The following is a 144179-nucleotide window of genomic DNA, read 5'->3' on the forward strand; positions in this document are numbered from 1 at the left end:
TCTACACTCTAACCACTAGGCTACCCTGCCACCTCTACACTCTAACCACTAGGCTACCTGCCACCTCTACACTCTAACCACTAGGCTACCATACCACCTCTACACTCTAACCACTAGGCTACCCTGCCACCTCTACACTCTAACCACTAGGCTACCTGCCACCTCTACACTCTAACCACTAGGCTACAATACCACCTCTACACTCTAACCACTAGGCTACCTGCCACCTCTACACTCTAACCACTAGGCTACCCTGCCGCCTCTACACTCTAAGCACTAGGCTACCCTGCCGCCCCATTAGGGTTAGGCATATGTTTAGCAGTGTGGTTAGTGTTAAAATCACAACAAAGACCTTTTATTGATTTGTTTATAACAGTTTTCTGATTGGAAGAATGTAGAATGGTCTTAATATACTGGTCCTTATAGAAAACAAGGAAAAGTGTAGAATGGTCGAACTCCTTATAGAAAACAAGGAAGAATGTAGAATGGTCGAACTCCTTATAGAAAACAAGGAAGAATGTAGAATGGTCAAACTCCTTATAGAAAACAAGGAAGAATGTAGAATGGTCAAACTCCTTATGTAGAAAAACTCCTTATAGAAAACAAGGAAGAATGTAGAATGGTCAAACTCCTTATAGAAAACAAGGAAGAATGTAGAATGGTCAAACTCCTTATAGAAAACAAGGAAGAATGTAGAATGGTCAAACTCCTTATAGAAAACAAGGAAGAATGTAGAATGGTCAAACTCCTTATAGAAAACAAGGAAGAATGTAGAATGGTCAAACTCCTTATAGAAAACAAGGAAGAATGTAGAATGGTCTCCTTATAGAAAACAAGGAAGAATGTAGAATGGTCAAACTCCTTGTAGAAAACAAGGAAGAGTGTAAATGTTTAAATGTTTTTAATGAATATGACATGTTCCCATTAGCACCATTACATTTAAGAGGTACAATTATTGTAAGTATTATTGTAAGTAAGGAAACTGAGCAGCATATTCTCCCATAATAAACAAAAGTCATCAAGGATATTATAAATCCACAAATATCTTGCCATTTCTTTACATGTAGACAATGGCAAATTAAATACTGAACTGGTTCTGGGATGCTCAACAACAAAAGTACAGTGCATGTGAATATATTTGTTGAGTTTCTTCAGGTAATGATTCACAGGGTAGTGATGCTTATGAATCATTCTGAAAAGAGACCTTTGACCTTGATAACAAGCAGGTGTTTGAAGAAAAGGTTTGGTTAATTACCAACACAAACAGATATTATTGACAAATGTATCCCAGTAAATTGTAACATAAGGAATAGATAGATAGAACATCCCTTTGAAATAAAGTATGTATAAATCCCATGTATAAATATTGTTTTGAGGGAGCAAGGAGAAATGAGAAAACACAGGTTTCCTACTGGAGAGTATCTAAGAGAGAGTATCTGCAGAAGCTGAGGCCTGGTTACGCCTCTAAACCGCAGGTTTAGCGCAATTTATCTTTAAGTATTTTTCAAATTAGGGAAATCAACAAAAAATGAAGACATCCGTATGATTTTGTTTTTTGTGGCTGTGATAACTAGTAACGACCGTCCACATCCCAAGACTACTTCCTGGTCTGACGTAATGACGTGCGTGGAGCAAGACTGGTCAGACAAACTACCTATTATTCGAAAGTCTCCACTGTTATTATTGTCAACAAATAGCTATTGTTTTTCATCTCTTTGTGATCATTTTACACAATCCCAACGTTGGCGAAGGATATTCACGGTAGTCAACTTGTTTTGGGGAAAGTTATATACGAGTTTGTGTAGGTAAAAGTCGCACGCCACTGGCTGCCGGTCGGTTCCTATGCGATAGGGACATGTTGTTATCCATCGTTTTGGACTTGTAGCGCTTGTTGTCTTCGTTCCCACACTAGAATAGTCTCTCTCTCTCTCTGCGATGGCCGAGGCGAGGAGAGTGGAGGACGAACAGCAGGAGAGTTTGAGAGGGGAACCTGTCGGAAGAAGACAGCCTCCACGACCGACCAACTCATCTGGAGGTAACATCTCACCAAACAACAATCCCACAGAATAGTTTATGTGCTATGTTTTTAGGTTTAAAGTACATTGTCAGTGTGATGGATGTATTGCATCATAAGAAAATGATACAATCAGTATAGTGTTTATTTATTTATTTAAAAGTGAAAAATAACCATTTAAATGGCGTCATTTCCCGCAACGTTTGTACCAACAGATTATTTTTGTAATTTTTATTTAACCAGGAAAAGCCCATTGAGACCCAGAGTATCTTTTTCAGGGAGACCTGGCCAAGAAGGCAGCAACAATCAATACATTACAGAATTAAAACATACAACAATACAATACAACAACGTGATCCAGCCTAAAAAAAAAGCATTTACACCCCTCCGTAACAGAGTCTCACATCAATATTTAAAATCATTCAGAGGCACTAACACATCTAGATGAAGCATGGATTGTAGACTATTCCATTCAGTAGCACTAACACATCTAGATGAAGCAGGGATTCTAGACTATTCCATTCAGTAGCACTAACACATCTAGATGAAGCATGGATTGTAGTCTATTCCATTCAGAAGCACTAACACATCTAGATGAAGCATGGATTCTAGACTATTCCATTCAGTAGCACTGACACATCTAGATGAAGCGTGGATTGTAGACTATTCCATTCAGTAGCACTAACACATCTAGATGAAGCATGGATTGTAGTCTATTCCATTCAGAAGCACTAACACATCTAGATGAAGCATGGATTCTAGACTATTCCATTCAGTAGCACTAACACATCTAGATGAAGCGTGGATTGTAGACTATTCCATTCAGTAGCACTAACACATCTAGATGAAGCATGGATTGTGGACTATTCCATGCCTCTGGTGCACAAGACCAGTAGGCAATCTTGCCTTATGATGTAGCTATTGACCATATCATTCTATGTACTATAGTTCTATATCATTAATGAATATGCATAAAATTCATCGACCAATTGCAACGTCTGCCTATTTTCCACAATAAAATGTCTATATTTTTTTAACACCCTGAATCACCAAGTTAGTAGTGCTAAGCGAATAGTGGCTTTTTTTGAGGTCAGTTCGATTATGAATGAACTCCTTACATTTACATTTAAGTCATTTAGCAGACGCTCTTATCCAGAGCGACTTACAAGAATTAGTGCATTATTCATAAACGTGTAAGAGTTTGTTGTGCTTCTACACCTGCATTGCTTGCTGTTTGGGGTTGTAGGCTGTGTTTCTGTACAGCACTTTGAGATATCAGCTGATGTACGAAGGGCTTCATAAATACATTTGATTTGATTTGAAAAAAATCACAGGTTTTGATTATGTTTTAATGCTGTAATACAGAATAAAACAGTGAATAAAAGTCAAATGATGATAATGACCGACTATCTCTGCTAATCACTTATTAACCATCTACATTACTATAATACACATTTTCAGTTCTGTATATTACATTAATTTTATTTGATGACTTTATAATCTCATTCCAAGTTATCATCTCAGCCCTATAGAGCTGCTGTCTGACAACAACAAAAAAATCACGATTTTAGTCGCTCTTCGAAGTAAATAAGGCTTAATGACTGTTGAATACCAACTATCAAATCAGTTAGATCATGTGTTTTCAGGTAGAGATACCCTGAGAAGCATCAGCTGCTCTCCATATCCCCTTCACGGTCATTGTAGTTTAATTCCTGTGTTTTCTGCACTAAACTATGTAGAGTATTAGCCTGTTGGCAACTACAACTCCCTACTACATCGTACAGTTCCGTCTGGATCTGATTTATCTGAAACAGCAATGTGCACGTTGAGGTCACAGGAAGAAAATAAAAAAAACGGAACGAAATGGAATTGAAATAATTGAACCAACCTCTGTCAATTAGTTCTTTAAAAACCGAAAAATAACCGACATTTCGGGTTAATCGCTCGGCACGACAAGTTAGGCATACCTCATTTCTAAATATGCTATCATCGCTGTCAATCGTGAATGATAATTATTCACGTTTTAACGGTGAATCGTCCAAGCCGCACCTGCTTGCCAGTCATGTGATTGATCTCCATCCGTCTCCTGATGTATGTGATCTTGTTGAATTACTGTTTCGTGAGCCAGGGCCGGCGTCAGAACGGATCAGTTGGCCGGGCATTTGTGCCGTCCGTAGTCACATTGGATCACGGGACTTCCTGTGTGCATGCGCTAGCACAGTAGTTTTTATGGGTTTTAACACCAAAGAGTTTTCACCACTTCCGGATTCGTGAGAGATGACGTTCCAACCCCCATTCATCGCAAGCGAACAACAGCCTATCCCAGGCCCTCCGTTTCCCCCAACAGCCTATCCCAGGCCCCCTCTGTTTCCCCCAACAGCCTATCCCAGGCCCCCTCTGTTTCCCCCAACAGCCTATCCCAGGGCCTCTGTTTCCCCCAACAGCCTATCCCAGGGCCTCTGTTTCCCCCAACAGCCTATCCCAGGGCCTCTGTTTCCCCCAACAGCCTATCCCAGGGCCTCTGTTTCCCCCAACAGCCTATCCCAGGGCCTCTGTTTCCCCCAACAGCCTATCCCAGGCCCTCTGTTTCCCCCAACAGCCTATCCCAGGCCCTCTGTTTCCTCCAACAGCCTATCCCAGGCCCTCCGTTTCCCACAACAGCCTATCCCAGGCCCCCTCTGTTTCCCCCAACAGCCTATCCCAGGCCCCCTCTGTTTCCCCCAACAGCCTATCCCAGGCCCCCTCTGTTTCCCCCAACAGCCTATCCCAGGCCCCCTCTGTTTCCCCCAACAGCCTATCCCAGGCCCCCTCTGTTTCCCCCAACAGCCTATCCCAGGCCCTCTGTTTCCCCCAACAGCCTATCCCAGGCCCTCTGTTTCCCCCAACAGCCTATCCCAGGCCCCCTCTGTTTCCCCCAACAGCCTATCCCAGGCCCCCTCTGTTTCCCCCAACAGCCTATCCCAGGCCCTCTGTTTCCCCCAACAGCCTATCCCAGGCCCTCTGTTTCCTCCAACAGCCTATCCCAGGCCCTCCGTTTCCCACAACAGCCTATCCCAGGCCCTCCGTTTCCCACAACAGCCTATCCCAGGCCCTCTGTTTCCCACAACAGCCTATCCCAGGCCCCCTGTTTCCCACAACAGCCTATCCCAGGCCCTCTGTTCCCCCAACAGTGACCTCGACAGACAGACAGACAGACAGCTGTTTTTGCGAAAGGGAAAAATGTTTCCCCTGGATTCATGTGACCGACCGGCTCGATTCGGTCTTATTTTACAATAAAAGTATAAAATAATCAAATCAAATAAAAGTAGAGACTCCGAGCTAGTAAAAAGGTATATCCTACACTGCAGTTGAGGAACAATGGGGAAAGTAGTTCTGCTTTGAAAGTTGATAAACTTGTAACTCCACTTTTTGAGAAATTGGCCCGTGAATGTTTGGGTACACCTACTGGAGAGCTCTTCTTTGTCTACACCCATTCAGCATTGTTCACACCCTCTGAAGCTTTAGCCCCACCCATTCAGCATTGTTCACACCCTCTGAAGCTTTAGCCCCGCCCACCTCTTTTAAGGATTCACATGTGAGGCCATGTGCTAAACAGAGTGAGCAGTGTAGTAAACAACCAAAGATTTCAAGACTAAACTACGTCTGTTGACAGTTGCAGCAGTGACATCACAAACGTTCTATTGTCGTCCGACAACAAACTTGTCGTTGTTGTTATGAGAAAATATGACATCAGTAGCCTGGTGCTCCAGTACAGCATAACTAGTGTATTTTAACACCAATAAATTCACCCTTTTTAAAAATGAATTTAGTATTTGTCATTCTAGCAAATCAGACAACTAAAAGCAACATTCAACTTTTTCTTTTTTTTTGTGTGATTATTTTTTTTTTAACCCCCTTTTTCTCTGCAATTTTGTGATTATGATCTTGTCTCATCGCTGCAACTCCCCAACGCGCTCGGGAGTCGAGTCGAGTCCCCCGAAACATGACCCGCCAAACCGCACTTCTTAACACTCTCCCCGCTTAACCCGGGAAGCCAGACGGACCAACGTGCCGGAGGAAACACCATTCAACTGGCGACCTGCAGGCGCCCGGCAGCCTTCTGTTGTGTTCTCTTTTCGACTCCCTCTGCATGTTTCAAATTCCAGAATTTACTCCGTCTCTTTAGCTATCATGCTCTAATTCCACTGATTTCAAACCTCGGTCCTCCAGAAAGTGGAGAGCAACACTGATTCAATTCTACTACGTGATGTCTTTATAAAAAAAACGTGTTAGAAAGGATTACCTAGACATACTGAGCAGCTCATGTTATAGACAGAAGCATTCTATATGGCAGACCAATCGGAACTCATCTCTCGGGCATATCCAACCCACTCATTATCTCAGCCAATCATGACTAGCTGAAAGGTTCCTGTCTTTTTCCTTGGCTTAACCAACAAGGTTCGTATTTGAACCATTTTATCCGTATTTACAGATGCATTCAGGTTTTACGAAGGCATATGACAGTTTGCTTGTCCCGGAAGGCATTTCTGCAACAAACAAAAAAATAAATTTTCGATATAAAATAAAACAAAGTTTACATTCAAAGCCTCTCGTGTGAAGTAGTGACCAGCGACACACGCCTAGTTTCCTGAAACGAGTCACATATGGGATCGTTAGATCAAGCTCTCGTTCACATCGAGGTGATTATCGACACCAGGACAGTGTTTTTAATACTGTGAGGAACTATTATCATTTATAATGGATGTCAAAACAGACGTGGTTGACTTGGGCTACTACTAACTATAGATACTGTCTGAGATACTATACTATAGATACTGTCTACTGTCTGAGATACTATACTATAGATACTGTCTGAGATACTATACTATAGATACTGTCTACTGTCTGAGATACTATACTATAGATACTGTCTGAGATACTATACTATAGATACTGTCTGAGATACTATACTATAGATACTGTCTACTGTCTGAGATACTATACTATAGATACTGTCTGAGATACTATACTATAGATACTGTCTGAGATACTATACTATAGATACTGTCTGAGATACTATACTATAGATACTGTCTGAGATACTATACTATAGATACTGTCTGAGATACTATACTATAGATACTGTCTGAGATACTATACTATAGATACTGTCTGAGATACTATACTATAGATACTGTCTGAGATACTATACTATAGATACTGTCTGAGATACTATACTATAGATACTGTCTGAGATACTATACTATAGATACTGTCTGAGATACTATACTATAGATACTGTCTGAGATACTATACTATAGATACTGTCTGAGATACTATACTATAGATACTGTCTGAGATACTATACTATAGATACTGTCTGAGATACTATAGTATAGATACTGTCTGAGATACTATACTATAGATACTGTCTGAGATACTATACTATAGATACTGTCTGAGATACTATACTATAGATACTGTCTGAGATACTATACTATAGATACTGTCTGAGATACTATACTATAGATACTGTCTGAGATACTATACTATAGATACTGTCTGAGATACTATACTATAGATACTGTCTGAGATACTATACTATAGATACTGTCTGAGATACTATACTATAGATACTGTCTGAGATACTATACTATAGATACTGTCTGAGATACTATACTATAGATACTGTCTGAGATACTATACTATAGATACTGTCTGAGATACTATACTATGGATACTGTCTGAGATACTATACTATGGATACTGTCTGAGATACTATACTATGGATACTGTCTGAGATACTATACTATAGATACTGTCTGAAATACTATACTATGGATACTGTCTGAGATATTATACTATGGATACTGTCTGAGATATTATACTATAGATACTGTCTGAGATACTATACTATAGATACTGTCTGAGATACTATACTATAGATACTGTCTGAGATACTATATACTGTCTGAGATACTATACTATAGATACTGTCTGAGATACTATACTATAGATACTGTCTGAGATACTATACTATAGATACTGTCTGAGATACTATACTATAGATACTGTCTGAGATACTATACTATAGATACTGTCTGAGATACTATACTATAGATACTGTCTGAGATACTATACTATAGATACTGTCTGAGATACTATACTATAGATACTGTCTGAGATACTATAGATACTGTCTGAGATACTATACTATAGATACTGTCTGAGATACTATAGATACTGTCTGAGATGCTATACTATAGATACTGTCTGAGAGGCTGGTATTGTTATAGTCTCTAACTATAGATACTGTCTGAGAGGCTGGTAATTGTTATAGTCTCTAACTATAGATACTGTCTGAGAGGCTGGTATTGTTTTAGTCTCATACTATAGATACTGTCTGAGATACTATACTATAGATACTGTCTGAGATACTATACTATAGATACTGTCTACTGTCTGAGATACTATACTATAGATACTGTCTGAGATACTATACTATAGATACTGTCTGAGATACTATAGATACTGTCTGAGATACTATAGATACTGTCTGAGATACTATACTATAGATACTGTCTGAGATACTATACTATAGATACTGTCTGAGATACTATAGATACTGTCTGAGATACTATAGATACTGTCTGAGATACTATACTATAGATACTGTCTGAGATACTATACTATAGATACTGTCTGAGATACTATACTATAGATACTGTCTACTGTCTGAGATACTATACTATAGATACTGCCTGAGATACTATACTATAGATACTGTCTGAGATACTATACTATAGATACTGTCTGAGATACTATAGATACTGTCTGAGATACTATAGATACTGTCTGAGATACTATACTATAGATACTGTCTGAGAGGCTGGTATTGTTTTAGTCTCTAACTATAAATACTGTCTGAGAGGCTGGTATTGTTATAGTCTCTAACTATAGATACTGTCTGAGAGGCTTGTATTGTTATAGTCTCTAACTATAGATACTGTCTGAGAGGCTGGTATTGTTATAGTCTCTAACTATAGATACTGTCTGAGAGGCTGGTATTGTTATAGTCTCTAACTATAGATACTGTCTGAGAGGCTGGTATTGTTTTAGTCTCTAATTATAGATACTGTCTGAGAGGCTGGTATTGTTATAGTCTCTAACTATAGATACTGTCTGAGAGGCTGGTATTGTTTTAGTCTCTAACTATAGATACTGTCTGAGAGGCTGGTATTGTTATAGTCTCTAACTATAGATACTGTCTGAGAGGCTGGTATTGTTATAGTCTCTAACTATAGATACTGTCTGAGAGGCTGGTATTGTTTTAGTCTCTAACTATAGATACTGTCTGAGAGGCTGGTATTGTTATAGTCTCTAACTATAGATACTGTCTACTGTCTGAGAGGCTGGTATTGTTATAGTCTCTAACTATAGATACTGTCTGAGATGCTGGTATTGTTATAGTCTCTAACTATAGATACTGTCTGAGAGGCTGGTATTGTTATAGTCTCTAACTATAGATACTGTCTGAGAGGCTGGTATTGTTATAGTCTCTAACTATAGATACTGTCTGAGAGGCTGGTATTGTTATAGTCTCTAACTATAGATACTGTCTGAGAGGCTGGTATTGTTATAGTCTCTAACTATAGATACTGTCTGAGAGGCTGGTATTGTTATAGTCTCTAACTATAGATACTGTCTGAGAGGCTGGTATTGTTATAGTCTATAACTATAGATACTGTCTGAGAGGCTGGTATTGTTATAGTCTCTAACTATAGATACTGTCTACTGTCTGAGAGGCTGGTATTGTTATAGTCTCTAACTATAGATACTGTCTGAGATGCTGGTATTGTTATAGTCTCTAACTATAGATACTGTCTGAGAGGCTGGTATTGTTATAGTCTCTAACTATAGATACTGTCTGAGAGGCTGGTATTGTTATAGTCTCTAACTAACTATGGTAGATAACTGATACTGTCTGAGAGGCTGGTAATTGTTATAGTCTCTAACTATAGATACTGTCTGAGAGGCTGGTATTGTTTTAGTCTATAACTATAGATACTGTCTGAGAGGCTGGTATTGTTTTAGTCTCATACTATAGATACTGTCTGAGATACTATACTATAGATACTGTCTGAGATACTATACTATAGATACTGTCTACTGTCTGAGATACTATACTATAGATACTGTCTGAGATACTATACTATAGATACTGTCTGAGATACTATAGATACTGTCTGAGATACTATAGATACTGTCTGAGATACTATACTTATAGATACTGTCTGAGATACTATACTATAGATACTGTCTGAGATACTATACTATAGATACTGTCTGTCTGAGATACTATACTATAGATTGCCTGAGATACTATACTATAGATACTGTCTGACTATACTATAGATACTGTCTGAGATACTATAGATACTGCTGAGATACTATAGATACTGTCTGAGATACTATACTATAGATACTGTCTGAGAGGCTGGTATTGTTTTAGTCTCTAACTATAAATACTGTCTGAGAGGCTGGTATTGTTATAGTCTCTAACTATAGATACTGTCTGAGAGGCTGGTATTGTTATAGTCTCTAACTATAGATACTGTCTGAGAGGCTGGTATTGTTATAGTCTCTAACTATAGATACTGTCTGAGAGGCTGGTATTGTTTTAGTCTCTAATTATAGATACTGTCTGAGAGGCTGGTATTGTTATAGTCTCTAACTATAGATACTGTCTGAGAGGCTGGTATTGTTTTAGTCTCTAACTATAGATACTGTCTGAGAGGCTGGTATTGTTATAGTCTATAACTATAGATACTGTCTGAGAGGCTGGTATTGTTTTAGTCTCTAACTATAGATACTGTCTGAGAGGCTGGTATTGTTATAGTCTCTAACTATAGATACTGTCTACTGTCTGAGAGGCTGGTATTGTTATAGTCTCTAACTATAGATACTGTCTGAGATGCTGGTATTGTTATAGTCTCTAACTATAGATACTGTCTGAGAGGCTGGTATTGTTATAGTCTCTAACTATAGATACTGTCTGAGAGGCTGGTATTGTTATAGTCTCTAACTATAGATACTGTCTGAGAGGCTGGTATTGTTATAGTCTCTAACTATAGATACTGTCTGAGAGGCTGGTATTGTTATAGTCTCTAACTATAGATACTGTCTGAGATACTATACTATAGATACTGTCTGAGAGGCTGGTATTGTTTTAGTCTATAACTATAGATACTGTCTACTGTCTGAGAGGCTGGTATTGTTTTAGTCTCTAACTATAGATACTGTCTGAGAGGCTGTTATTGTTATAGTCTCTAACTATAGATACTGTCTGAGAGGCTGGTATTGTTATAGTCTATAACTATAGATACTGTCTGAGAGGCTGGTATTGTTATAGTCTCTAACTATAGATACTGTCTACTGTCTGAGAGGCTGGTATTGTTATAGTCTCTAACTATAGATACTGTCTGAGATGCTGGTATTGTTATAGTCTCTAACTATAGATACTGTCTGAGAGGCTGGTATTGTTATAGTCTCTAACTATAGATACTGTCTGAGAGGCTGGTATTGTTATAGTCTCTAACTATAGATACTGTCTGAGAGGCTGGTATTGTTTTAGTCTATAACTATAGATACTGTCTGAGAGGCTGGTATTGTTTTAGTCTATAACTATAGATACTGTCTGAGAGGCTGGTATTGTTATAGTCTCTAACTATAGATACTGTCTGAGAGGCTGGTATTGTTTTAGTCTATAACTATAGATACTGTCTGAGAGGCTGGTATTGTTATAGTCTATAACTATAGATACTGTCTGAGAGGCTGGTATTGTTATAGTCTCTAACTATAGATACTGTCTGAGAGGCTGGTATTGTTTTAGTCTATAACTATAGATACTGTCTACTGTCTGAGAGGCTGGTATTGTTATAGTCTCTAACTATAGATACTGTCTGAGATACTATACTATAGATACTGTCTGAGAGGCTGGTATTGTTATAGTCTATAACTATAGATACTGTCTGAGAGGTTGGTATTGTTATAGTCTCTAACTATAGATACTGTCTACTGTCTGAGAGGCTGGTATTGTTATAGTCTCTAACTATAGATACTGTCTGAGAGGCTGGTATTGTTATAGTCTCTAACTATAGATACTGTCTACTGTCTGAGAGGCTGGTATTGTTATAGTCTCTAACTATAGATACTGTCTGAGAGGCTGGTATTGTTATAGTCTATAACTATAGATACTGTCTGAGAGGCTGGTATTGTTATAGTCTATAACTATAGATACTGTCTGAGAGGCTGGTATTGTTATAGTCTATAACTATAGATACTGTCTGAGATACTATACTATAGATACTGTCTGAGAGGTTGGTATTGTTTTAGTCTCTAACTATAGATACTGTCTACTGTCTGAGAGGCTGGTATTGTTATAGTCTCTAACTATAGATACTGTCTGAGAGGCTGGTAATTGTTATAGTCTATAACTATAGATACTGTCTGAGAGGCTGGTATTGTTATAGTCTCTAACTATAGATACTGTCTGAGAGGCTGGTATTGTTATAGTCTATAACTATAGATACTGTCTACTGTCTGAAAGGCTGGTATTGTTATAGTCTCTAACTATAGATACTGTCTGAGAGGCTGGTATTGTTATAGTCTCTAACTATAGATACTGTCTACTGTCTGAGAGGCTGGTATTGTTATAGTCTCTAACTATAGATACTGTCTGAGAGGCTGGTATTGTTTTAGTCTCTAACTATAGATACTGTCTGAGAGGCTGGTATTGTTTTAGTCTCTAACTATAGATACTGTCTGAGAGGCTGGTATTGTTTTAGTCTATTCCCAATATAGAGCATTTATGGGTTGCTTTTTGAGATACAATCACAGTTAACAGGCAGCAGTAAGGAGTCGTTCAGCCTTGCTATCCCCTATAATGCATTATAACCTGTACATTGATAAACCCCATCTGCTCTCTCTGCACCTAGAGCTGTAGTTAACAGGCAGCAGTAAGGAGTAGAGGTTCAGCTCTATAACACCCTTCATAGCAGCATTATGTTTAAGCAATAAGGCCCGAGGCGTTGTGATATATACCACGGCTAAGGGCTGTTCTTGGTCACGACGCAACGCGGAGTGCCCGTATACAGTCCTTAGCCGTGGTATATTGGCCATATACCACAAACCCCTGAGGTGCCTTCTTGCTGTTATAAACTAGTTACCAATGTAATTACAACAGTAATATTTTGTCATACCCGTGGTATACGATCTGATATACCAACGCCTGTCAGCCAATCAGCATTCAGGCATTGAACCACCCAGTTTATTATGATCTTGATTTTTTGGTTTGATTTGGTATATATGCGTTATAACTCAATGTATATTACAGCCTTTAAGCTTCTCTACTCTCTGCTCTCGGAGCTGTAGTTAACTGGCTATAATAAGTTCTAATGCAGCTGGAAACATTGACTCCCCCAGACTGACTGGTGTTTTCTGCTGCTCAGCCCATCACAGCTACAGGCTTTATTTTAACCAGCCAATCAGCATGCAGGGATTGGCAGAGGGTTCCAATCATAATTTCCACATTCTGGAACCCCGGGAGAGAGAGAGTTTCATTGGACAGCGGTGGGCTTTCCTTCTCTCCTTTGGCTCTTCAGTTCTCTGAAGTGTTGGACTTCTGCTGTGATCGTTCTGTGGATGTTTGTTTTATCTGAAGCAGAGACAAGAGGAACTTTAGATGCTGGGGGAGTTATCTATATATTTATTCTATTGGACCAGGTACGTTTGATTCGAGAATGAATTCTCCTTTTATAGAAATGACTACGGGAGGAGTTTACAGGGAGGAGAAGAGATGAATGAGTTTGTGTGGCGATGTCTTGACCAAGGCTTCTCTCGTTCCCTCTCTTTCGCTATTTTCTCTGTCCCTTTCTCCTCTTCTCTGTCCCTTTCCCTCTTTTCTCTCCCTTCCCCCTCTTTTCTCTCCCTTCTCTGTCCCTTTCCCTCTTTTCTCTCCCTTCTCTGTCCCTTTCCCTCTTTTCTCTCCCTTCCTTTCTTCTCTCTCCCTTCTCTGTCCCTTTCCCTCTTTTCTCTCCCTTCCTTTCTTCTCTCTCCCTTCTCTGTCCCTTTCCCCTCTTTTCTCTCCCTTCTCCCTTTCCCTTTTCTCTCCCTTCCTTTCTCTCTTTCTCTCCCTTTCCCTCTTTTCTCTCCCTTCCCCTCTTTTCTCTCCCTTCCCCTCTTTTCTCTCCCTTCCCCTCTTTTCTCTCCCTTCCCTCTTTTCTCTCCCTTCCCCTCTTCTCTCCTTCCTCTTTCTCTCTCCCTTCCCCTTCTCTCTCCCTTCCCCTTCTCTCTCCTTCCTTTCTTCTCTCTCCCTTCCCCTTCTCTCTCCCTTCCCCCTTCTCTCTCCCTTCCCCCTTCTCTCTCCCTTCCTTTCTTCTCTCTCCCCTCCTCTCTTCTCTCTCCCCTCCTCTCTTCTCTGCTCTCTCTCTCTCTCTCTCTCTCCACAGAGCGCTCAGAGAGGCAGAAAGACCACAGACTCAGGTGAGAGATCTGCCAGTTTTGACGGACATATTGTGTATCTCAAACAGTACCCTATTCTATCTCTAGTGCACTACTTCTGACCAGTGTCCCAAATGACCCCCTGTTCCCAATGGTCCCTCGTGTAAAGTAGTGCTCTATATAGGGAATAGGGCTCTAGTCTAAAGTAGTGCACTATATAGGGAAAAGGGTGCCGTTTGGGATACAACCTATTTTTCCTCTGCTATTACTCATCTGCCATATAAATGATGACTTTGCTTTACTCGCACTTGCTGTCGGGCTAGGAGCTGTTAGCATGGCTAGTGGTTTTATATGGTTGGCTGAGCGGGACTGTAGAACTGTCGTGCTAGGAGCTGTTAGCATGGCTAGTGGTTTTATATGGTTGGCTGAGCGGGACTGTAGAACTGTCGTGCTAGGAGCTGTTAGCATGGCTAGTGGTTTTATATGGTTGGCTGAGCGGACTGTCGGGCTAGGAGCTGTTAGCATGGCTAGTGGTTTTCTATGGTTGGCTGAGCGGGACTGTAGAACTGTCGTGCTAGGAGCTGTTAGCATGGCTAGTGGTTTTATATGGTTGGCTGAGCGGACTGTCGGGCTAGGAGCTGTTAGCATGGCTAGTGGTTTTCTATGGTTGGCTGAGCGGGACTGTAGAACTGTCGTGCTAGGAGCTGTTAGCATGGCTAGTGGTTTTATATGGTTGGCTGAGCGGACTGTCGGGCTAGGAGCTGTTAGCATGGCTAGTGGTTTTATATGGTTGGCTGAGCGGGACTGTAGAACTGTCGTGCTAGGAGCTGTTAGCATGGCTAGTGGTTTTATATGGTTGGCTGAGCGGACTGTCGGGCTAGGAGCTGTTAGCATGGCTAGTGGTTTTCTATGGTTGGCTGAGCGGGACTGTAGAACTGTCGTGCTAGGAGCTGTTAGCATGGCTAGTGGTTTTATATGGTTGGCTGAGCGGACTGTCGGGCTAGGAGCTGTTAGCATGGCTAGTGGTTTTCTATGGTTGGCTGAGCGGGACTGTAGAACTGTCGTGCTAGGAGCTGTTAGCATGGCTAGTGGTTTTATATGGTTGGCTGAGCGGACTGTCGGGCTAGGAGCTGTTAGCATGGCTAGTGGTTTTATATGGTTGGCTGAGCGGGACTGTAGAACTGTCGTGCTAGGAGCTGTTAGCATGGCTAGTGGTTTTATATGGTTGGCTGAGCGGACTGTCGGGCTAGGAGCTGTTAGCATGGCTAGTGGTTTTCTATGGTTGGCTGAGCGGGACTGTAGAACTGTCGTGCTAGGAGCTGTTAGCATGGCTAGTGGTTTTATATGGTTGTCTGAGCGGGACTGTAGAACTGTCGGGCTAGGAGCTGTTAGCATGGCAAGTGGTTTTATATGGTTGGCTGAGCGGGACTGTAGAACTGTCGGGCTATGAGCTGTTAGCATGGCTAGTGGTTTTATATGGTTGGCTGAGCGGGACTGTAGAACTGTCGTGCTAGGAGCTGTTAGCATGGCTAGTGGTTTTATATGGTTGGCTGAGCGGACTGTAGAACTGTCGGGCGAGGAGCTGTTAATATGGCAAGTGGTTTTATATGGTTGGCTGAGCGGGACTGTAGAACTGTCGGGCTATGAGCTGTTAGCATGGCTAGTGGTTTTATATGGTTGGCTGAGCGGACTGTCGGGCTAGGAGCTGTTAGCATGGCTAGTGGTTTTATATGGTTGGCTGAGCGGGACTGTAGAACTGTCGTGCTAGGAGCTGTTAGCATGGATAGTGGTTTTATGTGGTTGGCTGAGCGGGACTGTAGAACTGTCGGGCTAGGAGCTGTTAGCATGGCTAGTGGTTTTATATGGTTGGCTGAGCGGGACTGTAGAACTGTCGGGCTATGAGCTGTTAGCATGGCTAGTGGTTTTATATGGTTGGCTGAGTGGGACTGTAGAACTGTCGGGCTAGGAGCTGTTAGCGTGGCTAGTGGTTTTATATGGTTGTCTGAGCGGGACTGTAGAACTGTCGGGCTATGAGCTGTTAGCATGGCTAGTGGTTTTATATGGTTGGCTGAGCGGGACTGTAGAACTGTCGTGCTAGGAGCTGTTAGCATGGCTAGTGGTTTTATATGGTTGGCTGAGCGGACTGTAGAACTGTCGGGCGAGGAGCTGTTAGCATGGCAAGTGGTTTTATATGGTTGGCTGAGCGGGACTGTAGAACTGTCGGGCTATGAGCTGTTAGCATGGCTAGTGGTTTTATATGGTTGGCTGAGCGGACTGTCGGGCTAGGAGCTGTTAGCATGGCTAGTGGTTTTATATGGTTGGCTGAGCGGACTGTAGAACTGTCGGGCTAGGAGCCGTTAGCATGGCTAGTGGTTTTATATGGTTGGCTGAGCGGGACTGTAGAACTGTCGTGCTAGGAGCTGTTAGCATGGCTAGTGGTTTTATATGGTTGGCTGAGCGGGACTGTAGAACTGTTGGGCTAGGAGCTGTTAGCATGGATAGTGGTTTTATGTGGTTGGCTGAGCGGGACTGTAGAACTGTCGGGCTAGGAGCTGTTAGCATGGCTAGTGGTTTTATATGGTTGGCTGAGCGGGACTGTAGAACTGTCGGGCTAGGAGCTGTTAGCATGGCTAGTGGTTTTATATGGTTGGCTGAGCAGGACTGTAGAACTATCGGTTTTAGTGTGGCTAGTGGTTTTATATGGTTGTCTGAGCGGGACTGTAGAACTGTCGGGCTATGAGCTGTTAGCAGGGCTAGTGGTTTTATATGGTTGGCTGAGCGGGACTGTAGAACTGTCGTGCTAGGAGCTGTTAGCATGGCTAGTGGTTTTATATGGTTGGCTGAGCGGACTGTAGAACTGTCGGGCGAGGAGCTGTTAGCATGGCAAGTGGTTTTATATGGTTGGCTGAGCGGGACTGTAGAACTGTCGGGCTATGAGCTGTTAGCATGGCTAGTGGTTTTATATGGTTGGCATGGGACTGTCGGGCTAGGGTTTTATATGGTTGGCTGTTAGCATGGCTAGTGGTTTTATATGGTTGGCTGAGCGGACTGTAGAACTGTCGGGCTAGGAGCTGTTAGCATGGCTAGTGGTTTTATATGGTTGGCTGAGCAGGACTGTAGAAGCTGTTAGCATGGATAGTGGTTTTATGTGGTTGGCTGAGTGGGACTGTAGAACTGTCGGGCTAGGAGCTGTTAGCATGGCTAGTGGTTTTATATGGTTGGCTGAGCGGGACTGTAGAACTGTCGGGCTATGAGCTGTTAGCATGGCTAGTGGTTTTAGGTTGGCTGTTAGAACTGTCGGGCTATGAGCTGTTAGCATGGCTAGTGGTTTTATATGGTTGGCTGAGCGGGCTAGTGGTTTTATATGGTTGGCTGAGCGGACTGGTTGTTAGCATGGCTAGTGGTTTTATATGGTTGGCTGTACTGAACTGTCGTGCTAGGAGCTGTTAGCATGGCTAGTGGTTTTATATGGTTGGCTGAGCGGGACTGTAGAACTGTTGGGCTAGGAGCTGTTAGCATGGATAGTGGTTTTATGTGGTTGGCTGAGCGGGACTGTAGAACTGTCGGGCTAGGAGCTGTTAGCATGGCTAGTGGTTTTATATGGTTGGCTGAGCGGGACTGTAGAACTGTCGGGCTATGAGCTGTTAGCATGGCTAGTGGTTTTATATGGTTGGCTGAGCGGGACTGTAGAACTGTCGGGCTAGGAGCTGTTAGCATGGCTAGTGGTTTTATATGGTTGGTGAGCGGACTGGAACTGAGCTGTTAATATGGGTTTTACTGTGTAGAACTGTCGGGCTATGAGCTGTTAGCATGGCTAGTGGTTTTATATGGTTGGCTGAGTGGGACTGTAGAACTGTCGGGCTAGGAGCTGTTAGCATGGCTAGTGGTTTTATATGGTTGTCTGAGCGGGACTGTAGAACTGTCGGGCTATGAGCTGTTAGCATGGCTAGTGGTTTTATATGGTTGGCTGAGCGGGACTGTAGAACTGTCGTGCTAGGAGCTGTTAGCATGGCTAGTGGTTTTATATGGTTGGCTGAGCTGTAGAACTGTCGGGCGAGGAGCTGTTAGCATGGCAAGTGGTTTTATATGGTTGGCTGAGCGGGACTGTAGAACTGTCGGGCTATGAGCTGTTAGCATGGCTAGTGGTTTTATATGGTTGGCTGAGCGGACTGTCGGGCTAGGAGCTGTTAGCATGGCTAGTGGTTTTATATGGTTGGCTGAGCGGACTGTAGAACTGTCGGGCTAGGAGCCGTTAGCATGGCTAGTGGTTTTATATGGTTGGCTGAGCGGGACTGTAGAACTGTCGTGCTAGGAGCTGTTAGCATGGCTAGTGGTTTTATATGGTTGGCTGAGCGGGACTGTAGAACTGTTGGGCTAGGAGCTGTTAGCATGGATAGTGGTTTTATGTGGTTGGCTGAGTGGGACTGTAGAACTGTCGGGCTAGGAGCTGTTAGCATGGCTAGTGGTTTTATATGGTTGGCTGAGCGGGACTGTAGAACTGTCGGGCTATGAGCTGTTAGCATGGCTAGTGGTTTTATATGGTTGGCTGAGCGGGACTGTAGAACTGTCGGGCTAGGAGCTGTTAGCGTGGCTAGTGGTTTTATATGGTTGTCTGAGCGGGACTGTAGAACTGTCGGGCTATGAGCTGTTAGCATGGCTAGTGGTTTTATATGGTTGGCTGAGCGGGACTGTAGAACTGTCGGGCTAGGAGCTGTTAGCGTGGCTAGTGGTTTTATATGGTTGTCTGAGCGGGACTGTAGAACTGTCGGGCTATGAGCTGTTAGCATGGCTAGTGGTTTTATATGGTTGGCTGAGCGGACTGTAGAACTGTCGGGCGAGGAGCTGTTAGTATGGCAAGTGGTTTTATATGGTTGGCTGAGCGGGACTGTAGAACTGTCGGGCTATGAGCTGTTAGCATGGCTAGTGGTTTTATATGGTTGGCTGAGCAGGACTGTAGAACTGTCGGGCTAGGAGCTGTTAGCATGGCTAGTGGTTTTATATGGTTGGCTGAGCAGGACTGTAGAACTATCGGGCTAGGAGCTGTTAGTGTGGCTAGTGGTTTTATATGGTTGTCTGAGCGGGACTGTAGAACTGTCGGGCTATGAGCTGTTAGCAGGGCTAGTGGTTTCATATGGTCGACTGTAGAACTGTCGGGCTAGGAGCTGTTAGCATGGCTAGTGGTTTTATATGGTTGTCTGAGCGGGACTGTAGAACTGTCGGGCTATGAGCTGTTAGCATGGCTAGTGGTTTTATATGGTTGGCTGAGCGGGACTGTAGAACTGTCGTGCTAGGAGCTGTTAGCATGGCTAGTGGTTTTATATGGTTGGCTGAGCGGACTGTCGGGCTAGGAGCTGTTAGCATGGCTAGTGGTTTTATATGGTTGGCTGAGCGGGACTGTAGAACTGTCGTGCTAGGAGCTGTTAGCATGGCTAGTGGTTTTATATGGTTGGCTGAGCGGGACTGTAGAACTGTCGTGCTAGGAGCTGTTAGCATGGCTAGTGGTTTTATATGGTTGGCTGAGCGGACTGTAGAACTGTCGGGCTAGGAGCTGTTAGCATGGCAAGTGGTTTTATATGGTTGGCTGAGTGTAGAACTGTCGGGCTTGAGCTGTTAGCATGGCTAGTGGTTTTATATGGTTGGCTGAGCGGACTGTCGGGCTAGGAGCTGTTAGCATGGCTAGTGGTTTTATATGGTTGGCTGAGCGGGACTGTAGAACTGTCGTGCTAGAGCTGTTAGCATGGCTGTGGTTTTATATGGTTGGCTGAGCTGTAGAACTGTCGTGCTAGGAGCTGTTAGCATGGCTAGTGGTTTTATATGGTTGGCTGAGCGGACTGTAGAACTGTCGGGCGAGGAGCTGTTAGCATGGCAAGTGGTTTTATATGGTTGGCTGAGCGGGACTGTAGAACTGTCGGGCTAGGAGCTGTTAGCATGGCTAGTCGCTAGTGGTTTTGATAAATGGTTGTAACTGTCGGGCTATGAGCTGTTAGCATGGCTAGTGGTTTTATATGGTTGGCTGAGCAGACTGTCGGGCTAGGAGCTGTTAGCATGGCTAGTGGTTTTATATGGTTGGCTGAGCGGACTGTAGAACTGTCGGGCTAGGAGCCGTTAGCATGGCTAGTGGTTTTATATGGTTGGCTGAGCGGGACTGTAGAACTGTCGTGCTAGGAGCTGTTAGCATGGCTAGTGGTTTTATATGGTTGGCTGAGCGGGACTGTAGAACTGTTGGGCTAGGAGCTGTTAGCATGGATAGTGGTTTTATGTGGTTGGCTGAGCGGGACTGTAGAACTGTCGGGCTAGGAGCTGTTAGCATGGCTAGTGGTTTTATATGGTTGGCTGAGCGGGACTGTAGAACTGTCGGGCTATGAGCTGTTAGCATGGCTAGTGGTTTTATATGGTTGGCTGAGACTGTAGAACTGTCGGGCTAGGAGCTGTTAGCGTGGCTAGTGGTTTTATATGGTTGTCTGAGCGGGACTGTAGAACTGTCGGGCTATGAGCTGTTAGCATGGCTAGTGGTTTTATATGGTTGGCTGAGCGGACTGTAGAACTGTCGGGCGAGGAGCTGTTAGTATGGCAAGTGGTTTTATATGGTTGGCTGAGCGGGACTGTAGAACTGTCGGGCTATGAGCTGTTAGCATGGCTAGTGGTTTTATATGGTTGGCTGAGCGGACTGTCGGGCTAGGAGCTGTTAGCATGGCTAGTGGTTTTATATGGTTGGCTGAGCAGGACTGTAGAACTGTCGGGCTAGGAGCTGTTAGCATGGCTAGTGGTTTTATATGGTTGGCTGAGCAGGACTGTAGAACTATCGGGCTAGGAGCTGTTAGTGTGGCTAGTGGTTTTATATGGTTGTCTGAGCGGGACTGTAGAACTGTCGGGCTATGAGCTAGTAGTGGTTTTATATGGTTGGCTGAGCGGACTGTAGAACTGTCGGGCGAGGAGCTGTTAGCATGGATAGTGGTTTTATGTGGTTGGCTGAGCGGGACTTTAGAACTGTCGGGCTAGGAGCTGTTAGCATGGCTAGTGGTTTTATATGGTTGTCTGAGCGGGACTGTAGAACTGTCGGGCTAGGAGCTGTTAGCATGGCTAGTGGTTTTATATGGTTGGCTGAGCGGGACTGTAGAACTGTCGGGCTAGGAGCTGTTAGCATGGCTAGTGGTTTCATATGGTCGACTGTAGAACTGTCGGGCTAGGAGCTGTTAGCATGGCTAGTGGTTTTATATGGTTGACTGTAGAACTGTCGGACTAGGAGCTGTTAGCATGGCTAGTGGTTTTATATGGTTGACTGTAGAACTGTCGTGCTAGGAGCTGTTTGCATGGCTAGTGGTTTTATATGGTTGACTGTAGAACTGTCGGGCTAGGAGCTGTTAACATGGCTAGTGGTTTTATATGGTCGACTGTAGAACTGTCGGGCTAGGAGCTGTTAGCATGCTAGTGGTTTTATATGGTTGGCTGAGCGGACTGTAGAACTGTCGGGCGAGGAGCTGTTAGCATGGATAGTGGTTTTATGTGGTTGGCTGAGCGGGACTTTAGAACTGTCGGGCTAGGAGCTGTTAGCATGGCTAGTGGTTTTATATGGTTGTCTGAGCGGGACTGTAGAACTGTCGGGCTAGGAGCTGTTAGCATGGCTAGTGGTTTTATATGGTTGGCTGAGCGGGACTGTAGAACTGTCGGGCTAGGAGCTGTTAGCATGGCTAGTGGTTTTATATGGTTGGCTGAGCGGGACTGTAGAACTGTCGGGCTTGGAGCTGTTAGCATGGCTAGTGGTTTCATATGGTCGACTGTAGAACTGTCGGGCTAGGAGCTGTTAGCATGGCTAGTGGTTTTATATGGTTGACTGTAGAACTGTCGGACTAGGAGCTGTTAGCATGGCTAGTGGTTTTATATGGTTGACTGTAGAACTGTCGGGCTAGGAGCTGTTAGCATGGCTAGTGGTTTTATATGGTTGGCTGAGCGGGACTGTAGAACTGTCGGGCTAGGAGCTGTTAGCATGGCTAGTGGTTTTATATGGTGACTGTAGAACTGTCGGGCTAGGAGCTGTTAGCATGGCTAGTGGTTTTATATGGTTGACTGTAGAACTGTCGGGCTAGGAGCTGTTAGCATGGCTAGTGGTTTTATATGGTTGACTGTAGAACTGTCGGACTAGGAGCTGTTAGCATGGCTAGTGGTTTTATATGGTTGACTGTAGAACTGTCGTGCTAGGAGCTGTTAGCATGGCTAGTGGTTTTATATGGTTGGCTGAGCGGGACTGTAGAACTGTCGGGCTAGGAGCTGTTAGCATGGCTAGTGGTTTCATATGGTCGACTGTAGAACTGTCGGGCTAGGAGCTGTTAGCATGGCTAGTGGTTTTATATGGTTGACTGTAGAACTGTCGGACTAGGAGCTGTTAGCATGGCTAGTGGTTTTATATGGTTGACTGTAGAACTGTCGTGCTAGGAGCTGTTTGCATGGCTAGTGGTTTTATATGGTTGACTGTAGAACTGTCGGGCTAGGAGCTGTTAACATGGCTAGTGGTTTTATATGGTCGACTGTAGAACTGTCGGGCTAGGAGCTGTTAGCATGCTAGTGGTTTTATATGGTTGGCTGAGTGGGACTGTAGAACTGTCGTGCTCGGAGCTGTTAGCATGCTAGTGGTTTTATATGGTTGGCTGAGTGGGACTGTAGAACTGTCGTGCTCGGAGCTGTTAGCATGGCTAGTGGTTTTATATGGTTGGCTCAGCGGGACTGTAGAACTGTCGGGCTAGGAGCTGTTAGCATGGCTAGTGGTTTTATATGGTTGGCTGAGCGGACTGTAGAACTGTCGGGCTAGGAGCTGTTAGCATGGCTAGTGGTTTTATATGGTTGGCTGAGCAGGACTGTAGAACTGTCGGGCTAGGAGCTGTTAACATGGCTAGTGGTTTTATATGGTTGTAGAACTGTCGGGCTAGGAGCTGTTAGCATGGCTAGTGGTTTTATATGGTTGACTGTAGAACTGTCGGGCTAGGAGCTGTTAGCATGGCTAGTGGTTTTATATGGTTGACTGTAGAACTGTCGTGCTAGGAGCTGTTTGCATGGCTAGTGGTTTTATATGGTTGACTGTAGAACTGTCGGGCTAGGAGCTGTTAGCATGGCTAGTGGTTTTATATGGTTGGCTGAGTGGGACTGTAGAACTGTCGTGCTAGGAGCTGTTAGCATGGCTAGTGGTTTTATATGGTTGGCTGAGTGGGACTGTAGAACTGTCGGGCTCGGAGCTGTTAGCATGGCTAGTGGTTTTATATGGTTGGCTGAGCAGGACTGTAGAACTGTCGGGCTAGGAGCTGTTAACATGGCTAGTGGTTTTATATGGTCGACTGTAGAACTGTCGGGCTAGGAGCTGTTAGCATGGCTAGTGGTTTTATATGGTTGACTGTAGAACTGTCGGGCTAGGAGCTGTTAGCATGGCTAGTGGTTTTATATGGTTGACTGTAGAACTGTCGTGCTAGGAGCTGTTTGCATGGCTAGTGGTTTTATATGGTTGACTGGTCGGGCTAGGAGCTGTTAGCATGGCTTGTGGTTTTATAAGGTTGGCTGTAGAACTGTTGGGCCAGGAGCTGTTAGCATGGCTAGTGGTTTTATATGGTTGGCTGAGCGGACTGTAGAACTGTCGGGCTAGGAGCTGTTAGCATGGCTAGTGGTTTTATATGGTTTGCTGAGCGGGACTGTAGAACTGTCGGGCTAGGAGCTGTTAGCATGGCTAGTGGTTTTATATGGTTGGCTGAGCGGGACTGTAGAACTGTCGTGCTCGGAGCTGTTAACATGGCTAGTGGTTTTATATGGTCGACTGTAGAACTGTCGGGCTAGGAGCTGTTAGCATGCTAGTGGTTTTATATGGTTGGCTGAGTGGGACTGTAGAACTGTCGTGTTTTGCATGCTAGTGGTTTTATATGGTCGACTGTAGAACTGTCGGGCTTGTTAGCATGCTAGTGGTTTTATATGGTTGGCTGAGTGGGACTGTAGAACTGTCGTGCTCGGAGCTGTTAGCATGGCTAGTGGTTTTATATGGTTGGCTCAGCGGGACTGTAGAACTGTCGGGCTAGGAGCTGTTAGCATGGCTAGTGGTTTTATATGGTTGGCTGAGCGGACTGTAGAACTGTCGGGCTAGGAGCTGTTAGCATGGCTAGTGGTTTTATATGGTTGGCTGAGCAGGACTGTAGAACTGTCGGGCTGGAGCTGTTAACATGGCTAGTGGTTTTATATGGTCGACTGTAGAACTGTCGGGCTAGGAGCTGTTAGCATGGCTAGTGGTTTTATATGGTTGACTGTAGAACTGTCGGGCTAGGAGCTGTTAGCATGGCTAGTGGTTTTATATGGTTGACTGTAGAACTGTCGTGCTAGGAGCTGTTTGCATGGCTAGTGGTTTTATATGGTTGACTGTAGAACTGTCGGGCTAGGAGCTGGCTTGTTTTATATGGTTGGCTGAGCGGACTGTAGAACTGTTGGGCTAGGAGCTGTTAGCATGGCTAGTGGTTTTATATGGTTGGCTGAGCGGGACTGTAGAACTGTCGGGCTAGGAGCTGTTAGCATGGCTAGTGGTTTTATATGGTTTGCTGAGCGGGACTGTAGAACTGTCGGGCTAGGAGCTGTTAGCATGGCTAGTGGTTTTATATGGTTGGCTGAGCGGGACTGTAGAACTGTCGGGCTTGGAGCTGTTAGCATGGCTAGTGGTTTTATATGGTTGGCTGTAGAACTGTCGGGCTTGGAGCTGTTAGCATGGCTAGTGGTTTTATATGGTTGGCTGAGCGGGACTGTAGAACTGTCGGGCTTGGAGCTGTTAGCATGGCTAGTGGTTTTATATGGTTGGTTGAGCGGGACTGTAGAACTGTCGTGCTAGGAGCTGTTAGCATGGCTAGTGGTTTTATATGGTTGGCTGAGCGGACTGTAGAACTGTCGGGCGAGGAGCTGTTAGCATGGCAAGTGGTTTTATATGGTTGGCTGAGCGGGACTGTAGAACTGTCGGGCTAGGAGCTGTTAGCATGGCTAGTGGTTTTATATGGTTGGCTGAGCGGGACTGTAGAACTGTCGGGCTATGAGCTGTTAGCATGGCTAGTGGTTTTATATAGTTGTCTGAGCGGGACTGTAGAACTGTCGGGCTAGGAGCTGTTAGCATGGCTAGTGGTTTTATATGGTTGGCTGAGCGGGACTGTAGAACTGTCGGGCTAGGAGCTGTTAGCATGGCTAGTGGTTTTATATGGTTGGCTGAGCGGGACTGTAGAACTGTCGGGCTAGGAGCTGTTAGCATGGCTAGTGGTTTTATATGGTTGGTTGAGCGGGACTGTAGAACTGTCGGGCTAGGAGCTGTTAGCATGGCTAGTGGTTTTATATGGTTGGTTGAGCGGGACTGTAGAACTGTACAATCACCCTTCTGAACAATATTTCTGTGACGTATAAGCAGGTTAAACGTTAAAGAGGAATGGAAACACTCAGCTTTAGAACACCAGCTAATTCTAAATCGCCATATTGGCATTGTTGCATCATCGGAAAAATAGTTTTTGTAATTCCAGAATGTACTGAGACCTCTGTGTACATAAATTAGCATAAATTGGCTGGTGTCAAACCATATATGGAAACAGGAAACATACAGTATTTTGAAAGATAAGAACAGCCCTTTCAAATGATATAACATACAATAACACGTCTTCCTCATGATGCTGGAGACTGAGAGCAGATCGATACGGCCGTAAACACAACTTCCTCATGAAGCTGGAGACTGAGGGCAGATCGATACGGCCGTAAACACAACTTCCTCATGAAGCTGGAGACTGAGAGCAGATCGATACGGCCGTAAACACAACTTCCTCATGAAGCTGGAGACTGAGAGCAGATCGATACGGCCATAAACACAACTTCCTCATGAAGCTGGAGACTGAGAGCAGATCGATACGGCCGTAAACACAACTTCCTCATGAAGCTGGAGACTGAGAGCAGATCGATACGGCCGTAAACACAACTTCCTCATGAAGCTGGAGACAGAGAGCAGATCGATACGGCCGTAAACACAACTTCCTCATGAAGCTGGAGACTGAGAGCAGATCGATACGGCCATAAACGCAACTTCCTCATGAAGCTGGAGACTGAGAGCAGATCGATACGGCGCTAACCATACCTCTAATAAACGCTGTTCGGGATCAAAATGGCGACAATAAAGACGTTTCTGCGTTACAAGCAATCTGTTTCGTATTAGTGGATGGAATTAAATCTCTTTGCTTCGCTTTACATCCTGAAGTGTTTCCATTCAAATCGAATCAAATCAAATCAAATTGTATTTGTCACATACACATGGTTAGCAGATGTTAATGCGAGTGTAGCGAAATGCTTGTGCTTCTAGTTCCGACAATGCAGTGATAACCAACAAGTAATCTAACTAACAATTCCAAAACTACTGTCTAATACACAGTGTAAGGGGATAAGGAATATGTACATAAGGATATATGAATGAGTGATGGTACAGAGCAGCATACAGTAGATGGTATCGAGTACAGTATATACATATGAGATGAGTATGTAAACAAAGTGGCATAGTTAGTGGCTAGTGATACATGTATTACATAAGGATGCAGTCGATGATATAGAGTACAGTATATACGTATACATACGAGATGAATAATGTAGGGTAAGTATTAAATAAGTTCCACCATTAAATAATAAAATAAATCTTATTTAAAACACAGCTGGGGACTACTTGTTCCTCTCTCTCTCTCTCAGCCGTCTCACAGCTGTTGCAGTAAGTATCCCGGTGCGGTGTTGAGGTTGGGCCGGGACTACTTATTTTCTGCCTCTTGTGACACAACCCTGGAACTATGTGGCTCCAGCTACGGTCGGTTGGCACGGTAACAGAGGATAGAAGTTTCCCCAAACTTCAGACGCTGATCTGAAATCAGTTTAGCCCAACCTGATGTTAGGCCTTAACCGTAAGAAGGGGGGGGGGGGGATGCAAAGAAAAACTGACCTTAGATCAGAGTTTGAAGGCAACCTCTTAACCCAGAGGTTTAGGAGATTATTATTCAATGTCAGGAAGTATATACTGATGCATGTAAGCAAATAGTTTGGAAGGGGAGGGGAGGGGGAGTGGAGGAGGGGAGTAGGGGAGGTGCGGGGGAGAGGGGAGTAGAGGAGGAGAGGGGAGTAGAGGGGAGGGGGAGTAGAGGAGGGGAGTGGGGGAGTAGAGGAGGGGGGGGGAGGGTGGAGTAGGGGAGGTGAGGGGGAGTAGAGGAGGAGAGGGGGAGGGGGAGTAGGGGAGGTGAGGGGGAGTAGAGGAGGAGGGGAGTAGAGGGGAGAGGGGGAGTAGAGGAGGAGAGGAGAGGAGGAGAGGGAGGAGTAGAGGAAGATGGAAATGGTATAGTAGAAAGTACAAGAAGTGAGGGAAGAGAAGTAGGGGGGAAGGAGGGAAGAGCAGGAGGAGAAAGAGAAGTAGGGAAGAGCAGGAGGGGGAGTAGGGGGGAAGGAGGGAAGAGCAGGAGGGGGAAGAGAAGGAGAAGGAGGGGGTAGGAGGGATGAGCAGAAGTGAGGGAAGAGAAGGAGGGGGAAGGAGGGATGAGCAGAAGTGAGGGAAGAGAAGGAGGGGGAAGGAGGGATGAGCAGAAGTGAGGGAAGAGAAGGAGGGGGAAGGAGGGATGAGCAGAAGTGAGGGAAGAGAAGGAGGGGGAAGGAGGTGGGAAGGAGGGATGAGCAGAAGTGAGGGAAGAGCAGGAGGGGGGGATGAGCAGAAGTGAGGGAAGAGCAGGAGGGGGGGATGAGCAGAAGTGAGGGAAGAGCAGGAGGGGGAGAAGGACGGATGAGCAGAAGTGAGGGAAGAGCAGGAGGGGGGAAGGAGGGATGAGCAGAAGTGAGGGAAGAGCAGGAGGGGGGGAGGAGGGATGAGCAGAAGTGAGGGAAGAGCCGGAGGTTCAAGTAGGGTATAGGGGGAGTTTGTTCACCCTCCCCTCCTGCTAGCTGGGATGTGTTATGTGTGACTCATGGATCTGGACATAGTTAGCAGCTAGAAGTCAACATTGCTCTGTTCTGTATAAACCAGCAGTATACTCAGAAAGTAGAGCAGACAGGAGAGGAACAGAGACAGGAGAGGAACAAAGAGACACTACAACAGACAGAGAGAGGCGGAAGGTACTCTACAGTTTGGGTATGTATACTCAACGTTCAAGGTTGTTTGTGATTGTTTTGTCGGAAAGGTTTCCCTCTTGAGAGGATATGAGCTTTCCACCGTTATCCTCTGGGTTTCCTCTGAGGGAAGGAAAGAGAGTAGGAGAGAAAGCACAGACTGAGAGAACAGCAGACTGAGAGAACAGCAGACTGAGAGAACAACAGACTGAGAGAACAACAGACTGAGAGAACAACAGACTGAGAGAACAGCAGACTGAGAGAACAGCAGACTGAGAGAACAGCAGACTGAGAGAACAGCAGACTGAGAGAACAGCAGACTGAGAGAACAGCAGACTGAGAGAACAGCAGACTGAGAGAACAACAGACTGAGAGAACAACAGACTGAGAGAACAGCAGACTGAGAGAACAGCAGACTGAGAGAACAGCAGACTGAGAGAACAACAGACTGAGAGAACAGCAGACTGAGAGAACAGCAGACTGAGAGAACAGCAGACTGAGAGAACAACAGACTGAGAGAACAACAGACTGAGAGAACAACAGACTGAGAGAACAGCAGACTGAGAGAACAGCAGACTGAGAGAACAACAGACTGAGAGAACAGCAGACTGAGAGAACTAGAGAGAACAGCAGACTGAGAGAACAGCAGACTGAGAGAACAGCAGACTGAGAGAACAGCAGACTGAGAGAACAGCAGACTGAAAGAACAGCAGACTGAGAGAACAGCAGACTGAGAGAACAACAGACTGAGAGAACTAGAGAGAACAGCAGACTGAGAGAACAGCAGACTGAGAGAACCAGAGAGAACAGCAGACTGAGAGAACAGCAGACTGAGAGAACAGCAGACTGAAAGAACAGCAGACTGAGAGAACAGCAGACTGAGAGAACAGCAGACTGAGAGAACAGCAGACTGAGAGAACAGCAGACTGAGAGAACCAGAGAGAACAACAGACTGAGAGAACAGCAGACTGAGAGAACAGCAGACTGAGAGAACAGCAGACTGAGAGAACAGCAGACTGAGAGAACAGCAGACTGAGAGAACAGCAGACTGAGAGAACAGCAGACTGAGAGAACAGCAGACTGAGAGAACAGCAGACTGAGAGAACAGCAGACTGAGAGAACAGCAGACTGAGAGAACAGCAGACTGAGAGAACAGCAGACTGAGAGAACAACAGACTGAGAGAACAACAGACTGAGAGAACAGCAGACTGAGAGAACAGCAGACTGAGAGAACAGCAGACTGAGAGAACAACAGACTGAGAGAACAGCAGACTGAGAGAACAGCAGACTGAGAGAACCAGAGAGAACAACAGACTGAGAGAACAGCAGACTGAGAGAACAGCAGACTGAGAGAACAGCAGACTGAGAGAACAGCAGACTGAGAGAACAGCAGACTGAGAGAACAGCAGACTGAGAGAACAGCAGACTGAGAGAACAGCAGACTGAGAGAACAACAGACTGAGAGAACAACAGACTGAGAGAACAACAGACTGAGAGAACAACAGACTGAGAGAACAACAGACTGAGAGAACAACAGACTGAGAGAACTAGAGAGAACAGCAGACTGAGAGAACAGCAGACTGAGAGAACAGCAGACTGAGAGAACCAGAGAGAACAGCAGACTGAGAGAACAGCAGACTGAGAGAACAGCAGACTGAGAGAACAGCAGACTGAGAGAACAGCAGACTGAGAGAACAGCAGACTGAGAGAACAGCAGACTGAGAGAACAGCAGACTGAGAGAACAGCAGACTGAGAGAACAGCAGACTGAGAGAACCAGAGAGAACAACAGACTGAGAGAACAACAGACTGAGAGAACAGCAGACTGAGAGAACAGCAGACTGAGAGAACAGCAGACTGAGAGAACAGCAGACTGAGAGAACAGCAGACTGAGAGAACAGCAGACTGAGAGAACAGCAGACTGAGAGAACAGCAGACTGAGAGAACAGCAGACTGAGAGAACCAGAGAGAACAACAGACTGAGAGAACAACAGACTGAGAGAACAGCAGACTGAGAGAACAACAGACTGAGAGAACAACAGACTGAGAGAACAGCAGACTGAGAGAACAACAGACTGAGAGAACAACAGACTGAGAGAACAACAGACTGAGAGAACAACAGACTGAGAGAACAACAGACTGAGAGAACTAGAGAGAACAGCAGACTGAGAGAACAGCAGACTGAGAGAACCAGAGAGAACAACAGACTGAGAGAACAACAGACTGAGAGAACAGCAGACTGAGAGAACAGCAGACTGAGAGAACAGCAGACTGAGAGAACAGCAGACTGAGAGAACAGCAGACTGAGAGAACAGCAGACTGAGAGAACCAGAGAGAACAACAGACTGAGAGAACAGCAGACTGAGAGAACAGCAGACTGAGAGAACAGCAGACTGAGAGAACAGCAGACTGAGAGAACAGCAGACTGAGAGAACAGCAGACTGAGAGAACAGCAGACTGAGAGAACAGCAGACTGAGAGAACAGCAGACTGAGAGAACAGCAGACTGAGAGAACAGCAGACTGAGAGAACAGCAGACTGAGAGAACAGCAGACTGAGAGAACAGCAGACTGAGAGAACAGCAGACTGAGAGAACAACAGACTGAGAGAACAACAGACTGAGAGAACAGCAGACTGAGAGAACAGCAGACTGAGAGAACAGCAGACTGAGAGAACAGCAGACTGAGAGAACAGCAGACTGAGAGAACAGCAGACTGAGAGAACAGCAGACTGAGAGAACAACAGACTGAGAGAACAACAGACTGAGAGAACAACAGACTGAGAGAACAGCAGACTGAGAGAACAGCAGACTGAGAGAACAGCAGACTGAGAGAACAGCAGACTGAGAGAACAGCAGACTGAGAGAACAGCAGACTGAGAGAACAGCAGTGATGTTTCTCTGGAGGTGTCTAATTCTTATAGGGGGTGTTATATTGGTCATGTCTCTGCATGTTTTAGATCGGGTTCAAATGAAACACAGAATACACTTTTACGGGCTTGTTTAATCAATGGTGGAAGATTAAAACACATTTAGCTCTAGGTTGGACAGTGTGTTGACTGATCAGTCTGTTATCTCTAGGTTGGACAGTGTGTTGACTGATCAGTCTGTTAGCTCTAGGTTGGACAGTGTGTTGACTGATCAGTCTGTTATCTCTAGGTTGGACAGTGTGTTGACTGATCAGTCTGTTAGCTCTAGGTTGGACAGTGTGTTGACTGATCAGTCTGTTAGCTCTAGGCTGGACAGTGTTGACTGATCAGTCTGTTAGCTCTAGGTTGGACAGTGTGTTGACTGATCAGTCTGTTAGCTCTAGGTTGGACAGTGTGTTGACTGATCAGTCTGTTAGCGCTAGGTTGGACAGTGTGTTGACTGATCAGTCTGTTAGCTCTAGGCTGGACAGTGTGTTGACTGATCAGTCTGTTAGCTCTAGGCTGGACAGTGTGTTGACTGATCAGTCTGTTAGCTCTAGGTTGGACAGTGTGTTGACTGATCAGTCTGTTAGCTCTAGGCTGGACAGTGTTGACTGATCAGTTTGTTAGCTCTAGGTTGGACAGTGTGTTGACTGATCAGTCTGTTAGCTCTAGGTTGGACAGTGTGTTGACTGATCAGTCTGTTAGCTCTAGGCTGGACAGTGTTGACTGATCAGTTTGTTAGCTCTAGGTTGGACAGTGTGTTGACTGATCAGTCTGTTAGCTCTAGGTTGGACAGTGTGTTGACTGATCAGTCTGTTAGCTCTAGGCTGGACAGTGTTGACTGATCAGTCTGTTAGCTCTAGGCTGGACAGTGTTGACTGATCAGTTTGTTAGCTCTAGGTTGGACAGTGTGTTGACTGATCAGTCTGTTAGCTCTAGGCTGGACAGTGTTGACTGATCAGTCTGTTAACTCTAGGATGGACAGTGTGTTGACTGATCAGTCTGTTAGCTCTAGGCTGGACAGTGTTGACTGATCAGTCTGTTAGCTCTAGGCTGGACAGTGTGTTGACTGATCAGTCTGTTAGCTCTAGGCTGGACAGTGTGTTGACTGATCAGTCTGTTAGCTCTAGGCTGGACAGTGTGTTGACTGATCAGTCTGTTAGCTCTAGGCTGGACAGTGTGTTGACTGATCAGTCTGTTAGCTCTAGGCTGGACAGTGTGTTGACTGATCAGTCTGTTAGCTCTAGGCTGGACAGTGTGTTGACTGATCAGTGTGTGACAGAGTGCTACAAAGGGGAAATAAACTGCTCAGATCATTTAAAGCATCTGTGGTCTGACGATATGTGTTGTTGAGTACATACAAATAGACCACACACACACACACACACACACACACACACACACACACACACACACACACACACACACACACACACACACACACACACACACACACACACACACACACACACACACACACACACACACACACACACACACACACACACACACACCATCTGTGTTTGTGGAAGGAAACCTGCTCTGGGTGTTCTGTAATGGAAGGAAACCTGCTCTGGGTGTTCTGTAATGGAAGGAAACCTGCTCTGGGTGTTCTGTAATGGAAGGAAACCTGCTCTGGGTGTTCTGTAATGGAAGGAAACCTGCTCTGGGTGTTCTGTAATGGAAGGAAACCTGCTCTGGGTGTTCTGTAATGGAAGGAAACCTGCTCTGGGTGTTCTGTAATGGAAGGAAACCTGCTCTGGGTGTTCTGTAATGGAAGGAAACCTGCTCTGGGTGTTCTGTAATGGAAGGAAACCTGCTCTGGGTGTTCTGTAATGGAAGGAAACCTGCTCTGGGTGTTCTGTAATGGAAGGAAACCTGCTCTGGGTGTTCTGTAATGGAAGGAAACCTGCTCTGGGTGTTCTGTAATGGAAGGAAACCTGCTCTGGGTGTTCTGTAATGGAAGGAAACCTGCTCTGGGTGTTCTGTAATGGAAGGAAACCTGCTCAGGGTGTTCTGTAATGGAAGGAAACCTGCTCTGGGTGTTCTGTAATGGAAGGAAACCTGCTCTGGGTGTTCTGTAATGGAAGGAAACCTGCTCAGGTGTTCTGTAATGGAAGGAAACCTGCTCTGGGTGTTCTGTAATGGAAGGAAACCTGCTCTGGGTGTTCTGTAATGGAAGGAAACCTGCTCTGGGTGTTCTGTAATGGAAGGAAACCTGCTCTGGGTGTTCTGTAATGGAAGGAAACCTGCTCTGGGTGTTCTGTAATGGAAGGAAACCTGCTCTGGGTGTTCTGTAATGGAAGGAAAGAGAAGGTGTGTGAACCAATATAATCACTGACTTGTTTCTTTTCTTTTCTTCCAGCCAAGGACCTCTCTCCTCTATCAGGGCCGCCATTAAGAGGAGTGAGTCTGCATCCCTCGTTTAAAAAAAAAACCTCATTCTTTATTTACAGAACAAGTGATAACTGGGCAGTTATCTGATGTGTCTCTCTGTGCTATAAATAGTATAGCGAAGTCATCTCCCCTGTTGTTAGTAACAGTCTGTTGTTACCTGTATATAGGACCTGTTGTTACCTGTATATAGGACCTGTTGTTACCTGTATATAGGACCTGTTGTTACCTGTATATAGGACCTGTTGTTACCTGTATATAGGACCTGTTGTTAGTAACAGTCTGTTGTTACCTGTATATAGGACCTGTTGTTACCTGTATATAGGACCTGTTGTTACCTGTATATAGGACCTGTTGTTACCTGTATATAGGACCTGTTGTTACCTGTATATAGGACCTGTTGTTACCTGTATATAGGACCTGTTGTTAGTAACAGTCTGTTGTTACCTGTATATAGGACCTGTTGTTACCTGTATATAGGACCTGTTGTTACCTGTATATAGGACCTGTTGTTACCTGTATATAGGACCTGTTGTTACCTGTATATAGGACCTGTTGTTACCTGTATATAGGACCTGTTGTTAGTAACAGTCTGTTGTTACCTGTATATAGGACCTGTTGTTACCTGTATATAGGACCTGTTGTTACCTGTATATAGGACCTGTTGTTACCTGTATATAGGACCTGTTGTTAGTAACAGTCTGTTGTTACCTGTATATAGGACCTGTTGTTACCTGTATATAGGACCTGTTGTTAGTAACAGTCTGTTGTTACCTGTATATAGGACCCGTTGTTACCTGTATATAGGACCTGTTGTTACCTGTATATAGGACCTGTTGTTAGTAACAGTCTGTTGTTACCTGTATATAGGACCTGTTGTTACCTGTATATAGGACCTGTTGTTACCTGTATATAGGACCTGTTGTTACCTGTATATAGGACCTGTTGTTACCTGTATATAGGACCTGTTGTTAGTAACAGTCTGTTGTTACCTGTATATAGGACCTGTTGTTACCTGTATATAGGACCTGTTGTTACCTGTATATAGGACCTGTTGTTACCTGTATATAGGACCTGTTGTTACCTGTATATAGGACCTGTTGTTACCTGTATATAGGACCTGTTTTTACCTGTATATAGGACCTGTTGTTACCTGTATATAGGACCTGTTGTTATCTGTATATAGGACCTGTTGTTACCTGTATATAGGACCTGTTGTTACCTGTATATAGGACCTGTTGTTACCTGTATATAGGACCTGTTGTTACCTGTATATAGGACCTGTTGTTACCTGTATATAGGACCTGTTGTTACCTGTATATAGGACCTGTTGTTACCTGTATATAGGACCTGTTGTTACCTGTATATAGGACCTGTTGTTACCTGTATATAGGACCTGTTGTTACCTGTATATAGGACCTGTTGTTAGTAACAGTCTGTTGTTACCTGTATATAGGACCTGTTGTTACCTGTATATAGGACCTGTTGTTACCTGTATATAGGACCTGTTGTTACCTGTATATAGGACCTGTTGTTACCTGTATATAGGACCTGTTGTTACCTGTATATAGGACCTGTTGTTAGTAACAGTCTGTTGTTACCTGTATATAGGACCTGTTGTTACCTGTATATAGGACCTGTTGTTACCTGTATATAGGACCTGTTGTTACCTGTATATAGGACATGTTGTTAGTAACAGTCTGTTGTTACCTGTATATAGGACCTGTTGTTACCTGTATATAGGACCTGTTGTTAGTAACAGTCTGTTGTTACCTGTATATAGGACCTGTTGTTACCTGTATATAGGACCTGTTGTTACCTGTATATAGGACCTGTTGTTAGTCTGTTGTTACCTGTATATAGGACCTGTTGTTACCTGTATATAGGACCTGTTGTTACCTGTATATAGGACCTGTTGTTACCTGTATATAGGACCTGTTGTTACCTGTATATAGGACCTGTTGTTAGTAACAGTCTGTTGTTACCTGTATATAGGACCTGTTGTTACCTGTATATAGGACCTGTTGTTAGTAACAGTCTGTTGTTACCTGTATATAGGACCTGTTGTTACCTGTATATAGGACCTGTTGTTACCTGTATGTATATAGGACCTGTTGTTACCTGTATATAGGACCTGTTGTTAGTAACAGTCTGTTGTTACCTGTATATAGGACCTGTTGTTACCTGTATATAGGACCTGTTGTTACCTGTATATAGGACCTGTTGTTACCTGTATAAAGGACCTGTTGTTACCTGTATATAGGACCTGTTTTTACCTGTATATAGGACCTGTTGTTACCTGTATATATGACCTGTTGTTATCTGTATATAGGACCTGTTGTTACCTGTATATAGGACCTGTTGTTACCTGTATATAGGACCTGTTGTTACCTGTATATAGGACCTGTTGTTACCTGTATATAGGACCTGTTGTTACCTGTATATAGGACCTGTTGTTAGTAACAGTCTGTTGTTACCTGTATATAGGACCTGTTGTTACCTGTATATAGGACCTGTTGTTAGTAACAGTCTGTTGTTACCTGTATATAGGACCTGTTGTTACCTGTATATAGGACCTGTTGTTACCTGTATATAGGACCTGTTGTTACCTGTATATAGGACCTGTTGTTACCTGTATATAGGACCTGTTGTTAACTGTATATAGGACCTGTTGTTACCTGTATATAGGACCTGTTGTTATCTGTATATAGGACCTGTTGTTACCTGTATATAGGACCTGTTGTTACCTGTATATAGGACCTGTTGTTACCTGTATATAGGACCTGTTGTTACCTGTATATAGGACCTGTTGTTACCTGTATATAGGACCTGTTGTTAGTAACAGTCTGTTGTTACCTGTATATAGGACCTGTTGTTACCTGTATATAGGACCTGTTGTTAGTAACAGTCTGTTGTTACCTGTATATAGGACCTGTTGTTACCTGTATATAGGACCTGTTGTTACCTGTATATAGGACCTGTTGTTACCTGTATATAGGACCTGTTGTTACCTGTATATAGGACCTGTTGTTAACTGTATATAGGACCTGTTGTTACCTGTATATAGGACCTGTTGTTACCTGTATATAGGACCTGTTGTTAGTAACAGTCTGTTGTTACCTGTATATAGGACCTGTTGTTACCTGTATATATGACCTGTTGTTACCTGTATATAGGACCTGTTGTTACCTGTATATAGGACCTGTTGTTACCTGTATATAGAACCTGTTTTTACCTGTATATAGGACCTGTTGTTACCTGTATATACCTGGACCTGTTGTTACCTGTGGACCTGTTGTTACCTGTATATAGGACCTGTTGTTACCTGTATATAGGACCTGTTGTTACCTGTATATAGGACCTGTTGTTACCTGTATATAGGACCTGTTGTTACCTGTATATAGGTCCTGTTGTTACCTGTATATAGAACCTGTTGTTACCTGTGTATAGGACCTGTTAGTAACAGTCTGTTGTTACCTGTATATAGGACCTGTTGTTACCTGTATATAGGACCTGTTGTTACCTGTATGTAGGACCTGTTGTTACCTGTATATAGGACCTGTTGTTACCTGTACATAGGACCTGTTGTTACCTGTACATAGGACCTGTTGTTACCTGTATATAGGACATGTTGTTACCTGTATATAGGACCTGTTGTTACCTGTATATAGGACCTGTTGTTACCTGTATATTGGACCTGTTGTTACCTGTATATAGGACCTGTTGTTACCTGTGTATAGGACCTGTTGTTACCTGTATATAGGACCTGTTGTTACCTGTATATAGGACCTGTTGTTACCTGTATATAGGACCTGTTGTTACCTGTATATAGGACCTGTTGTTACCTGTATATAGGACCTGTTGTTACCTGTATATAGGCCCTGTTGTTACCTGTATATAGGCCCTGTTGTTACCTGTATATAGGACCTGTTGTTACCTGTATATAGGACCTGTTGTTACCTGTGTATAGGACCTGTTGTTGCCAACAGTCTGTCGTTAGTAACATGGCGAAGTCCTCTACAATAATGTTAGTGTGTTTCTTTTTCAGCGACGACTAGATCCACTTCTGTGAGCGAGAGTACTCCCAGAGACCAGAGGTCAGTGCAGCTCTGTTTTACAGAGTCAAGAAAACACTCTATTGGTTGTATTTCTATCTATCTGTTGATGCAGCTCTGTTTTACAGAGTCAAGAAAACACACATCTCTATTGGTTGTATTTCTATCTATCTGTTGATACAAGTAACTGCCTAAATTAGAGTAAAAATGCTTATAAATAAATGAGGGATACAAAGTATATTGAAAGCATTTGTTTCCACGCAGGTTTGTTCTCCTGAGTTAAATAGGTAATGGACATCCCATCATGCTTAGGGTCATAAAAACCGCCCAGTTGCCCAGATATTTTGGCAACATAGAAGAAGAGATCTCAGTGACTTTGAAAGAGGGTTCTGAAAGGAGCATAGGGGGTTTAAAGTGTGTGTGTGTGTGTGTGTGTGTGTGTGTGTGTGTGTGTGTGTGTGTGTGTGTGTGTGTGTGTGTGTGTGTGTGTGTGTGTGTGTTTCCACCACCATAAATAAAGGAATGTATCCTGAACAGTTTCATCCCTCCACTTGAGTTCCAGACTCTTGGAGAACCGATGCCAAGGCACATTGAAGCTGTCGGCTCACGGTGGCCCAATTAAAGGGAAGGTTTAAAGGGTAGGTAGCATAAAGGGTGGCCCAATGCCCTATTAAAGGGAAGGTTTAAAGTGTAGGTAGCATAAAGGGTGGCCCAATGCCCTATTAAAGGGAAGGTTTAAAGGGTAGGTAGCATAAAGGGTAGACCAATGCCCTATTAAAGGGAAGGTTTAAAGTGTAGGTAGCATAAAGGGTGGCCCAATGCCCTATTAAAGGGAAGGTTTAAAGGGTAGGTAGCATAAAGGGTGGCCCAATGCCCTATTAAATGGAAGGTTTAAAGGGTAGGTAGCATAAAGGGTGGCCCAATGCCCTATTAAAGGGAAGGTTTAAAGTGTAGGTAGCATAAAGGGTGGCCCAATGCCCAATTAAAGGGACGGTTTAAAGGGAACCACATGTAACATACGGTTTCGCATCAAATGTCCCAAAGTTACACCTCACTATTCTATTATTCTTCGTGAGAAATGAACAAAACCATGTCGAAGTCATGTCTGTAAACATGGAGGACCCAGCAAGGCCTTTTCCCTATACAGGGAAACACCAACAGAAGGTAAACATGGAGGACCCAGCAAGGCCTTTTCCCTATACAGGGAAACACCAACAGAAGGTAAACATGGAGGACCCAGCAAGGCCTTTTCCCTATACAGGGAAACACCAACAGAAGGTAAACATGGAGGACCCAGCAAGGCCTTTTCCCTATACAGGGAAACACCAACAGAAGGTAAACATGGAGGACCCAGCAAGGCCTTTTCCCTATACAGGGAAACACCAACAGAAGGTAAACATGGAGGACCCAGCAAGGCCTTTTCCTATACAGGGAAACACCAACAGAAGGTAAACATGGAGGACCCAGCAAGGCCTTTTCCCTATACAGGGAAACACCAACAGAAGGTAAACATGGAGGACCCAGCAAGGCCTTTTCCCTATACAGGGAAACGCCAACAGAAGGTTGACTTCAAATGTAACACTTGAAAATTAAAACCGAAAGTGTTTGCACTCGTGACTACTGGTTTCCATTTCCTGCCAAACCTACAGTTAGGTAGATAGATTCCAGATGTCAGCGAAGTACTAAAGCCAAGGTGGAAAATGTTGCAAAACTCCCATAGCCTACTTCAGAGAAAATGCTGAGAAGGTCCCCCCCCATCCCCCCAAATAAAAATAGAACGCAGATGAGGAACTACACAATTAGAACAAGCAGGTATCCTTTTCAAAAGTGCATTGTGGGTCGTTTAAAAAAATATATATATATCTGGAAATAAATATGTTAATAACCCCAAAACATAACTATGTTTGTAGTTATAGGTAGTCAGACGGTGACCTGAGTCTTTAACCACACTGTGTTGTTATATAGGTGAGTAAAAACTCATGTTTCCTACTCGCGGTTGGAACTGGTTCAGGGAACAACGTAAAAACAGGAAATTACTAAAATTATTTGAGGAACCGAATCAGAACCAGAAACTAAAGGGATCTATACTGTTCCGTGACAGAACCGTTATTGTTTTAAATCATGGGAACCCATAAATAACTCTCTTACTTTCCAGGCATTTTATTTTCAGTCCCACAGAACTCGTAACAACGTGCCTCTGCTCTCACTCTGTCAGGCAGAATCTCATTCCAGCGTCTGTCTGCCAGCTGGAAATCCTTGCTTGTGTGTACGTGTGTAGGCGACCTGCCCCTCCCCCTCTGAAGCCTAGTCTACTGTAGCCCCTCCTCCTTTGAAGCCCCTCCCCCTCTGAAGCCTAGTCGACTGTAGCCCCTCCCCTCTGAAGCCTAGTCGACTGTAGCCCCTCCCCTCTGAAGCCTAGTCGACTGTAGCCCCTCCCCCTCTGAAGCCTAGTCGACTGTAGCCCCTCCCCTCTGAAGCCTAGTCGACTGTAGCCCCTCCCCTCTGAAGCCTAGTCGACTGTAGCCCCTCCCCTCTGAAGCCTAGTCGACTGTAGCCCCTCCCCTCTGAAGCCTAGTCGACTGTAGCCCCTCCCCTCTGAAGCCTAGTCGACTGTAGCCCTTCCTCCTCTGAATCCCTCCCCCTCTGAAGCCTAGTCTACTGTAGCCCCTCCCCCCGACTCTGAAGCCTAGTCTACTGTAGCCCCTCCTCCTCTGAAGCCTAGTCGACTGTAGCCCCTCCTCCTCTGAATCCCCTCCCCTCTGAAGCCTAGTCGACTGTCGCCCCTCCTCCTCTGAATCCCCTCCCCTCTGAAGCCTAGTCGACTGTAGCCCAGTCTACTGTAGCCCCTCCCCTCTCTGAAGCCTAGTCTACTGTAGCCCTCCCCTCTGAAGCGTAGTCTACTGTAGCCCCTCCCCTCTGAAGCCCCTCCTCCCCTTCTGAAGCCAAGTCTACTGTAGCCCCACCCCTCTGAAGCCCCTCCTCCTCCTACACTGGTCTGTCCATAGTGACTGGCTGTACAGTGAGTATGTTTGTCTGTCATTGTGATGCTTAATGACTTTCCTATACAGAAAAAAAAACAGATTTCAAAAGGGACAGAACTATAAATACACCGGTACTTGTTGGGGTTCAGAACCGGTACAGAACAGTAGAACGGAACCCAAAAAAATAAAGGTTCTGTTAAGGAAAATAATCATTTGGGTGCCAACCCCTGTTTCCTTTAATTTGGCAGTTATCTGTATATATCTTTATTTTCTATTTCTCTATCAGGTTGATATCCTCTCTATGTTGTCCTAGCTCTATGATATGATATCCTCTCTATGTTGTCCTAGTTCTATGATGATATCCTCTCTGTTGTCCCAGCTCTATGATGATATCCTCTCTATGTTGTCCTAGCTCTATGATGACATCCTCTATATGTTGTCCCTGCTCTATGATGACATCCTCTCTATGTTGTCCTAGCTCTATGTTGTCCTAGCTCTATGTTGTCCCAGCTCTATGATGATATCCTCTCTGTTGTCCCAGCTCTATGATGACATCCTCTCTATGTTGTCCTAGCTCTATGATGATATCCTCTCGGTTGTCCTAGCTCTATGATGACATCCTCTCTATGTTGTCCTAGCTCTATGATGACATCCTCTCTATGTTGTCCTAGCTCTATGATGACATCCTCTCTATGTTGTCCTAGCTCTATGATGATATCCTCTCTGTTGTCCCAGCTCTATGATGATATCCTCTCTCTGTTGTCCTAGCTCTATGCTGATATCCTCTCTCTGTTGTCCAAGCTCTATGCTGATATCCTCTCTATGTTGTCCTAGCTCTATGTTGTCCTAGCTCTATGTTGTCCTAGCTCTATGCTGATATCATCTCTATGTTGTCCCAGCTCTATGATGATATCCTCTCTATGTTGTCATAGCTCTACGATTATATCCTCTCTATTTTGTCCCAGCTCATGCTCATGTCCTCTCTATGTGTTGTATCTCTATGCCAGGCGTCCAGAGATAACCATCCTTTCAGCAGAGCCACTAGTGTCTAATACCTGGTTCCCCGGGGCTTCTGGGGGATTCCCTCCTGCTCCTCCCCCCGCCGCTCAGATCTGGGGCAGTACTATACCTCCTACTATACAGGTAACTAACCCTCCTCCTCCTCTTCCTCCCACCACTGATCTGGGGCAGTACTATACCTCCTACTATACAGGTAACTAACCCTCCTCTTCCTCCTCCTCCCACCACTGATCTGGGGCAGTACTATACCTCCTACTATACAGGTAACTAACCCTCCTCCTCCTCCTTCCTCCCACCACTGATCTGGGGCAGTACTATACCTCCTACTATACAGGTAACTAACCCTCCTCTTCCTCCTCCTCCCACCACTGATCTGGGGCAGTACTATACCTCCTACTATACAGGTAACTAACCCTCCTCTTCCTCCTCCTCCCACCACTGATCTGGGGCAGTACTATACCTCCTACTATACAGGTAACTAACCCTCCTTTTCCTCCTCCTCCTCCTCCCACCACTGATCTGGGGCAGTACTATACCTCCTACTATACAGGTAACTAACCCTCCTTTTCCTCCTCCTCCTCCCACCACTGATCTGGGGCAGTACTATACCTCCTACTATACAGGTAACCTCCCACCCTCCTCCTTCCCCCTCCTCCTCTTCTTCCTCCCACCACTATGATCTGGGGCAGTACTATACAGGTAACTAACCCTCCTTTTCCTCCTCCTCCTCCTCCTCCCACCACTATGATCTGGGGCAGTACTATACAGGTAACTAACCCTGAATGTTGGTTTCTTATATTATAATGTGAGTAGCAACAGGGACTATTATAATCACATCACATTGTGATGTCATGATGTGGGACAAAAGTATCTTTATCCGGGGGGGGAGGGGTAAAAGGGAGAAAAACCATGGTATATCACAGTGTTTTATGATAATCACGATAGACTAAGGTTGACATCGCCCCAACCCTAGTAAAAACCTGTCATGGTTTTCAACCCCTCTTTAAATTTATCCCTGACACACTTTGGGGTCGATCGGATGACTTGCAGTAATCTTGTGGTCTTTCGGATGTGAGTCATGAATAGTTTTGTTGACAATTTTGTTTTGCTCCCGGGCTCTTCCTCCCTGGCTCTTCCAGCCTCCCCCTTCCTATGATGAGGTGATTAGAGAGAAGAGACAGGAACAGGATCAAGTGTTGCCTTCCTCCTCCTCACCCCTACACTCCGTCTCCACGACTACCATCGCCACGCAGACTGACACCGGTCCAGAATCCTCAGTTCCAACCCACAGTCACGCCCCAGTCCAGAGAGGCTCAGTGGGTAAGAGAGGGGGAGGAGTGGGCGGAGTGGGCGGAGAGGTTGACAGCACATAGTCTATTAATCAGTTCTTAGAATTCTGTTTTGGTCTGTGGAGTTCTAGATTAGTTCAATGTTGAGAGGCTGTTTTTGGAATCCAAAATCTGACATTAGGTCAAATTCATCCGACTTGTACTGGTGCTTGTTGCTTCAATGTGTGAATTGGTGTTTGTTTGTAGCCACCAGAGCTCCAAAACCTCCCAGACCTTCTTTCCCCTTTATATCCAAACCTGATAACACGCCGGCGCACGTTGATGACACAACGGGAGCTGCTACTGCTACTGTCGACCCTCCCTTCTTCCTAGAAGACAGTCCTGCACTACACACGCACACTCCGACCAGCAGACACAGCGAGGACACCAGACCAGCAGCGTTTCACAGTGACCTCTTGACCTCTGATCCTTTCTCACCTCTGACCTTTGCCTCTGGCAGCCAAACCGACCAATGGGTGCAGTCCTCCTCGGTCCCACCCCCTCATTCTACTGTTGCCTTGACAACTCCCTCCTCCCCTCCTCTTCTTCATAACCGGCCCAGACCACACCCTCGCACGAAGAATAGCCTTCGACCAATCAGGCGAGAGGTCAAGGTTCAGACCCTGGTGAGGCTGGGACAGACAGAAAGGGAGGTCACAGAGAACCAGGAAGTGAGGAATCAGGAGGGGAAGTACCTTCAGGAGCTCCTGGACGCCTTCAGCTCAGACGATTGGGGCTTCCCTGATCACCATAGCAACGACAACAGAGAGAGCGACTCGGAAGAAGAAGAAGAGGAGGAAGATATGAGTACACTGAGAGCCAGGATACAAGCCTTCGAGCAGCAGCAACAGGCAGAGGACCACGGTATCCATGGAGACAACGGCGCGTCGCTAGGGCGGGGGAGACCTGAACCCCGTCACCGAGTCCAGCCCCCGTCCAAACCGGCCCCTCCCATCGCCCCTAAACCCTCCCTCGCAACTAAGACCTCCTGCAAAGAAGTCTGGCAAGGAGGAGGCTCGGTGGCAAGCGACGTGAACTTGACTGTTGATACAACCACCACACAGCCCAAACCCAGTGACCCCTCTCCCAAACCCAGTGACCCCTCTCCCAAACCCAGTGACCCCTCTCCCAAACCCAGTGACCCCTCTCCCAAACCTATTAAGACCACCTCAAGTACCCCTGTCCCTGCCCTCAACCCTATTGTCCCAATACCTGCACCCCGACCCCTGCTCCCTAGAAAGCCCCCCTCTGAACCCCAAAGACCAGACCGCCAGGCGAGGCAGACAGAAGGGACCCCCCCAATTCCCTGTCCTCCTCCCAGACCTCCAGTAGCACCCAGGACTAAACCCTCCGTAGACCTCCACAGCACCAACACTAAACCCTCCGTAGACCTCCACAGCACCAACACTAAACATTTCGTAGACCTCCACAGCACCAACACTAAACCCTCCGTAGACCTCCACAGCACCAACACTAAACCCTCCGTAGACCTCCACAGCACCAACACTAAACCCTCCGTAGACCTCCACAGTACCAACACTAAACCATCCGTAGACCTCCACAGTACCAACACTAAACCAAGTGTTGCTCAGAAGCCCACTGCCATGACGTCATCCGGTCGAGCGAGTGGTAAGTGTGTGTAAAGCAGCACTAAGCTACCTATGATGTGTTTTGATAAGTGTGATAGCCTGCTAGCCGAGAGGTGCGATAGCCTGCTAGCCGAGCGGTGCGATAGCCTGCTAGCCGAGAGGTGCAATAGCCTGCTAGCCGAGAGGTGCGATAGCCTGCTAGCCGAGAGGTGCCATAGCCTGCTAGCCGAGAGGTGCCATAGCCTGCTAGCCGAGAGGTGCCATAGCCTGCTAGCCGAGAGGTGCCATAGCCTGCTAGCCGAGAGGTTTTCATCAAACATGGTGGGGGTGGAGGGCCTGCTAGCCGGAGGTGTGTGTGCAGAGAGAGGTGCGAGCCTGTCATAATTTGTTACGCAACCCACCATGTGGAACCAACAAAATTGCCATGATTGTGTGTGAACAGCCCCTGGTGTGGGTGTGTATTATTCAGCTTCAGTTTGAAAACCTCAGTTATGCCACAGGAGGTTGGTGGCACCCTAATTTTGGGAGGATAGGCTCGAGGTAATGACTGGAGTGGAATGAGAGGAAATGGTTTCATATACAGAGCAGAAATGTTCACACCTTCTTCCACATGTTGTTCTTGTCACTGGCCTACACACACACACACACACACACACACACACACACACACACACACACACACACACACACAACCCCACATGTCAAAGTGGAATTGTTGTTTAGAAAATATTTACAAATCAATCAAAAATGAAAAGCTGTTTTTGAGTCTTAACTATTCAACCCTTTTGTTATGGCTTATTTTTTTATATATATTATTATTATATATATTATTATTATATATATTATTATATATATTATTATTATATATATTATTATTATATATATTATTATTAATATATTATTATTATTTCATATATTATTATTATATAATTATTATTATATATATTATTATTATATATGTTATTCTTATTATATATATTATTATTATATATTATTATTATATATATTATTATATATGTTATTATTATATATATTATTATTATATATATTATTATTATATATATTATTATTTATATATATTATTATTATATATTATTATTATAATATTATTATTATATATATTATTATTATATATTATTATTATATATATTATTATTATATATATTATTATTATATATATTATTATTATATATATTATTATTATTATATATATTATTATTATATATATTATTATTATATATATTATTATTATATATATTATTATTATATATATATTATTATTATATATATTATTATTATATATATTATTATATATTATTATATATTATTATATATTTATTATTATTATATATATTATTATTATATATATTATTATTATATATTATTATTATATATTATTATTATTATATATATTATTATTATTATTATTATTATATTATTATTATTATATATTATTATTATATATATTATTATTATTATATTATTATTATATATTATTATTATATATATTATTATTATATATTATTATTATATATTATTATTATTATATATTATTATATATATTATTATTATATATATATTATTATTATATTATTATTATTATATATTATTATTATATTATTATTATTATATATATTATTATTATATTATTATTATTATATATATTATTATTATTATATATATTATTATTATATATATTATTATTATATATATTATTATTATTATATATTATTATTATATTTATTATTATATATATTATTATTATATATTATTATTATTATATTTATTATTATTATATTATTATTATTATTATATTATTATTATTATATATTATTATTATATTTATTATTATTATATATTATTATTATTATATTATTATTATTATTATATTATTATTATTATATTATTATTATTATATATATTATTATCATATATATTATTATTATTATTATTATATATATTATTATATATATTATTATTTATATTATTATACATATTATTATTATATATTATTATTATATATATTATTATTATATACAGTGCCTTGCGAAAGTATTCGGCCCCCTTGAACTTTGCGACGTTTTGCCACATTTCAGGCTTCAAACATAAAGATATAAAACTGTATTTTTTTGTGAAGAATCAACAACAAGTGGGACACAATCATGAGGTGGAACGACATTTATTGGATATTTCAAACTTTTTTAACAAATCAAAAACTGAAAAATTGGGCGTGCAAAATTATTCAGCCCCCTTAAGTTAATACTTTGTAGCACCACCTTTTGCTGCGATTACAGCTGTAAGTCGCTTGGGGTATGTCTCTATCAGTTTTGCACATCGAGAGACTGACATTTTTTCCCATTCCTCCTTGCAAAACAGCTCGAGCTCAGTGAGGTTGGATGGAGAGCATTTGTGAACAGCAGTTTTCAGTTCTTTCCACAGATTCTTGATTGGATTCAGGTCTGGACTTTGACTTGGCCATTCTAACACCTGGATATGTTTATTTTTGAACCATTCCATTGTAGATTTTGCTTTATGTTTTGGATCATTGTCTTGTTGGAAGACAAATCTCCGTCCCAGTCTCAGGTCTTTTGCAGACTCCATCAGGTTTTCTTCCAGAATGGTCCTGTATTTGGCTCCATCCATCTTCCCATCAATTTTAGATAACTTTTCTGTACTCTCTGGACTTAAACCTAATTATGATAAGTGTACAATATTACGTATTGGATCTTTAAAAAATACAACTTTTACATTACCCTGTAGTTTACAGTGGGGCAAAAAAGTATTTAGTCAGCCACCAATTGTGCAAGTTCTCCCACTTAACAAGTTGAGAGAGGCCTGTAATTTTCATCATAGGTATATTTCAACTATGACAGACAAAATGAGCAAAAAAAATTCAGAAAATCACATTTTAGGATTTTTAATGTATTTATTTGCAAATTATGGTGGAAAATAAGTATTTGGTCAATAACAAAAGTGTACTTTTTATTTAATTTTTACTTTAGTTTATCATAAAATATTTTCTTAAACTCAATTTCTTGAACTGCATTCATTGTTGGTTAAGGGCATTTACATTTACATTACATTTAAGTCATTTAGCAGACGCTCTTATCCAGAGCGACTTACAAATTGGTGCATTCACCTTATGACATCCAGTGGAACAGCCACTTTACAATAGTGCATCTAAATATTTTAAGGGGGGTGAGAAGGATTACTTTATCCTATCCTAAGTATTCCTTAAAGAGGTGGGGTTTCAGGTGTCTCCGGAAGGTGGTGATTGACTCCGCTGTCCTGGCGTCGTGAGGGAGTTTGTTCCACCATTGGGGAGCCAGAGCAGCGAACAGTTTTGACTGGGCTGAGCGGGAACTGTACTTCCTCAGTGGTAGGGAGGCGAGCAGGCCAGAGGTGGATGAACGCAGTGCCCTTATTTGGGTGTAGGGCCTGATCAGAGCCTGGAGGTACTGAGGTGCCGTTCCCCTCACAGCTCCGTAGGCAAGCACCATGGTCTTGTAGCGGATGCGAGCTTCAACTGGAAGCCAGTGGAGAGAGCGGAGGAGCGGGGTGACGTGAGAGAACTTGGGAAGGTTGAACACTAGACGGGCTGCGGCGTTCTGGATGAGTTGTAGGGGTTTAATGGCACAGGCAGGGAGCCCAGCCAACAGCGAGTTGCAGTAATCCAGACGGGAGATGACAAGTGCCTGGATTAGGACCTGCGCCGCTTCCTGTGTGAGGCAGGGTCGTACTCTGCGGATGTTGTAGAGCATGAACCTACAGGAACGGGCCACCGCCTTGATGTTAGTTGAGAACGACAGGGTGTTGTCCAGGATCACGCCAAGGTTCTTAGCGCTCTGGGAGGAGGACACAATGGAGTTGTCAACCGTGATGGCGAGATCATGGAACGGGCAGTCCTTCCCCGGGAGGAAGAGCAGCTCCGTCTTGCCGAAGTTCAGCTTGAGGTGGTGATCCGTCATCCACACTGATATGTCTGCCAGACATGCAGAGATGCGATTCGCCACCTGGTCATCAGAAGGGGGAAAGGAGAAGATTAATTGTGTGTCGTCTGCATAGCAATGATAGGAGAGACCATGTGAGGTTATGACAGAGCCAAGTGACTTGGTGTATAGCGAGAATAGGAGAGGGCCTAGAACAGAGCCCTGGGGGACACCAGTGGTGAGAGCGCGTGGTGAGGAGACAGATTCTCGCCACGCCACCTGGTAGGAGCGACCTGTCAGGTAGGACGCAATCCAAGCGTGGGCCGCGCCGGAGATGCCCAACTCGGAGAGGGTGGAGAGGAGGATCTGATGGTTCACAGTATCGAAGGCAGCCGATAGGTCTAGAAGGATGAGAGCAGAGGAGAGAGAGTTAGCTTTAGCGGTGCGGAGCGCCTCCGTGATACAGAGAAGAGCAGTCTCAGTTGAATGACTAGTCTTGAAACCTGACTGATTTGGATCAAGAAGGTCATTCTGAGAGAGATAGCGGGAGAGCTGACCAAGGACGGCACGTTCAAATGTTCACGTGACATTTCACGGTAAGGTTCTATTCGGAGCTTGTGACACATTTAATTTGATTTGAAATTCACCTTTCAGCAGGACAATAGCCTAAAACACAAGGTCAAATATACACTGGAATTGGTTACCAAGACAACCTTGAATGTTCCTGAGTGGACTAGTTACAGTTTGGACTTACATTGGCTTGACAATCTATGGCAAGATTTGAAAATGGCTGTCGAGCTATGATCAACAACGAACCTGACAGAGCTCGAATCATTTTTAAAAGACGAATGGGCAGATATTGTACAATCCAGGTGTGCAAAGTTCTTAAAGACTTATTACCCAGAAAGACTCACAGCTGTCATCACTCTTAGAGACTTACCCAGAAAGACTCACAGCTGTAATCACTCTTAGAGACTTAACCAGAAAGACTCACAGCTGTAATCGCTGCCAAAAGTGATTATAACATGTGTTGACTCAGGGGTGTGAATACTTATTTAAATTTGATATTTATGTATTTCATTTTCAATAAATTAGCAAAAATGTATCTTAAACATGTTTTCACTTTGTCATTATGGGATATTGTGTGTAGATGGGTGAGAATGTTTTCTTTGATCCATTTTGTCTCTAACTTCTTGCCCGTTGTGCTCGTGTCTGCACCCAATAATGTTTGTACCGTGTTTTGTGTTGCTACCATGATGTTGTGTTGTTGTCATGTTGTGTTGCTACCATGATGTTGTGTTGTTGTCATGTTGTGCTGCTACCATGATGTTGTGTTGTTGTCATGTTGTGTTGCTACCATGATGTTGTGTTGTTGTCATGTTGTGCTGCTACCATGATGTTGTGTTGTTGTCATGTTGTGCTGCTACCATGATGTTGTGTTGTTGTCATGTTGTGTTGCTACCATGATGTTGTGTTGTTGTCATGTTGTGCTGCTACCATGTTGTGTTGTTGTCATGTTGTGTTGCTACCATGATGTTGTGTTGTTGTCATGTTGTGCTGCTACCATGATGTTGTGTTGTTGTCATGTTGTGCTGCTACCATGTTGTGTTGTTGTCATGTTGTGCTGCTACCATGATGTTGTGCTGCTACCATGTTGTGTTGTTGTCATGTTGTGCTGCTACCATGATGTTGTGTTGTTGTCATGTTGTGCTGCTACCATGTTGTGTTGTTGTCATGTTGTGCTGCTACCATGTTGTGTTGTTGTCATGTTGTGCTGCTACCATGATGTTGTGTTGTTGTCATGTTGTGCTGCTACCATGTTGTGTTGTTGTCATGTTGTGCTGCTACCATGTTGTGTTGTTGTCATGTTGTGTTGCTACCATGATGTTGTGTTGTTGTCACGTTGTGCTGCTACCATGTTGTGTTGTTGTCATGTTGTGTTGTTGTCATGTTGTGTTGTTGTCATGTTGTGTTGTTGTCATGTTGTGTTGTTGTCATGTTGTGTTGTTGTCATGTTGTGTGCTACCATGATTGTCATGTTGTGTTACCATGATGTTGTGTTGTTGTCATGTTGTGCTGCTACCATGATGTTGTGTTGTTGTCATGTTGTGCTGCTACCATGTTGTGTTGTTGTCATGTTGTGTTGCTACCATGATGTTGTGTTGTTGTCATGTTGTGCTGCTACCATGTTGTGTTGTTGTCATGTTGTGTTGCTACCATGATGTTGTGTTGTTGTCATGTTGTGCTGCTACCATGTTGTGTTGTTGTCATGTTGTGCTGCTACCATGTTGTTGTCATGTTGTGTTGCTACCATGCTGTGTTGTCATGTTGTGTTGCTACCATGATGTTGTGTTGTTGTTGTGTTGTTGTCATGTTGTGCTGCTACCATGTTGTGTTGTTGTCATGTTGTGTTGCTACCATGATGTTTGTTGTCATGTTGTCATGTTGTGCTGCTACCATGTTGTGTTGTTGTCATGTTGTGTTGCTACCATGATGTTTGTCATGTTGTTGCTCATGTTGTGTCTGCTACCATGTTGTGTTGTTGTCATGTTGTGTTGTTGTCATGTTGTGTTGTTGTCATGTTGTGTTGTTGTCATGTTGTGCTGCTACCATGTTGTGTTGTTGTCATGTTGTGTTGCTACCATGATGTTGTGTTGTTGTCATGTTGTGCTGCTACCATGTTGTGTTGTTGTCATGTTGTGCTGCTACCATGCTGTGTTGTCATGTTGTGTTGCTACCATGCTGTGTTGTCATGTTGTGTTGCTACCATGATGTTGTGTTGTTGTCATGTTGTGCTGCTACCATGTTGTGTTGTTGTCATGTTGTGTTGCTACCATGATGTTGTGTTGTTGTCATGTTGTGCTGCTACCATGTTGTGTTGTTGTCATGTTGTGTTGCTACCATGATGTTGTGCTGCTACCATGTTGTGTTGTTGTCATGTTGTGCTGCTACCATGCTGTGTTGTCATGTTGTGTTGCTACCATGCTGTGTTGTCATGTTGTGTTGCTACCATGCTGTGTTGTCATGTTGTTGTCATGTTGCTACCATGCTGTGTTGTCATGTGTTGCTGCCTTGCTATGTTGTCATGTTGTTGTCATGTTGTGTTGCTACCATGCTGTGTTGTCATGTGTTGCTGCCTTGCTATGTTGTCATGTTGTTGTCATGTTGTGTTGCTACCATGTTGTGTTGCTATCATGCTGTGTTGTCATGTTGTTGTCATGTTGTGTTGCTACCATGCTGTGTTGTCATGTGTTGCTGCCTTGCTATGTTGTTGTGTTGTGTTGTCTCTCTTGTCCTGATGTGTGTTTTGTCCAAAAATGTACATGTTATTTATTTATTTAAATGTATCCCAGCCTCCATCCCCACAGGTGGTCTTTAACCTTTTGGTAGGCCGTCATTGTAAATAAGAAGTTTGTTCTTAAACTGACGTACCTGGTTAAATAAAGGTTAATTAAATTACTTTTGAATTCAGGCTGTAACAAAACGTTGTGGAATAAGTCAAGGGTTGTGAATATTTTCGGACGACACTGGATATAGTTTCTGTGTGTTTGATACCATTCCATCCTCGTCCCCCCCTCAACAGCCTCCTGTGTTTATGCTTTTACCTCTCCCCTTCTCTCCCCTCTCCCTTTCCTGTGTCTGGGACAGCCCTACCAGAGAACAGGAGACCTTCTCTGCCGTCCAAACCCTCCATTCAGACCTTAATCCCAGCTCCAGTCCAGGTTACTCCCCCAACCTTAGCCCCATCTCCAAACCCAGCCCCAGTGGGTTCTACCCCCCAGCCTTACCCCCAGCCCCAGTGGGTTCTACCCCCCAGCCCCAGTGGGATCTACCCCCAGTCTTACCCCCAGCCCCAGTGGGTTCTACCCCCCAGTCTTAGCCCCAGTGGGTTCTACCCCCCAGTCTTACCCCCAGCCCCAGTGGGTTCTACCCCCAGTCTTAGCCCCAGTGGGTTCTACCCCCCAGTCTTAGCCCCAGTGGGTTCTACCCCCCAGTCTTAACCCCAGCCCCAGTGGGTTCTACCCCCCCAGTCTTACCCCCAGCCCCCCCCCCAGCCCCAGTGGGATCTACCCCCCAGTCTTACCCCCAGCCCCAGTGGGTTCTACCCCCAGTCTTACCCCCAGCCCCAGTGGGTTCTACCCCCCAGTCTTAACCCCAGTGGGTTCTACCCCCACAGTCTTACCCCCAGCCCCATTGGGATCTACCCCCCAGTCTTAACCCCAGCCCCAGTGGGATCTACCCCCCAGTCTTACCCCCAGCCCCAGTGCGGTCTACTCCCCCAGCCTTACCCCCAGCCCCAGTCCAAAGGAAAACACCACCAGTCTCCACAGAGTCTGAACCTCCTCTTCCTCCTCGGTAAGTGTGTGTATCTATGTCCTGGACTCCTGATAGACTGTATAGTGACTCCTTGGTTAGTGACCCCTGATAGACTGGTTAGTGACCCCTGATAGACTGGTTAGTGACCCCTGATAGACTGGTTAGTGACCCCTGATAGACTGGTTAGTGACTCATGATAGACTGGTTAGTGACTCCTTGGTTAGTGACCCCTGATAGACTGGTTAGTGACCCCTGATAGACTGGTTAGTGACCCCTGATAGACTGGTTACTGACTCCTGATAGACTGGTTAGTGACTCCTTGGTTAGTGACTCCTGATGGACTGGTTAGTGACTCCTGATAGACTGGTTAGTGACCCCTTGGTTAGTGAGCCCTGATAGACTGGTTAGTGACTCCTGACAGACTGGTTAGTGACTCCTGATAGACTGGTTAGTGACTCCTTGGTTAGTGACTCCTGATAGACTGGTTAGTGACTCCTGATAGACTGGTTAGTGACTCCTGATAGACTGGTTAGTGACTCCTGATAGACTGGTTAGTGACTCCTGATAGACTGGTTAGTGACTCCTGACAGACTGGTTAGTGACTCCTGATAGACTGGTTAGTGAGTCCTGATAGACTGGTTAGTGAGTCCTGATAGACTGGTTAGTGACTCCTGATAGACTGGTTAGTGACTCCTGATAGACTGGTTAGTGACTCCTTGGTTAGTGACTCCTGATAGGCTGGTTAGTGACTCCTGATAGACTGGTTAGTGACTCCTGATAGACTGGGTAGTGACTCCTGATAGACTGGTTAGTGACTCCTTGGTTAGTGACTCCTGATAGACTGGTTAGTGACTCCTGATAGACTGGTTAGTGACTCCTGATAGACTGGTTAGTGACTCCTGATAGACTGGTTAGTGACTCCTTGGTTAGTGACTCCTGATAGACTGTATAGTCCTCCTTGGTTAGTGACTCCTGATAGACTGGTTAGTGACTCCTGATAGACTGGTTAGTGACTCCTGACAGACTGGTTAGTGACTCCTGATAGACTGTATAGTCCTCCTTGGTTAGTGAGTCCTGATAGACTGGTTAGTGACTCCTGATATGCTGGTTAGTGACTCCTTGGTTAGTGACTCCTGATATGCTGGTTAGTGACTCCTTGGTTAGTGACTCCTGATAGACTGGTTAGTGACTCCTGATAGACTGGTTAGTGACTCCTGATAGACTGGTTAGTGACTCCTGATAGACTGGTTAGTGACTCCTTGGTTAGTGACTCCTGATAGGCTGGTTAGTGACTCCTGATAGACTGGTTAGTGACTCCTGACAGACTGGTTAGTGACTCCTGACAGACTGGTTAGTGACTCCTGATAGACTGTATAGTCCTCCTTGGTTAGTGAGTCCTGATAGACTGGTTAGTGACTCCTGATATGCTGGTTAGTGACTCCTTGGTTAGTGACTCCTGATATGCTGGTTAGTGACTCCTTGGTTAGTGACTCCTGATAGACTGGTTAGTGACTCCTGATAGACTGGTTAGTGACTCCTGATAGACTGGTTAGTGACTCCTGATAGACTGGGTAGTGACTCCTGATAGACTGGTTAGTGACTCCTTGGTTAGTGACTCCTGATAGACTGGTTAGTGACTCCTGATAGACTGGTTAGTGACTCCTGATAGACTGGTTAGTGACTCCTTGGTTAGTGACTCCTGATAGACTGTATAGTCCTCCTTGGTTAGTGACTCCTGATAGACTGGTTAGTGACTCCTGATATGCTGGTTAGTGACTCCTTGGTTAGTGACTCCTGATAGACTGGTTAGTGACTCCTGATAGACTGGTTAGTGACTCCTGACAGGCTGGTTAGTGACTCCTGACAGGCTGGTTAGTGACTCCTGATAGGCTGGTTAGTGACTCCTGATAGGCTGGTTAGTGACTCCTTGGTTAGTGACTCCCGATAGACTGGTTAGTGACTCCTGATAGACTGGTTAGTGACTCCTTGGTTAGTGACTCCTTGGTTAGTGACTCCTGATAGACTGGTTAGTGACTCCTGATAGACTGGTTAGTGACTCCTGATAGACTGGTTAGTGACTCCTGACATGCTGGTTAGTGACTCCTGACAGGCTGGTTAGTGACTCCTGATAGGCTGGTTAGTGACTCCTGATAGGCTGGTTAGTGACTCCTTGGTTAGTGACTCCTGATAGACTGGTTAGTGACTCCTGATAGACTGGTTAGTGACTCCTTGGTTAGTGACTCCTGATAGACTGGTTAGTGACTCCTTGGTTAGTGACTCCTGATAGACTGGTTAGTGACTCCTGATAGGCTGGTTAGTGACTCCGGATAGACTGGTTAGTGACTCCTTGGTTAGTGACTCCTGATAGACTGGTTAGTGACTCCTTATAGACTGGTTAGTGACTCCTGATAGACTGGTTAGTGACTCCTGATAGACTGGTTAGTGACTCCTTGGTTAGTGACTCCTGATAGACTGGTTAGTGACCCCTGATAGACTGGTTAGTGACCCCTGATAGACTGGTTAGTGACTCCTGACAGACTGGTTAGTGACTCCTTGGTTAGTGACTCCTGATAGACTGGTTAGTGACTCCTGATAGACTGGTTAGTGACTCCTTGGTTAGTGACTCCTGATAGACTGGTTAGTGACCCCTGATAGACTGGTTAGTGACCCCTGATAGACTGGTTAGTGACTCCTGATAGACTGGTTAGTGACCCCTGATAGACTGGTTAGTGACCCCTGATAGACTGGTTAGTGACTCCTGACAGACTGTATAGTCCTCCTTGGTTAGTGACTCCTGATAGACTGGTTAGTGACTCCTGATAGACTGGTTAGTTACTCCTTGGTTAGTGACTCCTGACAGACTGTATAGTCCTCCTTGGTTAGTGACTCCTGATAGACTGGTTAGTGACTCCTGATAGACTGGTTAGTTACTCCTTGGTTAGTGACTCCTTGGTTAGTGACTGCTGATAGACTGGTTAGTGACTCCTGATAGACTGGTTAGTGACTCCTGACAGACTGGTTAGTGACTCCTGACAGACTGGTTAGTGACTCCTTGGTTAGTGACTCCTGATAGACTGGTTAGTGACTCCTGATAGACTGGTTAGTGACTCCTGATAGACTGGTTAGTGACTCCTTGGTTAGTGACTCCTGATAGACTGGTTAGTGACTCCTGATAGACTGGTTAGTGACTCCTGATAGACTGGTTAGTGACTCCTGATAGACTGGTTAGTGACTCCTGATAGATAGGCTGGTTAGTGACTCCTGATAGACTGGTTAGTGACTCCTGATAGACTGGTTAGTGACTCCTTGGTTAGTGACTCCTGATAGACTGGTTAGTGACTCCTGATAGACTGGTTAGTGACTCCTGATAGACTGGTTAGTGACTCCTTGTTGTCATGTTGCTGCTCTTAAAGTAGTAGAAATGTACAATACTAATATAATAGTATAACTCTGCATGTCTCTCTTTGTATATTCCAGAACACACACACTCTTAACCTGTCTCTGTCTGTGTGTCTCAGACCCCAGGGAGCGGTTAAGACGCTCCCCCTCCGCCCCCCTCCCATAAAGACTGTTCCTGGTCGACCCCCACCTCCCCAGGCTATCTCTGCCCCCTCTACTATATCATCCAATCAGCCATCCCCTCCCCAGGATGTCTCTGCCCCCTCTACCACATCAGCCGATCAACAGGCTGTCCCCGTCCCCTCCAATCAGCCGCAGGGTCAGAGGGCACCAAAGAGAGGCCCCCCTCTACCCCCCCGACCCAAGCCTGGACATCCCCTGTACAAGAACTACATGGTAAACAAACATCTACTGGCTGTACCCCGCACTATACTGTATATTCAAATTAGTGGATTTGGCTATTTCAGCCACATCCGTTGCTGACAGGTGTATAAAATCCAGCACACAGCCATGCAATCTCCATAGACAAACGTTGGCTGTAGAATGGCTCGTACTGAAGAGCTCACTTTTAACATAGAGCTGACCCGGTCAACTGTAAATGCTGTTATCGTGAAGTGGAAACGTCCAGGAGCAACAACGGCTCAGCCGAGAAGTGGTAGGCCACACAAGCTCACAGACCGCAGAGTGCTGGAGCGTATAAATATCATCTGTCCTCGGTTGTAACCCTCACTACTGAGTTCCAAACTGCCTCTGGAAGCAACGTCAGCACAAGAACTGTTCGTCGGGAGCTTCATGAAATGGGTTTCCGTGGCCGAGCAGCCGCATACGAGCCTAAGATCACCATGAGCAATGCCAAGCGTCGGCTGGAGAGGTGTAAAGCTGGCCGCCATTGGGCTCTGGAGCAGTGGAAACGTGTTCTCTGTAGTGATGGACGGACGTATCTGGTTTTGGCGGATGCCAGTAGAACGCTACCTGCCCAAATGCATAGTGCCTACTGTAAAGTTTGGTGGAGGAGGAATAATGGTCTGGTACTGTTTTTCATGGTTCGGGCCCCTTAGTTCCAGTGAAGGGAAATCTTAGTGCTACAGCATATAATTATATTCTAGATGATTCTGTGCTTCCAGGTTCGTGGCAACAGTTTGGGGAAGGTCCTTTCCTGTTTTGGCATGACAATGCCCCCGTGCACAAAGCGTGTTCCATACAGAAATGGTTTGTTGAGATCGGTGTGGAAGAACTTGACTGGCCTGCACAGAGCCCTGACCTCAACCCCATCGAACACCTTTGGGATGAATTGGGGTGCCGACTGCAAACCAGGCCAAATCGCCCAACATCAGTGCCGACCTCACTAATGCTCTTGTGGCTGAATGGAAACAAGTCCCTGCAGTAATGTTCCAACATCTAGTGGAAAGCCTTCCCAGAAGAGTGGAGGCTGTTATAGCAGCAATGTTCCAACATCTAGTGGAAAGCCTTCCCAGAAGAGTGGAGGCTGTTATAGCAGCAATGTTCCAACATCTAGTGGAAAGCCTTCCCAGAAGAGTGGAGGCTGTTATAGCAGCAATGTTCCAGCATCTAGTGGAAAGCCTTCCCAGAAGAGTGGAGGCTGTTATAGCAGCAATGTTCCTACATCTAGTGGAAAGCCTTCCCAGAAGAGTGGAGGCTGTTATAGCAGCAATGTTCCAACATCTAGTGGAAAGCCTTCCCAGATGCTAACATGCTAACACTGATTATACCTACCAGACCCTTCAGACATGCTAACATGCTAACACCTACCAGACCCTTCAGACATGCTAACACTAATTATACCTACCAGACCCTTCAGACATGCTAACACTGATTATACCTACCAGGCTCTTTAGACATGTTAACATGCTAACACTGATTATACCGACCAGGCCCTTCAGACATGCTAACACTGATTATACCTACCAGACCCTTCAGACATGCTAACATGCTAACACTGATTATACCTACCAGACCCTTCAGACATGCTAACATGCTAACACCTACCAGACCCTTCAGACATGCTAACATGCTAACACTGATTATACCTACCAGACCCTTCAGACATGCTAACACTGATTATACCGACCAGGCCCTTCAGACATGCTAACATGCTAACACTGATTATACCTACCAGACCCTTTAGACATGCTAACATGCTAACACTGATTATACCGACCAGGCCCTTAATATAATAATAATATATGCCATTTAGCAGACGCTTTTATCCAAAGCGACTTACAGTCATGTGTGCATACATTCTACGTATGGGTGGTCCCGGGGATCGAACCCACTACCCTGGCGTTACAAGCGCCATGTTCTACCAACTGAGCTACAGAAGGGTCACATGCTAACACTGATTATACCTACCAGGCCCTTCAGACATGCTAACACCTACCAGACCCTTCAGACATGCTAACATGCTAACACTGATTATACCGACCAGGCCCTTCAGACATGCTAACACTGATTATACCTACCAGACCCTTCAGACATGCTAACACCTACCAGACCCTTCAAACATGCTAACATGCTAACACTGATTATACCTACCAGACCCTTCAGACATGCTAACATGCTAACACTGATTATACCGACCAGGCCCTTCAGACATGCTAACACTGATTATACCTACCAGGCCCTTCAGACATGCTAACACCTACCAGACCCTTCAGACATGCTAACATGCTAACACTGATTATACCTACCAGACCCTTGCTCATTTACCTTTATTCCATTTAATGAACTCCTTATACGGGTGTGTCTCAGAAACAAGACGTCCTGGTTCTGTTGGAGAAGATAGACTCCGCCCACGATGACTGTCTCCTGGGGGAGGAGTCAGGTCGGGTTCAAGGGTCACACATGACTGTTATCAACCCTCTGTCTGACCAATCACGGCCTCCCAACAACCAACAAAACCAATCGGATCCCGCCTCGGATGACAAGAGCCAATTGAAGCCTCCCTCTGAATACAAGAGCCAATCAGAACCTCCGGTAAAATACGCCACATATAACCTTGCAAAATATTTGTTTTATTTCATCTTTCTAGTTTGCATTGTCTCTCAATTTCCTCCTTTAGTCCATCCTCCCATCTCAGACCAGTGTAGAGAAGACCCAGGTTACAGCACCTGTCAGGTGAGACACGCACACGCACACGCACACGCACACGCACACGGACAGACAGACAGACAGACAGACAGACAGACAGACAGACAGACAGACAGACAGACAGACAGACAGACAGACAGACAGACAGACAGACAGACAGACAGACAGACAGACAGACAGACAGACAGACAGACAGACAGACAGACAGACAGACAGACTGGTGAATTGTTTTCCCCCGTGTGTTTGTGTAGCGGTCCGAGGTGTGTGGCGCGGTTCGACTACGAGGGTGAGGAGGAAGACGAGCTGACCTTCTCCGAGGGTAACGTCATCGCTCTGACGGAGGTGATTGATCAGGAGTGGGGGCGAGGTCAAATCCACGGGCGAATAGGAATCTTCCCCCTGGCCTTCACCGAGATCCTGGAGGAACCACCCCCGTCGCCAGGGTTACAGACCATTGTCGAGACAACTGAATCATCAGGTGAGCAAGACCCAAAGTCCTTCAATTACTTAACCATAATTGTGTGTGTGTGTGTGTGTGTGTGTGTGTGTGTGTGTGTGTGTGTGTGTGTGTGTGTGTGTGTGTGTGTGTGTGTGTGTGTGTGTGTGTGTGTGTGTGTGTGTGTGTGTGTGTGTGTGTGTGTGTGTGTGTGCAGACCTTGATTAGACATTTCCTTTCAATTGTAGTTGTTTCCTTCTTGACCAAAGCCAAACATATAGACCTAGATAGATTTGGCCAACTGGATTCTAGTGGAGAGCTGTATGTGGTGATCCTATAACCTAGTCTTTCTGTCCCGTGAGGCTCGTTATCCTATAACCTCGTCTTTCTGTCCTGTGAGGCTGGTTATCCTATAACCTCGTCTTTCTGTCCCGTGAGGCTGGTTATCCTGTAGCCTCGTCTTTCTGTCCTGTGAGGCTGGTTATCCTATAGCCTCGTCTTTCTGTCCTCTGGTTATCCTATGTCCTGTGTGGTTATCCTTAGCCTCGTCTTTCTGTCCCGTGAGGCTGGTTATCCTATAGCCTCGTCTTTCTGTCCTGTGAGGCTGGTTATCCTATAACCTCGTCTTTCTGTCCCGTGAGGCTGGTTATCCTATAGCCTCGTCTTTCTGTCCCGTGAGGCTGGTTATCCTATAACCTCGTCTTTCTGTCCCGTGAGGCTGGTTATCCTATAGCCTCGTCTTTCTGTCCTGTGAGGCTGGTTATCCTATAACCTCGTCTTTCTGTCCTGTAAGGCTGGTTATCCTATAACCTCGTCTTTCTGTCCTGTGAGGCTGGTTATCCTATAGCCTCGTCTTTCTGTCCTGTGAGGCTGGTTATCATATAACCTCGTCTTTCTGTCCTGTGAGTCTTTGAGAGTAGATAGTTGACCACATAGACAGGTTCATTAGGAGCAGAGTTAATGGTTAAATGTGAAATGGATCCTCTCTCCCTGGTAACGGGTCCTCTCTCCCTGGCAACGGATGCTCTCTCCCTGGCAACGGATGCTCTCTCCCTGGCAACGGATGCTCTCTCCCTGACAACGGATGCTCTCTCCCTGACAACGGATGCTCTCTCCCTGACAACGGATGCTCTCTCCCTGACAACGGATGCTCTCTCCCTGACAACGGATGCTCTCTCCCTGACAACGGATGCTCTCTCCCTGACAACGGATGCTCTCTCCCTGACAACGGATGCTCTCTCCCTGACAACGGATGCTCTCTCCCTGACAACGGATGCTCTCTCCCTGACAACGGGTCCTCTCTCCCTGACAACAGATGCTCTCTCCCTGACAACAGGTCCTCTCTCCCTGACAACGGATCCTCTCTCCCTGACAACGGATCCTCTCTCCCTGACAACGGATGCTCTCTCCCTGGAAACAGGTCCTCTCTCCCTGACAACGGGTCCTCTCTCCCTGACAACGGGTCCTCTCTCCCTGAAAACGGGTCCTCTCTCCCTGACAGAGGGTCTGAGTGGAATGTTTGTCCACAACAGAACACCCTTCAGTCAGCTGAAGATTTGTGTGTTAATATTTATAAATGTGTGTGTGCGTGTGCGTACGCTCTGTGTTCTCTCTCAGACGTTCCAGACCAGTGGGTTGTGGCTCTCCACGACTTCCCAGGTCAGACTGCAGAGGATATGTGGTTCCAGCAGGGGGCGCTGATCAGAGTAACGGAGCGTGTCGACGCAGACTGGACCAGAGGAACACTGGACGGACGGGAGGGACTGTTCCCCACTACCTTCACACGCACCTGTAACACAGGTAACACACAGAGTAGGGTGGAGTTGCCCTAGACGCTGATCTGGGGTCAGTTTTGCTTTCCCCCACCCACACTAATGGTTAAGGTTTGGGGGAGGGGAAGCTGATCCTAGATCAGTCCCTAAGGGAGGCTTCATCTCGGGGTAACATGCACAGGACGCACACATTTTGGCCTAACCATATTTTTTGCTCCTCTCTGCAGCTCAGCCAATGACGGGCCAGCCTGTGGCCAGGGGCGTGGCCAAGGTCCTGTTTGATTTCAGTGGAGAGAGAGAAGATGAGCTCTCACTGAAGGTATGTTGGAGGTAGATGAAGGTAGAGGAAGGTATGGTGGAGGTAGAGGAAGGTATGGTGAAGGTAGATGAAGGTATGGTGAAGGTAGAGGAAGGTATGGTGGAGGTAGAGGAAGGTATGGTGGAGGTATGGTGAAGGTATGGTGAAGGTAGATGAAGGTATGGTGGAGGTGGATGAAGGTATGGTGGAGGTGGATGAAGGTATGGTGAAGGTAGAGGAAGGTATGGTGGCGGTAGAGGAAGGTATGGTGGCGGTAGAGGAAGGTATGGTGGCGGTAGAGGAAGGTATGGTGGCGGTAGAGGAAGGTATGGGGAAGGTATGGTGAAGGTAATTGAAGGTATGGTGAAGGTAGATTAAGGTATGGTGAAGGTAGATGAAGGTATGGTGAAGGTAGATGAAGGTATGGTGAAGGTAGATGGGGGTATGGTGGAGGTAGATGAAGGTATGGTGGAGGTAGATGAAGGTATGGTGGAGGTGGATGAAGGTATGGTGGAGGTGGATGAAGGTATGGTGAAGGTAGATGAAGGTATGGTGAAGATAGATGAAGGTAGATGGAGGTATGGTGAAGGTAGATGGAGGTATGGTGGAGGTAGATGGAGGTATGGTGGAGGTAGATGAAGGTATGGTGGAGGTAGATGAAGGTATGGTGGAGGTAGATGAAGGTATGGTGGAGGTAGATGAAGGTATGGTGGAGGTAGATGAAGGTATGGTGGAGGTGGATGAAGGTATGGTGGAGGTGGATGAAAGTATGGTGAAGGTAGATTAAGGTAGATGAAGGTATGGTGGAGGTAGATGGAGGTATGGTGGAGGTAGATGAAGGTATGGTGGAGGTAGATGAAGGTATGATGGAGGTAGATGAAGGTATGGTGGAGGTAGATGAAGGTATGGTAGATGAAGGTATGGTGGAGGTAGAGGAAGGTATGGTGAAGGTAGATGGAGGTATGGTGAATGTATGGTGAAGGTAGATGAATGTATGGTGAAGGTAGATGGAGGTATGGTGAAGGTATGGTGAAGGTAGATGAAGGTATGGTGGAGGTAGATGAAGGTATGGTGGAGGTAGATGAAGGTATGGTGGAGATAGAGGAAGGTATGGTGAAGGTATGGTGAAGATAGATGGAAGGTATGGTGAAGATAGATGAAGGTATGGTGAAGGTAGATGGAGGTATGGTGGAGGTAGATGAAGGTATGGTGGGGGTAGATGGAAGGTATGGTGGAGGTAGAGGAAGGTATGGTGGAGGTAGAGGAAGGTATGGTGGAGGTAGAGGAAGGTATGGTGGAGGTAGAGGAAGGTATGGTGGAGGTAGAGGAAGGTATGGTGGAGGTAGAGGAAGGTATGGTGGAAGGTAGATGGGGGGTATGGTGGAGGTAGGGAAGGTATGGTGGAGGTAGAGGAAGGTATGGTGGAGGTGGAAGGTATGGTGAAGGGTGAATGTGAAGGTAGATAAAGGTATGGTGGAGGTAGATGAAGGGAGATGAAGGTATGGTGAAGGAAGATGAAGGTATGGTGAAGGTAGATGGAGGTATGGTGAAGGTAGTTGAAGGTGGATGAATGTATGGTGAAGGTAGATGAAGGTATGGTGAAGGTAGATGAAGGTATGGTGAAGGTAGATGGAGGTATGGTGAAGGTAGATGGAGGTATGATGAAGATAGAGGAAGGTATGGTGGAGGTAGAGGAAGGTATGGTGAAGGTAGATGAATGTATGGTGAAGGTAGATGGAGGTATGGTGAAGGTAGATGGAGGTATGGTGAAGGTGGATGAATGTATGGTGAAGGTAGATGAAGGTATGGTGAAGATGTAGATGGTGAAGGTAGATGGTGGGTAGATGGGGGTATGGTGAGGTGGATGAAGGTATGGTGGGGGTAGATGAAGGTAGGTAGAGGAAGGTATGGTGAAGGTAGATGGGGGTATGGTGAAGGTGGATGAAGGTATGGTGGATGAAGGTATGGTATGAAGTATGGTGGAGGTAGAGGAAGGTATGGTGAAGGTAGATGGGGGTATGGTGAAGGTAGATGGAGGTATGGTGAAGATAGAGGAAGGTAGATGAAGGTATGGTGAAGGTAGATGAAGGTATGGTGAAGGTAGATGAATGTATGGTGGAGGTAGAGGAAGGTATGGTGGAGGTATATGAAGGTATGGTGGAGGTATATGAAGGTATGGTGGAGGTAGATGAAGGTATGGTGGAGGTAGATTAAGTATGGTGAAGGTAGATGGAGGTATGGTGAAGGTAGATGAAGGTGGATGAATGTATGGTGAAGGTAGATGAAGGTAGATGGGGGTATGATGAAGGTAGATGGAGGTATGGTGAAGTTAGATGAAGGTATGGTGGAGGTAGATGAAGGTATGGTGGAGGTAGATGAAGGTATGGTGGAGGTAGATGAAGGTATGGTGGAGGTAGATGAAGGTATGGTGGAGGTAGAGGAAGGTATGGTGGAGGTAGATGCAGGTATGGTGGAGGTAGAGGAAGGTATGGTGGAGGTAGATGCAGGTATGGTGGAGGTAGATGAAGGTATGGTGGAGGTAGAGGAAGGTATGGTGGAGGAAGGTATGGTGAAGATATGGTGGAGGTAGATGAAGGTATGGTGAAGGTAGGCTTGCTCAGCACTTTGTGAGTGTGTGTTATTTTGTCACAGATGAAGTAGAAAGTCTAATGATCTCTCCCTGTCTCTCTGTCCCTGTCTCTCCCCCCTCCTCTTTCCCTCTGTCTCTCTCCCAGGCAGGGGAGGTAGTAACAGAGGTGGTGACAGTAGATGAGGAGTGGTATCTGGCGGATGCAGGAAGGAGACGAGGCCTGGTCCCCAAAAACTACCTGTCACTGCTTCCTGACAGCTGCAAATAGGACTATGTGATATATATATATATATATATACTACATTGCCAAAAGTATGTGGACACCCCTTCAAATTAGTGGATTCAGCTATTTCAGCCACACCCGTTGCTGACAGGTGTGTAAAATCGAGCGTGTCGCTTTGCGATCTCCATAGACAAACATTGGCAGTAGAATGGCCCGTACGGAAGAGCTCGGTGACTTTCAACGTGGGCACCGTCATAGGATGCCACCTGTTTGACAAGTCAGTTGGTCAAGTTTCGTCCGGTCACCTGTAAGTGTTGATATTGTGAAGCTCACCTCTTATTGGACTCTGGAGCAGTGGAAAACGCGTTCTCCGGAGTGATGAATCACGCTTCACCATCTGGCATTCTGACGGACGAATCTGGGTTTGGTGGATGCCAGGAGAACGCTACCTGCCCCAATGCATAGTGCCAACTGTAAAGTTTGGTGGGGAGGAATAATGGTTTGGGCCCCTTAGTTCCAGTGAAGGGAAATCTTAACACTACAGCAATACAATAACATTCTAGATGATTCTGTGCTTCCAACTTTATGGCAACAGTTTGGGGAAGGTCCTTTTCCTGTTTCAGCATGAATATGCCCCCGTGCTCAAAGCGAGTTCCATACAGAAATGGTTTGTTGAAATCAGTGTGGAAGAACTTGACTGGCCTTCACAGAGCCCTGACTTCAACCCATCAAACACCTTTGGTATGAATTGTAAGTCCCCGCAGCAATGTTCCATCATCTAGTGGAAAGCCTTCCCAGAAGAGTGGAGGCTGTTATAGCAGCAATGTTCCAACATCTAGTGGAAAGCCTTCCCAGAAGAGTGGAGGCTGTTATAGCAGCAATGTTCCATCATCTAGTGGAAAGCCTTCCCAGAAGAGTGGAGGCTGTTATAGCAGCAATGTTCCAACATCTAGTGGAAAGCCTTCCCAGAAGAGTAGAGGCTGTTATAGCAGCAATGTTCCAACATCTAGTGGAAAGCCTTCCCAGAAGAGTGGAGGCTGTTATAGCAGCAATGTTCCAACATCTAGTGGAAAGTCTTCCCAGAAGATTGGAGGCTGTTATAACAGCAAATTGGGGACCAACTCCATATGAATTCCCATGATTTTTGAATGAGATGTTCGATGAGCAGGTGTCCACATACCTTTGGTAATGTAGTGTATCTTTGAATATGTGCCTTCAGAAAATATTCATACCCCTTTCACTTATTCCATATTTTGTTTTACAGCCTGAATTCAAAGTTGATTAAATAGTTTTTTTTTCTCACAGATCTACGCACAATACCCCATAATGACATCACAATACCCCATAATGACATCACAATAACCCATAATGACAAAGTGAATACATGTTCTTAGAAATGTTTGCAAATTTATTGAAAAAATGAAATGCAGAAATATCTAATTTACAATAAGTATTTACATCCCTGAGTCAATACTTTGTAGAAGCACAATTGACAGTAAGTCTTTCTGGGTAAGAGCTTTCCACACGTGGATTGTGTAACATTTGCCCATTTTTATAATTTTCAAAATGGTTGTTGATCATTGCTAGACAAATTTATTTGAAAATCTAGAACAGAATTCAATCCAAGCTGTAACTCGGCCACTCTGGAACATTCCATGTCTTCTTGGTAAGCAACTCCAGTGTAGATGTGGCCTTGTGTTTTAGATTAATGTCCTGCTGAAAGGTGATTTCATCTCCCAGTGTCTGGTGGGAAGCAGACTGAACCAGGTTCTCCTCTAGGATTTTGCCTGTGCTTAGCTCAATTCCATTTATTTTTTTTATCCTGAAAAACTAATCGAGTCCTAAAGGATTTCAAGCATACCCATAACATGATGCAGCCACCACCATGCTTCAAAATACGAAGCGTGTTACTCGGTGATATGTTGTGTTGGATTTCCCCAAAAATAATTATAATAAAATAAATAAATAAAATAATAAAAAGTTCATTTCTTTGGCACATTTTTTGCCGTTTTGAACTAAGTGCCTTGGTTTGGAATACTTGTGTTCTGGACAGGCCTCCTTCTTGTCCTGGTCATTGAGATTGAATCTGTGTTTGAAATGCACTGCTCAACTGAGGGACCTTACAGATAATTGTATGTGTGGGGGTACAGAGATGAGGGACCTAACAGATAATTGTATGTGTGGGGTACAGAGATGAGGGACCTTACAGATAATTGTATGTGTGGGGTACAGAGATGAGGGACCTTACAGTATGTGTGGGGTACAGAGATGAGGGACCTTACAGATAATTGTACGTGTGGGGTACAGAGATGAGGGACCTTACAGTATGTGTGGGGTACAGAGATGAGGGACCTTACAATTATCTGTATGTGTGGGGTACAGAGATGAGGGACCTTACAGATAATTGTATGTGTGGGGTACAGAGATGAGGGACCTAACAGATAATTGTATGTGTGGGGTACAGAGATGAGGGACCTTACAGATAATTGTATGTGTGGGGTACAGAGATGAGGGACCTTACAGATAATTGTATGTGTGGGGATACAGAGATGAGGGACCTTACAGATAATTGTATGTGTGGGGTACAGAGATGAGGAAGTCATTAATAATCATGTTAAACACTATTATTGAACACAGAGTGAGTCCATGCAACTTATTATGTGACTTGTTGAGCACATGTTTACTCCAGACCTTATTTTAGGTTTGTCATAACAAATGGGTTGAATACTGATTGACTCAAGACATTTCAGATTTTCATTTTTGATTCATTTGTAAACATAAAAAAAAAATTAAAAAAACATATTTCCACTTTGACATTATGGGGTATTGTGATGTCATTATGGGGTATTGTGATGTCATTATGGGGTATTGTGATGTCATTATGGGGTATTGTGTGTAGTCCAGTGACGAAATCTCAATTGAATCCATTTTAAATTCCGTCTTTAACAGAACAGCATGTGGAAGAAGTCAAGGGGTGTGAATATACACTGAGTATAAAAAGCATTGCTGAATCCAGGTAAAAACCTACGATGCTTTTTATCGATTTAAAATCCACTTCAATCAAGTGTAGATGAAGAGAAGGATTCAGATTAAAGAAGGATTCGTGAGCCTCGGCGTATCGGTGCCATTCAGAAGGTGAACGGACAAGACAAAAGATTGAATTGCCTTTGAACCTGGGTACGGTGTTAGGTGCCAGGTGCCACCGGTTTGTGTCAAGAACTGCAACGCTGCTGGATTTTTCACGTTCAACCGTTTCCTGTTTGTATCTAGAATAGTCCACCACCCAAAGGAGGTCCAGCCAACTTGACACAACTGTGGGAAGCATTGGAGTCGACATGGGCCAGCATCACTGTGGAACGCTTTCCACACTTTTTGTAGAGTCCATGTCCTGACGAATTGAGGCCGTTCTGAGGGCAAGAGGGGGGTGCAATTGAATGTTAGGAAGGTGTTCCTAATGTTTTGTCCACTGTGTATATAGCAGGTGTGTGAGGTACAGGGACTGAGAAAGTGTTTGTTAAGCGAATTAATGAGTGTGTGTTGTAGTACTGATGTGGTTGATGAGCATTCTGTTTACATCTCAGTATGATAAGGAATAGATCGAAAACAGTTTGACACCAAACTACCCTCCACATTGACACCAAACCACCCTCCACATTGACACCAAACCACCCTCCACATTGACCAAACCACCCTCCACATTGACCAAACCACCCTCCACATCGACACCAAACCACCCTCCGTATTGACACCAAACCACCCTCCGTATTGACACCAAACCACCCTCCGTATTGACACCAAACCACCCTCCACATTGACCAAACCACCCTCCACATTGACACCAAACCACCCTCCGTATTGACACCAAACCACCCTCCATAGACACCAAACCACCCTCCACAGACACCAAACCACCCTCCACAGACACCAAACTACCCTCCACAGACACCAAACCACCCTCCACAGACACCAAACCACCCTCCAGACACCAAACCACCCTCCACAGACACCAAACCACCCTCCACAGACACCAAACCACCCTCCACAGACACCAAACCACCCTCCAGACACCAAACCACCCTCCACATTGACACCAAACCACCCTCCACATTGACACCAAACCACCCTCCACAGACACCAAACCACCCTCCACATTGACACCAAACCACCCTCCACATTGACACCAACCCACCCTCCACATTGACACCAAACCACCCTCCACATTGACACCAAACCACCCTCCATAGACACCAAACCACCCTCCATAGACACCAAACCACCCTCCATAGACACCAAACCACCCTCCATAGACACCAAACCACCCTCCATAGACACCAAACCACCCTCCACATTGACACCAAACCACCATCCATATTGACACCAAACCACCCTCCACATTGACACCAAACCACCCTCCACATTGACACCAAACTACCCTCCATAGACACCAAACCACCCTCCACAGACACCAAACCACCCTCCAGACACCAAACCACCCTCCACAGACACCAAACCACCCTCCACAGACACCAAACCACCCTCCAGACACCAAACCACCCTCCAGACACCAAACCACCCTCCACATTGACACCAAACCACCCTCCACAGACACCAAACTACCCTCCAGACACCAAACCACCCTCCATATTGACACCAAACCACCCTCCACATTGACACCAACCCACCCTCCACATTGACACCAAACCACCCTCCACATTGACACCAAACCACCCTCCATAGACACCAAACCACCCTCCATAGACACCAAACCACCCTCCATAGACACCAAACCACCCTCCATAGACACCAAACCACCCTCCACATTGACACCAAACCACCCTCCACATTGACACCAAACCACCCTCCACATTGACACCAAACCACCCTCCACATTGACACCAAACCACCCTCCACATTGACACCAAACTACCCTCCATAGACACCAAACTACCCTCCACAGACACCAAACCACCCTCCACATTGACACCAAACCACCCTCCACATTGACACCAAAACACCCTCCACATTGACACCAAACCACCCTCCACATTGACACCAAACCACCCTCCACATTGACACCAAACCACCCTCCACATTGACACCAAACTACCCTCCACATTGACACCAAACTACCCTCCACATTGACACCAAACTACCCTCCACATTGACACCAAACTACCCTCCACATTGACACCAAACCACCCTCCACATTGACACCAAACTACCCTCCACATTGACACCAAACTACTCTCCATATTACATCTCAGTACTTTACTTTGGTGCCAAAATGGCAGCCGTTGTAATTCTACATGTGAAACCATTTGCTGAATCCTGTTGAATCTATCCCAGTATCAGAATGTCACCAGCAAGCCAGCCTTTACAGCACAGTGCTTTTCAACCGTAGAAATAGAATTACTAGAATGGTCATCCACATTAGTCTATGGGTATGTGACGGGTGGTGCCGTGCCTTGAGTGTACCCAATGGGGGTTGCAGTTCAATTGCCATTTTCTGAAGGTCTGTTAAACCATTCCCGTGATGTTGTATTTCTTTTGTTTTTAACCTGGTACTTTACCTGATCCTGTATTTCATAAGGTAACCTAGTGGTCACTTTCTAAATGGGGGGGGGGGGGTTAAACTGCTTTGTGTCGTTACATACTGTATAACTGGATGTTCCATACAAGCTTTTTAATCCAAATAAACATGTTTTAATACTAGCGGTTCTATGACTCGTTGCTTCTCTAGTGGTTGGCAAAGGCAGGAAGTCGTCTACAAGTAACCAATCAACGACCGGTAGTCAAGATGGCGTCTACATGTAACCAATCAACGACCGGTAGTCAAGATACATTTACATTTACATTACATACATTTAAGTCATTTAGCAGACGCTCTTATCCAGAGCGACTTACAAATTGGTGCATTCACCTTATGACATCCAGTGGAACAGCCACTTTACAATAGTGCATCTAAATATTTTAAGGGGGGTGAGAAGGATTACTTTATCCTATCCTAGGTATTCCTTAAAGAGGTGGGGTTTCAGGTGTCTCCGGAAGGTGGTGATTGACTCCGCTGTCCTGGCGTCGTGAGGGAGTTTGTTCCACCATTGGGGAGCCAGAGCAGCGAACAGTTTTGACTGGGCTGAGCGGGAACTGTACTTCCTCAGTGGTAGGGAGGCGAGCAGGCCAGAGGTGGATGAACGCAGTGCCCTTATTTGGGTGTAGGGCCTGATCAGAGCCTGGAGGTACTGAGGTGCCGTTCCCCTCACAGCTCCGTAGGCAAGCACCATGGTCTTGTAGCGGATGCGAGCTTCAACTGGAAGCCAGTGGAGAGAGCGGAGGAGCGGGGTGACGTGAGAGAACTTGGGAAGGTTGAACACTAGACGGGCTGCGGCGTTCTGGATGAGTTGTAGGGGTTTAATGGCACAGGCAGGGAGCCCAGCCAACAGCGAGTTGCAGTAATCCAGACGGGAGATGACAAGTGCCTGGATTAGGACCTGCGCCGCTTCCTGTGTGAGGCAGGGTCGTACTCTGCGGATGTTGTAGAGCATGAACCTACAGGAACGGGCCACCGCCTTGATGTTAGTTGAGAACGACAGGGTGTTGTCCAGGATCACGCCAAGGTTCTTAGCGCTCTGGGAGGAGGACACAATGGAGTTGTCAACCGTGATGGCGAGATCATGGAACGGGCAGTCCTTCCCGGGAGGAAGAGCAGCTCCGTCTTGCCGAAGTTCAGCTTGAGGTGGTGATCCGTCATCCACACTGATATGTCTGCCAGACATGCAGAGATGCGATTCGCCACCTGGTCATCAGAAGGGGGAAAGGAGAAGATTAATTGTGTGTCGTCTGCATAGCAATGATAGGAGAGACCATGTGAGGTTATGACAGAGCCAAGTGACTTGGTGTATAGCGAGAATAGGAGAGGGCCTAGAACAGAGCCCTGGGGGACACCAGTGGTGAGAGCGCGTGGTGAGGAGACAGGTTCTCGCCACGCCACCTGGTAGGAGCGACCTGTCAGGTAGGACGCAATCCAAGCGTGGGCCGCGCCGGAGATGCCCAACTCGGAGAGGGTGGAGAGGAGGATCTGATGGTTCACAGTATCGAAGGCAGCCGATAGGTCTAGAAGGATGAGCGCAGAGGAGAGAGAGTTAGCTTTAGCGGTGCGGAGCGCCTCCGTGATACAGAGAAGAGCAGTCTCAGTTGAATGACTAGTCTTGAAACCTGACTGATTTGGATCAAGAAGGTCATTCTGAGAGAGATAGCGGGAGAGCTGACCAAGGACGGCACGTTCAAGAGTTTTGGAGAGAAAAGAAAGAAGGGATACGGGTCTGTAGTTGTTGACATCGGAGGGATCGAGTGTAGGTTTTTTCAGAAGGGGTGCAACTCTCGCTCTCTTGAAGACGGAAGGGACGTAGCCAGCGGTCAGGGATAAGTTGATGAGCGAGGTGAGGTAAGGGAGAAGGTCTCCGGAAATGGTCTGGAGAAGAGAGGAGGGGATAGGGTCGAGCGGGCAGGTTGTTGGGCGGCCGGCCGTCACAAGACGCGAGATTTCATCTGGAGAGAGAGGGGAGAAAGAGGTCAGAGCACAGGGTAGGGCACTGTGAGCAGAACCAGCGGTGTCGTTTGACTTAGCAAACGAGGATCGGATGTCGTCGACCTTCTTTTCAAAATGGTTGACGAAGTCATCTGCAGAGAGGGAGGAGGGGGGGATTCAGGAGGGAGGAGAAGGTGGCAAAGAGCTTCCTAGGGTTAGAGGCAGATGCTTGGAATTTAGAGTGGTAGAAAGTGGCTTTAGCAGCAGAGACAGAGGAGGAAAATGTAGAGAGGAGGGAGTGAAAGGATGCCAGGTCTGCAGGGAGGCGAGTTTTCCTCCATTTCCGCTCGGCTGCCCGGAGCCCTGTTCTGTGAGCTCGCAATGAGTCGTCAAGCCACGGAGCGGGAGGGGAGGACCGAGCCGGCCTGGAAGATAGGGGACATAGAGAGTCAAAGGATGCAGAAAGGGAGGAGAGGAGGGTTGAGGAGGCAGAATCAGGAGATAGGTTGGAGAAGGTTTGAGCAGAGGGAAGAGATGATAGGATGGAAGAGGAGAGAGTAGCGGGGGAGAGAGAGCGAAGGTTGGGACGGCGCGATACCATCCGAGTAGGGGCAGTGTGGGAAGTGTTGGATGAGAGTGAGAGGGAAAAGGATACAAGGTAGTGGTCGGAGACTTGGAGGGGAGTTGCAATGAGGTTAGTGGAAAAACAGCATCTAGTAAAGATGAGGTCGAGCGTATTGCCTGCCTTGTGAGTAGGGGGGGAAGATGGCGTCTACATGTAACCAATCAACGACCGGGAGTCAAGATGGCGTCTACAAGTAACCAATCAACGACCGGGAGTCAAGATGGCGTCTACAAGTAACCAATCAACGACCGGTAGTCAAGATGGCGTCTACAAGTAACCAATCAACGACCGGTAGTCAAGATGGCGTCTACATGTAACCAATCAACGACCGGGAGTCAAGATGGCGTCTACAAGTAACCAATCAATGACCGGTAGTCAAGATGGCGTCTACAAGTAACCAATCAACGACCGGTAGTCAAGATGGCGTCTACAAGTAATCAATCAACGACCGGTAGTCAAGATGGCGTCTACAAGTAACCAATCAACGACCGGTAGTCAAGATGGCGTCTACATGTAACCAATCAACGACCGGGAGTCAAGATGGCGTCTACAAGTAACCAATCAACGACCGGTCAGTCAAGATGGCGATGGCGTCCAATCAACAAGTCAAGATGGCCAATCAACGACCGGTAGTCAAGATGGCGTCTACAAGTAACCAATCAACGCGTAGTCAAGATGGCGTCTACAAGTAACCAATCAACGACCGGTAGTCAAGATGGCGTCTACAAGTAACCAATCAACGACCGGTAGTCAAGATGGCGTCTACAAGTAACCAATCAACGACCGGTAGTCAAGATGGTGTCTACAAGTAACCAATCAACGACCGGTAGTCAAGATGGCGTCTACAAGTAACCAATCAACGACCGGTAGTCAAGATGGCGTCTACAAGTAACCAATCAACGACCGGTAGTCAAGATGGCGTCTACAAGTAACCAATCAACGACCGGGAGTCAAGATGGCGTCTACAAGTAACCAATCAACGACCGGTAGTCAAGATGGCGTCGACAAGTAACCAATCAACGACCGGTAGTCAAGATGGTGTTGACAAGTAACCAATCAACGACCGGGAGTCAAGATGGCGTCTACAAGTAACCAATCAACGACCGGGAGTCAAGATGGCGTCTACAAGTAACCAATCAACGACCGGTAGTCAAGATGGCGTCGACAAGTAACCAATCAACGACCGGTAGTCAAGATGGTGTTGACAAGTAACCAATCAACGGAGTCAAGATGGTGTTGACAAGTAACCAATCAACGACCGGGAGTCAAGATGGCGTCGACAAGTAACCAATCAACGACCGGTAGTCAAGATGTCATCTTTTATTCTCACTGTTTGATGTATTGTTGCAGATACAAACCATAACACTCCCAGATATCTTCATCATCAAACCAGGTCGTTTTAACATATACCCCACCCAGACACACAATACAATACATCTCTTCATCATCATCATCATCAAACCTGGTCGTTTTAACATATACCCCTCCCAGACACACAATATATCTCTTCATCATCATCAAACCTGGTCGTTTTAACATATACTCCTCCCAGACACACAATACATCTCTTCATCATCATCAAACCTGGTTGTTTTAACATATACCCCTCCCAGACACACAATACAACTCTTCATCATCATCATCATCACACCTGGTTGTTTTAACATATACCCCTCCCAGACACACAATACATCTCTTCATCATCATCATCATCAAACCTGGTCGTTTTAACATATACCCCTCCCAGACACACAATACAACTCTTCATCATCATCATCATCAAACCTGGTCGTTTTAACATATACCCCTCCCAGACACACAATACATCTCTTCATCATCATCATCATCAAACCAGGTCGTTTTAACATATACCCCTCCCAGACACACAATACATCTCTTCATCATGCTTTCTAAATATACTAACAATCAAATTAAACTACTTACTATAATATTTCACTTTTATAACTGTAAAAGAAATGTAATCATACTTGGTGACGGTACATAATTGGCCCCATTTCATATGACAGATGACATTTTCTGGCCAGGGTCTTCTGAGGCGCAGCGACACCATTCAAAACGTCAACTGACTCATTACAACTTCAGCTTTACGCATCAGGTGAATTCGTCCCTCTGTGACCGAAAATAAAGTGATCTCCTTTAAATTCGACGAGATAATTTAGTATTGTTTCATATCGAGAGCTGTCCGCTGTCATCGCTAGAGTCGCATGTCATATGCCGTAATGTCAGCAGAGCTGGAAGGTTCACAACCAGGGGGTCCGTGGTCTGGATAGGACAGAAAATGTCATGTGTTGCTCCCCTATGCAAATGGCCGTGTCAGATTTGACATACTGCATTTCAGACGCGAGCGGAGAATGGCGTACGAAGCGGGACAACCGGAGCTGTCACCGAGTGTCACAGCAATTGATGTTGCGCCGTTCACAGAGCGCTCTGTACACGACAGAGTATGGAGCGTCGTCCTTCCGGTAGCGCTCACATCAAGTCATCTATTTGTGTGTGACCCTTGCTTTAGCTCCTGTTCACTAAATAGTTTCACACAGAAACTGATCAAACACACAGGTGCCAAATCAAAAGGTGACTTACAGAGATGTGAGGACCAAGAGAGGGGGTGTGGTGACGTGACGTCCACAACTAAAGAATCACCTGCGGAATCTGAAAAGACGCGTAAATCCTGGAAGCAATGCCGGTGTACTTACCACGCCCACGTGCTAACAGAAGGGAACGAGGTGGGTAGAAAACGATAGCAACGAAGTGTGTCATTGTAGCAAAGTATTTATAAACTTAAAAATCTGATCTATTGAAAGTTACCTTCATCAATAATGTTCTATTATCTATACAAAAGGCCATCATTGATTTTGGCCCAATAGGCCTGACATATTCCCACGTTCAAGTAGCTTTCTGTTTTGATTGGGTTATTCTAAAACAATTCTGTACCTCCGGCCAGTGTGCCAAGAGTGGCCAAACGGGTGTTTAGCGTCCCCAGTGGCTCTGCCAGCACAGAGAGGACATTTTCCGGTGTTGTACGGTTCTCCAGGCACCGTCCCATGAACCCGAAGCCCCAGACTGGCCAGACTCGTGTTTCTTAAAAAATGAATTAAAACGGCACTGTAGAGCCTAACGAGGCATTTTTTCCGTTTAATTTATCTTTCATTCTAAATATGCGTTTTTTTTTACTATAATGATTTAATACAAGGAAATGTTTCAATGTCGCTTTTATGTCCCTACCAGCATATTGTGTCACACTCGCAGATTCTTCACAATGTATTTCTTTGTAGGCTATAATAGCTTTCAAATAACACAGCCGAAATCATTCACTTTTGCTCCTTCTTAGACTTCCTGTTTGGCTCCTGACCTATTTAGAGTGTTAATATGCTGTTTAATATGACATGTAGCCGATGAGCAGGATTTCCGACCGACTGCTCAATCGATCTCAAGGACACAAAACATCTTGATTGAACCAGTCCAGAACCGTTTAAAGTGCCCTTAAAATAAAAATCTAATAACTACTCATTCCTATATAATTCCTATGTTAAATAACACTGTGAGAACAATATTTATTTGTGAACAAACGTTACATTTTGTCACTATAATAAGGTTGGTTTGCAACTTGAAAATCGTTGTGGATGTCTGTTGCCGCCCAAGTCGACTACAAAACCCACAATGCAATGCGCTCGATGGGCTGGCAAGCAAGCGTAGCTTCACCCAATAATACCAAAGTCAATATCAGCGTGTCAAGTAGCTAGCTAGCTGTAAAAATCACCTTATTAACAAACTGCACGATCAATTTAGGAGTCTACAATCAAACTGCAGATTGATGTTCCTCAGAGTGGAGTCGGACATTCAACAACGGCACCTGCAACTCACCCCTAGACTGAAGAGGCAAACAGGAGAAATGTGTTGGACCCTCCTGTTAAATTACACATTTGTAGAAGTTGGAATATCGCTAAAATATGATCAATGAGAAGAAAACCTCCCGCGTTGACGTCGACCAGTATTGAAATCTGACATACACGATAGAAGTTTTCGCGATTTAAAACTCGTGTTCCCATTAACTTCCAGTCTAGTGACAGGTGCTTTATCGCAATGCTACGTCAAACCGGATGGATATCTGCCTGCTTTTAATGGCAATAGTTTAAGAGATTAAACATGAAATGACCCCCCCAGGGAACGAACATCGCTCAAAGATGCACAAAAACAATATAACGTTAAAAATGGGTGAATCTTTAATATAACATTTTAAGAGGGAAGGATCACATAATTCCATCCATGTCATCGGAAGGATCAGCCAATTAATTATACTCGTGTAAACATTCCATCACAAACAGAGGGCAGTCACCAACCTTGGCGTTATACCTATTCCCGACAACACCCTCCAGGGGGCAGTAAGCACCCATTCAGTTTGTTTACCAACTCATAAAAGTAGTAGAAGAAGAAAAATGGGACTACTTCAAAATTGAGATGGCCTCAATGCCACTGCCCATGCGCTCACTGATGCCACAATGGGACCGATGCAATGAGGCGACGTCTACGGTGGACCTTACTGAATCCTTTATCGTCTACGGTGGACCTTACTGAATCCTTTATCGTCTACGGTGGACCTTACTGAATCCTTTCTCGTCTACGGTGGACCTCACTGAATCCTTTATCGTCTACGGTGGACCTTACTGAATCCTTTCTCGTCTACGGTGGACCTCACTGAATCCTTTATCGTCTACGGTGGACCTCACTGAATCCTTTCTCGTCTACGGTGGACCTTACTGAATCCTTTATCGTCTACGGTGGACCTTACTGAATCCTTTATCGTCTACGGTGGGCCTTACTGAATCCTTTATCGTCTACGGTGGGCCTTACTGAATCCTTTATCGTCTACGGTGGGCCTTACTGAATCCTTTATCGTCTACGGTGGGCCTTACTGAATCCTTTATCGTCTACGGTGGACCTCACTGAATCCTTTCTCGTCTACGGTGGACCTTACTGAATCCTTTATCGTCTACGGTGGACCTCACTGAATCCTTTATCGTCTACGGTGGGCCTTACTGAATCCTTTATAGTCTATGGTGGACCTCACTGAATCCTTTCTCGTCTACGGTGGGCCTTACTGAATCCTTTCTCGTCTACGGTGGACCTCACTGAATCCTTTCTCGTCTACGGTGGACCTCACTGAATCCTTTATCGTCTACGGTGGGCCTTACTGAATCCTTTATCGTCTACGGTGGACCTCACTGAATCCTTTCTCGTCTACGGTGGACCTCACTGAATCCTTTCTCGTCTACGGTGGGCCTTACTGAATCCTTTATCGTCTACGGTGGACCTCACTGAATCCTTTCTCGTCTACGGTGGGCCTTACTGAATCCTTTCTCGTCTAAGGTGGACCTCACTGAATCCTTTCCCGTCTACGGTGGACCTCACTGAATCCTTTATCGTCTACGGTGGGCCTTACTGAATCCTTTATCGTCTACGGTGGACCTTACTGAATCCTTTATCGTCTACGGTGGACCTTACTGAATCCTTTATCGTCTACGGTGGGCCTTACTGAATCCTTTATCGTCTACGATGGGCCTTACTGAATCCTTTATCGTTAATGGATATGAAGGAAGGAGGCAAGGACATTAGGCTGTCCAAGACTGTTAGGAAGTTTCAAAATGGCACTCGCCCCTCCCCCAAACTACCCCCCCCACCCATCCTGCAAACTAATCCCCACCCCTCCCCCAAACTATCCCCAACCACTCCCCCAAACTATCCCCCACACTGCTACATTCTCTAAAGCACAACTCACACATATATACACAATATACGGTAGAAACTCCATTCTCCACAGTATACTCTATTCTCCACAGTATACTCTATTCTCCATAGTATACTCCATTCTCCACAGTATACTCCATTCTCCACAGTATACTCTATTCTCCACAGTATACTCTATTCTCCACAGTATACTCTATTCTCCACAGTAAACTCTATTCTCCACAGTATACTCTATTCTCCACAGTATACTCTAATCTCCATAGTATACTCTATTCTCCACAGTATACTCTATTCTCCACAGTATACTCTATTCTCCACAGTATACTCCATTCTCCACAGTATACTCTATTCTCCACAGTATACTCTATTCTCCATAGTATACTCCATTCTCCACAGTATACTCTATTCTCCACAGTATACTCTATTCTCCATAGTATACTCCATTCTCTAAAGTATACTCTATTCTCCACAGTATACTCTATTCTCCATAGTATACTCCATTCTCCACAGTATACTCTATTCTCCATAGTATACTCCATTCTCCATAGTATACTCTATTCTCCATAGTATACTCTATTCTCCATAGTATACTCTATTCTCCACAGTATACTCTATTCTCCATAGTATACTCTATTCTCCATAGTATACTCCATACTCCATTCTCCATAGTATACTCCATTCTCTACAGTATACTCTATTCTTGTAATATTTGCGAGTGAGAAAAGGGGAGGGAAACGGAGAGAGACGGAAAGATGAGCTACATATGAGTTAGAGAGGATTGAGACCAGAAAGAGAAAGAAAGTTAGGAGAGAGAGCGGGACAGAGGAAGAAAGAGAGATAGATATATGTTTTGGAGGGGTACTGTGCAGTAATTTATCTGTGGTTGTTTGTATAATACAGTCTACACTTCTGTCCTATCAACCCCTTCTCCAGCTCTCGTCTCCTCAGCTAGGAGAAGGAGCTAGGGACTGAAATGGAAAATGGCCCACATCCTGGACTCTATGCACAACGCACTTGTGGACATCTGGATTTGATAGGTGTAAGCAATATGGTAATAGCTTACACCTTGCCCTCTGATAGGCTAGGTGGAAGTTTCACCATATTGCTAACACCAATCAGATCCTCTCAGATCTCCACACCCAACATAGGGCGCAGGGTCGAGGGCTCCGTTTGGGCCTCTCTCTTCTCGCCTATAAGAGAAGAGCCCAGGGAAGGGAATTATTTTATAAGCCCGCGTATCCATTTAATTTTTTGGAACTCAGTTGGGCTCACAACTTACTGTTGCTAGGTAGAATAGTAGAATACACAAGGTGAAGTCAGGTTGTGCATCAGCAGTTTTTTCTCTTGTTTATGTCAGTCACTGACAGTCACCCGATTGTCCCATGTTTTTAGATTGGTTACTTAGTCTAGCCAGCTATCTAAACTTTAGGAATCATGGTCTAATTATGTTAATTAGTCTAGCCAGCTATCTAAACTGGTAGGAATCATGGTCTAATTATGTTAATTAGTCTAGCCAGCTATCTAAACTGGTAGGAATCATGGTCTAATTATGTTAATTAGTCTAGCCAGCTATCTAAACTGGTAGGAATCATGGTCTAATTATGTTAATTAGTCTAGCCAGCTATCTAAACTGGTAGGAATCATGGTCTAATTATGTTAATTAGTCTAGCCAGCTATCTAAACTGGTAGGAATAATGGTCTAATTATGTTAATTAGTCTAGCCAGCTATCTAAACTGGTAGGAATCATGGTCTAATTATGTTAATTAGTCTAGCCAGCTATCTAGGAATCATGGTCTAGGTTAATTAGTCAGCCAGCTAACTGGTAGGAATCATGGTCTAATTATGTTAATTAGTCTAGCCAGCTAACTGGTAGGAATCATGGTCTAATTATGTTAATTAGTCTAGCCAGCTAACTGGTAGGAATCATGGTCTAATTATGTTAATTAGTCTAGCCAGCTATCTAAACTGGTAGGAATCATGGTCTAATTATGTTAATTAGTCTAGCCAGCTATCTAAACTGGTAGGAATCATGGTCTAATTATGTTAATTAGTCTAGCCAGCTATCTAAACTGGTAGGAATCATGGTCTAATTATGTTAATTAGTCTAGCCAGCTATCTAAACTGGTAGGAATCATGGTCTAATTATGTTAATTAGTCTAGCCAGCTATCTAAACTGGTAGGAATCATGGTCTAATGGTCTAAACTTAGGAATCATGTCTAATTATGTTTATTAGTCTAGCCAGCTATCTAAACTGGTAGGAATCATGGTCTAATTATGTTAATTAGTCTAGCCAGCTATCTAAACTGGTAGGAATCATGGTCTAATTATGTTAATTAGTCTAGCCAGCTATCTAAACTGGTAGGAATCATGGTCTAATTATGTTAATTAGTCTAGCCAGCTATCTAAACTGGTAGGAATCATGGTCTAATTATGTTAATTAGTCTAGCCAGCTATCTAAACTGGTAGGAATCATGGTCTAATTATGTTAATTAGTCTAGCCAGCTATCTAAACTGGTAGGAATCATGGTCTAATTATGTTAATTAGTCTAGCCAGCTATCTAAACTGGTAGGAATCATGGTCTAATTATGTTAATTAGTCTAGCCAGCTATCTAAACTGGTAGGAATCATGGTCTAATTATGTTAATTAGTCTAGCCAGCTATCTAAACTGGTAGGAATCATGGTCTAATTATGTTAATTAGTCTAGCCAGCTATCTAAACTGGTAGGAATCATGGTCTAATTATGTTAATTAGTCTAGCCAGCTATCTAAACTGGTAGGAATCATGGTCTAATTATGTTAATTAGTCTAGCCAGCTATCTAAACTGGTAGGGGTCTAATCATGGGCTCCCATTGATTTTGTTTGTCACTCTCATTCAGATATCATATTAAAAACGGCAAACATTTCTCTCCACCCACATGGCAAAATGTGTAGAATTGCAGGAAATGAGTTATAAAATGGCTAAATCTTCACTCGGCCCACAAGCCACCGCTGCCCCTCGTGATGAGTTCAGATTGTGGGTGGCTCTCACCCCCATCGAAGTTGCCCATCCCAGGGCCTAGGGGCTAAAATGGGCTGTGTCCTCAGCAGAGGTAACAGATTTAGTGTTGGGACTAGTAGTGTTGTTGTGGACGGGGCTACTCTGTGCTGCCGGGGTCATAGGGGCAAAGGTCGGGGTTGTAGGGGTCACTGGAAGGTCAGGGGTCACCGTAGCTGACGATAATGTCTCTGTGTTGACGTTTCTGCCCTCCAGAGTGGCCTCGTCCTGCAAAACACACACACATGGTTATTCAGATGAGGGTAGAGGACGTTGTGGAGTTTGTCGGTCAGTGTATAGGTGACGTGTGTGTGTGTGGGTGGGGCCTACCGTAACCCAGGGGTGTGAGAGAACCTCCTCTGCTGAATAACGAATGTCCGCGTTCACCTGCAGCATCTGACCAATCAGCATCTAGGAAAGACGTCATGTGACTGTCAGTATGCAACGCAGAAGCTATGTTTAAGGGCAATTACTGAACTGCGAATAATTCTACGTGGTGCAGTGTACCATCTATCTACTGTTAAACTATCTACTGTTATACCATCTATCTACTGTTATACCATCTATCTACTGTTATACCATCTACTGTTATACCATCTATCTACTGTTATACCATCTACTGTTATACCATCTACTGTTATACCATCTACTGTTATACCATCTACTGTTATACCATCTATCTACTGTTATACCATCTACTGTTATACCATCTATCTACTGTTATACCATCTACTGTTATACCATCTATCTACTGTTATACCATCTATCTACTGTTATACCATCTACTGTTATACCATCTACTGTTATACCATCTATCTACTGTTATACCATCTATCTACTGTTATACCATCTACTGTTATACCATCTATCTACTGTTATACCATCTATCTACTGTTATACCATCTACTGTTATACCATCTATCTACTGTTATACCATCTACTGTTATACCATCTACTGTTATACCATCTACTGTTATACCATCTATCTACTGTTATACCATCTACTCTATCTACTGTTATACCATCTATCTACTGTTATACCATCTATCTACTGTTATACCATCTATCTACTGTTATACCATCTACTGTTATACCATCTACTGTTATACCATCCATCTACTGTTATACCATCTATCTACTGTTATACCATCTATCTACTGTTATACCATCTACTGTTATACCATCTATCTACTGTTATACCATCTACTGTTATACCATCTACTGTTATACCATCTACTGTTATACCATCTATCTGTTATACCATCTATCTACTGTTATACCATCTACTGTTATACCATCTATCTACTGTTATACCATCTACTGTTATACCATCTACTACTGTTATACCATCTACTGTTATACCATCTATCTACTGTTATACCATCTACTACTGTTATACCATCTATCTACTGTTATACCATCTATCTACTGTTATACCATCTATCTACTGTTATACCATCTATCTACTGTTATACCATCTATCTACTGTTATACCATCTATCTACTGTTATACCATCTATCTACTGTTATACCATCTATCTACTGTTATACCATCTATCTACTGTTATACCATCTATCTACTGTTATACCATCTATCTACTGTTATACCATCTACTGTTATACCATCTATCTACTGTTATACCATCTACTGTTATACCATCTACTGTTATACCATCTATCTACTGTTATACCATCTACTGTTATACCATCTATCTACTGTTATACCATCTATCTACTGTTATACCATCTATCTACTGTTATACCATCTATCTACTGTTATACCATCTATCTACTGTTATACCATCTACTGTTATACCATCTATCTACTGTTATACCATCTACTGTTATACCATCTATCTACTGTTATACCATCTACTGTTATACCATCTACTGTTATACCATCTACTGTTATACCATCTATCTACTGTTATACCATCTACTGTTATACCATCTACTGTTATACCATCTATCTACTGTTATACCATCTACTGTTATACCATCTATCTACTGTTATACCATCTACTGTTATACCATCTACTGTTATACCATCTATCTACTGTTATACCATCTATCTACTGTTATACCATCTATCTACTGTTATACCATCTACTGTTATACCATCTATCTACTGTTATACCATCTATCTACTGTTATACCATCTACTGTTATACCATCTACTGTTATACCATCTACTGTTATACCATCTACTGTTATACCATCTATCTACTGTTATACCATCTATCTACTGTTATACCATCTATCTACTGTTATACCATCTATCTACTGTTATACCATCTACTGTTATACCATCTACTACTGTTATACCATCTATGTTATACTACTGTTATACCATCTACTGTTATACCATCTATCTACTGTTATACCATCTATCTACCATCTACTGTTATACCATCTATCTACTGTTATACCATCTATCTACTGTTATACCATCTATCTACTGTTATACCATCTATCTATCTGTTATACCATCTATCTACTGTTATACCATCTATCTACTGTTATACCATCTACTGTTATACCATCTATCTGTTATACCATCTATCTACTGTTATACCATCTATCTACTGTTATACCATCTACTGTTATACCATCTATCTACTGTTATACCATCTATCTACTGTTATACCATCTATCTACTGTTATACCATCTACTGTTATACCATCTATCTACTGTTATACCATCTATACTCTATCTACTGTTATACCATCTATCTACTGTTATACCATCTATCTACTGTTATACCATACTGTTATACCATCTATCTACTGTTATACCATCTACTGTATCTACTGTTATACCATCTATCTACTGTTATACCATCTATCTACTGTTATACCATCTACTGTTATACCATCTATCTACTGTTATACCATCTATCTACTGTTATACCATCTACTGTTATACCATCTACTGTTATACCATCTATCTACTGTTATACCATCTATCTACTGTTATACCATCTATCTACTGTTATACTCATCTACTGTTATACCATCTATCTGTTATACCATCTATCTACTGTTATACCATCTACTGTTATACCATCTATCTACTGTTATACCATCTACTGTTATACCATCTATCTACTGTTATACCATCTATCTACTGTTATACCATCTACTGTTATACCATCTACTGTTATACCATCTACTGTTATACCATCTACTGTTATACCATCTATCTACTGTTATACCATCTATCTACTGTTATACCATCTATCTACTGTTATACCATCTATCTACTGTTATACCATCTATCTACTGTTATACCATCTATCTACTGTTATACCATCTATCTACTGTTATACCATCTATCTACTGTTATACCATCTATCTACTGTTATACCATCTATCTACTGTTATACCATCTATCTACTGTTATACCATCTATCTACTGTTATACCATCTACTGTTATACCATCTACTGTTATACCATCTATCTACTGTTATACCATCTATCTACTGTTATACCATCTACTGTTATACCATCTACTGTTATACCATCTATCTACTGTTATACCATCTATCTACTGTTATACCATCTATCTACTGTTATACCATCTATCTACTGTTATACCATCTACTGTTATACCATCTATCTACTGTTATACCATCTATCTACTGTTATACCATCTACTGTTATACCATCTATCTACTGTTATACCATCTATCTACTGTTATACCATCATCTACTCTACTGTTATACCATCTATCTACTGTTATACCATCTATCTACTGTTATACCATCTATCTACTGTTATACCATCTACTGTTATACCATCTATCTACTGTTATACCATCTATCTACTGTTATACCATCTATCTACTGTTATACCATCTATCTACTGTTATACCATCTATCTACTGTTATACCATCTACTGTTATACCATCTATCTACTGTTATACCATCTATCTACTGTTATACCATCTATCTACTGTTATACCATCTATCTACTGTTATACCATCTATCTACTGTTATACCATCTATCTACTGTTATACCATCTATCTACTGTTATACCATCTATCTTATACTGTTATACCATCTATCTACTGTTATACCATCTACTGTTATACCATCTATCTGTTATACCATCTACTGTTATACCATCTACTGTTATACCATCTATCCATCTACTGTTATACCATCTATCTACTGTTATACCATCTATCTACTGTTATACCATCTATCTACTGTTATACCATCTATCTACTGTTATACCATCTACTGTTATACCATCTATCTACTGTTATACCATCTATCTACTGTTATACCATCTACTGTTACTGTTATACCATCTACTGTTATACCATCTATCTACTGTTATACCATCTACTGTTATACCATCTACTGTTATACCATCTACTGTTATACCATCTACTCATCTATCTCTACTGTTATACCATCTATCTACTGTTATACCATCTACTGTTATACCATACTGTTATACCATCTACTGTTATACCATCTATCTACTGTTATACCATCTATCTACTGTTATACCATCTATCTACTGTTATACCATCTACTGTTATACCATCTATCTACTGTTATACCATCTATCTACTGTTATACCATCTATCTACTGTTATACCATCTATCTACTGTTATACCATCTACTGTTATACCATCTATCTACTGTTATACCATCTATCTACTGTTATACCATCTACTGTTATACCATCTATCTACTGTTATACCATCTATCTACTGTTATACCATCTACTGTTATACCATCTATCTACTGTTATACCATCTATACTGTTATACCTTATACCATCTATCTACTGTTATACCATCTATCTACTGTTATACCATCTATCTACTGTTATACCATCTATCTACTGTTATACCATCTACTGTTATACCATCTATCTACTGTTATACCATCTATCTATCTATCTACTGTTATACCATCTATCTACTGTTATACCATCTATCTACTGTTATACCATCTATCTACTGTTATACCATCTATCTACTGTTATACCATCTATCTACTGTTATACCATCTATCTACTGTTATACCATCTATCTACTGTTATACCATCTATCTACTGTTATACCATCTATCTACTGTTATACCATCTATCTACTGTTATACCATCTATCTACTGTTATACCATCTATCTACTGTTATACCATCTACTGTTATACCATCTATCTACTGTTATACCATCTATCTACTGTTATACCATCTATCTACTGTTATACCATCTATCTACTGTTATACCATCTACTGTTATACTCTATCTACTGTTATACCATCTATCTACTGTTATACCATCTATCTACTGTTATACCATCTATCTACTGTTATACCATCTACTGTTATACCATCTATCTACTGTTATACCATCTACTGTTATACCATCTATCTACTGTTATACCATCTACTGTTATACCATCTATCTACTGTTATACCATCTATCTACTGTTATACCATCTATCTACTGTTATACCATCTACTGTTATACCATCTATCTACTGTTATACCATCTATCTACTGTTATACCATCTATCTACTGTTATACCATCTATCTACTGTTATACCATCTATCTACTGTTATACCATCTATCTACTGTTATACCATCTACTGTTATACCATCTACTACTGTTATACCATCTATCTACTGTTATACCATCTATCTACTGTTCTATTATACCATCTACTGTTATACCATCTATCTACTGTTATACCATCTATCTACTGTTATACCATCTATCTACTGTTATACCATCTATCTACTGTTATACCATCTATCTACTGTTATACCATCTATCTACTGTTATACCATCTACTGTTATACCATCTATCTACTGTTATACCATCTATCTGTTATACCATCTATCTACTGTTATACCATCTATCTACTGTTATACCATCTATCTACTGTTATACCATCTATCTACTGTTATACCATCTACTGTTATACCATCTATCTACTGTTATACCATCTACTGTTATACCATCTACTGTTATACCATCTATCTACTGTTATACCATCTATCTGTTATACCATCTACTACTGTTATACTGTTATACATCTACTGTTATACCATCTATCTACTGTTATACCATCTATCTACTGTTATACCATCTATCTACTGTTATACCATCTATCTACTGTTATACCATCTATCTACTGTTATACCATCTATCTACTGTTATACCATCTATCTACTGTTATACCATCTATCTACTGTTATACCATCTATCTACTGTTATACCATCTACTGTTATACCATCTATCTACTGTTATACCATCTATCTACTGTTATACCATCTATCTACTGTTATACCATCTATCTACTGTTATACCATCTATCTACTGTTATACCATCTATCTACTGTTATACCATCTATCTACTGTTATACCATCTACTGTTATACCATCTATCTACTGTTATACCATCTACTGTTATCCCATCTATCTACTGTTATACCATCTATCTACTGTTATACCATCTATCTACTGTTATACCATCTACTGTTATACCATCTATCTACTGTTATACCATCTATCTACTGTTATACCATCTATCTACTGTTATACCATCTACTGTTATACCATCTATCTACTGTTATACCATCTACTGTTATACTCTATCTACTGTTATACCATCTACTGTTATACCATCTATCTACTGTTATACCATCTACTGTTATACCATCTACTGTTATACTACTGTTATACCATCTATCTACTGTTATACCATCTACTGTTATACCATCTATCTACTGTTATACCATCTATCTACTGTTATACCATCTATCTACTGTTATACCATCTATCTACTGTTATACCATCTATCTACTGTTATACCATCTCTACTGTTATACCATCTATCTACTGTTATACTGTTATACCATCTATCTACTGTTATACCATCTATCTACTGTTATACCATCTATCTACTGTTATACCATCTATCTACTGTTATACCATCTATCTACTGTTATACCATCTATCTACTGTTATACCATCTATCTACTGTTATACCATCTATCTACTGTTATACCATCTACTGTTATACCATCTATCTACTGTTATACCATCTACTGTTATACCATCTATCTACTGTTATACCATCTACTGTTATACCATCTATCTACTGTTATACCATCTATCTACTGTTATACCATCTACTGTTATACCATCTATCTACTGTTATACCATCTATCTACTGTTATACCATCTATCTACTGTTATACCATCTATCTACTGTTATACCATCTATCTACTGTTATACCATCTATATACCATCTATCTACTGTTATACCATCTACTGTTATACCATCTACTGTTATACCATCTATCTACTGTTATACCATCTATCTACTGTTATACCATCTATCTACTGTTATACCATCTATCTACTGTTATACCATCTATCTACTGTTATACCATCTATCTACTGTTATACCATCTATCTACTGTTATACCATCTATCTACTGTTATACCATCTATCTATCCATCTACTGTTATACCATCTACTGTTATACCATCTACTGTTATACCATCTATCTACTGTTATACCATCTATCTACTGTTATACCATCTATCTACTGTTATACCATCTACTGTTATACCATCTACTGTTATACCATCTATCTACTGTTATACCATCTATCTACTGTTATACCATCTATCTACTGTTATACCATCTATCTACTGTTATACCATCTATCTACTGTTATACTCTATCTACTGTTATACCATCTATCTACTGTTATACCATCTATCTACTGTTATACCATCTATCTACTGTTATACCATCTATCTACTGTTATACCATCTATCTACTGTTATACCATCTATCTACTGTTATACCATCTACTGTTATACCATCTACTGTTATACCATCTATCTACTGTTATACCATCTATCTACTGTTATACCATCTATCTACTGTTATACCATCTATCTACTGTTATACCATCTATCTACTGTTATACCATCTACTGTTATACCATCTATCTACTGTTATACCATCTATCTACTGTTATACCATCTATCTACTGTTATACCATCTACTGTTATACCATCTACTGTTATACCATCTACTGTTATACCATCTACTGTTATACCATCTACTGTTATACCATCTATCTACTGTTATACCATCTATCTACTGTTATACCATCTATCTACTGTTATACCATCTATCTACTGTTATACCATCTATCTACTGTTATACCATCTATCTACTGTTATACCATCTATCTACTGTTATACCATCTATCTACTGTTATACCATCTACTGTTATACCATCTATCTACTGTTATACCATCTACTGTTATACCATCTATCTACTGTTATACCATCTACTGTTATACCATCTACTGTTATACCATCTATCTACTGTTATACCATCTATCTACTGTTATACTCTACTGTTATACCATCTATCTACTGTTATACCATCTATCTACTGTTATACCATCTATCTACTGTTATACCATCTATCTACTGTTATACCATCTACTGTTATACCATCTATCTACTGTTATACCATCTACTGTTATACCATCTATCTACTGTTATACCATCTATCTACTGTTATACCATCTACTGTTATACCATCTATCTACTGTTATACCATCTATCTACTGTTATACCATCTACTGTTATACCATCTACTGTTATACCATCTATCTACTGTTATACCATCTATCTACTGTTATACCATCTATCTACTGTTATACCATCTATCTACTGTTATACCATCTATCTACTGTTATACCATCTACTGTTATACCATCTACTGTTATACCATCTATCTACTGTTATACCATCTATCTACTGTTATACCATCTATCTACTGTTATACCATCTATCTACTGTTATACCATCTATCTACTGTTATACCATCTATCTACTGTTATACCATCTATCTACTGTTATACCATCTACTGTTATACCATCTACTGTTATACCATCTACTGTTATACCATCTATCTACTGTTATACCATCTATCTACTGTTATACCATCTATCTACTGTTATACCATCTACTGTTATACCATCTATCTACTGTTATACCATCTACTGTTATACCATCTATCTACTGTTATACCATCTATCTACTGTTATACCATCTACTGTTATACCATCTATCTACTGTTATACCATCTATCTACTGTTATACCATCTACTGTTATACCATCTATCTACTGTTATACCATCTAATATAATAATAATAATAATATATGCCATCTACTGTTATACCATCTATGTGCTACATTCTACGTTATACCATCTACTACTGCTGTTATACCAACTGAGCTACAGAGGACCACATCTACTGTTATACCATCTATCTACTGTTATACCATCTATCTACTGTTATACCATCTACTGTTATACCATCTATCTACTGTTATACCATCTATCTACTGTTATACCATCTATCTACTGTTATACCATCTATCTACTGTTATACCATCTACTGTTATACCATCTACTGTTATACCATCTACTGTTATACCATCTATCTACTGTTATACCATCTATCTACTGTTATACCATCTATCTACTGTTATACCATCTATCTACTGTTATACCATCTATCTACTGTTATACCATCTATCTACTGTTATACCATCTATCTACTGTTATACCATCTATCTACTGTTATACCATCTATCTACTGTTATACCATCTACTGTTATACCATCTATCTACTGTTATACCATCTACTGTTATACCATCTACTGTTATACCATCTACTGTTATACCATCTATCTACTGTTATACCATCTACTGTTATACCATCTATCTACTGTTATACCATCTACTGTTATACCATCTACTGTTATACCATCTATCTACTGTTATACCATCTACTGTTATACCATCTATCTACTGTTATACCATCTATCTACTGTTATACCATCTACTGTTATACCATCTACTGTTATACCATCTATCTACTGTTATACCATCTACTGTTATACCATCTATCTACTGTTATACCATCTACTGTTATACCATCTATCTACTGTTATACCATCTATCTACTGTTATACCATCTACTGTTATACCATCTACTGTTATACCATCTACTGTTATATATACCATCTACTACTGTTATACCATCTACTGTTATACCATCTATCTACTGTTATACCATCTATCTACTGTTATACCATCTACTGTTATACCATCTATCTACTGTTATACCATCTATCTACTGTTATACCATCTATCTATACCACCTATCTACTGTTATACCATTTCTTTTTCCATCTACTAACATTGCAAAAATCATTTCTGTCTGATGCAGAAAAATTAATCCATCTTTTGTCACTTCTAGGTTATACCATCTATTTTCTACTAAAGTTATAAACTTCATTAGTGCTAAATACTACTGACTAGAACCAAAAATTTGATCATATTACTCCAGTGCTAGCCTCTCTACACTGGCTTCCTGTCAAAGCAAGGGCTGATTTCAAGGTTTTACTGCTAACCTACAAAGCATTACATGGGCTTGCTCCTATCTACTCTGATTTGGTCCTGCCATCTATCTACTTGTCCCTATTTCTAAGCAAACAGCTGGAGGCAGGGCTTTCTCCTATAGAGCTCCATTTTTATGGAACGGTCTGCCTACCCATGTCAGAGACGCAAACTCGGTCTCAACCTTTAAGTCTTTACTGAAGACTCATCTCTTCAGTGGGTCATATGATTGAGTGTAGTCTGTTATAAAGGCTCTGGAGCATCTGTCTCTGCTGGCCGGTTCCCCGTTTTCCACTGTTATACTCTGCCTCTATCCCTGTTACGGGGGCTGAGTCACTACTCTCGTATACCCTATACCGATCTACTGTTATTCACTGTTGTGGTATACCTGTCTGGGTTATACCCATCTAGATCTTTGTTATACTCAGGATGGTAAGTTGGTGGTTGAAGATTTCCCTAGTGGTGTGGGGGCTGTGCTTTGGCAAAGTGGGTGGGGTTATATCCTTCCTGTTATGGGGCCACCACCCCTCCTGTCTCAGCCTCCAGTATTTATGCTGTTATACAGTTTGTTTATCATCTTCTCCTGTCCTATTCGGTGTCCTGTGTATCTACCATCTAGGACCTCCCTAGAACCATGCCCCAGGACTACCTGACATGATGACTCCTTGCTGTCCCCAGTCCACCTGGCCATGCTGCTGCTCCAGTTTCAACTGGCCTTATACCATCTCCCAGGACTACCTCATACTCCTTGTTATACCATGCTCCTGCTCCAGTTTCAACTGTTCTGCCTTATATTATTCAACCATGCTGGTCATTTATGAACATTTGAACATCTTGGCCACTGTTATAATCTCCACCTGGCATAGCCATCTATGCTCTCTTAATTCTCTCTTTCTTTCTCTCTCTCGGACCTGTTATACCCCAGGACTACCTGACATGATGGCTCCTTGCTGTCCCCAGTCCATCTGACTGTGCTGCTGCTCCAGTTTCAACTGTTATACCATGCTGGTCATTTATGAACATTTGAACATCTTGGTCATGTTCTGTTATAATCTCTACCCGGCACAGCCAGAAGAGGACTGGCCACCCCACATAGCCCGGTTCTAGGTTTCTTCCTAGGTTTTGGCCTTTCTATTTTTCCTACCATCTTGTTTGCTGTTTGGGGTTTTAGGCTGGGTTTCTGTACAGCACTTTGAGATATCAGCTGATGTACGAAGGGCTATATAAATAAATTTGATTTGATTTGATTTGATCTACTGTTATACCATCTACTGTTATACCATCTATCTACTGTTATACCATCTATCTACTGTTATACCATCTACTGTTATACCATCTATCTACTGTTATACCATCTATCTACTGTTATACCATCCATCTACTGTTATACCATCTATCTACTGTTATACCATCTATCTACTGTTATACCATCTACTGTTATACCATCTACTGTTATACCATCTACTGTTATACTATCTACTGTTATACCATCTACTGTTATACCATCTACTGTTATACCATCTACTGTTATACCATCTATCTACTGTTATACCATCTATCTACTGTTATACCATCTATCTACTGTTATACCATCTACTGTTATAGTACTGTTATCATCTACTGTTATACCATCTATCTACTGTTATACCATCTATCTACTGTTATACCATCTATCTACTGTTATACCATCTATCTACTGTTATACCATCTATCTACTGTTATACCATCTATCTACTGTTATACCATCTATCTACTGTTATACCATCTATCTACTGTTATACCATCTATCTACTGTTATACCATCTACTGTTATACCATCTATCTACTGTTATACCATCTACTGTTATACCATCTATCTACTGTTATACCATCTATCTACTGTTATACCATCTATCTACTGTTATACCATCTATCTACTGTTATACCATCTACTGTTATACCATCTACTGTTATACCATCTACTGTTATACCATCTATCTACTGTTATACCATCTACTGTTATACCATCTACTGTTATACCATCTATCTACTGTTATACCATCTACTGTTATACCATCTACTGTTATACCATCTACTGTTATACTCTATCTACTGTTATACCATCTATCTACTGTTATACCATCTATCTACTGTTATACCATCTACTGTTATACCATCTACTGTTATACCATCTACTGTTATACCATCTATCTCTACTGTTATACCATCTACTCCATCTACTGTTATACCATCTATCTACTGTTATACCATCTATCTACTGTTATACCATCTATCTACTGTTATACCATCTATCTACTGTTATACCATCTATCTACTGTTATACCATCTATCTACTGTTATACCATCTATCTACTGTTATACCATCTATCTACTGTTATACCATCTATCTACTGTTATACCATCTATCTACTGTTATACCATCTATCTACTGTTATACCATCTATCTACTGTTATACCATCTAATGTTATACCATCTATCTACTGTTATACCATCTACTGTTATACCATCTATCTACTGTTATACCATCTACTGTTATACCATCTATCTACTGTTATACCATCTACTGTTATACCATCTACTGTTATACCATCTATCTACTGTTATACCATCTATCTAATGTTATACCATCTATCTACTGTTATACCATCTACTGTTATACCATCTATCTACTGTTATACCATCTACTGTTATACCATCTATCTACTGTTATACCATCTACTGTTATACCATCTACTGTTATACCATCTACTGTTATACCATCTATCTACTGTTATACCATCTATCTACTGTTATACCATCTACTGTTATACCATCTACTGTTATACCATCTATCTACTGTTATACCATCTACTGTTATACCATCTATCTACTGTTATACCATCTACTGTTATACCATCTATCTACTGTTATACCATCTACTGTTATACCATCTATCTACTGTTATACCATCTATCTACTGTTATACCATCTACTGTTATACCATCTATCTACTGTTATACCATCTACTACTGTTATACCATCTATCTACTGTTATACCATCTATCTACTGTTATACCATCTATCTATCCATCTACTGTTATACCATCTACTGTTATACCATCTATCTACTGTTATACCATCTACTGTTATACCATCTATCTACTGTTATACCATCTATCTACTGTTATACCATCTATCTCTACTGTTATACCATCTATCTACTGTTATACCATCTATCTACTGTTATACCATCTATCTACTGTTATACCATCTACTGTTATATACCATCTATCTACTGTTATACCATCTATCTACTGTTATACCATCTATCTACTGTTATACCATCTATCTACTGTTATACCATCTATCTACTCTACTGTTATACCATCTACTGTTATACCATCTACTGTTATACCATCTATCTACTGTTATACCATCTATCTACTGTTATACCATCTATCTACTGTTATACCATCTATCTACTGTTATACCATCTCTACTGTTATACTGTTATACCATCTATCTACTGTTATACCATCTATCTACTTATACCATCTATCTACTGTTATACCATCTATCTACTGTTATACCATCTATCTACTGTTATACCATCTATCTACTTATACCATCTATCTACTTTATACCATCTACTGTTATACCATCTATCTACTTATACCATCTACTGTTATACCATCTATCTACTGTTATACCATCTACTGTTATACCATCTATCTACTGTTATACCATCTACTGTTATACCATCTATCTATACCATCTACTGTTATACCATCTATCTACTGTTATACCATCTATCTACTGTTATACCATCTACTGTTATACCATCTACTATCTACTGTTATACCATCTATCTACTGTTATACCATCTATCTACTGTTATACCATCTACTGTTATACCATCTATCTACTGTTATACCATCTACTGTTATACCATCTATCTGTTATACCATCTATCTACTGTTATACCATCTATCTACTGTTATACCATCTATCTACTGTTATACCATCTATCTACTGTTATACCATCTATCTACTGTTATACCATCTATCTACTGTTATACCATCTATCTACTGTTATACCATCTATCTACTGTTATACCATCTATCTACTGTTATACCATCTACTACTGTGTTATACCATCTATCTACTGTTATACCATCTATCTACTGTTATACCATCTACTGTTATACCATCTATCTACTGTTATACCATCTATCTACTGTTATACCATCTACTGTTATACCATCTATACTGTTATACCATCTATCTACTGTTATACCATCTATCTACTGTTATACCATCTATCTCTACTGTTATACCATCTATCTACTGTTATACCATCTATCTACTGTTATACCATCTATCTACTGTTATACCATCTATCTACTGTTATACCATCTATCTACTGTTATACCATCTACTGTTATACCATCTACTGTTATACCATCTATCTACTGTTATACCATCTACTCTACTGTTATACCATCTATCTACTGTTATACCATCTACTGTTATACCATCTACTGTTATACCATCTATCTACTGTTATACCATCTATCTACTGTTATACCATCTATCTCTACTGTTATACCATCTATCTACTGTTATACCATCTACTGTTATACCATCTATCTACTGTTATACCATCTACTGTTATACCATCTATCTACTCTCTATCTACTGTTATACCATCTCTACTGTTATACCATCTATCTACTGTTATACCATCTATCTACTGTTATACCATCTATCTACTGTTATACCATCTATCTACTGTTATACCATCTATCTACTGTTATACCATCTATCTACTGTTATACCATCTATCTACTGTTATACCATCTATCTACTGTTATACCATCTATCTACTGTTATACCATCTATCTACTGTTATACCATCTATCTACTGTTATACCATCTATCTACTGTTATACCATCTATCTACTGTTATACCATCTATCTACTGTTATACCATCTATCTACTGTTATACCATCTATCTACTGTTATACCATCTATCTACTGTTATACCATCTACTGTTATACCATCTATCTACTGTTATACCATCTATCTACTGTTATACCATCTATCTACTGTTATACCATCTACTGTTATACCATCTATCTACTGTTATACCATCTATCTACTGTTATACCATCTATCTACTGTTATACCATCTATCTACTGTTATACCATCTCTATCTACTGTTATACCATCTACTGTTATACTCTACTGTTATACCATCTATCTACTGTTATACCATCTACTGTTATACCATCTATTATACTCTACTGTTATACCATCTATCTACTGTTATACCATCTACTGTTATACTGTTATCTATCTACTGTTATACCATCTATCTACTGTTATACCATCTATCTACTGTTATACCATCTATCTACTGTTATACCATCTATCCATCTACTGTTATACCATCTATCTACTGTTATACCATCTATCTACTGTTATACCATCTATCTATCTATCTACTGTTATACCATCTATCTACTGTTATACCATCTATCTACTGTTATACCATCTATCTCTACTGTTATACCATCTATCTACTGTTATACCATCTATCTACTGTTATACCATCTATCCATCTATCTACTGTTATACCATCTATCTACTGTTATACCATCTACTGTTATACCATCTATCTACTGTTATACCATCTATCTACTGTTATACCATCTATCTACTGTTATACCATCTACTGTTATACCATCTATCTACTGTTATACCATCTATCTACTGTTATACCATCTATCTACTGTTATACCATCTATCTACTGTTATACCATCTATCTACTGTTATACCATCTATCTACTGTTATACCATCTATCTACTGTTATACCATCTACTGTTATACCATCTATCTACTGTTATACCATCTACTGTTATACCATCTATCTACTGTTATACCATCTACTGTTATACCATCTATCTACTGTTATACCATCTACTGTTATACCATCTATCTACTGTTATACCATCTACTGTTATACCATCTATCTACTGTTATACCATCTATCTACTGTTATACCATCTACTGTTATACCATCTATCTACTGTTATACCATCTATCTACTGTTATACCATCTATCTACTGTTATACCATCTATCTACTGTTATACCATCTACTGTTATACCATCTACTGTTATACCATCTATCTACTGTTATACCATCTATCCATCTACTGTTATACCATCTACTCTCTACTGTTATACCATCTACTGTTATACCATCTACTGTTATACCATCTATCTACTGTTATACCATCTATCTACTGTTATACCATCTATCTACTGTTATACCATCTATCTACTGTTATACCATCTATCTACTGTTATACCATCTATCTACTGTTATACCATCTATCTACTGTTATACCATCTATCTACTGTTATACCATCTATCTACTGTTATACCATCTATCTACTGTTATACTCTATCTACTGTTATACCATCTATCTACTGTTACTGTTATACCATCTATCTACTGTTATACCATCTATCTACTGTTATACCATCTATCTACTGTTATACCATCTACTGTTATACCATACTGTTATACCATCTACTGTTATACCATCTATCTACTGTTATACCATCTATCTACTGTTATACCATCTATCTACTGTTATACCATCTATCTACTGTTATACCATCTATCTACTGTTATACCATCTATCTACTGTTATACCATCTACTACTGTTATACCATCTATCTACTGTTATACCATCTACTCTACTGTTATACCATCTATCTACTGTTATACCATCTATCTGTTATACCATCTATACCATCTATCTACTGTTATACCATCTACTGTTATACCATCTATCTACTGTTATACCATCTATCTACTGTTATACCATCTATCTACTGTTATACCATCTATCTACTGTTATACTCTATCTACTGTTATACCATCTACTGTTATACCATCTACTGTTATACCATCTATCTATACCATCTATCTACTGTTATACCACCATCTATCTACTGTTATACCATCTATCTACTGTTATACCATCTATCTACTGTTATACCATCTATCTACTGTTATACCATCTACTGTTATACCATCTATCTACTGTTATACCATCTATCTACTGTTATACCATCTATCTACTGTTATACCATCCATCTACTGTTATACCATACTGTTATACCATCTATCTACTGTTATACCATCTATCTACTGTTATACCATCTATCTACTGTTATACCATCTATCTACTGTTATACCATCTATCTACTGTTATACCATCTATCTACTGTTATACCATCTATCTACTGTTATACCATCTATCTACTGTTATACCATCTATCTCTACTGTTATACCATCTACTGTTATACCATCTATCTACTGTTATACCATCTATCTACTGTTATACCATCTATCTACTGTTATACCATCTATCTACTGTTATACCATCTATCTACTGTTATACCATCTATCTACTGTTATACCATCTATCTACTGTTATACCATCTACTGTTATACCATCTACTGTTATACCATCTATCTACTTATACCATCTATCTACTGTTATACCATCTATCTACTGTTATACCATCTATCTACTGTTATACCATCTATCTACTGTTATACCATCTACTGTTATACCATCTATCTACTGTTATACCATCTATCTACTGTTATACCATCTATCTACTGTTATACCATCTATCTACTTATACCATCTACTGTTATACCATCTATCTACTGTTATACCATCTATCTACTGTTATACCATCTATACTCTACTGTTATACCATCTATCTACTGTTATACCATCTATCTACTGTTATACCATCTATCTACTGTTATACCATCTATCTACTGTTATACCATCTACTGTTATACCATCTACTGTTATACCATCTACTGTTATACCATCTACTGTTATACCATCTATCTACTGTTATACCATCTATCTACTGTTATACCATCTATCTACTGTTATACCATCTATCTACTGTTATACCATCTATCTACTGTTATACCATCTATCTACTGTTATACCATCTACTGTTATACCATCTACTGTTATACCATCTACTGTTATACCATCTATCTACTGTTATACCATCTATCTACTGTTATACCATCTATCTACTGTTATACCATCTACTGTTATACCATCTACTGTTATACCATCTATACTCTATCTACTGTTATACCATCTATCTACTGTTATACCATCTACTACTGTTATACCATCTATCTACTGTTATACCATCTATCTACTGTTATACCATCTATCTACTGTTATACCATCATCTATCTACTGTTATACCATCTACTGTTATACCATCTATCTACTGTTATACCATCTACTGTTATACCATCTATCTACTGTTATACCATCTACTGTTATACCATCTATCTACTGTTATACCATCTACTGTTATACCATCTATCTACTGTTATACCATCTATCTACTGTTATACCATCTACTGTTATACCATCTATCTACTGTTATACCATCTATCTACTGTTATACCATCTATCTACTGTTATACCATCTATCTACTGTTATACCATCTATCTACTGTTATACCATCTATCTACTGTTATACCATCTATCTACTGTTATACCATCTATCTACTGTTATACCATCTACTGTTATACCATCTATCTACTGTTATACCATCTATCTACTGTTATACCATCTATCTACTGTTATACCATCTATCTACTGTTATACCATCTATCTACTGTTATACCATCTATCTACTGTTATACCATCTATCTGTTATCTATCTATCTATACTCTACTGTTATACCATCTACTGTTATACCATCTATCTACTGTTATACCATCTACTGTTATACCATCTATCTACTGTTATACCATCTATACTCTATCTGTTATACCATCACTGTTATACCATCTACTGTTATACCATCTATCTACTGTTATACCATCTATCTACTGTTATACCATCTATCTACTGTTATACCATCTACTGTTATACCATCTACTGTTATACCATCTACTGTTATACCATCTATCTACTGTTATACCATCTACTGTTATACCATCTATCTACTGTTATACCATCTACTGTTATACCATCTACTGTTATACCATCTATCTACTGTTATACCATCTACTGTTATATCTACTGTTATACCATCTATCTACTGTTATACCATCTATCTACTTATACCATCTATCTACTGTTATACCATCTACTGTTATACCATCTATCTACTTATACCATCTACTGTTATACCATCTATCTACTGTTATACCATCTATCTCTACTGTTATACCATCTACTCTACTGTTATACCATCTATCTACTGTTATACCATCTATCTACTGTTATACCATCTATCTACTGTTATACCATCTATCTACTGTTATACCATCTACTGTTATACTCTATACTCTACTGTTATACCATCTATCTACTGTTATACCATCTATCTACTGTTATACCATCTACTGTTATACCATCTACTGTTATACCATCTATCTACTGTTATACCATCTATCTCTATCTACTGTTATACCATCTATCTACTGTTATACCATCTATCTACTGTTATACCATCTATCTACTGTTATACCATCTATCTACTGTTATACCATCTATCTACTGTTATACCATCTATCTACTGTTATACCATCTATCTACTGTTATACCATCTATCTACTGTTATACCATCTATCTCCATCTACTGTTATACCATCTATCTGTTATACCATCTATCTACTGTTATACCATCTATCTACTGTTATACCATCTATCTACTGTTATACCATCTACTGTTATACCATCTACTACTGTTATACCATCTATCTACTGTTATACCATCTATCTACTGTTATACCATCTACTGTTATACCATCTACTGTTATACCATCTATCTACTGTTATACCATCTACTGTTATCCATCTACTGTTATACCATCTATCTACTGTTATACCATCTACTGTTATACCATCTATCTACTGTTATACCATCTACTGTTATACCATCTATCTACTACTGTTATACCATCTACTGTTATACCATCTATCTACTGTTATACCATCTACTACTGTTATACCATCTACTACTGTTATACCATCTATCTACTTATACCATCTATCCATCTACTGTTATACCATCTATCTACTGTTATACCATCTATCTACTGTTATACCATCTATCTACTGTTATACCATCTATCTACTGTTATACCATCTATCTACTGTTATACCATCTCTACTGTTATACCATCTACTGTTATACCATCTACTATACCATCTATCTACTGTTATACCATCTACTGTTATACCATCTATCTACTGTTATACCATCTATCTACTGTTATACCATCTATCTACTGTTATACCATCTACTGTTATACCATCTACTGTTATACCATCTATCTACTGTTATACCATCTATCTACTGTTATACCATCTATCTACTGTTATACCATCTATCTACTGTTATACCATCTATCTACTGTTATACCATCTATCTACTGTTATACCATCTACTGTTATACCATCTATCTACTGTTATACCATCTACTGTTATACCATCTACTGTTATACCATCTATCTACTGTTATACCATCTACTGTTATACCATCTATCTACTGTTATACCATCTACTCTCTACTGTTATACCATCTACTATCTACTGTTATACTCTACTCTATCTACTGTTATACCATCTATCTACTGTTATACCATCTATCTACTGTTATACCATCTACTGTTATACCATCTATCTACTGTTATACCATCTATCCATCTATCTGTTATACCATCTATCTACTGTTATACCATCTATCTACTGTTATACCATCTATCTACTGTTATACCATCTATCTACTGTTATACCATCTATCTACTGTTATACCATCTACTGTTATACCATCTATCTACTGTTATACCATCTACTACTGTTATACCATCTATCTACTGTTATACCATCTATCTACTGTTATACCATCTATCTACTGTTATACCATCTATCTACTGTTATACCATCTATCTACTGTTATACCATCTATCTACTGTTATACCATCTATCTACTGTTATACCATCTATCTACTGTTATACCATCTATCTACTGTTATACCATCTATCTATACCATCTATCTACTGTTATACCATCTACTGTTATACCATCTATCTACTGTTATACCATCCACTGTTATACTACTGTTATACCATCTATCTACTGTTATACCATCTATCTGTTATACCATCTATCTACTGTTATACCATCTATCTACTGTTATACTATCTATCTATCTACTGTTATACCATCTATCTACTGTTATACCATCTATCTACTGTTATACCATCTATCTACTGTTATACCATCTACTGTTATACCATCTATCTACTGTTATACCATCTACTCTATCTACTGTTATACCATCTATCTACTGTTATACCATCTATCTACTGTTATACCATCTATCTACTGTTATACCATCTATCTACTGTTATACCATCTATCTGTTATACCATCTATCTACTGTTATACCATCTATCTACTGTTATACCATCTATCTACTGTTATACCATCTATCTACTGTTATACCATCTATCTACTGTTATACCATCTATCTCTATCTGTTATACCATCTATCTCTACTGTTATACCATCTATCTACTGTTATACCATCTATCTACTGTTATACCATCTACTGTTATACCATCTATCTACTGTTATACCATCTATCTATCTACTGTTATACCATCTATCTACTGTTATACCATCTATCTACTGTTATACCATCTATCTACTGTTATACCATCTATCTACTGTTATACCATCTATCTACTGTTATACCATCTATCTACTGTTATACCATCTATCTACTTATACCATCTACTGTTATACCATCTACTACTGTTATACCATCTATCTACTGTTATACCATCTATCTATACTCTACTGTTATACCATCTATCTACTTATACCATCTACTGTTATACCATCTATCTACTGTTATACCATCTATCTACTGTTATACCATCTACTGTTATACTATCTACTGTTATACCATCTATCTGTTATACCATCTATCTACTGTTATACCATACTACTGTTATACCATCTATCTACTGTTATACCATACCATCTATCTACTGTTATACCATCTACTGTTATACCATCTATCTACTGTTATACCATCTACTGTTATACCATCTACTGTTATACCATCTACTGTTATACCATCTATCTACTGTTATACCATCTACTCTCTACTGTTATACCATCTATCTCTACTGTTATACCATCTATCTACTGTTATACCATCTATCTACTGTTATACCATCTATCTACTGTTATACCATCTATCTACTGTTATACCATCTACTGTTATACCATCTACTGTTATACCATCTACTGTTATACCATCTACTACTGTTATACCATCTATCTACTGTTATACCATCTACTGTTATACCATCTATCTACTGTTATACCATCTACTGTTATACCATCTACTGTTATACTCCATCTACTGTTATACCATCTATCTACTGTTATACCATCTATCTACTGTTATACCATCTACTGTTATACCATCTACTGTTATACCATCTATCTACTGTTATACTCTACTGTTATACCATCTATCTACTGTTATACCATCTATCTACTGTTATACCATCTACTGTTATACCATCTATCTACTGTTATACCATCTACTGTTATACCATCTACTGTTATACCATCTACTGTTATACCATCTATCTACTGTTATACCATCTACTGTTATACCATCTATCTACTGTTATACCATCTATCTACTGTTATACCATCTATCTACTGTTATACCATCTATCTCTACTGTTATACCATCTATCTACTTTATACCATCTACTACTGTTATACCATCTATCTACTGTTACTGTTATACCATCTATCTACTGTTATACTCTACTGTTATACCATCTATCCATCTACTGTTATACCATCTATCTACTGTTATACCATCTACTGTTATACCATCTATCTACTGTTATACCATCTACTGTTATACCATCTACTGTTATACCATCTATCTACTGTTATACCATCTATCTACTGTTATACCATCTATCTACTGTTATACCATCTATCTACTGTTATACCATCTATCTACTGTTATACCATCTATCTACTGTTATACCATCTACTGTTATACCATCTATCTACTGTTATACCATCTATCTACTGTTATACCATCTACTGTTATACCATCTACTGTTATACCATCTATCTACTGTTATACCATCTACTGTTATACCATCTACTGTTATACCATCTATCTACTGTTATACCATCTATCTACTGTTATACCATCTATCTACTGTTATACCATCTATCTACTGTTATACCATCTACTGTTATACCATCTATCTACTGTTATACCATCTACTGTTATACCATCTACTGTTATACCATCTATCTACTATCTACTGTTATACCATCTACTGTTATACTCTACTGTTATACCATCTATCTACTGTTATACCATCTACTGTTATACCATCTACTGTTATACCATCTACTGTTATACCATCTACTGTTATACCATCTACTGTTATACCATCTATCTACTGTTATACCATCTATCTACTGTTATACCATCTATCTACTGTTATACCATCTATGTTATATCTACTGTTATACCATCTACTGTTATACCATCTATCTACTGTTATACCATCTATCTACTGTTATACCATCTATCTACTGTTATACCATCTATCTACTGTTATACCATCTACTGTTATACCATCTATCTACTGTTATACCATCTATCTACTGTTATACCATCTATCTACTGTTATACCATCTACTGTTATACCATCTATCTACTGTTATACCATCTATCTACTGTTATACCATCTATCTACTGTTATACCATCTATCTACTGTTATACCATCTATCTACTGTTATACCATCCATCTACTGTTATACCATCTATCTACTGTTATACCATCTATCTACTGTTATACCATCTACTGTTATACCATCTATCTACTGTTATACCATCTATCTACTGTTATACCATCTATCTACTGTTATACCTATCTACTGTTATACTCTATCTACTGTTATACCATCTACTGTTATACCATCTATCTACTGTTATACCATCTACTGTTATACCATCTATCTACTGTTATACCATCTATCTACTGTTATACCATCTATCTACTGTTATACCATCTATCTACTGTTATCTACTGTTATACCATCTATCTACTGTTATACCATCTACTGTTATACCATCTATCTACTGTTATACCATCTATCTACTGTTATACCATCTACTGTTATACCATCTACTGTTATACCATCTATCTACTGTTATACCATCTATCTACTGTTATACCATCTACTGTTATACCATCTACTGTTATACCATCTACTGTTATACCATCTATCTACTGTTATACCATCTACTGTTATACCATCTATCTACTGTTATACCATCTACTGTTATACCATCTATCTACTGTTATACCATCTATCTACTGTTATACCATCTATCTACTGTTATACCATCTATCTACTGTTATACCATCTATCTACTGTTATACCATCTATCTACTGTTATACCATCTATCTACTGTTATACCATCTACTGTTATACCATCTACTGTTATACCATCTATCTACTGTTATACCATCTACTGTTATACCATCTATCTACTGTTATACCATCTACTGTTATACCATCTATCTACTGTTATACCATCTATCTACTGTTATACCATCTATCTACTGTTATACCATCTATCTACTGTTATATCTACATCTCTATCTACTGTTATACCATCTATCTACTGTTATACCATCTACTGTTATACCATCTACTGTTATACCATCTATCTACTGTTATACCATCTACTGTTATACCATCTACTGTTATACCATCTACTGTTATACCATTATATACCATCTATCTACTGTTATACCATCTATCTACTGTTATACCATCTATCTACTGTTATACCATCTATCTACTGTTATACCATCTATCTACTGTTATACCATCTATCTACTGTTATACCATCTATCTACTGTTATACCATCTATCTACTGTTATACCATCTACTGTTATACCATCTATCTACTGTTATACCATCTACTGTTATACCATCTATCTACTGTTATACCATCTACTGTTATACCATCTATCTACTGTTATACCATCTACTGTTATACCATCTATCTACTGTTATACCATCTATACCATCTACTGTTATACCATCTATCTACTGTTATACCATCTACTGTTATACCATCTACTGTTATACCATCTATCTACTGTTATACCATCTACTGTTATACCATCTACTGTTATACCATCTATCTACTGTTATACCATCTACTGTTATACCATCTATCTACTGTTATACCATCTACTGTTATACCATCTACTGTTATACCATCTACTGTTATACCATCTATCTACTGTTATACCATCTACTGTTATACCATCTATCTACTGTTATATCTACATCTCTATCTACTGTTATACCATCTACTGTTATACCATCTACTGTTATACCATCTACTGTTATACCATCTACTGTTATACCATCTATCTACTGTTATACCATCTACTGTTATACCATCTACTGTTATACCATCTACTGTTATACCATCTATCTACTGTTATACCATCTACTGTTATACCATCTATCTACTGTTATACCATCTACTGTTATACCATCTATCTACTGTTATACCATCTATCTACTGTTATACCATCTATCTACTGTTATACCATCTACTGTTATACCATCTATCTACCATCTACTGTTATACCATCTACTGTTATACCATCTATCTACTGTTATACCATCTATCTACTGTTATACCATCTATCTACTGTTATACCATCTATCTACTGTTATACCATCTATCTACTGTTATACCATCTACTGTTATACCATCTACTGTTATACCATCTACTGTTATACCATCTATCTACTGTTATACCATCTATCTACTGTTATACCATCTATCTACTGTTATACCATCTATCTACTGTTATACCATCTATCTACTGTTATACCATCCATCTACTGTTATACCATCTATCTACTGTTATACCATCTATCTACTGTTATACCATCTACTGTTATACCATCTATCTACTGTTATACCATCTACTGTTATACCATCTACTGTTATACCATCTATCTACTGTTATACCATCTATCTACTGTTATACCATCTATCTACTGTTATACCATCTACTGTTATACCATCTATCTACTGTTATACCATCTACTGTTATACCATCTATCTACTGTTATACCATCTATCTACTGTTATACCATCTATCTACTGTTATACCATCTATCTACTGTTATACCATCTACTGTTATACCATCTATCTACTGTTATACCATCTACTGTTATACCATCTATCTACTGTTATACCATCTATCTACTGTTATACCATCTACTGTTATACCATCTATCTACTGTTATACCATCTATCTACTGTTATACCATCTACTGTTATACCATCTATCTACTGTTATACCATCTACTGTTATACCATCTACTGTTATACCATCTACTGTTATACCATCTATCTACTGTTATACCATCTACTGTTATACCATCTATCTACTGTTATACCATCTACTGTTATACCATCTACTGTTATACCATCTATCTACTGTTATACCATCTATCTACTGTTATACCATCTATCTACTGTTATACCATCTATCTACTGTTATACCATCTATCTACTGTTATACCATCTACTGTTATACCATCTACTGTTATACCATCTATCTACTGTTATACCATCTACTGTTATACCATCTATCTACTGTTATACCATCTATCTACTGTTATACCATCTATCTACTGTTATACCATCTACTGTTATACCATCTACTGTTATACCATCTATCTACTGTTATACCATCTACTGTTATACCATCCATCTACTGTTATACCATCTACTGTTATACCATCTACTGTTATACCATCTATCTACTGTTATACCATCTACTGTTATACCATCTATCTACTGTTATACCATCTATCTACTGTTATACCATCTACTGTTATACCATCTATCTACTGTTATACCATCTACTGTTATACCATCTACTGTTATACCATCTATCTACTGTTATACCATCTATCTACTGTTATACCATCTACTGTTATACCATCTACTGTTATACCATCTATCTACTGTTATACCATCTACTGTTATACCATCTACTGTTATACCATCTATCTACTGTTATACCATCTACTGTTATACCATCTATCTACTGTTATACCATCTACTGTTATACCATCTACTGTTATACCATCTACTGTTATACCATCTACTGTTATACCATCTATCTACTGTTATACCATCTACTGTTATACCATCTACTGTTATACCATCTACTGTTATACCATCTATCTACTGTTATACCATCTATCTACTGTTATACCATCTATCTACTGTTATACCATCTATCTACTGTTATACCATCTATCTACTGTTATACCATCTATCTACTGTTATACCATCTATCTACTGTTATACCATCTACTGTTATACCATCTATCTAATGTTATACCATCTTTCTCTCTAACCCCCAGGCTCCTACCTTGGCCGGCAGGCTGACTGTGTCCCAGTCTGGGGAAGGGAATTCCAGCTTCCCCCTGAGTATCTGGTCAAACAACTCCTCCTGGATGTTATTCTCACTGTAGGAGAGGAGTGAAACTGAGTATACTGGGTCCTATTGTTTTAAACCAGTGAACGTACAGGTGAACGTACAGGTGAACGTACAGGTGAACGTACAAGTGAACGTACAGGTGAACGTACTGGTGAACGTACAGGTGAACGTACTGGTGAACGTACAGGTGAACGTACAGGTGAACGTACAGGTGAACGTACAGGTGAATGTACAGGTGAACGTACAGGTGGAAGTACAGGTGGACGTACAGGTGGACGTACAGGTGGACGTACAGGTGGACGTACAGGTGAACGTACTGGTGGAAGTACTGGTGGAAGTACTGGTGGAAGTACTGGTGAACGTACAGGTGAACGTACAGGTGGACGTACAGGTGGACGTACAGGTGAACGTACAGGTGAACGTACAGGTGAACGTACTGGAACTCACCTGCGGAACGGAGGGAACCCACACAATAGAATGTAGGTGATAACACCTGCAGCCCAGATATCCACCTTCAGACCGTACCTAGAAACACACACAGGGAAGTTGACAACCTCATTATTCTACATTTTGGTCACATAGAAGATGGTTTTATCTGAATCAGTACCTGGGCTTGAGAAGACAATTCAATTGGACGATATCTCCCCGGATCCTTCAATTCAAAGTCCCAGTAAACCAGCAAAACGTTATAATGTGAAAATACGTTCGGTACTCCCAGTAAACCAGCAAAACGTTATAATGTGAAAATATGTTCGGTACTCCCAGTAAACCAGCAAAACGTTATAATGTGAAAATACGTTCGGTACTCCCAGTAAACCAGCAAAACGTTATAATGTGAAAATACGTTCGGTACTCCCAGTAAACCAGCAAAACGTTATAATGTGAAAATACGTTCGGTACTCCCAGTAAACCAGCAAAACGTTATAATGTGAAAATACGTTCGGTACTCCCAGTAAACCAGCAAAACGTTATAATGTGAAAATACGTTCGGTACTCCCAGTAAACCAGCAAAATGCTATAATGTGAAAATACGTTCGGTACTCCCAGTAAACCAGCAAAACGTTATAATGTGAAAATACGTTCGGTACTCCCAGTAAACCAGCAAAACGTTATAATGTGAAAATACGTTCGGTACTCCCAGTAAACCAGCAAAACGTTATAATGTGAAAATACGTTCGGTACTCCCCACAATATGGAGTTTCTCAGAGCAACTATCTGCATTACTGCCGTTACGTATGGTGATGCTGGATCGGGCCGACCTGTGCTGCTGGATCGGGCCAACCTGTGCTGCTGGATCGGGCCGACCTGTGCTGCTGGATCGGGCCGACCTGTGCTGCTGGATCGGGCCGACCTGTGCTGCTGGATCGGGCCGACCTGTGCTGCTGGATCGGGCCGACCCATGGTGCTGCTGGATCGGGCCGACCTGTGCTGTTGGATCGGGCCGACCCGTGGTGCTGCTGGATCGGGCCGACCTGTGCTGTTGGATCGGGCCGATCCGTGGTGATGCTGGATCGGGCCGACCTGTCGTGACGCATGGTTCTGTTGCAGGATCATGGTATGTACTTCCACAAACGTCTAAATAAAAATGATCTATTGTTTTTGACCAAGTGCGAATGCGCCAAATCCCTATTCTGCACCTCCAATAAAATGACCCCATTACTGTCAAGTACAGGTCAGCTGATCAACAGCAGCGTAGTGGCAGTAATGACGAGTAACGAACCACATCGTTGACAGAGCTGTTTCATGGGACTTTGATTTGAAGGATCCTGGGAGATCTCGTCATATTCACGGTCTCCTATTGGTTCATCCAGAACGACTTACAGTTCGTTCATTCAACTAAGGTGGAAAATAAAACCACAACTACACTCACAAAAGGTGTGAATTATATCAGTACATTCTTATTTTATGAACAGCAACAACAACAACAACAACAACAACAACAGCAACAACCTGTGGAAAAGTTGCAGACGAGAGGAGAGGTTTTTTTTTTAGGTGTGAGGAAAGAGCTGAGAGAAGTGGACACACAAAAAACACACACCTCTTATCAGGTCTCCGAGACACGCACGCACGCACGCACGCACGCACGCACGCACGCACGCACGCACACACACACACACACACACACACACACACACACACACACACACACACTCCCCTTATCAGGTCTCCGAGATGGTCTCTACACACACACTCCTCTTATCAGGTCTCCGAGACACACACACCTCTTACCCAGTCTCAGCGATGATCTCTGGAGCTACATATGTGGGTGTTCCACAGACTGTATACAGGGGTCCCTCTACGATGGTCTCTACACACACACACACTCCTCTTACCCAGTCTCAGCGATGATCTCTGGAGCTACATATGTGGGTGTTCCACAGACTGTATACAGGGGTCCCTCTACGATGGTCTCTACACACACACACACTCCTCTTACCCAGTCTCAGCGATGATCTCTGGAGCTACATATGTGGGGGTTCCACAGACTGTATACAGGGGTCCCTCTACGATGGTCTCTACACACACACACTCCTCTTACCCAGTCTCAGCGATGATCTCTGGAGCTACATATGTGGGTGTTCCACAGACTGTATACAGGGGTCCCTCTACGATGGTCTCTACACACACACACTCCTCTTACCCAGTCTCAGCGATGATCTCTGGAGCTACATATGTGGGGGTTCCACAGACTGTATACAGGGGTCCCTCTACGATGGTCTCTACACACACACACACACTTCTCTTACCCAGTCTCAGCGATGATCTCTGGAGCTACATATGTGGGTGTTCCACAGACTGTATACAGGGGTCCCTCTACGATGGTCTCTAGCCAGACCAAAATCCCCAGTCTCAGCGATGATCTCTGGTAGCTACATACCTGGGGGTTCCACAGACTGTATACGGGAACTGATGGTCTGATATACATGACTAAAGAGAGACCTCCTTAGTTTTAACTCCAACCCTGATCCTGGAGCTAGATATGTGGGGGTTCCACAGACTGTATACAGGGGTCCCTCCTGATGGTTTTAACACCAACCCTCCTCTTACCCAGTCTCAGCGAGGATCTTAACTGGAGCTACTCCTGGGGTTTCCACAGGAGGTTTTAACTCCAACCCTCCTGACGGTAGCCAACCAAAATCCCCCAGCTTCAACTGACTTGGTCCCATCCAGGTACTCACACACCTGGAGGTCACAGGGCGAGAACGGAGAACGGTGATAGGTTGATATACATGACTAAAGAGAGACCCTCCTGTAGGTTTTAACTCCAACCCTCCTGTAGGTTTTAACTCCAACCCTCCTGGAGGTTTTAACTCCAACCCTCCTGGAGGTTTTAACTCCAACCCTCCTGGAGGTTTTAACTCCAACCCTCCTGGAGGTTTTAACTCCAACCCTCCTGTAGGTTTTAACTCCAACCCTCCTGGAGGTTTTAACTCCAACCCTCCTGTAGGTTTTAACTCCAACCCTCCTGTAGGTTTTAACTCCAACCCTCCTGTAGGTTTTAACTCCAACCCTCCTGTAGGTTTTAACTCCAACCCTCCTGTAGGTTTTAACTCCAACCCTGTTCCTGGAGAGAGACCCTTCTAACCCTGTTCCTGGAGAGATACCCTCCTGTAGGTTTTAACTCCAACCCTCCTGTAGGTTTTAACTCCAACCCTCCTGTAGGTTTTAACTCCAACCCTCCTGTAGGTTTTAACTCCAACCCTGTTCCTGGAGAGATACCCTCCTGTAGGTTTTAACTCCAACCCTGTTCCTGGAGAGATACCCTCCTGTAGGTTTTAACTCCAACCCTGTTCCTGGAGAGAGACCCTCCTGTAGGTTTTAACTCCAACCCTGTTCCTGGAGAGAGACCCTCCTGTAGGTTTTAACTCCAACCCTGTTCCTGGAGAGAGACCCTCCTGTAGGTTTTAACTCCAACCCTGTTCCTGGAGAGAGACCCTCCTGTAGGTTTTAACTCCAACCCTGTTCCTGGAGAGAGACCCTCCTGTAGGTTTTAACTCCAACCCTGTTCCTGGAGAGAGACCCTCCTGTAGGTTTTAACTCCAACCCTGTTCCTGGAGAGAGACCCTCCTGTAGGTTTTAACTCCAACCCTGTTCCTGGAGAGATACCCTCCTGTAGGTTTTAACTCCAACCCGGTTCCTGGAGAGATACCCTCCTGTAGGTTTTAACTCCAACCCTGTTCCCGGAGAGAGACCCTCCTGTAGGTTTTAACTCCAACCCTGTTCCTGGAGAGATACCCTCCTGTAGGTTTTAACTCCAACCCTGTTCCTGGAGAGATACCCTCCTGTAGGTTTTAACTCCAACCCTGTTCCTGGAGTGAGACCCTCCTCTACGTTTTAACTCCAACCCTGTTCCTGGAGAGATACCCTCCTGTAGGTTTTAACTCCAACCCGGTTCCTGGAGAGATACCCTCCTGTAGGTTTTAACTCCAACCCTGTTCCTGGAGAGATACCCTCCTGGAGGTTTTAACTCCAACCCTGTTCCTGGAGAGATACCCTCCTGGAGGTTTTAACTCCAACCCTGTTCCTGGAGAGAAACCCTCCTGGAGGTTTTAATTCCAACCCTTCTGTAGGATTTAACTCCAACCCTCCTGTAGGTTTTAACTCCAACCCTTCTGTAGGTTTTAACTCCAACCCTCCTGGAGGGATTTAACTCCAACCCTCCTGTAGGTTTTAACTCCAACCCTCCTGGAGGGGTTTAACTCCAACCCTTCTGTAGGTTTTAACTCCAACCCTCCTGTAGGTTTTAACTCCAACCCTCCTGTAGGTTTTAACTCCAACCCTGTTCCTGGAGGGTTTTAACTCCAACCCTCCTGGAGGTGTTTAACTCCAACCCTCCTGGAGGGGTTTAACTCCAACCCTCCTGGAGGGGTTTAACTCCAACCCTCCTGGAGGGGTTTAACTCCAACCCTCCTGGAGAGGTTTAACTCCTACCCTCCTGGAGGGTTTTAACTCCAACCCTCCTGGAGGGGTTTAACTCCAACCCTCCTGGAGGGGTTTTAACTCCAACCCTCCTGGAGGGGTTTAACTCCAACCCTCCTGGAGGGGTTTAACCCCAACCCTCCTGGAGGGGTTTAACTCCAACCCTCCTGGAGGGGTTTAACTCCAACCCTCCTGGAGGGGTTTAACTCCAACCCTCCTGGAGGGGTTTAACTCCAACCCTCCTGGAGGGGTTTAACTCCAACCCTGTTCCTGTTCTAGGTGTGTATGTAAGAGTTTTATACCAGCAGGTTTTCAGGCTTGATGTCTCTGTGGACTATGTCCATACGGTGTAGGTACTGAATAGCTCCGGCCAGGTTGAAGACCATGGCGCTGGCATCTCTCTCTGTGTACTTAGTAGAACATGTGATGGCGTCAAACAGATCTCCACCCTGCAGAGAGAGAACGTCAGGTCAGTATACTGTACACACACAGACAGACACAGGTCAGTATACTGTACACACACACACACACACAGACACAGGTCAGTATACTGTACACACACACACAGACAGACACAGGTCAGTATACTGTACACACACACACAGACACAGGTCAGTATACTGTACACACACACACAGACACAGGTCAGTATACTGTACACACACACACAGACACAGGTCAGTATACTGTACACACACACACAGACACAGGTCAGTATACTGTACACACACATACACACACACAGACACAGGTCAGTATACTGTACACACACATACACACACACAGACACAGGTCAGTATACTGTACACACACACACACAGACACAGGTCAGTATACTGTACACACACATACACACACACAGACACAGGTCAGTATACTGTACACACACACACAGACACAGGTCAGTATACTGTACACACACACACAGACACAGGTCAGTATACTGTACACACACACACAGACACAGGTCAGTATACTGTACACACACATACACACACACAGACACAGGTCAGTATACTGTACACACACACACAGACACAGGTCAGTATACTGTACACACACACAGACACAGGTCAGTATACTGTACACACACACACAGACACAGGTCAGTATACTGTACACACACATACACACACACAGACACAGGTCAGTATACTGTACACACACATACACACACACAGACACAGGTCAGTATACTGTACACACACATACACACACACAGACACAGGTCAGTATACTGTACACACACACACAGACACAGGTCAGTATACTGTACACACACACAGACACAGGTCAGTATACTGTACACACACACACAGACACAGGTCAGTATACTGTACTTACACACACACACAGACAGACACAGGTCAGTATACTGTACACACACACACATACGGACAGACACAGGTCAGTATACTGTACACAAACACACATACAGACAGACACAGGTCAGTATACTGTACACACACACACATACAGACAGACACAGGTCAGTATACTGTACACACACACACATACAGACAGACACAGGTCAGTATACTGTACACACACACATACACAGGTAAGTATACTGTACACACACACACAGACACAGGTCAGTATACTGTACACACACACACAGACACAGGTCAGTATACTGTACACACACACACAGACACAGGTCAGTATACTGTACACACACACACAGACACAGGTCAGTATACTGTACACACACAGACAGACACAGGTCAGTATACTGTACACACACACAGACACAGGTCAGTATACTGTACACACACACAGACACAGGTCAGTATACTGTACACACACACAGACACAGGTCAGTATACTGTACACACACACACAGACACAGGTCAGTATACTGTACACACACACACAGACACAGGTCAGTATACTGTACACACACACATAGACACAGGTCAGTATACTGTACACACACACCCATACAGACACAGGTCAGTATACTGTACACACACACATACAGACACAGGTCAGTATACACACACACACACAGACACAGGTCAGTATACTGTACACACACACACACACACACAGACAGACAGACACAGGTCAGTATACTGTACACACACACACAGACACAGGTCAGTATACTGTACACACACACACAGACACAGGTCAGTATACTGTACACACACATACACACACACAGACACAGGTCAGTATACTGTACACACACATACACACACACAGACACAGGTCAGTATACTGTACACACACACACACAGACACAGGTCAGTATACTGTACACACACATACACACACACAGACACAGGTCAGTATACTGTACACACACACACAGACACAGGTCAGTATACTGTACACACACACAGACACAGGTCAGTATACTGTACACACACACACAGACACAGGTCAGTATACTGTACACACACACACACACACACAGACAGACAGACACAGGTCAGTATACTGTACACACACACACAGACACAGGTCAGTATACTGTACACACACACACAGACACAGGTCAGTATACTGTACACACACACACAGACACAGGTCAGTATACTGTACACACACACACAGACACAGGTCAGTATACTGTACACACACATACACACACACAGACACAGGTCAGTATACTGTACACACACACACAGACACAGGTCAGTATACTGTACACACACACAGACACAGGTCAGTATACTGTACACACACACACAGACACAGGTCAGTATACTGTACACACACACACACACAGACAGACACAGGTCAGTATACTGTACACACACACACATACGGACAGACACAGGTCAGTATACTGTACACACACACACATACAGACAGACACAGGTCAGTATACTGTACACACACACACATACAGACAGACACAGGTCAGTATACTGTACACACACACACATACAGACAGACACAGGTCAGTATACTGTACACACACACATACACAGGTAACTATACTGTACACACACACACAGACACAGGTCAGTATACTGTACACACACACACAGACACAGGTCAGTATACTGTACACACACACACAGACACAGGTCAGTATACTGTACACACACACACAGACACAGGTCAGTATACTGTACACACACAGACAGACACAGGTCAGTATACTGTACACACACAGACAGACACAGGTCAGTATACTGTACACACACACAGACACAGGTCAGTATACTGTACACACACACAGACACAGGTCAGTATACTGTACACACACACACAGACACAGGTCAGTATACTGTACACACACACACAGACACAGGTCAGTATACTGTACACACACACATAGACACAGGTCAGTATACTGTACACACACACCCATACAGACACAGGTCAGTATACTGTACACACACACACATACAGACACAGGTCAGTATACTGTACACACACACACAGACACAGGTCAGTATACTGTACACACACACACACACACACAGACAGACAGACACAGGTCAGTATACTGTACACACACACACAGACACAGGTCACACACACACACACACACACACACACACACACACACACACACACACACACACACACACACACACACACACACACACACACACACACACACACACAGACAGACACAGGTCAGTATACTGTACACACACACACATACGGACAGACACAGGTCAGTATACTGTACACACACACACACACACACAGACACAGGTCAGTATACTGTACACACACACACACACAGACACAGGTCAGTATACTGTACACACACACACATACAGACAGACACAGGTCAGTATACTGTACACACACACACACAGGTCAGTATACTGTACACACACACACACACACAGGTCAGTATACTGTACACACACACACACACACAGACAGACACAGGTCAGTATACTGTACACACACACACACACACAGACAGACACAGGTCAGTATACTGTACACACACACACACACACAGGTCAGTATACTGTACACACACACACACACACAGGTCAGTATACTGTACACACACACACACACACAGGTCAGTATACTGTACACACACACACACACACAGACAGACACAGGTCAGTATACTGTACACACACACACACACACAGACAGACACAGGTCAGTATACTGTACACACACACACACACACAGACACAGGTCAGTATACTGTACACACACACACACACAGACACAGGTCAGCATACTGTACACACACACACACACAGACACAGGTCAGTATACTGTACACACACACACATACAGACAGACACAGGTCAGTATACTGTACACACACACACACACAGGTCAGTATACTATACACACACACACACACATACACAGGTCAGTATACTGTACACACACACACATACATACAGACACAGGTCAGTATACTGTACACACACACACACAGACACAGGTCAGTATACTGTACACACACACACACAGACACAGGTCAGTATACTGTACACACACACACAGACACAGGTCAGTATACTGTACACACACACACATACAGACAGACACAGGTCAGTATACTGTACACACACACACACACACACAGACACAGGTCAGTATACTGTACACACACACACACACACACACACATACACAGGTCAGTATACTGTACACACACACACATACAGACAGACAGACACAGGTCAGTATACTGTACACACACACACACACAGACACAGGTCAGTATACTGTACACACACACACACACAGACACAGGTCAGTATACTGTCCACACACACACACACACACACAGACACAGGTCAGTATACTGTCCACACACACACACACACACACACAGACACATGTCAGTATACTGTACACACACACAGACACAGGTCAGTATACTGTACACACACACATACACACACAGACACATGTCAGTATACTGTCCACACACACACACACACACACACAGACACATGTCAGTATACTGTACACACACACAGACACAGGTCAGTATACTGTACACACACACATACACACACAGACACATGTCAGTATACTGTCCACACACACACACACACACAGACACATGTCAGTATACTGTACACACACACAGACACAGGTCAGTATACTGTACACACACACACATACAGACAGACACAGGTCAGTATACTGTACACACACACACACAGACACAGGTCAGTATACTGTACACACACACATACAGACACAGGTCAGTATACTGTACACACACACATACAGACACAGGTCAGTATACTGTACACACACACATACAGACACAGGTCAGTATACTGTACACACACACACATACAGACACAGGTCAGTATACTGTACACACACACATACAGACACAGGTCAGTATACTGTACACACACACACAGACACAGGTCAGTATACTGTACACACACACATACAGACACAGGTCAGTATACTGTACACACACACACATACAGACACAGACACACACACACACAGACACAGGTCAGTATACTGTACACACACACACAGACACAGGTCAGTATACTGTACACACACACACATACAGACAGACACAGGTCAGTATACTGTACACACACACATACAGACACAGGTCAGTATACTGTACACACACACACAGACACAGGTCAGTATACTGTACACACACACACAGACACACAGGTCAGTATACTGTACACACACACACACACACAGGTCAGTATACTGTACACACACACACACACACACAGGTCAGTATACTGTACACACACACACACACACAGACAGACACAGGTCAGTATACTGTACACACACACACACACACAGACAGACACAGGTCAGTATACTGTACACACACACACACACACAGACAGACACAGGTCAGTATACTGTACACACATACAGACACAGGTCAGTATACTGTACACACACACACACACAGACACAGGTCAGCATACTGTACACACACACACACACAGACACAGGTCAGTATACTGTACACACACACACATACAGACAGACACAGGTCAGTATACTGTACACACACACACACACAGGTCAGTATACTATACACACACACACACACATACACAGGTCAGTATACTGTACACACACACACATACATACAGACACAGGTCAGTATACTGTACACACACACACACAGACACAGGTCAGTATACTGTACACACACACACACACAGACACAGGTCAGTATACTGTACACACACACACAGACACAGGTCAGTATACTGTACACACACACACATACAGACAGACACAGGTCAGTATACTGTACACACACACACACACACACAGACACAGGTCAGTATACTGTACACACACACACACACACACACACATACACAGGTCAGTATACTGTACACACACACACAGACACACAGACAGACACAGGTCAGTATACTGTACACACACACACACACACAGGTCAGTATACTGTACACACACACACACACACAGGTCAGTATACTGTACACACACACACACACACAGGTCAGTATACTGTACACACACACACACACACAGACAGACACAGGTCAGTATACTGTACACACACACACACACACAGACAGACACAGGTCAGTATACTGTACACACACACACACACACAGGTCAGTATACTGTACACACACACACACACACAGGTCAGTATACTGTACACACACACACACACACACAGGTCAGTATACTGTACACACACACACACACACACAGACAGACACAGGTCAGTATACTGTACACACACACACACACAGACAGACACAGGTCAGTATACTGTACACACACACACACACACACAGACAGGTCAGTATACTGTACACACACAGACACAGGTCAGTATACTGTACACACACACACACACAGACACAGGTCAGCATACTGTACACACACACACACACAGACACAGGTCAGTATACTGTACACACACACACATACAGACAGACACAGGTCAGTATACTGTACACACACACACACACACAGGTCAGTATACTATACACACACACACACACATACACACAGGTCAGTATACTGTACAGTACATACAGACACAGGTCAGTATACTGTACACACACACACACACACAGGTCAGTATACTGTACACACACACAGGTCAGTATACTGTACACACACACACAGACACAGGTCAGTATACTGTACACACACACACATACAGACAGACACAGGTCAGTATACTGTACACACACACACACACAGACACAGGTCAGTATACTGTACACACACACACACACACACACACATACACAGGTCAGTATACTGTACACACACACACATACAGACAGACAGACACAGGTCAGTATACTGTACACACACACACACACAGACACAGGTCAGTATACTGTACACACACACACACACAGACACAGGTCAGTATACTGTCCACACACACACACACACACACAGACACAGGTCAGTATACTGTCCACACACACACACACACACACAGACACATGTCAGTATACTGTACACACACACAGACACAGGTCAGTATACTGTACACACACACATACACACACAGACACATGTCAGTATACTGTCCACACACACACACACACACACACAGACACATGTCAGTATACTGTACACACACACAGACACAGGTCAGTATACTGTACACACACACATACACACACAGACACATGTCAGTATACTGTCCACACACACACACACACACACACACACACACAGACACATGTCAGTATACTGTACACACACACAGACACAGGTCAGTACTGTAACACACACATACAGACAGACACAGGTCAGTATACTGTACACACACACACACAGACACAGGTCAGTATACTGTTAAAACACACATTTCACAGGTCAGTATACTGTATACACACACATACAGACACAGGTCAGTATACTGTACACACACACATACAGACACAGGTCAGTATACCGTGTACACACACACAATACAGACACAGGTCAGTATACTGTACACAATTACATACAGACACAGGTCAGTATACTGGCCACACACAGACACAGGTCAGTATACTGTACACAGGCACTACAGACACAGGTCAGTATACTGTACACACACACACATACAGACACAGGTCAGTATTGTACACACACACACAGACACAGGTCAGTATACTGTACAAGCACAGGTATTGCTGTAATTATAGCCTTACAGACAGACAGGATAATCAACATGGACACAGGTCAGTATACTGTACACACACACACAGACACAGGTCAGTATACTGTACACACACACATACGAACAGACATATACGAACAGACATACACACATACGAACACACACACACAACACACACATACGAACACACACATACGAACAGACATCACACATACGGACACACACACACACATAATCAACACACACATACTTTAAAAAGGGGCTCTTGTTAAAACCATTTCTGGACGATAATCAACATGGGATTCTTGGAATATAAGCATTATACCGTGATTTTTGAATCAATTGGCTTGGGGCTCTAGGTATAAGCCTATAATAGAATTAATATGGCCAACCAGGGCTGGGGCCAGGCACTCCGCATTGTGTATGCCATTGGCCGTGGTAATCACCACACCTCCTCAAGCCGTATTGCTTAATTATAGCCTTGGTATAAGCAGGATAATCAACTTGGGGCTCTTGGTATAAGCAGGATAATCAACTTGGGGCTCTTGGTATAAGCAGGATAATCAACTTGGGGCTCTTGGTATAAGCAGGATAATCAACTTGGGGCTCTTGGTATAAGCGAGATAATCAACTTGGGGCTCTTGGTATAAGCAGGATAATCAACTTGGGGCTCTTGGTATAAGCAGGATAATCAACTTGGGGCTCTTGGTATAAGCGAGATAATCAACTTGGGGCTCTTGGTATAAGCAGGATAATCAACTTGGGGCTCATGGTATAAGCAGGATAATCAACTTGGGGCTCTTGGTATAAGCGAGATAATCAACTTGGGGCTCTTGGTATAAGCAGGATAATCAACTTGGGGCTCTTGGTATAAGCAAGATAATCAACTTGGGGCTCTTGGTATAAGCAAGATAATCAACTTGGGGCTCTTGGTATAAGCAAGATAATCAACTTGGGGCTCTTGGTATAAGCAGGATAATCAACTTGGGGCTCTTGATATAAGCGAGATAATCAACTTGGGGCTCTTGGTATAAGCGAGATAATCAACTTGGGGCTCTTGGTATAAGCGAGATAATCAACTTGGGGCTCTTGGTATAAGCGAGATAATCAACTTGGGGCTCTTGGTATAAGCGAGATAATCAACTTGGGGCTCTTGGTATAAGCAGGATAATCAACTTGGGGCTCTTGGTATAAGCGAGATAATCAACTTGGGGCTCTTGGTATAAGCAGGATAATCAACTTGGGGCTCTTGGTATAAGCAGGATAATCAACTTGGGGCTCTTGGTATAAGCAGGATAATCAACTTGGGGATCTTGATATAAGCGAGATAATCAACTTGGGGCTCTTGGTATAAGCAGGATAATCAACTTGGGGCTCTTGGTATAAGCGAGATAATCAACTTGGGGCTCTTGGTATAAGCGAGATAATCAACTTGGGGCTCTTGGTATAAGCGAGATAATCAACTTGGGGCTCTTGGTATAAGCGAGATAATCAACTTGGGGCTCTTGGTATAAGCGAGATAATCAACTTGGGGCTCTTGGTATAAGCGAGATAATCAACTTGGGGCTCTTGGTATAAGCGAGATAATCAACTTGGGGCTCTTGGTATAAGCGAGATAATCAACTTGGGGCTCTTTGCGTTCTCTGGAAAGCAATGCAACTCTGTGGAAAGGTCAGTGCCAATCCGCTAGCGTGTTGGAAACACACCTTCCGCGCCGTTCATTATTTTACATGGAACACAAAGCCTCTCATCGATTATCCCTTAATGCCTCACGAGAATGGTCCAACGGTCGCACCCCAATCAGAACCTGGTTTTACTCCGAGATTTGTTCACAAAGTAAATGTAAACCAACACTGTACAGCCCCAAAACAGGATGAACAACATACTGTTGATGTCATGGATGGGCTCCTTGCATCCATTACTCTGTTAAACTTGAAAAGGGTTACATTTTCTCCACAGCCCCGCCCCTTTTTAACCGAAACAAGGGGGCGGAGAGACGCTTCGTACCTTGACCAATTCCATGACCAGGTAGAGTTCTGTGGGCGTGTCGTCGACCTCAATCAGCTGTATAATGCTGGGGTGTCTGACCCTCCTCAACACCGCCACCTCGTTCTCTATCAGGTGCTCCTGGTCAATACATACAGTAACAGTCTAAAGTTAGGACACACCTACTCGTTAAAGGGTTTTTCTTTATTTTTACTATTTTCTACATTGTAGAATAATAGTGAAGACATCAACACTATGAAATAACACATATGGAATCATGTAGTAACCAACAAAAGTGTTAAACAAATTGTTCAAAGTAGCCACACTGAAGGAAAAAATTCCACAAATGTACTTTTAACAAGGCACACCTGTTAATTGAAATGCATTCCAGGTGACTACCTCATGAAGCTGGTTGAGAGAATGCCAAGAGTGTGCAAAGCTGTCATCAAGGCAAAGGGTGGCTACTTTTAAGAATCTGAAATATATTTAGATTTGTTTAACACTTGTATGGTTACTGCATGATTCCATATGTGTTATTTCATAGTTTTGATGTCTTCACTATTATTCTACAATGTAGAAAATAGTAAAAATAAAGAAAAACCCTTGAATGAGTAGGTGTGTCCAAACCTTAGACTGGTACTGTATACCAATACATAAATCAGTCAGTCAGTCAGTCAATCAGACTGAACAGTACATATATCAGTCAGTCAGACTGAACAGTACATATATCAGTCAGTCAGTCTGAACAGTACATAAATCAGTCTGAACAGTACATATATCAGTCAGTCAGTCAATCAATCAGACTGAACAGTACATATATCAGTCAGTCAGACTGAACAGTACATATATCAGTCAGTCAGTCTGAACAGTACATAAATCAGTCTGAACAGTACATAAATCAGTCAGTCAGTCAATCAGTCTGAACAGTACATAAATCAGTCAGTCAGTCAATCAATCAGTCTGAACAGTACATAAATCAGTCAGTCAGTCAATCAATCAATCTGAACAGTACATAAATCAGTCAGTCAGTCAATCAATCAATCAATCTGAACAGTACATAAATCAGTCAGTCAGTCAGTCAGTCAGTCTGAACAGTACATAAATCAGTCAGTCAGTCAATCAATCAATCTGAACAGTACATAAATCAGTCAGTCAGTCAGTCAGTCAGTCTGAACAGTACATAAATCAGTCAGTCAGTCAATCAATCAATCAATCTGAACAGTACATAAATCAGTCAGTCAGTCAGTCTGAACAGTACATAAATCAGTCAGTCAGTCAATCAATCAGTCTGAACAGTACATAAATCAGTCAGTCAGTCAATCAATCAATCTGAACAGTACATAAATCAGTCAGTCAGTCAATCAATCAATCAATCTGAACAGTACATAAATCAGTCAGTCAGTCAGTCAGTCAGTCAGTCAGTCAGTCAGTCAGTCAGTCAGTCAGTCAATCTGAACAGTACATAAATCAGTCTGAACAGTACATAAATCAGTCAGTCAGTCAATCTTAACAGTACATATATCAGTCAGTCAATCAGTCAGTCAGTCAATCAGTCTGAACAGTACATATATCAGTCAGTCAATCAGTCAGTCAGTCTGAACAGTACATAAATCAGTCAGTCAGTCAATCAATCAATCAATCTGAACAGTACATAAATCAGTCAGTCAGTCAGTCAGTCAGTCTGAACAGTACATAAATCAGTCAGTCAATCAATCAGTCTGAACAGTACATAAATCAGTCAGTCAGTCAGTCAGTCAGTCTGAACAGTACATAAATCAGTCAGTCAGTCAATCAATCAGTCTGAACAGTACATAAATCAGTCAGTCAGTCAATCAATCAATCTGAACAGTACATAAATCAGTCAGTCAGTCAATCAATCAATCAATCTGAACAGTACATAAATCAGTCAGTCAGTCAGTCAGTCAGTCAGTCAGTCAGTCAGTCAGTCAATCTGAACAGTACATAAATCAGTCTGAACAGTACATAAATCAGTCAGTCAGTCAATCTTAACAGTACATATATCAGTCAGTCAATCAGTCAGTCAGTCAATCAGTCTGAACAGTACATATATCAGTCAGTCAGTCAGTCAGTCAGTCAGTCAGTCAGTCAGTCAGTCAGTCAGTCAGTCAGTCAGTCAGTCAGTCAGTCAGTCAGTCAGTCAGTCAGTCAGTCAGTCAGTCAGTCAGTCAGTCAGTCAGTCAATCTGAACAGTACATAAATCAGTCTGAACAGTACATAAATCAGTCAGTCAGTCAATCTTAACAGTACATAAATCAATCTGAACAGTACATATATCAGTCAGTCAATCAGTCAGTCAGTCAATCAGTCTGAACAGTACATATATCAGTCAGTCAATCAGTCAGTCAGTCAATCAGTCTGATCAGTACATAAATTGAGTCAGTACCTTCCCACAGCAACGAGCTTTATCGATAATCTTCAGAGCAAACTCCTGTCCAGTCGACCTGTCGATGAATCAATCAATCAATCAATCAGGTACAGTGGATGTTTCTCAATGATCCATAACACTCGTGCTCCGAGGATGTTTCTCTCGTGAGGACAAGAGGAGAACACAGAACATGCTCCATTTGAGAAGCACTCTCTGTTGTTACCGCATTAATGACCAATACAGACAAAACAAGACAAATATAATATACATATAACAATAAACATAAAGCACATGCTACAGTTTTACTTCATAATTATCAACTACCAGTTGAAGTCGGAAGTTTACATTACACCTTTAGCCAAATATATTTAAACTCAGTTTTTACACAATTCCTGACATTTAATCCTAGTAAAACAGGGATTTTCCCTTTTCCCACTTTATTTTAATAATGTGAAATGTCAGATTAATAGTAGAGTGATTTATTTCAGCTTTTATTTCTTTCATCACATTCCCAGTGGGTCAGAAGTTTACATACACTCAATTAGTATTTGGTAGCATTGCCTTTAAAATTGTTTAACTTGGGTCAAACGTTTTGGGTAGCCCTCAACAAGCTTCCCACAATAAGTTGGGTGAATTTTGTCCCATTCCTCCTGACAGAGATGGTGTAACTGAGTCAGGTGTGTAGGCCTCCTTGCTCGAACATGCTTTTTCAGTTCTGCCCACAAATGTTTTATAGGATTAAAGGTCAGGGCTTTGTGATGACTACTCCAATACCTTGACTTTGTTGTCCTTAAGCCATTTAGCCACATCTTTGGAAGTATGCTTGGGGTCATTCTCCATTTGGAAAACCCATTTGCGACCAAGCTTTAACTTCCTGACTGATGTCTTGAGATGTTGCCTCAATACATCCACTATGTTCCTGCCTCATGATGCCATCTATTTTGTGAAGTGCACCAGTCCCTCCTGCAGCAAAGCACCCCCACAACATGATGCCGCCACCCCCGTGCTTCACGGTCGGGATGGTGTTCTTCGGCTTGCAAGCCTCCCACTTTTTCCTCCAAACATAACGATGGTCATTGTGGCCAAACAGTTCTATTTTTGTTTCATTTGTTTCATTCCCACTGGAATTGTGATACAGTTATAAGTGAAATAATCTGTCTGTAAACAATTGTTGGAAACATTACTTGTGTCAAGGACAAAGTAGATGTCCTAACCGACTTGCCAAAACTCTAGTTTGTTAACAAGAAATGTGTGGAGTGGTTGAAAAAATGAGTTTGAATGAATCCAACCTAAGTTTATGTAAACTTCTGACTTCAACTGTAGAAACCAATGTGTTAATCGGGGAGGCAGGAAACCTAGTGGTTAGACCGTTGGACTAGTAACCGAAAGGTTGCAAGATCGAACCCCCGAGCTGACAAGATTAAACTCTGTGGTTCTGCCCCTGAACAAGGCACTTAACCTACTGTTCCCCGGTAGGACGTCATTGAAAATAAGAATTTGTTCTAAACTAACTTGTCTAGTTAAATAAAGGTACAAAATTTTAAAAAGATGAATCTAGCTAGCCAGTTAGTTTTACATGTCAAAAAGGCTGTTGTTATGTAAGGGAGATGGCCAACATTAGCTACACATTCTTTGTGTGTAGCTAGCTATCTACCAATTATTTTCGTCAGTTAGCCTGTGATATTTTTTTATTTTAACTTTATTTAACTAGCTCATCTACCAACTGCCTCAGTTTTCTAGGAACAGTGGAACAGTGGGTTAACTGCCAGTGTGATGGGTTATTCTTTTTGGCCTATTTTAAACTTTATTTAACTAGGAAAGTGTTTAAAGGAACAAATTCTTATAGGAACAGTGTTTTAATGACTGCCTAGGAACAGTGGGTTAACTGGTCTAGGAACAGTGGAACAGTGGGTTAACTGGTCTAGGAACAGTGGGTTAACTGGAAACAGTGGGTTAACTGGTCTAGGAACAGTGGGTTAACTGGCCTAGGAACAGTGGGTTAACTGGCCTAGGAACAGTTTAACTGGTCTAGGAACAGTGGGTTAACTGGTCTAGGAACAGTGGGTTAACTGGTCCTGGGTTAACTAGTCTAGAACAGTGGGTTAACTGGTCTAGGAACAGTGGGTTAACTGGTCTGGGTTAACTGGTCTAGGAACAGTGGGTTAACTGGTCCAGTGGGTTAACTGGCCTAGGAACAGTGGGTTAACTGGTCTAGGAACAGTGGGTTAACTGGCCTAGGAACAGTGGGTTAACTGGTCTAGGAACAGTGGGTTAACTGGTCTAGGAACAGTGGGTTAACTGGCCTAGGAACAGTGGGTTAACTGGCCTAGGAACAGTGGGTTAACTGGTCCAGTGGGTTAAGGTCTAGGAACAGAACTGGTCTAGGAACAGTGGGTTAACTGGCCCTGGGTTAACTGCCTCAGGGGCAGAACGACAGATTTGTACCTTGTCAGCTCGGGGATATGAACTTGCAACCTTTCGGTTACTAGTCCAACGCTCTAACCACTAGGCTACCCTACCCCCTCTACACTCTAACCACTAGGCTACCATACCGCCTCTACACTCTAACCACTAGACTACCATACCACCTCTACACTCTAACCACTAGGCTACCCTGCCACCTCTACACTCTAACCACTAGGCCACCATACCGCCTCTACACTCTAACCACTAGGCTACCCTACCACCTCTACACTCTAACCACTAGGCTACCATACCGCCTCTACACTCTAACCACTAGGCTACCCTACCACCTCTACACTCTAACCACTAGGCTACCCTGCCACCTCTACACTCTAACCACTAGGCTACCATACCACCTCTACACTCTAACCACTAGGCTACCATACCGCCTCTACACTCTAACCACTAGGCTACCATACCACCTCTACACTCTAACCACTAGGCTACCCTACCACCTCTACACTCTAACCACTAGGCTACCCTGCCACCTCTACACTCTAACCACTAGGCTACCCTGCCACCTCTACACTCTAACCACTAGGCCACCATACCGCCTCTACACTCTAACCACTAGGCTACCCTACCACCTCTACACTCTAACCACTAGGCTACCATACCGCCTCTACACTCTAACCACTAGGCTACCCTACCACCTCTACACTCTAACCACTAGGCTACCCTGCCACCTCTACACTCTAACCACTAGGCTACCATACCACCTCTACACTCTAACCACTAGGCTACCATACCGCCTCTACACTCTAACCACTAGGCTACTATACCACCTCTACACTCTAACCACTAGGCTACCATACCACCTCTACACTCTAACCACTAGGCTACCATACCACCTCTACACTCTAACCACTAGGCTACCCTACCACCTCTACACTCTAACCACTAGGCTACCCTGCCACCTCTACACTCTAACCACTAGGCTACCATACCACCTCTACACTCTAACCACTAGGCTACCCTGCCACCTCTACACTCTAACCACTAGGCTACCATACCACCTCTACACTCTAACCACTAGGCTACCATACCACCTCTACACTCTAACCACTAGGCTACCCTGCCACCTCTACACTCTAACCACTAGGCTACCCTACCACCTCTACACTCTAACCACTAGGCTACCCTACCACCTCTACACTCTAACCACTAGGCTACCATACCACCTCTACACTCTAACCACTAGGCTACCATACCACCTCTACACTCTAACCACTAGGCTACCATACCACCTCTACACTCTAACCACTAGGCTACCATACCACCTCTACACTCTAACCACTAGGCTACCCTGCCACCTCTACACTCTAACCACTAGGCTACCCTGCCGCCTCTACACTCTAACCACTAGGCTACCTGCCTCCTCTACACTCTAACCACTAGGCTACCATACCACCTCTACACTCTAACCACTAGGCTACCCTGCCACCCCAAATCTACGACACGACAGTGGGTATTCCAGGCAGTTAAACATTGTAACATTAGCAAGGTATGTATTTAGTAACATTTTAAAGATACAATATTGTATTTAGGCAACATGTGAGATGTGACTGGGCAACTTTTAATTTCGAAGTCGGAGTTAATTTTCTCTCTATTCAGCTCAAAACCAGCTGCCGTTGTTTCCATGGGTGCGTCACATTACGTCAACAAGTCTGGGAGTATTTCAGTAGAAGCATCGATATATGCTTCGAAATGTGTACAAACAAAGTATGCATCTGAGAACTGCCCTCAGTGTTCCATTTCATCTGAGAACTGCCCTCAGTGTTCCATTTCATCTGAGAACTGCCCTCAGTGTTCCATTTCATCTGAGAACTGCCCTCAGTGTTCCATTTCATCTGAGAACTGCCCTCAGTGTTCCATTTCATCTGAGAACTGCCCTCAGTGTTCCATTTCATCTGAGAACTGCCCTCAGTGTTCCATTTCATCTGAGAACTGCCCTCAGTGTTCCATTTCATCTGAGAACTGCCCTCAGTGTTCCATTTCATCTGAGAACTGCCCTCAGTGTTCCATTTCATCTGAGAACTGCCCTCAGTGTTCCATTTCATCTGAGAACTGCCCTCAGTGTTCCATTTCATCTGAGAACTGCCCTCAGTGTTCCATTTCATCTGAGAACTGCCCTCAGTGTTCCATTTCATCTGAGAACTGCCCTCAGTGTTCCATTGCATCTGAGAACTGCCCTCAGTGTTCCATTGCATCTGAGAACTGCCCTCAGTGTTCCATTGCATCTGAGAACTGCCCTCAGTGTTCCATTGCATCTGAGAACTGCCCTCAGTGTTCCATTGCATCTGAGAACTGCCCTCAGTGTTCCATTGCATCTGAGAACTGCCCTCAGTGTTCCATTGCATCTGAGAACTGCCCTCAGTGTTCCATTGCATCTGAGAACTGCCCTCAGTGTTCCATTTCATCTGAGAACTGCCCTCAGTGTTCCATTGCATCTGAGAACTGCCCTCAGTGTTCCATTGCATCTGAGAACTGCCCTCAGTGTTCCATTTCATCTGAGAACTGCCCTCAGTGTTCCATTTCATCTGAGAACTGCCCTCAGTGTTCCATTTCATCTGAGAACTGCCCTCAGTGTTCCATTTCATCTGAGAACTGCCCTCAGTGTTCCATTTCATCTGAGAACTGCCCTCAGTGTTCCATTTAATCTGAGAACTGCCCTCAGTGTTCCATTTCATCTGAGAACTGCCCTCAGTGTTCCATTTCATCTGAGAACTGCCCTCAGTGTTCCATTTCATCTGAGAACTGCCCTCAGTGTTCCATTTCATCTGAGAACTGCCCTCAGTGTTCCATTTCATCTGAGAACTGCCCTCAGTGTTCCATTTCATCTGAGAACTGCCCTCAGTGTTCCATTTCATCTGAGAACTGCCCTCAGTGTTCCATTTCATCTGAGAACTGCCCTCAGTGTTCCATTTCATCTGAGAACTGCCCTCAGTGTTCCATTTCATCTGAGAACTGCCCTCAGTGTTCCATTTCATCTGAGAACTGCCCTCAGTGTTCCATTTCATCTGAGAACTGCCCTCAGTGTTCCATTTCATCTGAGAACTGCCCTCAGTGTTCCATTTCATCTGAGAACTGCCCTCAGTGTTCCATTTCATCTGAGAACTGCCCTCAGTGTTCCATTTCATCTGAGAACTGCCCTCAGTGTTCCATTTCATCTGAGAACTGCCCTCAGTGTTCCATTTCATCTGAGAACTGCCCTCAGTGTTCCATTTCATCTGAGAACTGCCCTCAGTGTTCCATTTCATCTGAGAACTGCCCTCAGTGTTCCATTTCATCTGAGAACTGCCCTCAGTGTTCCATTTCATCTGACAACTGCCCTCAGTGTTCCATTTCATCTGACAACTGCCCTCAGTGTTCCATTTCATCTGACAACTGCCCTCAGTGTTCCATTTCATCTGACAACTGCCCTCAGTGTTCCATTTGACATGCTTTGATTTGGACTCATACACCGACCGTTGCGTGCTCCAATGTTCATGCTCGAAGCACGGTAGTACGCATATTGAGAAACACCCAGTGTGTGTGTGTGCGTACGCACTGGGGACGTATGGGGATGTGATGTAGTACCTACCTCTCGACACAATCCTTAACAACTGCAAAGTTGCCGTCCCCTATGATCTTCCCCACCTTGTACTTGTCACTGATGATGGAGGAGGAGACCGACCTGTTCCCATTCACTATACAGGAGAGAGACGGGGGTAACAGAGGACACACAACCATGCTGTGAAACGTCCTGAGGATTGTGGGAGTAGCGTGATATGACCATATGTGCCAGTGCCAACCTGTACACACACACACACACACTACACACACACACACACACACACACACACACACACACACACACACACACACACACACACACACACACACACACACACACACACACACACACACACACACACACACACACACACACACACACACACACCTAACACACACACCTAACACACACACACACACACACAACACACACACACACACACACACACACACACACACACACACACACACACACACACACACACACACACACACACACACACACACACACACACACACACACACACACACACCCTAACACACACACCCTAACACACACACACCCTAACACACACACACACACACACCCTAACACACACACACCCTAACAAACACACCCTAACACACACACACCCTAACACACACACAGACGTCTACCTTCAGGGCTCAGATCATCTGTCTGGTTCGCTGCTCCGTTCACATCTGACGAGGCAGGATGAGGAGAAATCTGGAGAGAGAGAGGGGAGGAGAGAGGAGAAAGAGGAGAGAGGAGAGGGGGAAAGAGGAGAGAGGAGAGGGGGATGACAGGAGAGCAAGAGAGAAACGATGGGGGAGGAGAGAGGAGAGGGGGATGACAGGAGAGCAAGAGAGAAACGATGGGGGAAGAGGAGAGAGGAGAGGGGGATGACAGGAGAGAGGAGAGGGGGAGGGGGAAGAGGAGAGGGGATGACAGGAGAGAGAGAGGAGAGAGGGGATGACAGGAGAGAGAGAGGAGTGGAACAGGAGAGAGGAGAGGAGAGAGGGGATGACAGGAGAGGGTGGAAGAGGAGAGAGGAGAGGGAGAGAGGAGGAATGAAGGAGGGGGAATGACAGGAGAGAGAGAGAGGAGAGCGAGAGAGAGAGAGGAGAGGGGGAAGAGGAGAGGGGGATGACAGGAGAGAGAGAGAGGAGAGCGAGAGAGAGAGAGGAGAGGGGGAAAGAGGAGAGAGGAGAGGGGGAAGAGGAGAGAGAGAGAGAAGGAATGAAGGAGGGGGAATGACAGTAGAGCGAGAGAGAGGAGAGGAGAGGGGGATGACAGGAGAGAGGAGAGGGGGAAGAGGAGAGGGGGATGACAGGAGAGAGAGAGAGAGAGAGCGAGAGAGAGAGAGGAGAGGGGGAAAGAGGAGAGAGGAGAGGGGGAAGAGGAGAGAGAGAGAGAAGGAATGAAGGAGGGGGAATGACAGTAGAGCGAGAGAGAGGAGAGGAGAGGGGGATGACAGGAGAGGGGGGAAGAGGAGAGGGGGATGACAGGAGAGAGAGAGAGGAGAGCGAGAGAGAGAGAGAGAGAGGGGGGAAAGAGGAGAGAGGAGAGGGGGGAAGAAGAGAGAGGAGAGGGGGGAAGAGGAGAGAGGAGAGATATTAAAGGGCCAGTCTCCTTTAACCTCGTTTCCCTCCTGATTTACTTAACAAAAAGGAGATATTAAAGGGCCAGTCTCCTTTAACCTTGTTTCCCTTCTGATTTACTTAACAAAAAGGAGATATTAAAGGGCCAGTCTCCTTTAACCTCGTTTCCCTCCTGATTTACTTAACAAAAAGGAGATATTAAAGGGCCAGTCTCCTTTAACCTCGTTTCCCTCCTGATTTACTTAACAAAAAGGAGATATTAAAGGGCCAGTCTCCTTTAACCTCGTTTCCCTCCTGATTTACTTAAAGGAATATTGTTTTTCATCTGGAAAAATAACTGTAATGGGGCTTTAAGATGGAAGCTTTTCAGTACTACTTATTTAACTTTCTTATCTTTCTAATTTGTTCCTCCTCCATTTTCTCCTCTACCCGTTCTCCCTCCTCCCCCTTCTCTCCTCTCCCCCCTCCCGCTTCTCTCCTCTCCATCCTCCCCCTCCACCTTCTCTCCTCTCCCATCCTCCCCCTCCACCTTCTCTCCTCCCCCTTCTCTCCTCTCCCTCCTCCCCCTTCTCCTCCTCCTCCTCCTTCATCTCCATCCTCCCCCTCCACCTTCTCTCCTCTCCCCCTCCACCTTCTCTCCATCCTCCCCCTCCACCTTCTCTCCTCTCCATCCTCCCCCTCCACCTTCTCTCTCTCCCATCCTCCCCCTCCACCTTCTCTCCTCTCCCTTCTCTCCTCTCCCTCCTCCCCCTTCTCTCCTCTCCCTCCTCCCCCTTCTCCTCCTCCTCTATTTTCCTTCATCTCAATTCTCCTCCCTCCACCTTCTCTCCTCTCCCTCCTCCCCCTTCTCTCCTCTCCCTCCTTCTCCTCCTCCTCTATTTTCCTTCATCTCCATTCTCCTCCCTCCACCTTCTCTCCTCTCCCTCCTCCCCCTTCTCTCCTCTCCCTCCTCTCCTCTCCCTCCTCCCCCTTCTCTCCTCTCCCTCCTCCCCCCCTTCTCTCCTCTCCCTCCTCTCCCTTCTCCTCCTCCTCTATTTTCCTTCATCTCCATCCTCCTCCCTCCACCTTCTCTCCTCTCCCTCCTCTCCTCTCCCTCCTCCCCCTTCTCTCCTCTCCCTCCTCTCCCTTCTCCTCCTCCTCTATTTTCCTTCATCTCCATCCTCCCCCCTCCACCTTCTCTCCTCTCCCTCCTCTCCTCTCCCTCCTCCCCCTTCTCTCCTCTCCCTCCTCTCCCTTCTCCTCCTCCTCTATTTTCCTTCATCTCCATCCTCCCCCCTCCACCTTCTCTCCTCTCCCTCCTCTCCTCACCTTGAGGTTGCGTCGGGTCCCCGGGCTGGTAGGAGAGGGGCATGACCTTGCCGACTTAGCCACACCCACCTGAATTCCTGTCCCCTCAGTGGCTAGTGAGGAAAATCAGGAAAGACTTTCACTTCAGGCAGCCTATGAAATATTGTAGAGACCAGACATTTGATTTTGATTGGATTAAACTAAAAATCAGTTCTCTCATTACCTGGGCCAGGTGATTTGGTTCTGGGTGGAGTTCTGGGCGGGGTTTTGGGCGTGGTCACGCTGGAAGGTTTGGGAGACGACGGCTTCAGAGGAGTGGAGGAACGAGACATTTTCACCCTCGAGTCTTGGAGAGAAACACGTCCAAATGATTAACAACGACGTCTCTTGTCTAACAGTTTATTTAAATGAACACTTCCGAATATTTACATGGTTCCTCACCGGAATCAACACACTTAACTAAACGGTTAGTTTTACCGGTTAGTTTTACCGTACCGTTGAGGAACGCGGAAGCAGCCTTCCCGCTGTGTGTGATGGCGTAGTCGTCCTGAGTGTAACGGAACTTCTCCAGACCACATGCCATGAACACGTCATCATCACCGAAGAAGTCCTGCAGGCTGGTCACCTGTGGGAGGGGTTAGAGGTCAGAGGTCAGAGAGAAGAAGTCCTGCAGGCTGGTCACCTGTGGGAGGGGTTAGAGGTTAGAGGTCAGAGAGAAGAAGTCCTGCAGGCTGGTCACCTGTGGGAGGGGTTAGAGGTCAGAGAGAAGAAGTCCTGCAGGCTGGTCACCTGTGGGAGGGGTTAGAGGTCAGAGAGAAGAAGTCCTGCAGGCTGGTCACCTGTGGGAGGGGTTAGAGGTTAGAGGTCAGAGAGAAGAAGTCCTGCAGGCTGGTCACCTGTGGGGGGGATTAGAGGTTAGAGGTCAGAGAGAAGAAGTCCTGCAGGCTGGTCACCTGTGGGAGGGGTTAGAGGTTAGAGGTCAGAGAGAAGAAGTCCTGCAGGCTGGTCACCTGTGGGGGGGATTAGAGGTTAGAGGTCAGAGAGAAGAAGTCCTGCAGGCTGGTCACCTGTGGGGGGGATTAGAGGTTAGAGGTCAGAGAGAAGAAGTCCTGCAGGCTGGTCACCTGTGGGAGGGGTTAGAGGTTAGAGGTCAGAGAGAAGAAGTCCTGCAGGCTGGTCACCTGTGGGAGGGGTTAGAGGTTAGAGGTCAGAGAGAAGAAGTCCTGCAGGCTGGTCACCTGTGGGAGGGGTTAGAGGTTAGAGGTCAGAGAGAAGAAGTCCTGCAGGCTGGTCACCTGTGGGAGGGGTTAGAGGTTAGAGGTCAGAGAGAAGAAGTCCTGCAGGCTGGTCACCTGTGGGAGGGGTTAGAGGTTAGAGAGAAGAAGGCTGGTCACCTGTGGGGGTTAGAGGTTAGAGGTCATCTCTCCCACCCCCACCCCCTCTCTCTCACCCACTCTCTCTCCCCCCATCCCCCCCCTCTCTCTCACCCCCCCCTCTCTCACTCTCAGCTTGAGTACTATTCCATTGATGCTGAGAAACTGTGTGTGTGTGTGTGTGTGTGTGTGTGTGTGTGTGTGTGTGTGTGTGTGTGTGTGTGTGTGTGTGTGTGTGTGTGTGTGTGTGTGTGTGTGTGTGTGTGTGTGTGTACTCGGCACTGCTGGCGGCAAACTTGATCAGAATTCTAGGACATGCTTAGTCAGACTCTCTCTCTCTCTCACACACACAGTACATCAGACCTCAAACAGAGAAATGTCTAGTGGATTAAATACAAATTGTAGATCAAAATGACAGCAATTTGCTACAAACTGTAGACGAGAGAAAGAGAGAGAGAGTGACAGAGAGAGAGAGTGACAGAGAGAGAGACAGAGAGAGAGTGACAGAGAGAGAGTGACAGAGAGAGAGAGTGAGAGAGAATGACAGAGAGTGAGAGAGAGAGAGTGACAGAGAGTGAGAGAGAGAGAGTGACAGAGAGAGAGAGAGTGACAGAGAGAATGACAGAGCGAGAGAGAGAGACAGAGAGAGTGACAGAGAGAGAGAGAGTGACAGAGAGAGAGTGACAGAGAGAGAGTGACAGAGAGAGAGTGACAGAGAGTGAGAGTGAGAGAGAGGTTCTGCAGACAAGCTAATTACTTTCAGTTGCTAAGGAGAGACTGGCAAGATTTCTGTTCTGTTGGCTCGCCAGCCTGCACACTCACCAGACCTCTCACACACACAGGACAGTATCTTTTGTGTGACTGGGTGATTTCTCTCAGCTGTGTTCCAGTTGGTTTGACCAGTAGGACACTACAGTATGGAATAGACACAGACAATGACTCATCGCTTATAAACCTTTCTCTGTCTCTCTGTCTCTCTGTCTGTCACTCTCTCTCTCTGTCACTCTCTCTCTCTCTCTCTCTCTCTCTCTCTCTCTCTCTCTCTCTGTCTCTCTCTCTCTCTCACTCTCTCTCTCTGTCTCTGTCTCTGTCTCTCTCTCTCTCTCTCACTCTCTCTCTCTCTCTGTCACTCTCTCTCTCTCTGTCACTCTCTCTCTCTCATTTTGCTATGGGGCGGAGAGAAAGATTTGCAGTTTTACAGCAAATTGTCTTGCTGAAGGTCAGGTTCCCTGGGCAAGTGCCCAGGGAACCTGAGGGTCAGTAATTAGACCATGATTCCTACCAGTTTAGATAGCTGGCTAGACTAATTAATATAATTAGACCAAGTAACCAATCTAAAAACATGGGCCAATCGGGTGACTGTCAGTGACTGACATAACAAGAGAAAAAACTGCTGATGCACAAACTGACTCCGCTGTGTGTATTCTACTATTCTACCTAGCAACAGTAAGTTGTGAGCCCGACTCGGGGGCCCCTAGCGGCTGTGGCTTATGCCTAGGGCCGGCCCTGCTGCCTCTCCTCTCGTCCCCCTGAGGAGTCTTTCAGGATTTTCCCTCCTTTTCTGCAGCAGGAGCCCTGCAGCATACAAATTAATCTCCCCCCTTCTCATTCCCCACTCCCTCTCTCCCCTCATCTTTCCCCACTCCCTCTCTCCCCTCCTCTTTCCCGCCTCCCCCTCATCTTTCCCCACTCCCTCTCTCCCCTCCTCTTTCCCCCTTCCCCTTCTCTTTCCCCACTCCCTCTCCCCCTCCTCTTTCCCCCTCCCCCTCATCTCCCCTCCTCTTTCCCCCTCCCCTCATCTTTCCCCACTCCCTCTCTCCCCTCCTCTTTCCCCCCTTCCCCTTCTCTTTCCCCACTCCCTCTCTCCCCTCCTCTTTCCCCCTCCCCCTCATCTTTCCCCACTCCCTCTCTCCCCTCCTCTTTCCCCCCTTCCCCTTCTCTTTCCCCACTCCCTCTCTCCCCTCCTCTTTCCCGCCTCCCCCTCATCTTTCCCCCCTCTCCCCCTCCTCTTTCCCGCCTCCCCTCTCTTTCCCCACTCCCTCCCCCTCCTCTTTCCCCACTTCCCTTCTCATTCCCCACTCCCTCTCTCCCCCCTCTTTCCCCCTCCCCTCATCTTTCCCCACTCCCTCTCTCCCCTCCTCTTTCCCCCTCCCCCTCATCTTTCCCCACTCCCTCTCTCCCCTCCTCTTTCCCCCCTCCCCTCATCTTTCCCCACTCCCTCTCTCCCCTCCTCTTTCCCCCTCCCCCTCATCTTTCCCCACTCCCTCTCCCCCTCCTCTTTCCCCCTCCCCCTCATCTTTCCCCACTCCCTCTCTCCCCTCCTCTTTCCCGCCTCCCCCTCATCTTTCCCCACTCCCTCTCTCCCCTCCTCTTTCCCCCTCCCTCTCTCCTCTACCCCCCTCCGTCTCTCCTCACCCCTTTCTCCCTCTCTCCCCTCATCCCCCCATCTCTCCTCTTCTCTTCCCCCTCCCTCCTCCCTCTCCTCTCCTCCCTCTCTCTTCTGTATGACTGCGAGACTGCTTTAAGGTGGATGAACAAACTGAAAGGAGGGAGGGGCCCCAGAACAAACTGAAAGGAGGGAGGGGCCCAGAACAAACTGAAAGGAGGGCGGGGCCCCAGAACAAACTGAAAGGAGGGAGGGGCCCAGAACAAACTGAAAGGAGGGAGGGGCCCAGAACAAACTGAAAGGAGGGCGGGGCCCCAGAACAAACTGAAAGGAGGGAGGGGCCCAGAACAAACTGAAAGGAGGGAGGAGCCCAGAACATACTGAAAGGAGGGAGGAGCCCAGAACATACTGAAAGGAGGGAGGGGCCCAGAACATACTGAAAGGAGGGAGGGGCCCAGAACAAACTGAAAGGAGGGAGGGGCCCAGAACATACTGAAAGGAGGGAGGGGCACAGAACATACTGAAAGGAGGGAGGGGCCCAGAACACTTATTCGTCTTCTTCAGCAAGAACTACTATTAAATCAGCTCTCAGCCCATTCTAATGTTAGTATTCGGGGTAGGACCGGCTCAGGGAACAGAACAGAAAACTGGAAACTTGACGAACAGAACCAGGACCAAGAATAAAAGTGATCCATTCTGTTCCAGAACAGAACCGTTATTTTTAAAAGCATGGGAACCGGTTAATAATGTTATTTTGTGTTACGGCCATTTGTTTCGAGTCACTCCTCAAAACTCCTCAATGTCACCCAGGAACCGATTCCACTGTCTGTCTGCACCTCCCCTCTCCCTCAGAAGTCTACTGTAGCTACTGATGTAACACACGTGATTCAGAAACTAGGGAGAGAACTTTTCTATTAGAGAAGAACGGATGATCTCTTTTTTTCTTCTCCAATGCTAGTTACTACGGTTACCACGTTTCACATTGGATTTATTAACGACAAAAAGGTGAGACGTGTTTCATTTGAATTCGCGTGGCGTTCTGCACACACAAACTTGTTCGCTAGCTAGCTTGTTAGCTATCTCTGGTCTAGACATGGAAAACTCTAGACGCCATTATGTGAAATGGAACCGAGTGAGGGTCAAGGGTCAACGTTAGTTAATAAGACAACTCTCTCCTGAAGTTCAAAGATATTCAAAGTTCCTTCGTAGAAAGGGATTATTCTGCTGGTCTAATTCAGATTCACAACAAGATGTGTTTCAGGCCCAGGTCTCTCCTCACCTGTATGTCACACCCTACACTACACTTGTCTGTCCAATGTATGTGGACACCTGCTCGTCCAACATCTCATTCCAAAATCATGGACATTAATATGGAGTTGCTGCTATAACAGCCTCCACTCTTCTGGGAAGGCTTTCCACTAGATGTTGGAACATTGATGCAATAACAGCCTCCACTCTTCTGGGAAGGCTTTCCACTAGATGTTGGAACATTGCTGCTATAACAGCCTCCACTCTTCTGGGAAGGCTTTCCACTAGATGTTGGAACATTGCTGCTATAACAGCCTCCACTCTTCTGGGAAGGCTTTCCACTAGATGTTGGAACATTGCTGTTATAACAGCCTCCACTCTTCTGCGAAGGCTTTCCACTAGATGCTGGAACATTGCTGCTATAACAGCCTCCACTCTTCTGGGAAGGCTTTCCACTAGATGTTGGAACATTGCTGCAGGGACTTGCTTCCATTCAGCTACAAGAGCATTAGTGAGGTCGGGCACTGATGTTGGGGGCGATTAGGCCTGGCTCGCAGTCGGCGTTCCAATTCATCCCAAAGGTGTTCGATGGGGTTGAGGTCAGGGCTCTGTGCAGGCCAGTCAAGTTCTTCCACACCGATCTCAACAAACCATTTCTGTATGGAACTCGCTTTGTGCACGGGGGCATTGTCATACCGAAACAGGAAAGGACGTTTCCCAAACTGTTGTCACAAAGTTGGAAGCACAGAATCTTCTAGAATGTCATTGTTATGCTGTAGCGGTAAGATTTCCCTTCACTGGTTCCAGAGGCAGTTTGGAACTCGGCAGCGAGTGTTGCAACCGAGGACAGACGATTGTCATGCGATTTTTACGGCTTGTGTGGCCTACCACTTCACACCTGACCTGTTGTTGCTCCAAAGACGTTTCCACTTCACAATAACATCACTTACTAGTTGACCTGAGCAGCTCTAGCAGGGCAGAAATTTGACGAACTGACTTGTTGGAAAGGTGGCTTCCTACGATGGTGCCACATTGAAAGTCATTGAGCTCTTCAGTAAGGACATTCTACTGACAATGTTTGTCTATGGAGATTGCATGGCTGTGTGCTTGATTTTATACACCTGTCAGCAACGGGTGTGGCTGAAATAGACGAATCTACTCATTTGAAGGGGTGTCCACAAACTTTTGTATATACAGTGTAGTTTACCCGTTCCATAGCAAGCTCCTCTATCCATTGGTGAAGTCATTTAATATTGAGCAAAATGTTTTTTTTTTTTTTTTTAAATAAATAAAAAATAAGTTCAGAGTTCTAACAAGGAACTCTTTGGGTTGAACCGGTTCAGAACTTTATTTATGCTGGTCGGAACAGTGGTACGGAACAACAACAAAAAGAATGGTTCCGATCAAAACGGAACCGTTAGAAAATCATTTTGGTTCTAACAACTTGAATAGAAGTAAAGTTAAGGGGTGATGAAGGTTCTGATTCTAATACATCTCTTTCTCTCTCTAATGCTAATTGACACAGATAAATACATCTCTTTCTCTCTAATGCTAATTGACACAGATAAATACATCTCTCTGTCTCTCTCTAATGCTTATTGACACAGATAAATACATCTCTCTGTCTCTCTAATGCTTATTGACACAGATAAATACATCTCTCTGTCTCTCTCTAATGCTTATTGACACAGATAAATACATCTCTCTGTCTCTCTCTGATGCTTATTGACACAGATAAATACATCTCTCTGTCTCTCTAATGCTTATTGACACAGATAAATACATCTCTCTGTCTCTCTCTCTAATGCTTATTGACACAGATAAATACATCTCTCTGTCTCTCTCTCTAATGCTTATTGACACAGATAAATACATCTCTCTGTCTCTCTCTAATGCTAATTGACACAGATAAATACATCTCTGTCTCTCTAATGCTTATTGACACAGATAAATACATCTCTCTGTCTCTGTAATGCTTATTGACACAGATAAATACATCTCTCTAATGCTTATTGACACAGATAAATACATCTCTCTGTCTAATGCTTATTGACACAGATAAATACATCTCTCTGTCTCTCTCTCTAATGCTTATTGACACAGATAAATACATCTCTCTGTCTCTCTCTAATGCTTATTGACACAGATAAATACATCTCTGTCTCTCTCTAATGCTTATTGACACAGATAAATACATCTCTCTGTCTCTCTCTCTAATGCTTATTGATACAGATAAATACATCTCTCTGTCTCTCTCTAATGCTTATTGACACAGATAAATACATCTCTCTGTCTCTCTCTAATGCTTATTGACACAGATAAATACATCTCTCTCTCTAATGCTTATTGACACAGATAAATACATCTCTCTGTCTCTCTCTCTGATGCTTATCTTACCTGTTTCCCGTCCTACCTGTTTCCTGTTTCCCGTCCTACCTGTTTCCTGTCCTACCTGTTTCCCGTCCTACCTGTTTCCCGTCCTACCTGTTTCCTGTTTCCCGTCCCACCTGTTTCCCGTCCTACCTGTTTCCCATCCTACCTGTTTCTTGTTTCCCGTCCCACCTGTTTCCCATCCTACCTGTTTCCCGTCCTACCTGTTTCTTGTTTCCCATCCTACCTGTTTCTCGTCCTACTTGTTTCTTGTTTCCCGTCCCACCTGTTTCCCATCCTACCTGTTTCCCAAACCCAGCTGTTTCCTGTTTCCCGTCCTACCTGTTTCCCATCCTACCTGTTTCCCATTCTACCTGTTTCCTGTCCCACCTGTTTCCCCTCCTACCTGTTTCCCGTCCCATCTGTTTCC

At 43.0% G+C, this 144179-nt stretch overlaps 3 protein-coding genes across 3 annotated transcripts in view; 2 read left to right on the top strand and 1 right to left on the bottom strand.

The window, feature by feature from the left end:
• Window positions 1–1617: 1617 nt before the first annotated feature.
• Window positions 1618–52805, top strand: LOC124008835 (serine/arginine repetitive matrix protein 1-like). Its single transcript, XM_046320415.1, has 8 exons — window positions 1618–2035; window positions 14503–14536; window positions 33874–33914; window positions 37951–37999; window positions 41946–42081; window positions 43098–43278; window positions 43494–44915; window positions 52453–52805. Exons 1-8 carry the CDS (start codon window positions 1936–1938, stop codon window positions 52803–52805), a joined length of 2316 nt encoding a protein of 771 aa, XP_046176371.1. The 5' UTR covers window positions 1618–1935.
• Window positions 52806–52967: 162 nt separating this feature from the next.
• Window positions 52968–65411, top strand: LOC124008936 (SH3 domain-containing protein 19-like). Its single transcript, XM_046320535.1, has 8 exons — window positions 52968–53160; window positions 56640–56916; window positions 59290–59514; window positions 59600–59655; window positions 59880–60106; window positions 61682–61864; window positions 62064–62155; window positions 64870–65411. Exons 2-8 carry the CDS (start codon window positions 56914–56916, stop codon window positions 64990–64992), a joined length of 909 nt encoding a protein of 302 aa, XP_046176491.1. The 5' UTR covers window positions 52968–53160; window positions 56640–56913; the 3' UTR covers window positions 64993–65411.
• Window positions 65412–81095: 15684 nt separating this feature from the next.
• Window positions 81096–144179, bottom strand: part of LOC124008445 (serine/threonine-protein kinase DCLK2-like) — a 73519-nt gene continuing 10435 nt past the window's right edge. The window contains exons 3-16 of the mRNA XM_046319727.1: window positions 136868–136997; window positions 136596–136718; window positions 136394–136485; window positions 134141–134210; window positions 133512–133617; window positions 127484–127541; window positions 125101–125220; window positions 115310–115456; window positions 113211–113270; window positions 112835–112911; window positions 110535–110612; window positions 110019–110115; window positions 82229–82309; window positions 81096–82126 (exon numbers count right to left, since the gene is read on the bottom strand). Of these exons, the coding sequence (XP_046175683.1) occupies window positions 81920–82126; window positions 82229–82309; window positions 110019–110115; window positions 110535–110612; window positions 112835–112911; window positions 113211–113270; window positions 115310–115456; window positions 125101–125220; window positions 127484–127541; window positions 133512–133617; window positions 134141–134210; window positions 136394–136485; window positions 136596–136718; window positions 136868–136997 (1446 nt within the window). The 3' untranslated portion in view covers window positions 81096–81919. The remainder of the gene's footprint in view (window positions 82127–82228; window positions 82310–110018; window positions 110116–110534; window positions 110613–112834; window positions 112912–113210; window positions 113271–115309; window positions 115457–125100; window positions 125221–127483; window positions 127542–133511; window positions 133618–134140; window positions 134211–136393; window positions 136486–136595; window positions 136719–136867; window positions 136998–144179) is intronic.

The sequence above is a fragment of the Oncorhynchus gorbuscha genome, linkage group LG21, assembly GCF_021184085.1.
Source record: "Oncorhynchus gorbuscha isolate QuinsamMale2020 ecotype Even-year linkage group LG21, OgorEven_v1.0, whole genome shotgun sequence".
NCBI classification, from domain to species: domain Eukaryota; kingdom Metazoa; phylum Chordata; class Actinopteri; order Salmoniformes; family Salmonidae; genus Oncorhynchus; species Oncorhynchus gorbuscha.

Coding starts and splice junctions, on each gene's coding strand:
- LOC124008835 (XM_046320415.1), top strand. CDS start 1,936: ATGGCCGAGGCGAGGAGAGTGGAGGACGAACAGCAGGAGAGTTTGAGA. Junction 33,915..37,950: donor CAGGGCCGCCATTAAGAGGA/GTGAGTCTGCAT, acceptor TTTCTTTTTCAG/CGACGACTAGATCCACTTCT. Junction 42,082..43,097: donor CTATACCTCCTACTATACAG/GTAACTAACCCT, acceptor TGGCTCTTCCAG/CCTCCCCCTTCCTATGATGA.
- LOC124008936 (XM_046320535.1), top strand. Junction 61,865..62,063: donor CACACGCACCTGTAACACAG/GTAACACACAGA, acceptor TCCTCTCTGCAG/CTCAGCCAATGACGGGCCAG. Junction 62,156..64,869: donor AAGATGAGCTCTCACTGAAG/GTATGTTGGAGG, acceptor TCTCTCTCCCAG/GCAGGGGAGGTAGTAACAGA.